Raw genomic sequence first — 144,179 nt, forward strand, 5'->3', positions numbered from 1 at the left:
CAGAGCCATCAGACAGTGGTCCCCTCCCCAGGGTAATGCTCAGGAAGACTGGAGTTTTAAAACAGCACGGTGGGAAATTGGAGAGATTTTCTCTCACAAAACCAGTGCAGTTTGGAAGGATTTTGACCTAGAAAATGAAAACAAGGTAGCCACACTCAGACCAATTTGACACTGTTCACCTGGAGATGCTGTGATCCCGCCTGGTCTGAGAAGATAACCCAGCTCATCACGACAATGACCTCCCAAGATATGCTTCCACTTAACATCGTTGAAGGTAAAAGCTTCAGGAAGTTAATGGAATATGTTGAGCCTTGAATACACTGTGCTAAGACCTTTTTTTAGACTAGTCGACTAGTCTAGTCATCAAGGAAATTAGTCGCCAGGAACATCTCTGGACCAAGGACAAACATCCATCACATGGACCCGTCCTTCGAGAACTTGTACATGTTGTCTAATAATCCATGTTCTTTGTCTATGTTTCTACAGATTACAGCTACTTCCAGAGTTGCTACGATGTAAGAGCCTGTAGGGGACTGGTTAATTCAAGTGGATACTCCAGCAGATGCTGCTTGACTGATCTGTGCAACTGATAAATCAAAATTATCTTCAGCCATGTCTTGTGAACTTTAGTGTTGTCAAAATAAAGATCAATCAAGTTGCATTATTCTTGACATTATTCCAATTCCTGCAGAATCACAACTTCTTATCAGAGGCCAGTCATCACTGAGCAGCACAAATGAGGTTTGTCTTAGCTTCTTTTGAACAAGGCACTGCCCCCTCGTGGACACAAATGGAACTACACGATCTTGATGAAGAAGAAGGAAACAATTTCATTTGCAAATGGGATCCAAGAACCATTAACTATCCACCAGGTCAGATCATGGTATGAGGTCCATAGAATTATTGGTGTGAGGAATTATTTGTCTTCCCAAAACACCTTTGTGGAAAAACAAATTCATACCAATGATCTCTGATAATAACATTTTTGAGATTTGGTGTGACAGAGGAAAAAGACACATTGAGCAATGTTACAGTAATAATATTTTCATGTCCTTTGAACAGCTAAAAGCAACAAACACTTCCTAGCTTATCTGCAACTTAGAGCCTTTATTAAAAAAAAGTCTGGGGGAACAAATGACCCTATCTGACCGGACAAAGGTGGACAAACTGTTTTACAGTCACAAAGGTTCAAGGCAATTTAATAGCAGGGTTTATATAATGATGATTGAAGAATGCCCAAAACATAATGAAGAGAGATGAAGAGAGAGGTGTTAGGCTACTTTAGATGATTTATGGTCCAACTTACACTGAACAAAAATATAAACGCGACACTTTTGTTTTTGCTCCCATTTTTCATGAGCTGAACTCAAAGATCTAAAACATTTTCTATATACACAAAAGACCATTTCTCACCAATACTGTTCACAAATCTGTGTGACCACCATTTGCCTCACGCAGTGCAACACATCTCATTCACATAGAGTTGATCAGGTTGTTGATTGTGGCCTGTGGAATGTTGGTCCACTCCTCTTCAATGGCTGTGCGAAGTTGCTGTATATTGGCAGGAACTGGAACACGCTGTCGTATACGCCGATCCAGAGCATCCCAAACTTGCTCAATGGGTGACATGTCCGGTGAGTATGCTGGCCATGCAAGAACTGGGATGTTTTCAGCTTCCAGGAATTGTGTACAGATCCTTGCACCATGGGGCCGTGCATTATCATGCTGCAACATGAGGTGATGGTCGTGGATGAATGGCACAACAATGGGCCTCAGGATCTCGTCACGGTATCTCTGTGCATTCAAAATACCATCAATAAAATGCACCTGTGTTCGTTGTCCATAACATACGCCTGCCCATACCATAACCCCATCGCCACCATGGGCCACTCGATCCACGCTGACATCAGCAAACCGCTCACCCACATGACGCCACACACGTCATCTGCCATCTGCCCTGAACAGTGAAAACCGGGATTCATCCATGAAGAGAACACCTCTCCAACGTGCCAGACGCCATCGAATGTGAGCATTTGCCCACTCAAGTCGGTTACAACGACGAACTGCAGTCAGGTCGAGACCCCGATGAGGACAACGAGCATGCAGATGAGCTTCCCTGAGACGGTTTCTGACAGTTTGTGCAGAAATTCTTTGGTTATGCAAATGCGATTGTTGCAGCAGCTGTCCGGGTGGCTGGTCTCAGACGATCTTGGAGGTGAACATGCTGGATGTGGAGGTCCTGGGCTGGTGTGGTTACATGTGGTCTGCGGTTGTGAGGCCGGTTGGATGTACTGCCAAATTGTCTGAAACGCCTTTGGAGACGGCTTATGATAGAGAAATGAACATTCAATTCATGGGCAACAGCTCTGGTGGACATTCCTGCAATCAGCATGCCAATTGCACACTCCCTCAAAACTTGCGACATCTGTGGCATTGTGCTGTGTGATAAAACTGAACATTTCAGAGTGGCCTTTTATTGTGGCCAGCCTAAGGCACACCTGTGCAATAATCCTGCTGTCTAATCAGCATCTTGATATGCCACACCTCTGAGGTGGGATGGATTATCTCGGCAAAGGAGAAGAGCTCACTAACACAGATTTAGACAGATTTGTGAACAATATTTGTGAGGAAATGGTCTTTAGTGTGGATAGAAAATGTTTTAGATCTTTGAGTTCAGCTCATGAAAAATGGGAGCAAAAACAAAAGTGTTGCGTTTATATTTTTGTTCAGTGTATGTCAGAACAGTTGGTTCACCACCGTGAATGCCAGATTTAGATTGGTCAGCTACAATTTCCTCCATCAGCTGTTCCTAACCCCTCGAAAGTTACATGGTAATCCTGCACATGGCACTGCACCAAAGTTACAACATTTTGGATTGATTTGTGTGACACACTCCTAAAATTATGGACACACCGATTCCATTAGATCCAGGACGTTTCTTCTCTCCTAGGAAATGTTACAAATTTGAAACTAAATCAAAGCTCCAGGAAATTTATCGACACACCTGTGACTGTTTCCAGGAAGTGTATTGCATTAACCTGGATTTCCCTCTCTCTATACCAAAATGGACATCAGAAATTATTATTTGTATGCCTCTGGAGAAGATCGCCTATGTCCTGAAAAACAGATATGATGCCTTTTTAAAGATTTGGCAGCCTTTCATTGAATATATAGAAACATTACATTTATCAACCGTGGACACACTGTAATCTTTGAACTGGCTCCATTGTAAGCTAACGTCTAGGTACGATGGTTGAGGTATCTTAGTAACAAGAGAGTCACAAAATAGATAGCCTAACTTTTTGGCTCACTGTTTTAGTGAGATGTGTCTCTATATTTGTTTCCCATTTTTTTTTTGGAAAGGGGATTGGTTGTGATGTTCACGTTGAATTGAAAAACTTAAAAAAGGCCAGTCATCACATTTGTGCATTTTTGATTCATCCATCCATCGCTTTCCAGCCCGGAAGGCCTCCTTCTTCAGCCTGACGGCCCCCCTCACCACCGGTGTCCACTAACGGGTTGTTAGGTTGCCGTCAAGTCAGGCACTGACAACCTTCTGACCGCAGCTCCCAGCAGCTGCCTCCTCAGTGGAGGCTTTGAACATGGAGCCCTCAGATTCCATGTCCCCAACCTCCCCTGGAGAAATTCTTCAAGAGCTGGGAGTTGAAGACCCCATGGACAGGGGCCTCAGCCAGACGTTCCCAGTTCACCTTCACAACACGTTTGGATTTACCAGGTCTGTCCAGCAGCCTGCCCGCAATCTCATCCAACTCACCACTACCTGCTCCTCTTTTTGCCTGAGTGTCCAAGACACACAGTTGCAGATCTGATGATACGACCACAAAGTCTATCATTGATCTTTGGCCTAGAGTGTTCTGGTACTTGGTACACTTATGAACCTCCCTGTGCTTGAACATGGTGTTTGTTATGGCCAATCCATGACTCGCACAGAAGTCCACTAACACAACACAAATCTGGTTCAGGTCAGGCAGGCTGTTCCTCCCAATCACCCCCCTCCAGGTTTTCTCGGTAATTGCGTAAGTATGCGTTGAAGTCTCCCAGAAGAACTATGGAGTCCCCAGCTGGCATCCCTTCCAAAACACTGTCCTGAGACTCCAAGAAGGCCGGGTACTACGAACTGCTGCTCGGTGCGTACGCACAAACAACAGTCAGAGATCTTCTCTTAGCGACCCGCAATCACATCAAGGCGACCCATTTGTTGCATTAGTTCTTGTGTACAATTAATCTGAGCACAAAAAAGTGAAGTCTCCTGAACCAACACAGTGAAACACAGTGTTGGGAAGGTTACTTCTGAAATGTAAAAGGTCACAGATTACTAGTTACCCTGTTAAAAATGTAATAATGTTACTATTTTAAAAACTTCATCAAAATGATATTAAAATGTCTGGAAATAGAAAACACACTGCAAAGAAAAAGATGCAAAACAAAAGAACATATAAACATTTTATTGCAAAGTAAATATTTAGATGTAACCACCCATATTTTCAATTACTAACATACTTTAATTGTATTTTTTTTTAGTAACGTTTACTGATTATGATGAAACATATTGTGTAATTTAAATAAATGTAACAAGTTCCTCCCCAACACTGGTAAAATCCACACTTTCTCAACACTCTTTTTCAGCCTCTCATCCACCACAAGGTGGGGCAATGTGACAGAGAAAGAGAAAACTCAGCAGAGCCAGTGTGTGATAAGCAGTCCTGAGATCCTCACAATCTTTCTGTCTCAGTCTCCCCTGTGACTCTGTCTAATGAAGGCAAATTTACCAACTATAACAAACATTTGTCCCGCCTTAACAGGAGAGTCAGGGAGAGTCTGTTCATGCCCACACAGTCCTGAATGAAGGTCTAATCAGCCAAATGATTACATCTGTGTGGGGGTAACATGGACATACAGGGCCTTGGATGATTTGGGATTAGGTTGTTGTGGGGTTTTTGGACACTCTTAGAATTATGAGCTACTTGTGTAATAAAACAGCATGATAAAGTTCTACATTTTGAAGTGTAATTTAGATCAAAAAAGCATAGATGCACAGACTGGCCTCTGATATGAAGTTGTCTTTCTGCAAGAACTGGAATAATGATGCTAAAAGTTGACTTTTAGCAGCCAAAACAAAAGTCAGATATTTTAGATTAGAATAAGTTGCAACTTGATTGATCTTTATTATGACAACACTAAAGTACACAACACATGACTGTAGATGATCATTATTACTGACAGATGTGTTGCAAGACGTTCATTTATCAGTTGCATAGATCAGACGAGCAGCATCTGCCGGAGTAATCACTTGAATTAACCAGTCCGCTGCAGGATCTTGCATCATAGCAACTCTGGAAGTAGCTGTAATCTGTAGAAACATGGAAAAAGAATGGATTACGAGAAAAGTTTTCAAATAATTGGTCCATGTGATGGATGTTTGTCCTTGCTGTGGAACAGCCTATACTCACCATGCATAAAGGTGATTCTGGCACAGACTTGATTTGAACCAGAGCAGGTCTGTATACGGCTTGAACAGTTTGTACGACCTCCACAGTAGCACCTCAAGGCTTCACCTGGAAAAAAAAAACATTATGTTCAGATGTGTTTAGCTCTAAAATCTGCTCACAGCAGACACACTGGAAACATGATATTAATTTACAGATGTTATGTATCAGCTGCAGGTTTGTAGTGTTTCCTGTACATGAACTCACCCTGGCTGACGACCAGCAACACCACAAGAGCAAGAATCACAGTCTTCATGTTCTCACGTGCCTGTTTACTGATCTCTGTGTGAATAAAGCAAAGGTGGAAATGTGTCAGAAATCAAATGCAACATTCAGCTGTGAGCACTTTAATCATGCACATATTAAAAAGCTTAAAGATATCCCACCTGGTAAATTGTTCCACTGGAGTTTGATTCCTCAGATGTGCTCTGCAGGTCGTGAGCTCCCTTTATATTGTGTCATTGATGGAAATCCAGGTAATTATTAACTCTGAAATTGTCATCTGGGTTTTACTAACACGCAAAGTGACTTTTGAAGGACACGTGTGGATGTTGCGAAACACACTATGATCCTTAATGTATGCTCTGATGAAGGTCAAACAGACCCATTCCCCAACAATAAAGAGAAACACTGCATATATGTTAGTGTGTGGAAATCTTTTTCTACCAGTTTGGACTTACTGATGTTTCCAGCACCTTGCCAAGACCACACTGAGTGGAGCGGTGGTTATTCTGCATCAGCAAAATCCTGAATTTAAAATACCTTAGCTTGTGTTGGCTATTTAAATATCAGATGAAATATGATTTGTGTAAACTGAAGATAACTTCCCTCGCCTTCCCAGCTGGCACATGGCCGACTATCAACGTTGAAATTAGGTTGAAATGATGTTGTTGTTTCAACATTAAAACAACATCTAAACTATGTTTAATTCTAATGGTTGTAACAAATTCTCATAAATCGACATTGAAATTTCATAAAGATCTGTGTCAACGTTGAAACAATTTTGAAACAATGTTTAAAGTTTATCAAACAACACTGCAAAATCAACATCAATTCATCTTTCATAATTAAAACATCATTCAACATTCAACCATGATGTGTGACGTTGATTTTATTGGATTACTTTTCACTGATTGCTCAGTGTGCTTTCTGTTGTCATTTATCTCTTGTTGTATTTTTCTGTATAATATCAGTTTAGTTCTTTTGTCTACTTTCCCCCCTTTTCTGTGGTCATTATCTGTCTTTCTCCTTAAACTGAGGGGAGGTTTGTTTGTATAAGCCTGTGGCTTCTTGACCTTTTCTGACACATTTCTTTCTTTTATTTTATTTATTTATTTTACTGTTTGGATTTTATGCAGTTTTATGTGTGAAAAGAAAAAGTAAAAATAAATTAAAATAGAATAAAATAAGGATGAAAAAATAAATAAATACAAATGAAATATAATAAAATAAATAAATAAAATAATATTGCACATTTTAGTTTGACCCATTTTTACTTTGTTGTACTTTTAATATTACAATCCTGTTGGAGGTAAGCCTGGAGGGGCTCATGCGTGTGGTCGTGTGTGTCGCAAATTACTGGACCAATCAGCATAATATTTTTCGTGCACACGTCTGACTGTATGCTCTAGCGTTGCAGTGATTAATAATCGTTAAAAACGTGTTACACTGACTGAACTGCTGACTCCTCACGCCTCCCAACCGGCCGGTAGGGGCCGCAAGTGTTTTAGAAATCATCTCGGCTAAAATCAAAAAGCCTTAAATTACTTTGTGTTGCAGGACACACTGTGGCCTTCGTGGTGGCTCAAAAACTGACATCCATGGGAAAGTTAGGTCTCATTTTGAACCGGAACACCTGCAGATTATTTCCATTACCGACGTCACCTCTCAGTTTTCAAGTCATACTCAATTTATGACTGTTTAGGGACCCCAGTATGCAGAAATACTAAAATACACCTATTGAAAAATGGTATTCCTTCTTCCCTCGCCAAAATTTAGCGTAACTTGGGAGTATTATTTGCCCCCTTTCCAGAAAAATAGCATAACATGGTTACCAGTGGATGCCTTGGGTGCTCTGGTTTAATATGATACCTGTGCCATCACTGTAGCTTTAAAGCTGAGCCTGATACAGCAGGATCACAGTTAAGACCTTTGCAAGACCTATAAGACCTTTTTCAAATTTGGCACAAATGTCCCCTTGGAATCAAGGATCAACTATTTAGATTTTTGGTTGTCAAAGGTCAAAGGTCAAGGTCAATAATACTTTGCATCCATCTCATTCTCATGAACCCGCTTTCTCACAAACACCCAGAGAGAATTTCTGCTTATTTTGCAAAAGCATCTACTTGGACTGAATGATGAACTGATTAGATTTTGGTGGTCAAAGGTCAAGGTCAGTGTGACTTTGTCTGTCTCATTCTCATGAGCGCGATATCTCAAGAACACCTGGAGGGAATTTCTTCAAATTTGGCACAAACGTCCAGTTGAACTGAGGAATAAACATTAGAGTCTGGTGATCAAAGGTCAAGGTCACTGTGACCTCACAAAACATGCCTTTGGCCATAACTCAGTAATTCGCATGCAACTTAAAACACAACTTAACACAAATGTCTAAAAGGATATAATGAGGAAATGATGACATTTTTATCCAAAAGGTCAAAGGTCATCTTCACTGTGACATCATAAAGTTCTGTATAAAACACTTTCCTGGCTGTTACTCATCGTCATATTTCAGGAACAGAAGGGGAGACATTTGGTCAGATACTGAACTGGTGACACTAATCTTGAAACTGTGCTGACTGGACAGATCCTCTGTGGTGCTGGGGGGAAGATGTGTGTGAAGCATCTATGTTTTCACACACTTGCATGTAAACTGTAAGAGAAACTTGACAAGTGTGCAGAGGCGTACAGCCGCAGGGCATTTCCAGTGTAGCATCTGGGTTTTTCTCCCAGCCACTTATCAAGACCATGAAATGCATTCCAGGAAAACATGCTGTTACACCACTGGCTTACAGGAAATGCCCCGTATGGTACAGTAGATCATTAAACCACAGATAACACTGTAATGCTGTCCCCAATACTGTTAACTACTAAGCCAATGGACACGAAACTAACTGCAATTAAGCATGAATGTTTTTTTGGAGTGTACCTGTGTGTGTACTGTAACCCTGAATGAAAAAATTAAACAGCTTGAATTAAAATACAGATATTAAGCGTTCCTGATTAACTGTTTCTAACCATGATCTGGAACGATACTGCAGATTCCCTCTCAACAAACACATGACAGCTACTGTACATTCACTTACATAATCAGATTGAGAGTCAGGACAGATCAGCGCAAAAAAAAAAAGGGATAAACCACCATTCACCGAAACTCATTGAGTTCACTAATGAGAGAAACAACAGCTGCAAATCCTCTTTTTTTTCTTTTTAAGAGAAAGCCGACTAAGGTCCTCATGTGCTTCTCTGTTCTTACCAGAGATTTTATTCAACTTGTGGACCATTTCTTCTGGATAGTACTGTATTTTCTGTAAATCATACTGGCTGTATGTGGTGATTTAATTCAAAGAATACACTGTGTGTGTATTTTTGAGTTTTGGTGGCATAGCTTCAACAAGGTGCTGGAAACATTCCTCAGAGATTTTGGTCCATATTGACATGATGACATCACAAAGTTGCTGCAGATTTGTCGGCTGCACATCCATGATGTGGATCTCCCGTTCTACCACATCCCAAATGTGCTCTATTAGATTGAGATCTGGTGACTGTGGAGGCCATTGGAGTACAGTGAACTCATTGTCATGTTCAAGAAACCAGTTTGAGATGATCTGAGCTTTGTGACATGATGCGTTATGCTGCTGGAAGTAGCCATCAGAAGATGGGTACACTGTGGTCATAAAGGGATGGACACAGTCAGCAGCAATACTCAGGTAGGCTGTGGTGTTTAAACCATGCTCAGTTGGTACTAAGGAGCCCAAAGTGTGCCAAGAAAATATCCTCCACACCATTACACCACCACCACCAGCCTGAACCGTTGATACAAGGCAGGATGGATCCATGCTCTCATGTTGTTTACACCAAATTCTGACCCTACCATCTGAATGTCGCAGCAGAAATACAGACTCATCAGACCAGGCAACGTTTTTCCAATCTTCTATTGTCCAACTTTGCTGAACTGTAGCCTCAGTTTCCTGTTGTTAGCTGACAGGAGTGGCACCTGGTGTGGTCTTCTGCTGCTGTAGCCCATCTGCTTCAAGGTTGGACGTGTTGTTGGTTCAGAGATGGTCTTCTGCAGACCTTGGTTGTAACCAGTGGTTATTTGAGTTACTGTTGCCTTTATTTCATCTTGAACCAGTCTGGCCATTCTCCTCTGACCTCTGGCATCAACAAGGCATTTTCACCCAGAGAACTGCTGCTCACTGGATATTTTCTCTTTGTGGGACCATCCTCTGCAAACCCTACAGATGGTGTGTGTGAAAATCCCAGTAGATCAGCAGTTTCTGAAATACTAGCTCCAACAACCATGCCACGTTCAAACTCACTTAAATCACCTTTCTTCCTCATTCTGATGCTCAGTTTGAACTTCAGCAGGTTGTCTTGACAATGTCTACATGCCTAAATGCATTGAGTTGCTGCCACGTGATTGGCTGATTAGCTATTTGTTAGTGTGCAGTTGAACAGGTGTACGTGTGTTAAGTGTGAGAGCGCAGTAAAGGACACTTGATCACATTTCTGCATACTTTATTTTGTCAAGGAGAAATCATTCAAAAAGAACAAAGTTCCTGAATACTCTGAATATTGTATGAGTATCGTGAGTTCATGTTAGTTTCCCAGGAGGCATTCATATTTTGTTAATTATCGACAGTACTAAATATTTCATGGGACCCACTTTTTCAGCTAAGTATGTATATTTATTTATGTTTAATTTAGCCGCAGCTATGTCGTGTTTATAGAACTGTAGATCCTTAAGAAAGAAATTTTCAATCTTTTTTTGTGGAGAGAGAAATTAAACCTATTTCACAGCGCTATATTTAATGCCTTGGTGAGGAAAAAATAGGACATGTATTCAAAACTTATGAAGGATCTTCAGGAGAGTATAAAACTGGATATGTTCAGTGAGATCATAATTATAATCATAAATTATGAACTGTGTACTGCTTAGTGACGTTTTTGATATTCATAGTCCAAGAACTCACAAATAAAAAAATTCTGAACTGAGAAAAACATTCAATGTAAAACAATAAACAATCTACGCTGTGTGATGCACATACTCTATTCTCTATATGCGAGGTGAAGCACGTGTTGTTTTTGTTCCTCTGTATATTAAAACATCCGACTGCTCTGACCCGTCTGCCTTACAAATACAGTATCCGTGTACACAATCAACAGGTTGTCATGTAGAATGCTTACACATTGATTTGGAAACCTTTTCCTTAGGAAAAAGAATAAACAACTTTACCATGCAAGGAGGTAACAGGTATTATCAACTGCAAATTGCTCTGAGGATGTTGGAAAAAATATACAGTATATACTGGAACCTTTTTTTTTTAAAGACACACTTCAGTAAATCCAAGATAATGCACAAATGACATGCTTTTGCATAGAAAATGGTGGAAATTGTGTGGAGGTTGACAAATGAGAGTCCAGGAAATAGGACGGGGGAAATACAGCACACATTGACAATCTCCAGCAGAGTCTCTTTGAACACTGTAAGAAGTTGCATGTCAGTATTTTTATATTCCAGTGGAAGTGTCAGTGAGTCTGCCCTTGAAAGAGTTTAATCTGTGAGGTCCAGACACCACGACTGCTCTGTGCTCTGAGTCTGGAAGCCAATGCTAGACCGTCGCGATGATGCACTCTCACTGTCCCTGCTCTCCGTAGAGCCCCCGTTCCCCAGTAGGCACTCCAGACTGGTGTGTTCTATGGCAGATGGGTGGCCCAGTGGAAGGTGGGCCTCCAGAGCATCCAATTGCGGTGATCCTGAATCTAGAGAGGATCCAAGAGCTTGGCCTGTCAATGTGGGCAGAGAGGTGGACACAGAGCGAATTGAGGGGTTTGAGTCCTCAATTTGGAAGATAGAGGTGTCCTGGATGAGATTATGGGATGGTGGGGCAGACATCAGAACACAAATTTCCTCATGTGAGGCTTGTGACAGGCAGAGATGGGGGTGAGAAGTGGGTGAGGAGTCCAACAGGCTGTGTGTTGATGTACCTGTGGGGGCACCAGACAAAAGGCAAGAGTATTCATCACTATCACCGGGAGGCTGCAGGCACAAAGTGGGCTGGGACTGGCTGATGTTGGTTGGGCTAGCACTGAGAGGTCTGTTGTCAGAGTCTTCATGCCCAGCATGAGATGCGAGACCAGGGTGGAAGCCTGGGCTGACGCTAAGAGAAGACGGGCTGGTCCACAGATGCGTGGTCATGCTCTCAGAGCTGTGACATGGGCCTAACCTGGTTTCAGAGTTTACAGAGAGGGACGGACAGGAGTTGGCAGGTGGACTAGAGGATTTAGGTTGATGGTGGCTCTCTGTTTGGGATTCAGCAGCTCCACTGTAGCTCCAGTGTCCAGCAGGTGGGACACTTTGGTGGCCTTCGTGGCTCGCTGGATCGGTGTGGAGGTGGTAGGCTGAAGCTTGGTTGAAGGGCATGCCCGTGTTGTGGGCTGTGGGAGGGCCGGACACTATTTGGATGCCATATGGGTATGAGGGGAGAGAGGTTCTGTAGTGATGCACAGACATGTGGGCCTGGAGGAGATGCATCATGTGGTGCAGGCCCTTGGCGAGCTCAGATACTTCCTGGTTTAATGTGCCCATCTGTGTAGACAGAGTGCACAAAGTTTAGTCATGACATTTAAAAGACTAGCAGCATATAATAACAGCAGCATACCACTGCTACTGTTATTATTATTAATCATACTTCCAGTATCATTACTGCCATTAATGTTACTATTAATATCATTGTATTACAGTCACTGCCACTGTTATTATCATCAGTCATATTTCTGTATTATTACTGCTGCTATTTCTATTATTAAAGGTTCTGTATTTAACTGTCAGATAATCTAATCTATATCAAGCTGTCGCAGTAAACATGGAGCCCACACTGTAACTAACTACACTCCCTGAAGACATATTATAATATTTTTGGAAAAATGAGACAGTGATTCCAGAGAGAAGCAGACAGAGGGGTCTACAGTCTGTGTTTGAAGGATATATCCAGGATGTCAAACTGACTCAGCAGCAACAACAGGTTAAAAAGACAAAGATAGTTAGAAGCTAAAGCCGAACTATAGGCTACAGATCACAGTGTGAAAGTGAACCACCACATCACTGCTGATCGCCACACAAGACAATGAATATAAAGGGAAACTTTGCTGATACTGAACCAGCTGTGTGTCATCGCAGTGTGTGCCCACAATATAGAATTTTTTATTGTAAACATGCAGGCAACTAGTCGACTAACTATCTGTTACTAATACTGTGTTTAATGTTATCGTTGCAGTGCATCTCTGTCTCTCACAACCCAAACAGCAGAGGCAGATGGCCACCCATCACAGTCTTGGTTCTGCTCGAGGTTTCTGCCTCAGCAATTAGGTTTTTCCTTGTCAGTGTTGTATATTGTGCTCGCTCTTGGTGGGAATTGGTCTGACTCGTTCGGTCTCTGTGACGTAAAAGTGTATTTCTGGACCTGCTCTATATGAAAAGTGTCCTGAGAAAACTTTTATGATTTGGTGCTATATAAATAAAACTTGGCTTGACTTGATAATCTGTCCTACCTTGCACATTCTATTATTATACCAAGCAAACGTGTGCAGCTTCAAAGTACAAAAAAAATGCCCAATTAAGTCTCCAGCACGGTGACAAATTAATCAGCTTCTATCTTTGAGGTTTCGTATTGGATTCTTTCCAGATATAATTATCTGATGACCTCTTAAAAGAGAAACAAACCACTTTTAATCTCCGCTATGACTCTAAGAAATGGCTTCTTATGTGGCAGTGAAATCCAGCGGGACACAGACTGAGGGAACTGACGCAAATAGGGAAGAAAGCAGAAAGAAAACTGGGAATAAGGGAGTGAAACAAGAGGGAAAAGGGGCCAGAGAAAGGCCACAAATAGAGCAGGGTTGTCATCTCATGTGTTTTTTTTCTTCAGATTGCCGAGTCAGCATTCCAGGCTATCCTCTGCATTGCAGAAGTGCCCTGCTGATTAATTAATATCGACTTCAGACAGCACCTACCTGGGCCCATCTGGATCCTCTTGCTGCACCTGCTTTCACTTTTATTTACATTCAAATAAAGAGTGCAGGGGCAGACTGAGATACAAGACAGGAACTGAGTCTACTTAAGGTAAATGTATCCCCATGGCTGACACTGAAGGAGATGACAGAAATCTATCTAGTGTGATGAGTCTCTGCTTGTTTTCATGGTCTGCGGAACTCATATTTTAATGTCGAACTAGCGCACTGGTTATATTTTCTAATCAAAAATTCATCAGTGCTTGCTTACTTAACAGACAGACGACAGACGGAGTGATGAGACGGATACGAAGCAGAGTTGATTCAGATCTGTGAAGCTAAATTACTTTTGGTGCAATCAATTTTAATTCAATGTTATTTATTGTGCCTTACCTTTTGGTTGAGTTGACTGATGCTCTGTCTGACCTCCTCTGTCTCCAGCAGCAGGGTGGCATTAGCTTGCGGGGAGTCTGAGAAATGAGGAGAATACAATAAGAAGCTGACTCAGTAGCACACAACCACCGAGACGATTTATCCTTATTAATGTGAAAGAAAATTGGGATGTGTGACTCCAGAGGACACCTTATTACATACTGCACGTGTTTACACCAATCATCCACGACATTAAAACCACTGACAGATGATCATCTCATTACAATGCAATGTTCTGCTGAGAAACCTTGAGTCCTGGCATTCATGTGGATGCCACTTGACACACTCCACCCACTCAAACACCACTGCAGAACATGTACCCCCCCCCACCCCCACCCCCCCATGGCAACGGCACTCCCCGATGACAGTGGTCCTCCCAGTGGGGCTCTGCAACTAGACACACGACAAAAACTGCTCAGTAATGGCCCAAGGAATGAGACAAAGAGCTCATGACGTCAGCCTCCAAAATTCCCCAGATCCAAATCTGATGGATCATCCGCAGGGCGGACTGGTGCTCCAGAGGTCCTGTGTCTGTGCCTTGAGAGGTCAGAGCCAGGTCCGATATACAGTGGGGCCTCTAACCTGCTGAGGCGTGGACACAGGACCTCTGGGGATGTCCTGGGGTGTCTGGCACCAGGGTGTTGATGGCGTATCCTTTGAGTGCTGTGGGTTGCGAGGCTGCATTGCATTGCCATTAGGGTGTGCCGCTGCCATGAGGGGATGTACTTTGTCTGTAATGGTGTTTGTGTGGGTGCTGTGTGACAAGTGGTATCCACTGTAAAGAGATTATCATTATTATTCACTTCAACTGTCAGTGGTTTAAATGTTGTGACTGATTAGTGTACAGTGTATGGATGCATATGTGCATGTACGTACACCCGAATATTACTTTAAATCACTGAAAATTACTGCCCAAACATAATGCCGCAGAGCTACTGCAGTGGAAGGTGTAAGACATTATGTCTGGCTTACAAACACTTTGTAGAAAGTGTCTTTATTGTATGATACTGCTGCAGTATGTTGGATCTACAAGAAGGAGGCTTGCAAAGACCAGTGTGACAGCAGACAGACCACAGCATTAAAACTATGAAGACCCAATGACACACAAACTAGAAACAAGCAAAACTACATGCAAGCAATCCTCCGGGAGGCGCTGTAGGATGGCCAGAACAACTAAAAACAAATCAGGAGCTTCATCCCACACCACAGTTTTTAAAAACACTTTCCTTATTTAGAAAGCTGTATTACACATAGGTTGTTACTGTGTAGTGTTCTACATCACTGCTGCCAAAGCACTCGTTACACTAGAGTAAATTAGTTGGACTTAAACTGAACTGAATGTGATATTCATCCCGGGGTGATAGTGATCAGTGAAAAGCTCAGGTCAGAGGATCTGTGCGCTGCTTTGACCTCAGTTGTCCTTGAACATGTTTTCTGACTCTTTGGACAGCTGGCTGTCATTTCATTCCTCTGTGCTCTCATATTTCCCCCCAGAAGGAGGCAGGGCAGCTTTGTTGTATCCACTGTTTGAACTCTTGAGTTTACCTCCAGCCATCTGGCACCCAGGTGACCCTCGTAGTTGGGGGTGGTTCGGTTTACCTTGGGTGCTGCCTCCTGCGCTGGCTTTCGGCCCACTGTGCTCCACGTTGAAGTGGAACGTGTGTCCGTTGTCTTCGATGCCGTCTACAACCCTGGCGGGGAGGGGTGAGGAGGAGGGAAGCTGGAGTTAATGTAACAGTAGAGCTTTTTCAATTATCATTGGAGCCAGCAGACGACCCAGGAATGTGCCATGAGAGCTGCTGCTGGCAGACGCCCATGTGGGTTTGAACATGAGGAGGAGAGCCCAGTCTGGAGGGCGGACACCTGAGCTCTCTGAACCAGCACTTACCCATATCTAGGACTTACTGGATGACTTAGGGATACATTATGAATACAGATGGTTGGGGCAGGAGGATAGGGTGCATTAGTAATGAAATGCAGTAACATCTGCTGAAATATGCAATGCAAATACACTCCATTTACATTAAGTGGATCATGCAGGTTTCTATGGCATGACTTTATGTGTCCTTTACTGCGGCACCTTACTTAGATCATCTCAGACACTCTAATGTGGCCACAACTAGGGTGAATAATAAAACATAACATGCTACAGAATCCAGTGAGATGCTGTGTATCACACAGTCAGTTTAAACCAAAACAAACACAAAACAAGAGGCATCAAGGTCGAAGTGCACCCCATTGTCTTTTTTGTTGAAGCCTGCCTTGATCAGACAGAACTCTTTTTGCAGCGTGCTGCATCCTTTTTAATTGTTGCTAGGCAACCACTCAATTGCCTGTCCTTAGCTTTGGCGCTACTTTGCTGTGAAGTAAACTTAGAGGGAAACGAAGACATATATGGGTCCATGAGACCTTTGGAAAGTGGAGAAATCACAGGAAGTACCTCCTGCTGATTCAGGAGCTTCGCCTGGATGATGGTCGGCTTATTTTAGGATGAGTCGGGGACAGTTTGACAATCTGCTGTCAATCGTCAGGCCTAATTGCAGCTGGAAAACGTTAGAAAGTAGCTGAGGCTACAGTTTCTTAAGATATGTCTTGGAGGTTGCCTGGGGAGGCCATGAAAGTGAGCTCACATTAGCTTCACACAAACCATGTACACTACCAATTGTTGTCATCGCCACCACAGAAGGCCCGCCTCTCAATTTATCAGACAAAAATGCGAGGCACTCAGCAACGCAAAATCAGCAAGCAAAACGCTTCAGTCTCATTGAAAACCAGGCTGCTAAAGCACACTGTCTGATTGGGGCTTTAGAAAGGTGCACTGTTTCCTCTATCATATAGCTAGTATACAGTAGGTAAAATTATTAGAAACACTTTGCAATATAGCATCACCTCAAACTACTGACTCAAACTGTACTAACACATTTTGGCCAACCAGCTACCAACATTCAAAGATAATGATGTAATTTAGACTCTAATAAGTTTTTGATGAGAGCGATCGCCGTACCTGGGACTAAGATCTGGGGGGCCAAAGCATGTGACAGTTGGGATAAGCAGCTTTGAAGGCTTCTGCTCGGCCCCCGACTCTCCCTGGGCTGAGGTTGAGGCTGGGTTGGCTGTAGCGGAGCTGTGCTCTTTTTTCGACGGTGGCTGCGGGGACGAGCTCTGCCCGTGGATGCCACGGCTGAGGTTTGGTGAACGGCAGCGTCGCAGGGCGTTGAACTGCCGCAGCTCATCCCCCAGGAGGTTCCCCAGGGAGGTGCGGCGAACGGGGCTGCTGAAGTTGGGCAGCAGGAGGTTGCGACGGGAGCGGGTGGCCGGAGAGAGGTGGAAGGTGTCATCAGTGTCATCACCCTTTGTTTCCACGATGGAGGGGAGCCTGGATTCCTGCAAAACAGCAAATACAATACGCAGCATTATCAACTGTATGCTTTGTAATAAATACATTTCTCACTATCAAGGGGTGCATTAATCATAAAAGTGCCTGATTTATGTTTGAAGTATAAACTCATACCCTCTTAACCATCACTTAGGACCCACTAGGAGTGTGTGGCGGTGTATTTATCTGCAGAGACTCTACCCTCTGCCTGTATTTTCGGGACTTTCATGGCTGTGTACCCCAACAGTGCTCAGGTGAGGTTGGGGCTTTATAAAAGGTAGAAACCAGATGCCAGACTGTAACTAGCAGGCATTCAAAATGCAGAAAAAATACACAAATAATAAAACAAATCGCCAAACAAGTGAATCTGAGGTTGACTTTTCTGTGTTTTCACACAGTAACTGACAAAACTACATAGTAGCCCTTTTTAGTGTGACAACTTGACAAATTCAAAATGCCACTCACAATACATAAATAATTTCATGAGTAATCTGGCACATAATAACCCTTTTAAGCTGCTGATGGGGAGCAATTATTGTGTTATTTGGATTTTAATGAGATACAGCTGATGATGTTTCAATCACATTATTCTAATCCAGCTACAGATCTATTACGTTCAGAACACGGCTGCTTGAGTGCCTGTGAGTAAAAACCACTGGCAACTTTTAATGGCAGAGATAAACAGAATTCTAATAAGATGAAGTAATGCAGGGAGATAAACATACAGTACGTACTGTGGTGTGGAAAGTAACTCACAAGGTTTCCCATTAGTAGAGCTACTGACCCAGTTAGCGAGCTAACTGCGAGGACTGAGCTGCTCTCTCTGCTCCAAATGAGTTTCAACCTGTAGGGGAAGTCCTCTCACAAGCCCTTACACAGCACTCACCAGCGATACAGTATATCCCAGAAAAACACGAGGGTTTAACCCTAAAAAACACCCACTAAAAACCTGTAATTGATATGCATGACACAAATGCGCCTTTGACTATAATTGCGTGGTGGTCCTGCCTACTCTGATAGAAGTCAAAACAAGAACTCACGTGGGGAAGTCTGGGTGACCTTGAAAACCTGCTGAGGCCCTGCAGTCACAAAAAGAAAGCAACAGGGATTACAAAGGCACATCCTCAGGCAAAAATACTGATTTATTCAACCTTATATCCTCTTTGTTAAACCTTGAAAAATGATAATGAACCCTCGGAACGACACATTTGGAAATTTAGAGCACCCTGTGGAGATTAGCAAACAAAAGTCATGTCTACATTCAGTATTACTTGTTAAAACATAAAGTGCGTATCCCTGATGTTTGGGCCTTGTTCAGACTGCCAGCCCCAATAGTTTTGTATTTTTTGGCATATCCAGATTGTATTCAGATTCATTTTTAGGAAGTCTTAACCCCATGAAATGCGTCTCTGTCCGAATGCTCTGGCTGCTCAAATTGAATTCACAATGATGATGTCATATACAAGAGTGAAGCAGATCCATGCTGCTACTAGCAGAGCGCTAACGAGGACAACATGAAGAACAACAAACTGTGGACAGACGCCAAGATAAACTGTCTGGAGCTCAAAATGATTGACCTCTATATGTCATATGTCTGCATTGGAAAGCTGCGTCACCAGCGTTGCTAAAACATTTGCAGAGCTGATTTTTTAAGCACTCTGAATCCAGCATATCTTGGCATGTTACCACCACCTGTTGATCAGTGGAATATGTGACACTGGCAGCTCCAAGTTGCAACGAAGAGGTCAAAATCTCCACAGGGAACCTTTAACGTATTTTGGCGATGCCTTTACATTTATAAAAATGTGTAGAATTCAAACTTGTTATTTATGATTTATCCACTAGAGCTATGTAAATGATCTTGGCCAGTGATGAAGCCACACAAGCTGCAACACATAACTGATCCTTTCCCCCCGACTGCAGTGGGAATCCAGCGCAAGTTTGTCTTTCTGCTGGCGTGTGGAGAAGTTGCTAGCAATTTAGCATAATCACCAGCTGGATGGCAAATGAAACTGTGGTAGTGTGAAGTCTTCCCTCGTGTGTGAAAAATGTGCTTCTGACAACATGGCTTAATGTGACAACACAAGCCACAGTCTATCGCTCCACTGGTACAGTGCCAGTAATGCTCTCTGATGCAGAAAGCCACCTCACCGTGGAAACGCATTAAATTTAGTCCTTCACTGAAGCACAATACTGTGTTTAAAAATCAGCACCACTAAAAGGCAATTAAAGCAAAAATATAAGCCCAGCTGTGAAACTTCATCTCCTGCTGCATCTCCTCAGAGCTCGTGCTACTACAGAGGCAGAGGGGACAAATGTGTGGGTCTATTCAAGGCAGGGACATATTCTGCTCATAAGGAAGACTAACCCTGGGGCAAATGATTAACTACCCAGCCAGAGTTATTAGGACCAAATGACAGTAATTGAATATCAGTATCAATTAATGGGGCACAGATGCTGTAAGTGTCCCACATATCAAAGTGGGTTTGCAAGGACATAATTGAAGGACTATCTCGTGTTTGCACATGAAATGAACAGACCTACTTACAGAACGGCATACATGTGCACACAAGAGTATGTCAGGGCTTTATGTGATACGCAACTGGCCTCATGAGTTCAGTTTTTGCTACAAGAGTCTGGAGAGTGGAGAACACCAGCCTTTTCTATTAGATGTACCCTCATATTCCTATCAGATGAAGTCTGGTGTCCCTTCATCAGCACCACCCATCAGTTTCCATATGTGTTCATTTGAATTACAATATTCTACCATATTGTTATCATATTTTTTCATGCAATTAAACTGTCAAAGTTTGGGTTAGTTTTGTCGAGTTGGCATTTGTACTACAAGTACTTAATACTACTATATACTATAGTATATACTACTGCATATTCAATACTTTTAGTTAACTCTTTCAGCCCTTTATCCTTTACTTTTATTCATGCATGTGTGATAGTTATTTTTGGTTACTATTTGAGGTGTATTATAATGATCTTTACCTACTATTTACGCATTTACACATTAACTTTAGTTAACGGTTTAGACGTTCTGCTCACTTGCAAACTACTTTTAACACACTCTCAATTGCAACACATTGCGTTTAAGTTACAGCTGGCTCAATATATGGTACTGTAGGGCTCAACATCAGAGTTTATCTGGTTGCCCAGGGCAGGTAAAAGGCCTGTTGGGCTAAAAAAAATATAAAAATAAAATTAAAAATTAAATACAAATAAAATGAAAAAAATAAATAAATTAAACTAAATTAAATTGAATTGAATTAAATTAAATTAAATTAAATAACATAATTTTTTCCTACAGAAGTGATGATGGAAGTAGCTAACGAGGAAGCCATCTCACTTCATTCTCATCTCTCTTGAGGATGGACTGGGCACTTGGAAATAACAGCAAAGCAAAGTTGATGAACTGTAGCGCAAGCGCGCGTTTCAATTATCCTGGAAATGACAGTTTAGTTGGGTTGTGCTAGAGGATTTTGGCTAAATTCAAACTATGTATGGCACAGTATACCACAAGTTTAAGAGCAAAGCGGATACAACCGGGTTATTTATGAAGACATTTGACTTGTCTTCGTTTTTACGTCATCACCACTGATAAACAAGTCAAGTCAAAACTGACGTAGGGCAAGTATCCACTTTTGAGCCACTTTCCCAACTGGGCATGTCAACATCAACATTGAACCCTGTATGGATATTTGTATTTTTCACTTTCTAATCAATTCTCATAGCATTTTTTCCAAATTAGTTGAGTTACACCACAATATTACCATGTACACCCTACTACAGAAGCACCCCCTTGGGTACAGGTACCCCTGTTTGGGAACCACTGGTCTAGAAAGCACTGACAGTGACAGTCAACCGAGAACACAAGAGGGTAAATCATCTTAAACCCGGTGTTACAGGTGTAAAATAAAGGAAAATAGAGCACTTATTTACACATTTAGTTACAAACTGATATTGATGGTTAAGTTTGGGACAAATTGAAGTTTCTAGATAAAATAAAAAAAACTTCAGCACACCCCACTGACAGCTGACTGAATGTAAAAACATCCAGTCAAGTGTAGGAAGAGTTCATCCCGGCATTTCTCAGAGAGAGAGCTGTCTATGATCTATTGTACTGAACGGGTACTTTAAATGACACTGTCACCTAGGATAGCTGTTGTGACATTTTTTTGTCATCTCCTCTCTGTACTCCTTCAGCCCACTCCCGGTTGGTATTTTTGTCACATCTAGCATGTCATAAACATGTCTCCAGCCTTCAGGAGCACTTCTATCACTCCCACCACTGGCAACTTTGCTGTTGTCATGTGAGGCTCCAGAGGAGGTTGCATCCCTATAACTCCTGACCAGCTAGCTTGTTCTTCACACTCCATGACTACTGACTACTTAACTCTCCCCATGGCGACATGGTCATTATAGTCCCACAAATTTGGACTCAGTGCTGGCTCCCTGGTGGTAGAGTGACCTTCCCACTCTGCCCAGGACAGCACAGTCACCCCTTATCTCTCAAAACTCACCTCCCTTAAGAAACAAGCCTTGCTTCTCAGTCTTTGGAGACCAAATCATCCAACCTGACCTTAAACCTGCATTAACTGATTTTTTTTGGCAACTTGGGGGAAACGAAAACTAGTTGTGAACACGATGTTGACATATTATTACTTTTTAAATTGCTAGCAGCTAACCGTGTCTGTCTATCTAATGATGTTGCGCAGGTATAGTGTGCAGTGGTTTTTAGTGTTGTTTCACTGGAAACACGCAGCCAAAAATAATACTGTGTGATAACAGCGATAAGAGTGAAACAAAACAGTAAAGTTGCCTATTGGCACCTAAAGAAATTTTTCATAGAGGTGGCTAGATGGGGCCACTGAAAATCTTGGCGTGACACACCAAAACCAAAAGCCATACTGTAACTGAATTTCAGGAATTTGATTGTGGTGTTGAAGTGTAAAGGCTAGTTTAAAACAAGTCAATTTGAGAGTTACAGAATCTCATACTGATAAACTCTGGTTTCTTACTTCACCTTTAATATTACTAATTATCTTCCGTGCACAGAACAAATACCGGAACAGTTAACATTTTGAGTACCACAGCAATCCTGTTTTAATGTGTCATGTATCAGCATGTGTTAGATGATTCATCATTCATATATATACAAAAAAATTTACTGGGAACAAGCTTTCTCAAGTTAAGGGCAGACTTGTGGTTACCCATAGAACCCATTTTTATTCAGATATCTCAAGGTAAGAGTTCAAAGAACCCCCTTGAAAATGGCCACGCTAGTTGTTCCCTTTCCAAAATTTAGCCTAAATTTGTGGTGATATTTTTGCCCTCTTACCAACAAGCTATGTCGACATAATTGGTACCAACGGATGCCTTAGGTCAGGGGTAGGCAACCTGCAGCTCTGGAGCCACAGGCAGTTCTTTAGCCCCTCTCCAGTGGCCCCCTTTGGCTTTGACAAAAAAAATAAAATAAAATAACAGTTGTTTTTTTAACATTGGCCTAAAGTGATTCTGACATTTTCCAATTGGAAAAATGTGCAGCCTATACACCAAATTAAAAAAAAAGTTTTAACAATATCAGCAACTAAAATATGCTTCAATCACCTTTAGCCCAGCAACTTTTCCTATATGTTTTGCCAAAATTTAATAGCAGTGTCAACAGCAGTCTTGAGTCTCCCTAGCTTGGCTAGCGATGGATTCCAAATCCAAAAAAGGTAAAGTTTTGGATGAAAACAAAATTTAAATCCATCTGTCCATCTGTTTTACTGTACTTTTACTGTCAATTTGCAAATGTAAACATCATTAATAGCCCCCTGCAGTGCCACCTGGTGGTAAAATATATTAACAAAATCTCATTTAGCCACTGAAGTTGCAACCAGACAGCTTATAATGAGCTGAGGGAGCGGCAGATTCAGGTGATAATTCTCTGAAGCTTCACCACTATGAGAGACCTTTCTGTCATTTGATCCATGGTTATTGCTGCTTTGAAAAATGAGACCCATTTATAATGTTTTTTTGAGGAATCAGAAAGTTGGTGACCAAACAATTTCAAATTAATTGACTTGTGAAGGTTTGAGTTGCTTCAAATAAAATAATCCCCATAATCATGAAATGCAATCTCAACAAAGTCAACATGAAAGAAGCACAAAGGGTTTTTCTGACACTAAATTGTAGAACAAACAAACAAAAAGCGAACATTTTCTCTCTGTTTGCAGCTTGCTGAGTAAAAAAGCCATACAACTTTTATGTTCTCTACCAAAACACACTGAAAGAAGTTAATTGACACCACTGCAGTAAAAGTTTAAATTAAATTACAGAGTTGACAAAAATCCCCCTCATTTTCCATCTGGCAGTCTGTGTTTTTTTTCCCTTTTTGATAAGATAAAGTAGTCCCTTTTGGATACGTTATACTGTAATAGGCATTCCCACAGTCTGTTTCTTTGGCAGTATTTCACCACAATTGACTGATTGCTGTACAGTCAGCACACAAGTATCAAGTATCTCCCGAGTGTAAAAGGATCTCCCATCCTACAAAAAGTCTCACCTCAAACCACCCGCTGTGAGGACGTGTGTGTGACCAGTACGGCTGTATATGTTTGTGTTTGTTTGTGTGTGCATGTGTCAGCAATCTATGGGACCTGGCAGCTCAGCCAGGTAGCTGAGCACTCCTTCATCCTGTCAGGGGGGTGGCGGTGCCCTGGCTTTGTGCTTGAGCATAAACTCTGAGCAGATGGTGTGAGACAGAGAGCTCGTTCTCGTGATCAGCCACGCCACAGAGAAGCCTGCCTGAATCACAAATCAAGGACTGTAAAAATTCTAATAATGTATATACGGCATTACAGAGATCTCACTATAACTTTTCTCCAGCAAGTCATATTTCATCTGTGATATCTCTTTATAAAACTTATACACAGAACAGAAATAATCGCTCTGTTTTTGAAGCCCTCATTAATACAGTTGAAGCTGATTCACTCAGCCCGACTGACAAAAAGACATCCAGTAATTAACACGGCCAGCACAGATGTCCTGTTCTCCACGTTCCAAACCAAACAGATTTTAAAAAATGAAATGAAAAACTAATGAGTAACAAAACCATCAAACAATGGGAGATGCCTGAGGGAGCCAAGAGGAATGCTTAAAGCAAGTACAAGATGTTTGAGACTGACAATAAGGATGAGATTGGAAATGTCTTTGGGGAGTTTTGTCAGCTTTGTCAGTCACACATCAAAGACATTGTGGCATTAATTTGTTTTGATTGTACGGTTCAGCAAAATGCCATGCACAACAGTCACTAAACTTTGTTGCACTGTTTCTGTCATTAACCAAACTATTACATTTTGGGCATTTCGAGATGCATCTTTACACCAATTATATAACAATGCCCGAAAACTGTGTAACATCAACAGGTGCTTTTCCTCCACAGACGGAGGATTATCTTGCCTTACATAATGCTTTCTTAAATAACTGTGAGGGGTAACAGGCAGCCCTGAGAGGAGGTCAGTGTCTGGGTGTAATGTCATCCTGCTGTGCTTTGGGATAGCAACAGGGAAGCGATACGGCTGCCTGACAGTGGCACCCACGCATGGTAATTGGTGTGACAATCAAGCCACCAACAGCCCTTTGGTCACGGTGGTAGAACAAGTTTCAAGGAGAGTGACAAAGGCACCTTAGGGGGGAACAAATGTGTTGTCTGGTGTGCTGTATGCTCTATACCATGGTCAAATGAAGGGGTAAAGGCGGTGCGAGGTTGATGTCTGTGTCCATTTCTTTTGCAAGAATACAGGATCACCAGATAAATGCGTAATAGGAGAACATTAGAAAGCCATCCGAAGACCCAAACCCCCTGAAAGCATCTGACCATGGATGGATTACTGAATAGGCAAAGTTCAAAGGGACACAAAATAACTGAAAGGACACTAAATACATCCCAAAAGAGACAAAAAATTACCTTTAAGAGAGACAAAATGACCTCAAAGAGCAAAAAAACTCCATGAAGAGATGCAAAGGAAAAACTGAGAGTCACAAAGCATCCCACAAAGACACAAATATACCTCAAAGAGACACAAAACAACCACAAGAGCCCACAAAATTACCACAAAGAAAAACAAAACCCGTAAAAACACGTCTACCAACTACAAAGAGATGCAAAACAACTATAAAGAGACACAAAACAAACAAAAATAACATAAATTAAAAATAGCACAGAGCATGTGTGTCTTGATCCTATGTAGGAGGGAGCCTTTTGCATCAATATGCCTAAGGGCCCCTTGTCTCACAATCCCACCAAGCATCTGACGCACACATTTTGAAGAACACCCATTGTTTTAAATGGCCAAACAGGCACCAAAAGCCTTGTGAGATGCTTTGATGCCCCTACTCCGACCTTGTTTCAATCTTAGAGCACCAAATGTGGACCCAAATCAGGGAATCAGAGACGGACAGACAGAGAGGTGGACGTGCAGAGAGAGTACACAACAGCCGAGGTTAGTTCCATTAGCTTAGCGAAAAACTTGTGTTAAAATTAGCTGAGCATTTTGTGACTTTTACTAGAAAAAAAGAGATGAAATATGATGGCTAGTCTCTTTCAAACTTGTGCCTGCCTACATATAAATGCCGACCTTTTCCCAATGTACTGCTGGTTCTGTGGTGCTGGCATTTTAAATCTGAGGCCTGAAGTGCACCATAGAAACATCAACTAATGAACGTCAATTCTAGCTTTCAGTGCGTTTGGGCCTTGACACAGTATACATGAAGTACTGGTGTCAGCCCTCTAGAATCAAAGAGTAAAGGCCTAATTTGTGACTCCTTTTCACCAAAGTTTAACAATCACTCAGGTTAAAATCCATTGTGAAAAGCAGAGAGTGCCTCAGTTGACAAGACCAACATGTTGAATGACTGTGTGCGATTGTGTATTTAGTACCTCGTCTTGGCTGCCCTCACGCAGGTTGTAGGTGAGGTTGTTGTGGATGTCGGAGGTGAACACGCTGGCGTACTCAGGGTAGAGCTCCAGCACCTCCCTTAGGCCACGCACATTGATATACTGGAGGTCACAGTAGGTCAGTGCCTTCACATCAGCATTGGTCTTGATCACCTGGTCAGTTCCAGGCAGGTCAGATCCAATCAGGTCCCCTTTTCCTAAAATCAAAACAGTAAATATTCACAATCTTGTTTCGCTACATGAGCATCTTCTGCATAGTGTAAAAAAGTCCCAACCACAATGCAAACCTAATATCGCCAGCACCATGCTGTCTTTCAGCACCTCAAGGGACCCGGAGCAGACAAAGTAGTTGGCATGCAGTGCATCACCCTGACGGATGAGGTACTCCCCAGGGACGCAGAATGAGGTTTTAATATGGAGGGAGAGCGAGCGCAGGCAGCCACGGCTGGCCCCCTTAAAGACCGGCAGCTGGAGGATGTCCTTATTCAGATGCATGGCGATGTCGGCCCGCAGCTCATCAGGGAAGTCGTGCAGGAGCTGGGGATGTGTGACAGATGTAATGAGGTGTGACACTCATTGGTAATTAGGGAACGGACTGTGTTGCCACCAGTTACCCTCTTTTGAATTTCAATAGGATGTCAATTGATGGTGCACAGGCGGCCATGTGTTGTGAGAGATCATAAAAAATTACAGCTGCAAAGGGTTATGACTGAACAGGTTTCAGTGCAAATCTAAACCTCGCCCTGAAGTTTCTCGAGAGCAGACAGCGCCGTGTACAAAAGTATTACGTGACAACAACAATGAAAGGGAATCCTACCTCGTTGGCATCTATACCGTTGTTGACAGACCAAGTGGTCTGGAAGTACTCCAGCATGCGCTGTTTGATCTGCTGGGGCAGACGGTGGACACGGATGAAGTCCTTCAGGTCCTTCATGCGTGTGTGGTAGAGGGAACGCCGTGAGTACATACGCTGGATGATGGCCGTCACGTTACCGAAGACCAGGGCGTGCATCAGCGCTGTGTGATGGAAGCAAACAGCATTAAAGACAGTAAATGGTAATAAAAAGGCTGAATATTTGTATTTCTAGGTAAAAATAATACCATGTGACATTTTATTCTTGGGTTTTTCTTTTAGCCTATCACAATTTGAAAAGGATCAAAGACACACTATTTGAGATTTCCCTAAAAAACAAAAAATAATCCCTAGTCATCAGTTATGACCCACTAGAACTGTTTGGCGGTGTATTTATCTTCAGAGATTCAGACCTCTGCCTGTATTTTCTGAATTTCTATGTTTGGGACATTTATGGCCGTGTAGGAGGAGGAGACACAGTACCGAAAAGAAACACAAATATAGTGAGGCGAAACACCAAATATGAATCTGGAGATGGCTTTTACTTTTGACTCCTTTCAAACACATAAATAAAGATATAACCCTATACTGGCCAGTATCCAATCATCTACTCTTGTTACTGTATACTTCCTTATTGATCCACACAGGGGGCATGGTAATTTACAGCAAGCAGTTGGGCAAAAACAAAAAAAAAATCCCATAAAATAACTGGGTTGTTGTACCAACAATTGCCACCTCAGCTAAAATAATCTGTTCTTTGGTATATAAAAATGGCAACAAGCTGCGTTTTAAAGGTTAGCCAAACCATCCAACCCACTTCCTGCTGAATCTCTTGCACTGGTGTGCCAAACAGAGGCACTGTTATGCCAGGACGCCAGAGGGAGAAAGGACCCTGGTGTCAGACATACCGCCGACGAGCATGGTGCAGATGGAGAAGATCTTCTCAGCATCGGTGTTGGCACAGACATTGCCGAAGCCCACACTGGTCAGGCTGCTGAGGGTAAAGTAAAGGGCAGCGATGTAGGAGCTGCGCACTGTCGGGCCGCCCACCGTGCTGTTGATGTAGGGTGTCTCCAGACGTTTGCCCAGCTCATGAAGCCACCCTTGAATGAAGAGGTAGAGCATGAGCGAACAACGTCCACAGGTTATGGTAATGTTGTGTGTGTATGTGTCCTCTGTCAGCTCTGAGACGAACGGCAGTGGCAGGAACGGTGTTGCAATACCTGGTCTAAGAGAGACAGAGGTGCATGTGGTGTGTGTCAGAGATTTTCAGCAGTGCCAGGAGGCAGGCGTGTCGATGCGGGACAGGGCAGAATTAGATTTGCTCCTCCAGGGATAAATAAGGCCAAGTGTTAATTAGCAGGTATGACCTAACCTCCCTATGGACAGAATATACTGACACAAATGTGTGCACAATTAGACATACACACAAATAGAAACACACATGTGGCTGACTGGGTTTGATTTTTCTGCTGTATGCCACAGTACAAGTGTTGCTGATTGTGGTTAAAAACATGTTTAGTGCCAAAGCTGCAGGACTGAACGAGCTTGTAGACATTTTGTTTGTAATAAAACCCTACACATGATCACACTCTCTGATCTGGCGCAGGCATTGGATAAATAATAAGACAAGCTCTCCAATATTTCTCAGATTAATTTTTAGACTAGAAAAGCCAGTCAGTTTTTTATTATGGTCTTTCTCTGGTCTCCATGTTGAGCCATTTTCAAACAGTGACACAAACAAGACACTACAGCCCTGCTTCCCACCAGCATTTTTTTATATCAGCTTTTGATCTGGTTTCAGACAGCCCTCATTAGAGTGCCAGAGTATGGTGTTTGCCACCAGCTCACCACTGAGCAGAGCTAGACATCCCAATAGGTGAGCCATGACTATTTATAGCTGAGTGGGGACACAACACAAGCAAAATCCAGTCTTTGGTCTTATGTGATGGAATTTCTGCCTATTTCAACAAGAAAACAACTGACTTACACAGCACCTATGGTATCTGAGGCCTTGTCTACACCTCTATGGATATTTTCCGTTTTACAAATGAATTCTTTCCAAACTACAATGCAAAAAAGACCCTAAATGCTTGCTGACGTTAGCTGTTTTTTGGCAGTCTACTGTAAAGTATGCAGACTAAGGCCCTGCTCATACGACAAGTAAACTTTCGTTGAGTTTTGGCTGATCGTTTACACGACAGCAGCATTTTGGGTGCCTGAAAACGCAACGTTTTGAAAACCAGTCCTCAGTTCCTCTGAAAACGGAGACTTTACGGTTCCAGTCACTTGATGAGAAAGTCGACCATCACAACAACAATGGTGGACTCCCGAGTTCTGTTTGTGCTGCTCACCCTACTGAATTTATCAATACTTCTCCAGCAAAGTGTAGATTCACTGTAGCAACTCCACCTCATCGTCTGTCCAGACAAATGTTCATGTGGTTGCCATTTTGTTTGTTTATACATCACCGCCGTGTTGTTTCATTACAAAGTCACACCGCCAACTACTGGCCTGGCATGTATACTACAGTGTTTTTGGTCATTTTTGTGGATCCGTGTGCACAGCGATTGTTATCAAAACGTTGTCTTCTGAATGCAGAACTTTTTTCAAAATAAAATGAGAAACAATTCCATTTTCAGCAGATGGTTTTCATGTAAACATGACCTAAATTGACCTTTTTTAAAACACCTACTGGAGGTCACGTCACTTTTCTGAGTTACATTTAATTCAAGGATGAAGGAAATCTCTAGAACATAAGAGTGATCTGGACATTTGAAAGTTTTCCTTCCACTCCTCATCGACAACAGCCCAACTTTGGAAAGTGTCCCACCATCTTCTGATTCAACCAGGCCTGATCTAAAACTGTTGTTTCTGCTGGACTTAAAACTGCAGACGCTGAAGTGGAACAAAAACACTGGGTGCAGCAGATGCCTCTGTTTGTCCATGAAATGGTGCAGCAATACTAAGTTTAGCTGTAAAGTCGTCATTAGAACAGACAGTGCTAACAAAACGTTGGCAGAGTGGAAGTCGACCATTGTTGTAATTGTTTCTGGCATATGCTCATTACACAAAGCAGCAACGGGTATGCACCAATTGAGGAGATGACTTCATCTTTTCCCAAATGCTCCATTTTACATTTTGAAAAACTGCACCTCAGAAAGCGACCTAAAACTCTGTTTGTGTGTGGATAAGAGGACAAAACATAGGGAAAATATCCATTTTCAAAAATATCTGTGTAAGTGTAGACAGGGGCTGAGGCAAGTCTGCATAGTCAGCATTGTGCTTAAGTTGTGAAATGAGCACTTCAATAAAATATCAGAGGGCAGTGAATAAATGATGGCACATGGTAAAAATCAGTTGGAACTATTACTTCATTTATCCTTTACCCTTGTGGAATCAAACAACAAACCTGACCATTACACTTCCTCTTCAGCAAGGCCTCAGTCAGACTCACCAATGTCCCAGGCCTCATTGGTCTCTATCTCTTTGCGTCCAATCATGTACCAGATGCAGGCCATCCAGTGTGCCAGCAGGGCAAACACAGACATCAGTAAGGTCAGCACCATGGCGCTATACTGGGAGTAGCGGTCCAGCTTCTGAAGCAGACGAAGGAGGCGCAGCAGGCGTACCGTTTTCAGCAGATGGACCAAAGAGGTCTGAAGAGCATTGAAAAGTAAGGGGGGGGCACAGTGACAGAGAAAAGAAGAAAGCAAGTGAATCCCTCTTCCTGGAAATATCTGGAAATACATTTACTGCATATACACAGCTGACTATAACAGCTTGGACAAGCAGCGACTTCTTTGCTCAAACAAATGTGCTTATCCTGTGCAAAATTCACTATTTAGGGAGAACTCGTCACACAGGCGGGCGGGCAGGAAGTAACAACAGCAGCCGTGTGGAATGCAAGGTAGTCTATTTCCAAAGGCTAAACATTTCAGGGGGGAAATAATTAGAAGTAATCCATTTGCTGCTTGTGTCAGCAGTCACAGAGGGCAGTGAAAAAGAGAAGGCTGAATATATTATTTTCCAGTTGTACTCACCACTGTGATGTTGAAGGCATACAGCAGGTCGAAGGGCAGGGCAGCCACCAAGTCCACAAAGAACCAGGTGGTGGCGTAATGAATGCAAATGGAGCGCGCCTCATACACCACCTGCCCTGACTGGCTCACATAAGTAGTGCGGAAATTCAGGATAATGTCTGAAAATACAAAGGTTGACAGTGAATTTTACCCCCATAGAGTAGACGTATAGTCATATTCATATTATTCAAACTGGAAGATGTCACACAATTGCAGGGGTGTGGATTAGTATCTCGCTATCACTATCCTCATTCATACTTTAAGAAGCTACAAATTATATTCAGCCACAAAATAAACCTGAGAACAGACAATGAGGAAAAAGTAAAGTGTGAAAGGTCACAAGCTCAGATTCAATCCCAGTAGTATACATGTCTGTGATACTTTAGACCATGCCATGTTTGTTATTCACACTTCTCAATATGGATTTGGTAGTATACCAATTTTAGCCATGGAAATCTCAAATGATAACTGTATAAATGAAAAGAAATGGACCATGTATGAAAAAGTGAAACAGCTGGAATGTGTCATTGTTTTAAGGCGTCCATATGGATCAGCGAGTTTGCCAGGTGGATCATCTTCATCTTAGCATCAGAAATGTAGCAAGCACATAACAGGCAGACCTCTGGGTGTGTGGTCTGATGTAGAAAACCTCATCTGTCATCCAAGCTGTCGATATTTGCAGAGATGTTGGCTCATCACTCAATACAAATTTCGGATATGAGAAGCTAAAAGAAGGTAAGATGCTGGGAATGATTTTTGGCAAAATTAAATAAAGATTTTCGATTATTTTTTGACAGCACACACAGCAATGTGCAGGCCAAAAATCATCAAAATTAAAGACAGTGGAAACCTCCTGCCCAATATGCTTTATTCCCTGAATGATTTTGGCTTGCATGCCTTATTTATAGCGCTGTATGAAGCAGTTTTCATTTTTCTAACTTGCTATCTTTCAATTACACGACTTTACAATAAACAAACAAAGTCTAGGTAGTGAACAAGTAAAAAAGTTTCCCCCAAGCATGGATGGTGACCCCCTCTTTGTGCCAAACTGAGCGATTCAGTCATGAACTCCAAATTTAATCACGGTTAATTTACAGTAATACCCCCTTTGCACCATAATAGCTCTGTTTTTTTTAAATCGGTTCTGTCCAGGATTCACAGAACCTTGGTGCTATCTAATGAACCAGCCAGCATTTCCACCAGTTTTGAGCAGTACCATTGTAATTGAGGATGTGCTATCAATGGAGGGCGCTGCACAATGCACAACCCAAGTGAACAGTAGTGGCAAGACGGCGGATCCCACTGATTTCACGTAAGCTTTTTATCCAAAAAACAAGCATGGACCAACTATTAATGATGAGAAGACACAGAGGAATTTTATGTGAAAGACTCCATCCTTCTTTCCAATCTTCAGAATATGGCACAGCCACTGATGTTATCACAGTTCTCAATTCAGGTCATGGAAAACCTCCTATTTTTTGGCTGGAAACCAACTTTTTGGGCTCAAAACCAATTTATTTCTGGTTGAAATGCTTAAAACAAAGGAAAGGTGCACAAACCAGAATGAAACCTGTTCTATGTTGGTGGAAAAAGAGTTTCTGTTGGAGGACAACCCCTCTTTCTTGACATGGGTGCCTTCCTTTGGAGGTTAGCCATGCATTACCAACTGGGAGAAGTCAACACCCAGGTTCCCTGGAACTGGAAGTATTTTCAAGGGAAAAGATGACTCGGTGGCTCTTGCTGCTCTGTTGCCATTCATGGCGAGAAAATGGTCAGATATTGGATAAAAATGTCACTTTGCTGCATGATTCAAAAATTTCAAAGCGCTAAAATATATCCATGATTCAGATGTTGAGAGTTCTGAGAGAGAATATTCTTTGGAACCTAGTGCTTAGTTGAGCCACAGCACAAGAACTTCAGGTAAGAATCTGTACAGTCTTCTTTTCAGCTCTCACCTATAATGAAGAGCATTTCCACCACGATGTCACTGACGATGGTGGAGCGCGCAGCTGTGACGTGGTCATCATACGGCGTAAAGCTGACATTGTAGGGCACGGTGACAGCCACATAGAAGGTGGCCAGCAGAATGAGCCAGTCCCACAGGGCTTTGGACACGCTGTAGTGGAGCAGAATGAAGCGCGACTTCTGGACTGCTGCCACCTTGTACTCTGGTATTGAAGGCTTGTCAATAATGCCCTGTAAGAGAACAGGCAGACGTGCAAAATTATCTCGGGAACATAACACACACAGCCATATGCATATGCATACATAAACACACACTCACCCTCAATAACCTCTTGAATTTCAAGCATATGTTGATAAATATACACAACAAACAAAGCACATCGAAGAAGCTGCATAAATGAATAACGTGATAACCAGATGGTCATGAGGTGGAGTGCTGTGAAAATAAATGGTAATCAGATGGACACTGCCGTGCCAAGATTTTGCAGAAACAGACAATATAAATGTCAGCAGTCACTCTTGTGCTCTGACCGCTGATGATGCAGTATGCTAAGCAACTCAAGTGAAACAGATATGGTAATGCTGCTGGTTATCTGTTCTTGACAGCCTCCTTATTGACAGTGATAAACCTTTTAAATGGCCATGCAGTAATAACACAAAGTCATAGTGAGCGGATTGTGGTCAGTGAGGGGGAAACGTATTACTTACAATGACGCCTGTTAATCTCATACATGACTTGGCCTTGGCTTGACTTCCTCCCTCCAAATGCCATTAGTGTTTTAAGTCTCAGGTGTCACAGTACAGTGGCCATCAGCTGCTGTTACTTCTGAGAGCAACGCTTATTCATTCCATTCATTTAATTTTTTTATTGAGAAAATCCAATCTCAGAGAGCATAAATTGCTATTACTGATGAGTCGGGGAACCCATTTGGCACATAATAAGAGTGCAGCTCTCCAAATGGGGCCGTGCACTTGGCACATAATAGCTTTAACCAGGTTTAGTAGACGGGAGGAGAAAATATTACCTGCTTGACAGTGGTGAGAGGGAAACAGAAAGGAGAGATAAATGAGCAGTAATTCATCCAAGAACAATGTGGCCACTTCACAAACAGGTGAGACAAGCAACAAGGAGGCTGGTAAATTAAGTCTTAGCTGGAGATTTCCTTGTAGGGCTCTGAGGCTTACATTTTGTTCGGAGGCAATGGACAACCTTTTCTTGTATTTAAAAATGAGAGAAGTATCAAAGAACAAATACACACTACTGTACGAATGAAGGAATGACTGTATATTTAAATGGAGTCTGATGAGTTTGATGATACCTTTTTGGGGCTGTTTCTGGTTAACAAAAATCTTATTCTTTGATAAAAAGGCTTTTCTCTGTAGGGATCCTTTCAGTAATCTTGTCAGACACTTATAATAGCAATCTGAGCCTGTCAGTGTTAGAAACAAGTAACAAACAAAAAAGTCCACACACCAAGTAGCTCCCGTTTAGAAGGATTTTCATGCATTAAAAATATTGTTTTTTTGTCAATAAAATCTTTTTAAATGGGAGCTTCTTGGTGTGCAGACTTATTTGTTTTTGTTTTTCACTTTGCTAGACGCTTCTTTGGTCCAGCACCCACTCCATTGGACGTTTGGATGTGCGTGTCTTTTGTACAACTTTTTTTTTTTTTTTGTAATGTCAAAAACAAGCCCTTTAAGTGGACGCAAATTGACCGAGCGAACATGTCCGGAGTGTTTACACTGCAGCCTGCCCGTTGCTTTCACTCAATACTGGACCGGTTTCAAAAAAGGTTGTTCCTAATAATCTCTTAGACACTAAAACATAGGAGAATTGGGAACAGGTAAAAAAAATACTCCTTGACTTTAGATGTTTCAGTTTATTTGACATACAGAGAGCCACACAGCAACTCTTTAGCATGGTTTTACCCCCTTGTCGGAGAAGGACATGACGTTTTGCGGGCGTTCCCATAAATACACACCGTATCTTTCCATAAGTCAGTTGTAACACCAGTGGAAAATCTAGCAGAGAGACCTTGCTGACTGTCATCAACAGCTGTAACCACTGTAAAGATCATTCAAGCAATGTCAGCAAAAGCTGGACTGCTTTTTTTTTTTTTTTTTAATTTGCCTTACGACACAGAGGTCAGTGCGCCCACCCGACCTTTGGCACTCGAGGCGGTCAGCCGAGCACATCCCAATGATTAGAAAAGAAAAGCCCAGCACTGCGGGGACACATGGGACAAGCATGTCACACAGCTACAGCTGGTCTTCGCACTTCATTAACTCACGCTGTAGCTCAGAGCTTACTGTTTCAACTACATCTCCCAGGATGCTTTGGGCATAAAAGCCTGTCCTTGGTGGGAAAGAGGATGCACACAGCATGTGACTCAAGCACTGCCTCAAGCACAGAATCCATTACAGAGGCATCTCAGGCTTTAATTTACACCCAAAATGCTTCACCTCTTTTCCAACAATGCAGCAGGAGTGCACAATAAAACTGTAAAATTACCACAGGTCCACAAGTAAGCAAATATGACTCAAATGACTCTGCCTTGCTCTGTACTTTTTATATGATTGTAGGATCACTACTGCACACCTACAACACTTGGCAATATCCAGTTTCAACAATTTCTCTTTCAAATTGTGTTACAGCGAGAGACTACAGATAAACATTCGCTGTCTCAAAGTGTTTGTGTGTGAGTGTGCAGAGGGCAAAAATAAGAAATAGAAAACACGATAAACTGAGGGTAAGTAAGACGTGAGCGCGCAGGTCATGAACACAAACTACGAGCTTTGTGTTTCACAGTCAGCCAAAAGAGTATTTGAATCATAACTTGAAAAAATGCCTCCAGATTCATAGCCCTCTGACAAGTGCATTAAAGTGAAAAGAGGCAATAGTGGCTCTCCTCCGGGAAAGTGCTTAAAATCAAGCCGACTGAGCTACTTGTCAGCGTGCCTAGTTATACAGTAGCTGATACACTCATGGGCTGACAGCATCAAATCTGCCAGAACAGACAAAACAACAACTCACAGTGTTTGTGTTTTGGTAAGGAGCCTTCAGGCAAAGAAAAACTCGAGCTCAACCTGTTTTTGAGGAGGCGATGTAGTGTGTGGTAAACCATTTAAAAAATATGCAACCTCTGCGGCCCTAAAGGAAGGTGCACAAGGTGCGCTTATGAAATCAGTTAACAGATTTCCACTTGTAAATTATATCTATGTACTTAAAAATCAATTCCTCCCCACTTCTGTATCTCTCTGTTTTATGACTGGGCTCTTATCTAAAGATATATGTCAAGTAAAAGTATAGCTTCCCCCTTTTCTTTCTTTGCCTGGCAGGCTGATGGGCTACAAATAGAGACCTAGTCAGAGAAGATCTGGCTGGCTGTGGTGTGGAGGCAGAGGAAGACATTGTTAGCTAACTGCTACTGAGAGACCGACAGAAAGAAAGAAACAGACAGAGAGACAAAGTGAGAGAAAGATGGAGGGGGAGACAGACAAAAAGAATGAAAACAGAATGGGAAAAATATAGTCGGAGTGGGAGGATGGCAGTGGCGGAAGAAGTATTTTTGATCCATTACTTAACTTAAAGAATAGCAAACCACGATGTGAAAATACTGTTACAAAATACTATTACAAGTTGAAGTTAAAATCTAAGCAGTATCATCAGCAAAAAGATACCCCAAATATCAAAATTAAAGGTTCTCATTAGGCAGAAAAATAGCCATTTTCAGTGTTGTATTATCACAATTTATTTTCATTACTGACAAATTATTGTGTAATCAGCATCTTTAAATTGTGGCTGACTGAGGTGGAGATAATCCTAACTTCTTTATATATTCGTGGGTTACTTAATCTTATATTTTAACCTGATAATGGATTATATATGTAACATGAAGGACAGCATTCTCCTCTGGATTGTAGTGAAGTATTAACGTGCAGAAAAGTTGAGTACAAGTGCTTTAAAACTGCACTTGTGAAACATTAAGTATTCAAGATTGGAGTGGATGGAGGGCTTCAATATTTGCACTGCAGTAGGAAAGACAAGGGGAACAGGAGAGATTATTCAAAAGCAGAAGAAAATTGGGGGCACCACAGAGTGACAGACACACAATACATGGAAAGACAGAGGGATCCAGAGGGATGAAGCCAAACAGAGGTGAATGTGACAGATGGAGAGGGAGAGAAAATGTGTAAATCAGCATGAGAATAGAGGGTGTATAGTCCTGGTTAAGTACAATCAGAGGTTTCTTCCAAAACATAAGAAAATACATGTTAAAAGACTGGTAACTATACACTACTGCATGGTAGGGTTAGACAGTTGACCAGTTTGTCAATGTTTCTGCCCCCTAAAAGTTGTCTCATCCCCTGTGTGAGTGGCAAGTTCACTACATTCAACCAGTGATGGATTATTAAGTGCACCTATCAGGCCCAAGGGGTCAGAAGGGCCCTGGACCAGAGCCTCTGTTTGAAGTGTTTTGTTTTTTTTTAAACATTTTTCGTTGGAGAGTCAATCAAAGGACAACAAAGAGATCCGAGAGAGACACAAACAGCTACAAAGAGACTCACAATGGCTGCTAAGAGATGCGAAATGACCTCAAAGAGACTCATAACAACTACACTTTACAAAGGTAATTCGCCTGGTGGTAGAGGTAGCACAAGGGGACATTTGAGGATGTGTGCAAGTGTGAAAAGGAGAGGAAATAAGAGACAGAGAACAGGCTGTGAACACATTGTAACACTCATTGTTGAGTTACGTTCAACCCGGGATGGATTACTAAGTGCACCTATCAAGCACCAAGGGGTCAGGGGGCCCCTGGACCAGAGCCTCTGTCTGAAGTGTTTTTTTGTTGGAGAGCCAATCACAGACCACAGAGAGATGCAAAGGTAACACAAACAGCAACAAAGAGACTCACAAATTGCTACAAAGAGATGCATAATGACCACAAAGAGACTCAAAAACAACTACAAAGAGGCGTTAAACAGCCACAAAGGGATTCAGAAGGACTGCAAAGGGACACAAAATGATCACAGAGACTCCAAACCTCTGTTTGAAGTGTTTTTTGAACATTTTTGTTGGAAAGTCAATAAAAAAAAACACAAAGAGATACAAAAGAGATGCACAAATAGCTACAAAGAGATGCAAAATGACCGATGAGAAACCCAAAATGACCACAAAGAAACTCAAACTACTACAAAGAGATGTAAAACAACCAGGAGACTATGAAAAGAGACAAAATGACTTTAAAGACACAAAATGACCACAAAGAGACTCCAAACTAAAAAGAAATGCAAAATGACCAAAAAGAGACTCAAATTGATCGCAAAGAGACTCAAAACAGCTACAAAGAGACGTAAAACAACCACAAAGAGATTCAAAAAGACTACAAAGAGATAAAATGACCACAAAGAGACACAAAAAGACCAAAAAGAGAGTCCAAACAAATACATAGAGACATCAACCAACAACATAGATTCAGAAAGACTACAAAGAGACACAAAACAACTACAAAGAGATGTTAAACAACCACAAAGAGACCCAGAAAGACTAGCTAAGAGACAAACATACTAGAGACACAAAATGACCACAAAGAGACTCAAAACAATTACAAGGAAATGTAAAAAAAAAAAAAAAAAAAAACAGTTTTAAAAATACTACAAGGAGACAAAATGTCCACAAATAGACCCAAAATGAGCACAATAAGAGTCCAAACAAATTAAAAAGAGATGTAAAACAACTACTAAGAGATTCAGAAAAACTAGCAAGAGACAAAAACACTATAAAGAGACTCTAAATGGCCGCAATGACACTTCAAACCACTACAAAATAACTCAAGATGACCAAAAAGAGCCTCAGAATGACGATCACCAACAGGTGTGTGGTGGGTTTTTTTTTTACATGTCTGTGTACTGAGGCTTACAGTGTCACAATCCGTCCATGCTGTCAACAAGTTCTTAGCTCAGTTAGTTGCCACAATCATATAAACCCATGCAAAATAACTGTTATGAACATACCGTCCAGTCTATTCGCCTTAGCAGTTGCTGCACTGCTGCCATAGTTTGCTTAGTGCTAACGTTAGCTGCTAAGGAGGTGCTCTCGCTGTGCAGTGGGTTGTTTTTTGCATTTTCTGTGGTGTGACAAACTCATAACATACAGGTTTTTTGCTTTACCCGGACTTTAAAGACTCTCCAGATGCATAACGTTATTCTTTTCATTTCCATTAATAAATAGCTGCTTTGTGAAGGCTAACGACTTAGCTAATTTTCCAGAGATGGCAGTTAAGTTAACACTCGTTAGCTAACGTTACATATAAATCCCACAGGGCGGTTCCCTACACAGTACTATATTGTGTTACTTACCTCAATGCACTCTTCACAAAAGGGCATTTTTGTTTCCAATTGCTATTTTCTTTAGTAAAGAATTTACTTTAGCCTTATTTTTTAAGCAAGGTTATTTTTTAACAATCGAAAGTTAGCTAAACTAGCTAACTGGCATTCTGATAAAGAGCTGTTACTATGGTTACCTGCAGTTTAATGTAACGTCGGCAATTAGGAACGTGCGAAAACAGGGCCGTAATCACCTATTTCACATTGCGGGCACCATTTTAAATCCACACCTTCTGCGACCTAACTCATGAGCGGGGTCTGGGGGGGAATTACCCCACGATATTATGACTTTTTTATGATATACTATACCATAACTTTTTTTTATTATTACATAATATACTATGACTTTTTATGACATATTATACCATGAGATTTTATGACATACTATGACTTTATTATGATATATTATAGCCTACTACGACTTTTTTATGACATACTATGACTTTTGTATAACATACTACACTATGACGTTTTTAAAAAAAAAAAAAAAAAATACTATACATGACTTTTTTATAACATAATATACTATGACTTTTTGTGACCTTTATTGCATTTTTATGATATTGTAACACTTAACAAAAACTATAACAGTTGATGGTGATAAAGCCTACGTAACACTGGGTCCATGTCATTAGTTCGACAGCCCACTGGTTCAACATCCCATTAGTCCGACTGTCCGCGGTGCTGAACGGCTTGCGGCGGGCGTATGGTGCGCCGCGACCGGCTTGGGGCAGAGCAGGCTCACGGCTTATGTGTTTGTCACTTTCTTTTTCATTTTAACCTACACCATGATCTTTTCCTGACCCTAACCAAGTGGTTTTTGTGCCTAAACCTAACCAGACCTTAACCACAGGGCATCATGATGATTTTGTAACGGACTTCGGAACAATGAGTTTAATATGGTGGGAACAATGGGATGTCGAACCAATGGGCTGTCAAACCAGTGGGCAGTTCCCCGTAACACTCACATTACATTCTATTTCTATAATGAAAAACAGAGACAGTACAGTGTTTGACGTTGACTGTGCCTACAGCAGTCAAGCTTCTGCTGGGGTACGGCAACGCCACTGGCACAAACCACACACAGAACTGCAGTACACCATAATACTAGAACCTGTAGTAAGTGATCATAAATGGGGAGACATTTTGAGCATATTTGAAAAATGTGGGGGGCAATGTGTCCCCCAAAAAATACATATATCTTAATTACTGCATAGGCTCAAACATTTGAATATATGTCAAACTGCTTTACTCTTGTCTTTACTTGTCTTTTTCTCTTCATCTTCCTCTTACCTTTTCAGATATTATTGTACACTCCATCTCTATTATTTATCCCTGTTGTGATGATGAATTTAATATAAAGCAACTGGTGCCAAAACAAAAAAGACTGAACCGTTTTGGGGGCGTCTCTGCCTTCCAATCATCTTCCTCTTTGGTATAATGTTACTATCAGCAGCAGTAGCTTCACTCAGAATTGATATTATGATATCATTGTGTTATATGAGGAGGCAATTTTATGAAATGAAATGTACCATCTGAGGACAGTCCAGGGAAATTGTGTGTCATAAAAGCTGATGCCTAGACTTTTGGAAAATGGCTGTTTAAAGAAAGCTGACTGGTGTATGTGAGACCATATTATCATGATGCAACATGCACAGATATACAGTCTGTAAGACACAATCCAGACAGTGAGGCGTGAGGAAAAGCCCATGCAAGCAAACAAATAAACTCTGACACATTTAATCTCGAGTGTGCATGCTTTGGATCTCATTCTCATGCAAACTGCATTGTATCTGTTTAACACTGGTGGCAGGCCTGCGAGATAAAAGGTTTTCCAAAGTCACTGATGGAATCACAAGACACAGTCCAGTGAGCTGTCAGAAAGACCCAGGCAAAACAAAACAGTCCCTTACAGACACAGATCTGATTTGTATTCTAACTGCTACATGTTTTTGTTTTGCATCAGAGAACACACAGGTTGCCTACATTTTTAATATGCGACATCAACACAAGTTTGTTCTGAATGTGCGCCTACTGTTTACAGTCGTACTGCACGCCATTACCGGTCCTTAAGGTTACAAATAAATTAGGCAAATGTGCCAGCTTTTTCTTTTGCGTGGAGTCAGTGAAAAGTGACTTGAAAGGTGAAAAAGTTTATTAGCCCTAAGATGCAGGATCTTGATTATACCGTGTTTACTGTGTTACTTTGAAGTTTCTCTTATGTACAGTGTGATATTTCTTTCAGATCGTGAGTTCGTGAGTTTTTGGTCCTCTTGTGAGGACACAAATATGATCTCAGTGAGAATTAATAAACACTTTTAAATGGTAATTCGCCTTGTGGTAGAGGTAGCATGGGAGAACAGTGGAGGGTGTGTGTCTGTGCCAAAAGTAGAGGGAATGAGACACAGCGAGCAGGCTGTGAACACATTAAATCTGATTGTTGAGTTTCTTACTCCTACATTTTGTACATCTAGATGTGCAAGAGAGAAAGAGAAACCATGTCAGTGTGAAAACACCAGCTCCTGCCGAGAGCGCTGGAACAAAATCTGAATGATAAATATTGTGCATGTGATCCTGAATGTGTTGATGTTTTACCATATGTTCATCTGAAGCCATCAGTCACTGTGTGGTGTATATGTGTGAATGTTTTTTTGGGGAGATTCATGTGTGTGCACTATTAGAACAGGTGTGTGTATGGTGTCAGTGAACAGTGCCATCTGTAAGTAGGGGGGATGGAAAAAAGGCAGCAGGAGGTTTGGCAAACAGAGGGGAGGTGTAATACATTGATTCCCATAAAGACGCATGCAAGTCAGGCCTGACAGCAGTAGCAGAGCTTTTGTTTTTGGAGGTGTAAACAGGAAGCAGGTCAGGTCCATGTGAGGGTATTTATCACTGCAACTTGGGTGTATTTTTTTTTTAATCTGACCTGCTTATTTTTTGGGTTAAACCATTAATCATTCAGTCTAAAAATGTCACAAAACTAGAAAAATGTTAGTCAAAATTTCCCAAAGCCAAAGGTGACCTTTTCAAATTGCTTGATTTGTCTGACCAATATTCAAAAACCCAAAGTTTTTTATGTAACAATGATATACATGATATGAGAAAAGCAGCAAATCCTTACATTTGATAGTATCAGCCAAAAAGCCATTGAAATACCCACTTTCCTCTCTGTAACCTAACCATCTACCTAGGAATACATCCACCTCATCAACTACCACTACACCACTGCTTAAAGGGATACTTTGCCCAAGTTCAACCTGCTTTGTATCGTAACAATGTGGGTAGTAGGTGTAAATGAGTACTGGTAAACTTCCCTCCATCTTACCAGTGCTCAGATCTCCCTCTCAGCTCAAAGCTTCCCTGGCTCTAGGCAGGCCCCCAGGAAGTGTGCTGGGGTTTGAAGACAGTTTTCGTGGGGGTAAACACTGAAATTAAAACTTCAAAGTCTGTCACATGATGCCTTTGGGCCCAAAAAGACTTTTCCCATAGACTTAAATTGTGAAAGAAATGTCTGTAACTTAGTGGAAACATTTTTGTGAGAGTCACAACCTCCACAGAATTATTCGTTTCCCTATAGGGATGTAATCCATTTGGTCCGATGACATTGGGAAAGTCTAGAAAGTCCACATTTAAATCATTTTCTGCTCATTAAAGGTAGCAAAGTGCTAAACTAGAAGCCGGCAGAAGTCTCTAGTGCACTTGCTCAATGGGCCCAATGTTGTGGAAACAGAGCTGATCATCTGGGTAATTTTACACACGACAGTTGAATGTTTTTGGCCTAATGCCCCGCTGAGCAGCTTTCATATGAACGAACAGGGTCCTGCTTCCAACGCTGTATCCTGATCAGGGTCTTGCACCATGCCTGGTACCTGCTGGGTAACCGCAAAAAGCTGTGCTGTATATAATATAAAGTCAGGGGCACGGGTAAAAAACCAATGAACCACACGCCGGCGAGCAGCAGGTGAGAACAAAAATATATGTGTAATACTTTGACATCTAAATCACTATTATCAAGCCGCAATTAATTTTATTTTGAAAGTTAACAACACAAGTCGAACCTTTGACCCCCTTGTCACATTTGTCAAGGAGGTGGTCTCCAGTGATGAAACTTTGCAGCCTTAGGATGAGGTTGCAGCCTACATCGAGTTCAAGATACCCAAGGATCCTTTTGAGGTTTTATGGTTGTGGAAGGAGCAGGCTTAAATGTTTCCTAACCTTGCAGTGTTTGCTTGGATTGTTTTCGCCATCCTGGAGCACAGTCAGTGAAAGAGACTTTTCCTCCACTGGATTTGTAATTCAAGAACAGAGAACCTAGCTTAATGTGAGTGACCGTAGCATGTGTGTGTTTAATCATGGTTGTGGGTTGGGTTGTGGAACTTTTATTAACGATTGCAGGCGGGTACAGGTAGGGTGACCATATTTTGATTTCCAAAAAAGAGGACACTCAGCCCGGCCACAAGATAGCCTACTTAAATGATACTCGCAATTTACTCAAAGATGCCTTATAATTTTAATATATTTAAAGTTTACATGTATGGATAGAAAATTCAGTTATATTACAAAATAATATCTCTCAAAGACAGAAACTGTCTTTGATAGGCCCCAATAGGGGACACATACACACACTAGAGAGTGACTACCCGATCCGAGCCTGACGGGTCCTGACAGGTCCTGTCGGGCCGGTTTGGTCAAAAATGTATAAACTGTATTTGGGCTCGGGTTGGATTCGGTCAGCTTTCAGTGAAAATGTAGTGTAAAAATAAATAAAATCCTATTGTCTGTCCTGTTTATTGCTTGGGCACTGTTATTTACGTGACAACACCTGAACATAACACACATACACACACTGGCTGTTTGTTTTTACCTCTCCCCTCGCTGGAAGTCTCGGACCTCCAGCCGCCCGCCTCCGCCTTGATTAAACGCTGAAAATAAAATAAAAGAGGGAGACAGGTTTTTCCTATTTTATCTTATTTTGTAATATTTCTCCCTCTCCCCTCGCTGGAAGCCTCGGACCTCCCGCCGCCCGCTCCCATCTCAAACACGGAGGTCTCCCTCTCCGCGGAGCACCCACGGCGCACGCCCGGCCTGTTAAATAGCTTGTAACCATAACAACTGTGTGACACAAACTCAATGCTTTGGTCATTAAATAATGTCGGGCTCGGTTCGGGTTTGGACAGAAATATGCAGCCCGTGCCGCACTCTAACACACGCATACACACACACAAAGAAAAACAGACATTATCATCAATTTATAAACACCCCCCGGACGCCCCGGACAGGATGTCAAAAATGGACATGTCCGGGCAAAAGAGGACGTTTGGTCAGCCTAGGTACAGGTTTGACTTAGACATAATGACAGGTAACTGGTCGCTTCTGGAACTGAGGCTTACGGGTATGGTTGGGTGCAAGCTTTCAAAAATCTGATCCAGTTCTCTTTACACATCCATGGTCCTACGGCTGCTGCTCAAACTACACATTGTACTCTCACTATTTTGTTTGCCTGCCAACACTGACACAAAGAGAGATCCAGAGAGCTGCCCCACTCTCTCAAACTACAATCAAACTGCAAATCTTGGCAGTGCTGATCAAATATAAACCAAGATTCCATTACTGTGTTGCCTATTTCTCACTCTTACTGTTAAACTGTAGTATAAGATCGTTTGTAACATATTGTTTCCTGTCTCAAAACAGATAAGCTCGCATAATGTCACCCAGCAGCGGGAGCGCTTATTGGTCTGGTGCCGCGCAGTGTATTCTAGTAGGTGTAGGTTTTCTACCTCTTGAGCAAAAGCGAACGCCACAGTCCTTTTCCTCTGCTTTATCTGGTCATACAGCACTCAATTCAAAAGTATTTGCATCTTTCTGCTGCTGATTTTATTAAATGACCATCTGTCCAGCAGTGAAATACTTTTTTAATAAATTATTTAAACAATTCATTTCTGTCAATCAATTAATCAATGGATCATGTCAACGCTAAAAATTCCAACATCTGCATTATAAAGTAAATGTCGTGCCCTTTGGGTCCCTATAACAACTATTAAACATATAGTTTCTAATATAAATGGGATTAAATTAGAAATAAAATGCTTTCTTTTCTTCATTCTGGAAAAACTGTGTCTGACTTTCATAATTTTTTCTTTATGTTATGATCGGGATTTGACAAATTTGGCCAAACATTGAAAAATTGTTTCACTATCCAAATGGCAAATTCCATATCAGATTCTCATCCTGTTTTTGCCGGTTTTAGCAATGTACCAGCACTGAGGAAGAGCAGCTCAAAATTTGGTGTCAAGTAAAGGGCACACCATTACCATTGCCATTAAAAGTTAAAGTGCTAAATGTACCTCTCCAAAAAGTACACAACAGCCTTTTGTCCCATGTTTTTCCATTTTGAAATGCTAATATTAGCCACTTGAATCACACATGTCTCACAGGTTTTCAACTTTTTTTTACATTTTAATTTACCCCTGAAACGCTCTGAATTGCTTTTAGCCCCCTGGGATGAAACGCCACATTGTGAAGGACAGGTTTGAGTACAGACCCAGTTGGTAACTGAGCCTCTGCAGGGAGGGAGCGGGATTATCTCAAAATGGTGCTCCACTAAAAAAACTGCTCCCGTTTGGTATCTGAGAGCAAAACAGGAGCTTGTTCTCATGAATAACATTTGCTCGGAGTGTAGCGCGACTTTATTATTCAAAGCCTACGAAGGCCTTTGTTGTGTAAGACAAGTGGCGATGAAACAGATCATGGCTAGGGTCTATTTCACCACAACAAATGGCCTCTTAAGGTACTTGAAACACACTTGAAAGGCAAGCAACTGCATGGGCAAAATGACACACTTATCTGAAAAACATTTGAAATCCATATGGAGTGAGCCTGTATCCCACACCCATACATTACCCAACAGGTTGTACATATAAATGATAATGTGTTGAAGCATGAAGACAGAACAGCCTCTTTTGACCTAATTCTAAAGGTCATTTAAAGGGATGGTCAGATTTTTATTCATAGTGAGAGTATTACCGAGTATTACAGTTTACAGCTTTACCTTGCCGTCAGACAGCCCCTTCCAACAGGCAACCCAAAGCCATTGCATCCATCTCTATCTATCTATCTATCTATCTATCTATCTATCTATCTATCTATCTATTTATCTATCTATCTATATCCATCCATCTCTTCAGAGCCACCATTCCTTTGACAAAAATAGTAATTTTACCTCTCACTCTAACCTCGTCATATATTAATGTTTTGTCATGGACTTTCCACGTCCAGATATGACGTGCAAGGTACCCTGGGTGCGCTGGTTGTTGACGTTCTCGGATGCTGTCAACTTCCACCTGTTACATGCGTTGTCTTCTTTCAAGATACACTTCTGTTTTCACAGGAAATTTAACGTTTACATACAGTCTCTACGAATTGCTATTTTTTTTTCCTTTAACGATAAAACAACACCTGGTTAGGTTTAGGAAAAAAGAACAGGGTTTGGCTTTATAATCTTACGGGATGCAAACACCGCTTTCCTGAGTACCACTTGGTGTTTGTGGGATCCGTCCACCACCCGTCCTACTTGGACTTTTGCTGTCTTAACTTTTGTTCTTGGCCTGCCGTATTTCCCACTGATGCCACTGGGTGCTGTTAAACTATATTTACGTCCAGCCACATATCATGTCGATATTAGAGGACAGCTTTCTTCTCAGTGTCTGATGCCACAAGTCACTGCCCAAGTGCTGCATTTCGATGACTTCGGAGTGAGACTAGGTTGTGCTGAACACAGCAGCTGCTGGTCTACCAGTGCCTTAGTTGGTTAGGTCTTTTGTGTTATTACTTAACTTCAGCTCTGTCTCCTAGAAATTATGTTCATACACAACTAATTTGAAACAGCAAATAGGTTTTGAGGGAAATGTAATTCTGAGCAAATAACGTTTTCTATTAATATGATGAGGATATGTTGCTAATTAACGCATCTAGCATGTTGCAAAAGTGTTGATACTGAACATATCAGCAAAACATTCAGAAATGAATTTAAGTTGATTTCCCCCAGAGTAGGCAACCTTGCAATATAGTGCACACTTGTAGTGATTAAAGCATGATTTTTTGAATTATTATTTTTTTATTAACATTCAACCAAAATCAGGATCTTTCCCTGAACTTAACCAAAGTGCTTTATTTGCCTGAACCTAAGACACGAGTCCGGACATGACCCTGGGGTTCTAGTGTCAAGGTGCTGCACTTCATGGATCCGCAATCATCAACAGCCACCTGTATTTTGAAAGAAGACAATAGGCCCATTTCCACTGAAGAAGTTCCTGGTACTATTTGGGGGGCAGGAACTTTACAGGAAGATCGTCTTGCTCGGCCCTCTCAACCACCATGTCTCCACTGAGAGAGCGGAGTCTTCTTACAACTCCTTTTAAAAATGCGACTCCTCGTCTGCTGAGTTTTAAAAATGACGGCTATTTTGTCGCTTTCTGTTGACGTCACATTCCGCCTTGAGTATATCCAATCAGCACCAAGTAAACCCCAAGCCTCACCCAGGAGTTTTTCAGGGCTGTTCTAAGTACCTACTCCGAGGCAGGGACTTGTTTAGCCCCTGTAAAAGTCCCGGAACTCTGTCCTTTGGGGGTGGTTCCTGTGGTGGAGACATGCACCAACGGCCCCAGCCCCATAAAATAACCCCGAAGTTCCTGCAGTGGAAAAGGGCCTAATGCATGTAACAGGCAGAACTTGACACAGCTTCCCAGAACGTCAACAACAAATGCACCCAGGGTACCTTTCACGTCGTATGTGAGCGTGGAAAGTCCATGACCAAACGTCAACATGTGACGAGGTCGGCGTGAGAATGTGTTGCCTTGTGACACCTACGCAGTACATGAATGTAATGTCTCATTACAACAACAACGTAATTATGAAAGACACTTAGTAATGTACAAACGTAATTTCTAGGGGACAGGGTTGGTGAATCTGAACTGACCTTTTGAAACACCAAAGTCTCACAACCAGACCAGCAACACTGTGTTCTGCGGGGTAAAACCACTGTTTTGTCAGTGGAGTCTGGTGGCTTAGGGATAACTTCAGTTACCTGTCAGAAAGGTCGTCTTATGCTCAGACAAAGTGGTGAAAATATTCTTAATATAGTGTACGCTTAAACTGATGTTGATTTTTTCGTATCTAAAATACATTTTGCTGCTGCTCGCGTCCACAGCAGAACATTGCTTCACTTCCATGGTGGTTATCCTGCCAACCACCAGCTAGTGCAGTTAACACAAACTATGGCACAATCCCACCCCAAACAAATTGGAGCTATGCCTTTAAGAGAGCACACTGTTGACATAATGACCTATATGACAGAGCTCCATGGCAAGGTGTTGGCATGTCCAGACAGTCCCAAACAAAAGTGATGATGATGATACACCCAGCTTCCCCTCTGACCAATAACACCTCACCATCAGTGACAACCACCGTGTGCCTCCCTGTAGCCTCTGCTGCCACAGTGACCTTGCTATTTGTCCACATAAAGCGACCAAACAACAGCCTCCATGCAAATAAAAGCAACAGAAGCAAGATTAAAATCACCCAGGAGACTTAAAATAGTAAACCCATCTGATGAATTTTCCAGAGATAAGCCACACTCTGGGAATCTGGGTCAAGACTTCCCTCATATATTGTCTTCCTAAAAACTCATCTTTTAGATATTAACATTAATAATTCAAGCTCAAGATTGAGGGTGCTGCATGTCTGAGTAACTCCTGTTTATTTTCGTAGAGGTCAGGGCGCACATAAAAATACCATCAAAACCTAAAAGGAAGTATGCGAGAGTGGGAAAAGTACTCACACCACCCAGGTTGACTTCTCTTTTGCCTCCCCTCGAGAACTGGCTGGTAAGCTGGTACAACATGGTGCGTCCACGCTTCCTGGCCTCACTGAAGTGAGAGCTGCTCTTCCTCCTGCGCCTCTTGTCGTCTGAAACTGTCACACAGTTGCTCAGATCAGCACATGTCAGTTAGTTCAGGAGGAAGAGAAGGTGAGGAGAATACTGTGTCAGGTTGTTAAGCCGAATAATCTTTCCTGTTATAGTCACACAAGTAAGACACAAAAACAGAACCGCTGATTTGTACTTGACTTTCTTTTGATTGCATTTTAACATGATGATTTCCCCTGGCATGCTGTTTGGTATTTGCGACAGACTGTGTCCAGGTTCCACTTGAAAACACACCGCTGCCCAAATCAAACTCCCCATTGCAAAAACATTGTCTGAGTTCAGTGAACGAATGCCAGCCCAAACAAAAACTGCAGGGCAGAATGTGACAGTGATGAACAAGAGTGCACAGAGAAAATGAAAGCTGGGGGCCAGAGGATGACCCGCTCGTAAATCAATCCTCAAAGTGAGCAAATAAAGGGAGTTTTATTTTGTAAGCAGGGCATGTAGCCTACCCTCCTTCTTGCTGTTGTGGTGGCTCCTTCCATAGGTGTCAGTGATGTCCTTGAATGAAAACAGGAAGAGGACCATCTCTCCCTTCTCGTTCTTTATGGGCACGATGTCGAGCAGACACCAGAAGGCCACACCTGGAACGAAATCAGAAATCTTCATTTAGTAAACAGACACATCCAGTGTAAATGTTATGCATCTCCTTAATGACTTCAGCTCCGGATGCCAGGGCCTGGGATTTCTCATGTCATGTCGGCTCTCACCATGTCTGCCAAGTCTGTTGATACTTGTCAAGTATGACATAGCCTTTCTAAAAATAAACCCCCCAATTAGATATGGATCATGTTTGGGAGGATTGTGCACAAAGAGAAAGATCAAGTCAGAGGGGTGGTTATAACAAGTCAGGCAGGGAGGGAGCACCATAGATCCAAGACCATGCCATAACCCAGTACGCTCATTAGCAACTCTGCAGAAACTGTGCTCTGCCACAAAACAGATGTTTCACATCTCTTATAGTGTCCCCAGTGTGTGTGTGTGTGTGTGTGTGTACGTTTGTGTGTGTGTGTGTGTGTGTGTGTGTGTGTAAAACACAGGAAGAAAACAGTCTAGATGGTGGTGTTTAGGCACAAAGCTGTGGGTGTAAATATACAACATGAGATATTTATGTAGGTTTTGTGCTTGTAAGCAGCAGCAGGCGCCAATGATGGGATGTAACTAGGTATATTTACTCAAGTACTGTACTTAAAGTGTCTAGGATTTGGGGGGCTATATTGGCAGAATGGAATATCATATAATAAGCATGTTTACATTTGTTTATAATAACCTGAATTTTTTTGTTTTTGTTATCTGAAAATAAGAGATCGGCATGTTTCTTCTGTAGCCCAGAATGGACAAACCAAACACTGGCGCCAGATAGGGCCATTTGCATTTTTGCATCTGCCACCGTACTTCTCCTACACACTTGGCACATGGGAGAAGTCTCACTTGGTTGCAGTCTGAAACCTTAAGCCCAATTCAGACCAAAGATTCACAACTAAATGAGTTGAAACAGCCAACTTCTTGCAAAGCGCCGTTCTGCAACGTTCTAAAAACCTGCCGGTTCACACCAATGCAACTAGATGAGATGGTGTATCATCTCCATGCAACAACTCTATGTACTTCCGTTCTGATTTCCAGCTTTTCAGGCTTATTTTGTGGCTGAATATAATTTGTAGCTTCTGAAAATATGAATGAGGATAGTGATAGTGAGATACTGGCTACAGGTGCATTTGTAGCAGTGATGAATCGGTGAAAAACATAAAACGAGCATTAGCATTAGCATAGTTAGTCATTGAGAATGTGTGTGTCGGGGGCATAAGCACATACAACGAGCAGCAGCAGTGACCCACTGTCCGACACCGGCACAGATGAGGACAGAAACACACAAAGACACCATCTGCAGTCATTTTGACTTGAACAGCAGACTTCACTACATGTTGACTGCTGTAGAAACAGTTGATGAGCTTTATGATCTAAAACCAGCCACATGTGATTTGACCAGCGGAGTTGCAGGTGATACTATCAGCCAGCTTGAGTCTAGCTCAGACAGCCAGTTCACACCGCTGCAACTTTTCTCTGCAACATTCTAAAATGCTTTCGTCTCATTGCAATTTTTTGTTTTTTTACCCGATTTCCAGCCACCATATGTCACTAAATCCTACACACCAGACCTTTAGGTATAAATTTGGGGTATTTTTTTTACTTAACCTGAGTCATTTCTTTAAAATGGTACCTTCTACCTTTTTATACTCCCAATAACATACAGAGCTTATAAATTATGTGTTTTATTATAAATTAAATAAGTTTTTCCCCTACAAAATGACCATTTAAATCAATTAGTCATGCCATGTTACACTGAATTTGTGTAGAAAACATTTCCTGCATGCCTCCATGAAAAACAGTAAACATACTGATATACTGATTGATCAGGGACCACGTTAAACAACAGAAAACAGTATCAAAGCATCTGTTTACAAATTCTCACACAACTCGTTTATCTAGTCGTATGCTTTGTACTTTCTAAACACATGCATTTTTGCTAAAAAAAAATCCCCTCAGTATTAGAGTCTGACGTTGAAGAGATTATAGTTGATTTTCAGTTTTAAATAATAAAGTTTGAGTGAAAATCTATGTGTGATTTTCCATGTGATCTAATAATTTGAAAGTAGAACAAATGCTGTGGCATTTTTCCTTCCTTTCCTTTATCCTACATCAGTGATATTGCTATATGACAGTATAAAAGTCACATAGGACATTTTTCTGCATTGAGTACTTATAGTTTTAATATATGTAACAGAGCATTTTCACAGTGTGGTATTAGTACATTTGTATAAGTAAAGGATCTAAATCCTTCTTTCAAAGTGGACAGTGTGTGTGTGTGTGTGTGTCTACTGAATTCCTTAAGTGTCTGCCTTTATCATGAAAATCCTGCTAATACAGTACCAGTCATGAATATCTGCCATTTGGATTATAGCTTTAAAATTTAATTCCCTCTCTTTCATTTTCACTGTCTTTGTTCTCTGTTCCTTTTCTGTCGCTCTTGTGTCTGAAACGGCACCATATTACTTAACAAAATTATCATGTCTTTTCTTTTGTTAGTTGGCACTGGCACTGTGTTACTGTTACTTCCTTACTGTATTGTAAAAAACACAAAGATGACAAGACTTTTTTCAACCGCAGAGCAGATTTGGTAACCCATCAGTGTTATTAGCAGTTCACACACTTGGGGGGTGCAGGTTTGGGTCTCCGATCAGAGAGGCTTAAACAGGGTTGTATGTTCTCTTTTCATGCATGACATCGTACTTTGAGCCCGAGACTTCATCAGGGATTAGCTAGCAGTCAGCAGGGAATGAATTTAAGGTACAGTAATAAACACTGTGCGTACAGTACTTTGTCCTCTGCATTCGCTACATGAGGAAAGTATGATTAGAAATGTGTATTCATGACTGACTTTGAGCTTGTTATACCACCACACAAGTTCACTCCCTCTAGCACCCTTTGCACTCATGTTGAGCGGATCACAAAAATGAACCGACTGCAGATTTTCCACTCAATCTGATGGGTTTGTATTAATAATAATGAGCGCTAACTTTGCAAAAAAGCATGTATTGCACTGCTGACCTGCTGTATTTAAACTTCGGGATCACTGTGAAGATTCATAATTCAGCCACAAATGTTCAACTCTCAGCTAAAAAGAAATGTGTTCCCCATAATGTTGGAAACAAAAACAAATTGCACAATTTAGGCTAATTGTCACCCCCAATAACTTGACTTAAGATCAAAACGGAATTTGAGTCAAGACGAAGTTTTGTCATTTCCCCAGTTAAAGGTTCTGTACGTAATTTTGAGAAAATACAAGTAATTAGTGACACCTCTCTCTGAGGCCGTTAAGTGAATGCAGTCAGCATCTTCGTGCTTCGGTGTTTGCGCTCCGTAGCTGTGAATGAGCACCTGGGTATCCGCCAAAACAGACAAACACAAGAGTGATTGTTATCATGTTGATAGGCTGGAAATAAATTTCAATCTTATTTAGAGTAACATTACTATCCGCAATGTCCCTGTATCTCATTAGGACTGTTGGCTCCATGATTCTAAAGATAACCATTTACAAATTACATTATCGGCTTACTTTACAAGCAACTATGTAGCATAGCTAAGTTACAGCTAGCTGGCTAACATCAGATCAGGGTATGATTAGGCCGCAACTGTATTGCTCTTGGCTAGTAGAAAGCGCCTCGTAGGCCTACCGTTACATCTTTAATTGTTGGCTTGTTTGTTATAAAACACAAATTAGTATCATTAGCTAGAGAATCATCTGGCAAGCTAGCCAACTGGCATATCCACTCAGATAGTATTTTGCTAGCAATAATGTTAGTGAGCAAGCAAGCTAAGGTAGCCAGCTAGCTCTAACTAAGCTACGTAGTGATTTGCTGTCTGTTGCCTCGTAACGTTAGCTGATAAAGTATCACGTTAGCTGATGAAGTAATTTGCAAACAGCAAAATAACCAGTTTACCAGCCAGATCAGCCCTGGAGTCTGAATGACTTGAATGACATGAATCACTCAAGACAGTATTTTGTTACATTAGCTAGCTTGCAATACCTTTGCGTTAGCAAGTGAGCTAATGGAAAGTAACCGTGGGGACACTGAAATTATGATATGGGGCTCTGAATTTGATGGGTTTACTTTTTATCAGACCACAAATGAGACAAGAATTTGCTAGCTAGCACAGCTCACGAACCCTCCGCCTCACTTCCCACCGCTAGGACACTACTTCCTGAAACAAGAGCAGATGGCAGCTCAAACCTTAGCTGCTGAGTTTGTAACAGGGTGGTGGCCATCAGCAGTGCAGGGTCTGATCTGTTTAACAGCAGCAACAGAAGTGTGCTGATCGGGCAAGAACTTAAGGTGGTCCAGGATCAGATCCCCAGCACTCAGGTGCTCAGTCTTGCTTTGACTGAATTCGAGTTGCTACAAGGCGCAAAGTGAAGGTTATTCTCTGCTGGGCTGCTGCTTCAAAATATAACTGATGCACAGCATGTGTGGACTCTGAGTTGTGGTGGGTGCTGGTCGTTTGCTGACGTTAATGGACTCCATTTCTTAGCTAACGTAACGTTAGCTACTGTTGCACACTGTAAGCACTGAGGTGGAGTTGAAGGGAGCAAGGCACTCAGGAACATGCATAATGTCATTTTCCAGATTATTCTAGAAAATTTGGCCTGAGTCTTTTACATAGAAGTCAGTCCACAAACTGCTCGATGCAGCCGAGGAAGTTGGGGAAGGTCTTTTAAGAGACGTTAGGCTACAACTTTCTCATCCATCGGCAATTAAAAAACCCCCACTGGTGAAACGTATACAGAACCTTTAATAGAAGAATTTGATCAACTGAACACAAGATGAAAGGTATGTTAATTGCCACATAACCATTTCACTTCTAAATTAAAGCTACTATGTAGACACATCTAGGCTCTCTCTTCCCTATCCTCTTTGCCGTGCACCCACCATTCTTCTTGTAGAAGTGGACCTCGGCCTGGTACTCCTCACGGCCCTCCAGTGCCTTCTCCATCTGCTGGGCCACGTGCTCGCTGGTGTCGGCCCCGTGCAGGAAGCGGCAGCTGCAGTTCTTCTGCATCACCTCAGTCCTTGTGAAGCCAGTCAGTTCGCAGAAGCCGTCTGAGCAGTAGACGATGGGGTAGCCACGGTGGCCCTGGGCATTACCCAACAGGAAATTACTGTCTGTGAGAAAGACATGAGAATGTGTGAGACAAAGCTGGACATCATGGAGGCAGGAAAAAACCTTATTAGATGAAGTTCAAGGCCAGAGTGAGACATTTTTGAGATTTTTTTTTTAGATCTGTAACAAAAAATGAACATCATCATGTCTTAGTCTGAAGTTTGGTGCAAATTTGTTCTCTGCACTATAATCAAAGTCCGTTTAGCTCTTTGAACATAGGTCAAAGCTTTGCAGGTTTAAAGTTCAAGTAAACATGAATCAGACTTTGGCGTGGACTCAATTTGGGGCTAAATTAATTTCCCTTGAGCCGCCATCGTGTGATTTCAGGACTACTGATGTGGATGGCTGGAGGAAATGGCGTCTTGTGCTGCAAGATATAAAAACAGCTGACTGGAGCTTAAAAAGAGCACAAAGGTTAGAGATTGGCTTAATTGATTGGTTGATGTCTGAACTCATAAAGGACCAGACCGCAGATTTTGAAAATGGTTGCATAATAAAGGAGAGCATGAAAGCAGAACATTGCCGAGGGATCGTAAACAGAAATGTGAACTGATATTATAAAATGAGAAGAGGCAAAAGATTTAATACACCTGTAGCAGTCTTGTGTAGTCACAAGATCCCTTTTGCACTTTACTCAACTGTCATGACAGAAATATGAGTGTAACATTAAATTGATTGTAAAGTAAATGGCTTGAATTATCCTTGTTTTTTTTTTTTTAATACTACAACCACAGAACTTTTAAAAGGTGTGGAATAAAATGAATATTTTCTTTACCTCTGTGTAAAATGTCTGATGTTTGGTTGTTGCTTCTAACAAGGCTTGTGAATCATAATATAACAATGTTGGTATCACATGGTATCTCCGTGTCTTTGTAGTTACCACTTGGGGCAAACAGCCAGTCCAATGTCGCCCGGTTTGAGAATTTGCGTTTCCTATAACAAAGACATGACCCACTTGACTCTACCTTACTCTGCTTCTGACTTGCGTACCCTGACACTCTTACCTTAACCCTAACCAATGTCAATCCTCTTGTCCCAACCTAACCAATCCAACCAATGAAGCTAACGAGTAGTAGACAATCAGAAGGGAGGGTAGGACAGGTCATGCCTTCAGTAGCCTGGTTAGCACGAGCTAACATAGACAACATCTGACTAAGCCAGTAACAGTCCCAACAAACTCACACTGACACTGAAATGACTCAACTCTGTTGTTTAACCCCTTAATAACCATTAGGTATATATAACCAATAAGGGAAGAACTCTTGAAACACCACCAAACTAAGTAAGGTAAATCTACAGCTAAATACTAAATTAATTCATTACTCTGCCACGAAAGATTCTGCACAGAACATGACTAAGTCTGGTTAAATCTCAGTCCACTAGACCATGACGCATGCAGGTTGTGCAATGTACCGGCAACCACTTGTGCTATGGTGTTGTGACATGAAAGCAATGGAAGGGGGTAGGAGGAGTGGGACATCTAGTAGCTAATGTTATCAGTATACTTTTAAGGTACTATTTTGTGCATTTAAAGGAGCAGGATTTAGTGGCATCTAGCAGTGTGGATTGCAGATTGCAACCACTGAAACGTCTCCCATGTGCTGAGTGTAAACTCCCAGTAAGGATTCTTTACCAGGAGCCGAATCATCCGCAGAGGTCTCTTTCTAAAAAAAAATGGATCAGGTGATTAAAACAGGTAAAAACACTAAACAAGGCACTTTTACGTTACAAGTTAGTGCTACCCCAACACTGTCGCAGATAGGCTGCTAGCTCAGCACCTGCTCATGTGTGCTCATCTTTTTCCTCTGATAGCTTTAAATCGAGACATTCAGGAGGTTTTTACAGGGAGCCGAATTATCTGCAGAGGTCTCTTCCTCTACAAAACAAATGGACCTAGTGATATAATTTGGTAAAAACACTAAATAAATCAGTCTCATGTCAAAAATATGTGTTTTCTAAATGCTCTTTGGATCGTCACGGAGGGGAACAACAGTGGCCAATGCAAAAACATGAATGGCTTGCTCAAGAGCCAGTATTTGGTTTGCCCATTCTGGGCTACTGTAGAAACTGGGAGTGCAACATGGCAGACTGCGTGGACCCTCACCCTATGTAGATACAAATGTCCCATTCTGAGGCAACAAAACCATGATGATTCTTATTTTCAGGGTGATTATGAACTAATGAAAACATAGCTATTATGTTATGCTCCATTTCTGTGAACATATCCCCCTAAATCCTCCACTTTGGCCCTTTATCTAAAATCAACTTTCACTACTTGTCTTTCAGATTTCACACACATTTCCATAAATCAATATAACTACAAAAATATATATCTGATTATAAATGACATGTGACTGTACAGCTTATTAAAACAGCTTTATGTAAAATCTTTATTCAGGTCTCATGATGGACTGACCCTAATTCCCAAATCCAATAACACACTGGAGTATTGTCAGCGTCCCCTGCTCTTATGTTCCTTCACCTGTTCAATGCATGTTCACCTCAGGGCACTGATATTAGATTGGAAAGTGCAATGTGCCACCAAGACCTGACGGAAGTCCACCAGATCTACATATCTAAATGTCAAATTAAAGCAGTGGAATATTAAATCTGATGTAGATTATATGATATTGCTCTCCACTTGTTCTGTTCCTTCAGCACCAAAGCATCTTTGCTTTGCCTCCTTATTATTTCTCGCCACGCTCTCAGCACCACGGACAGCTCTCCAGCAGCGACAGGCCTGCACCATGTGCTGTGTTGCTGCTCTGTTATCTTGTTCCAGGAACTTTGGGCTGCAGTACATTTGTTCTGCATACCTACAAATATACCAATCCTGGGGATAGGTAGGGTTTGACGTCACACTTTCCCTCGGTTTCCAGACTCATGTGACCTTCACAAGCTGAAGCAGGTTCTTGCTGCAGTGTGGCGTCTTTGTTAGAAGAGATCTATCAGAAAGGCTACCAGTGGAAGGAGCTTTGAAATACATTTCAAAATAGAACACACAGCAGCAGCATACTCAGTGGTGCTAAAAACAAGATTAAAATTCAGGGACTTCCACTGACCTCCACTTTATAAATTTTTCTGTTTTTATGAATGACAGACACAAGCTGTCTAAATTCTTTAAAGCTGTTCTGTCACTTTGCAGACGTTTTAATTGTGACCTGCAGATTATTTTCAGCTTTAACTCTGTTACAATATAATAAATGGTAACATTAATATAATTCACAGCCCCTTTCTATATATATATATATATATATATATATATATATATAATAGCCTGCAGCTGCCAGATAACCATAGCTGAACCAACAACTCTCAACAAAAACATATTTGGATAGCATTACATTGCCCTTATTATGTATATGTTATTTAATCCATTCTCTATAGATTCCGCATGGATCCCATTATACAGATACGTCTGACGTACTCCCACAGTCCTTAACATGCTTGAGTACTCCTTCAGTGCACCCCTTTGACTTATTGGTTGTGGAAAAGTATTTCAGCACAGAGAAACTGCAGTGGCTGAGGTGGATCCATGGCTGCACATGTGAGTCTATACAAGAAATGGTGTTTCTGGAATTGTCAATGTTCAGACTCAATTTTTTTCTTTTTTTATTAGTCAGTTTGGTCAAGTGTGCATTCATGCTATCACCTATAGTGACTATCCATCACTTTTAGCCAACAAAGGATGGATTTGACAGACTGCAGTGAGTTCAATTTGATCCACACCGCTACAACTGGGTGGTAATAGATTTTGGGGCAGATGTGGGCTGTTCCCGGCACAGACAATACCTGCAGTGAGATTAACTCTAGAGAAGACTGAGTCTTTGCCCGTTCAGAATTATAGGCTCTGATTGTTAAAGACGTCTGAAGGTCTAAAAGGTGACACAAGAAGAAATGCTATATGAGATTTTGATTAATAGGATCTCAAATCACCACCACTTTTAAATGAAAATTGTAGACTCAGTTAATCCATGTTTTGAATTATTTTTAAATGTCCTTTAATACTGAATTGCCTTCTTTGTCTGCTTAATGTCCATTATTCATGTGAAGCACTCAGTGCTTTTAATGTCTTTATTGTAAAGCACTGTGTGCTGCATTTCTTGTATGAATGGTGCTAAATAAATAAAGTTTATTGTTTGTAACTGCAGCTTCACTTATTATAGCTGAATTATAGTTGTCAATAGGCTGTACGTAGAGCCTACACCGTAGCTTAAGCAAGTGGCCTCTGCTTTTGTAATCCTTGTAATCATCACTTGTACAGTGCTGTCTATTTGTTGCTCTGCAAATACACCTTCAAAATGCTAGATATCGGTGGAGTTTCCATTCCAGTGTTGAGTGTCTGTGAAGTGCAGTGAAGTTTAAATTATTCAAAACACACCTTAAACACACATGAAGCATAGATTAATAGCTAAAATATTAAATAAAAGTACAAATTATGGCTCTATTATAACTCACAAGGTTCAAAGGCAAAACTAACATTGTTTTCCCCAAAAATACAACATGCTAATGTTACTAGCATAAACTTTCGTGATTTTATATAGTGTATGTGACCTGACAGAAACTTATTTATTATCGTGATGTGACTTGAGCTAAATGATCTGGCATGATTCTGGCCAAATTTGGTTATGTGAGGAGAAGCAATTGTTCTCGGAGCTGGTTGTCTGAATAACACGATAAACAGTAGCTTAAGTGACAGGAAACACCTTTAAATGTATATTGGAAAGCTTTGTCAGACATTATAAATTGTCATGATGTACTAATTCTTTGCTTTTCTCGCAAGTAATACCCTCAAATGTCCAATCCTGTGTGTTTTGAGCGTCTTTATTCTGCAACATTTACATAGTATAAATTAGCCTAGCCGCTAGTGGTCTTTTCCTCCATATATGAAGCCAAAAACAGCAACATTTAACAAAGGTAACGTTACAAAATTCGCCTCCATTATAACTCACAAGGTTCACCGACAAAACAATTACGTGATATTGTCAATGTGACATCACAAGATCGTCGCCATCTTTTTTTTTTTTTGGTGGGGGGGGGGCACGGTGTGTATTGTACACTGCAAAATCTTGAGTGGCCTCCAGTTTTTCATCCTATTTGGTTAAATTTCACAACCTTGAATTACAATTTGATTCAAGAATGATGAGGGCAACATGGTGTTCGATCTGGTGATATAAGGCAAGATATGAGACAAAGCCACCTCCAACTGGCCTTAAATCATACCTCAGGTTGTCTTATGATCCCACTACCTTCGCGCTAGCTCATACAGTAAAGTACTTTGAACTGGCTGTGCCTCAGCCTATAATGAGCTTGCCAGTCATACAGCAGGTCACCCTGTAGCTTTTTGGGATGTTGGCATGTTAATGTCATAATCTCAATTTTGTGCTTTTTTTTTTAAGCAGTTTCCTGCACTGCTAACAGTTCCAGAAGAGATCTTAACCCCAAAGTTACCATCAAGAATTGTCTTATACCAGACAGAATAGGGTACAGGTACCCCTGGTTGGCCCCCCACCCACTATCTAATAATTAGGTGCAACTACATATTTAAGGAAACATGTATGCATATTTGTTCGCTATCTCTTCGGAGAAGTCAGCACTGAAGCATCAAACTCGGCTCCGCAGCAAATTAATTCTTTCTGCTGCTTAACTGAAGACATCAGACTCCAGATTTTCCGAATGCCAAGCAGAGAGGCAGCGCGCATACAGTCTGAATTCTCCCGATTCCACAGAGAGCGAGCCTAAGAAGGAGAAGTATTAAGCAGCTGTTACAGCGCTTTCCACAATCTAGCACTTTAATTGGCCAGACTGAGCAGAAAGCAGTCCATAGGGGATGTCTTTTCTGAGCGGTGACAACCTTTCTTGGGTGTGCAGTGAGCAGTAACTAAACTGTCACTGTGGAATTATAGAAAGAGACGGGCATTAGTCGGATCCATCAACAAGCAGAGGAGGTTTTATGCCTATGCTATGTTTTGCTACTATAGCTGTTCCCCACACTTCAAAATGGAGATGTTTCTGTTCTATATGTCTGCTGCACATCTTTGTGTCATGTAGAGAGACGGATAACTGTTGCTTTTTAATAAGCGTCTTAGCAAATACAGTCACAGCTGTGAACAAACTGCTCTGGTACTCTGTCTCTGCCTTTTCACATCTAAAAAAAAAGATTGCCCTAGAAACAATGGCTGAACATGACATGATAGCCTATGCTGAAAAAAAAACAAAAAAAAAACATGCCCTCTTTTTCATGTTCTATAAATTTCTAACACCCAAACTCAGTGAGCCAGCAAGTGTCAGAGAGCAACTGCATTCATCTCTGGTTTATGTAATGTTTACCTAAGAATAGGTACATCTCTACTCAGCATCCCTAAATCGGTCCTTCAAATAGGTCAAGGGCAGGTGTAGTCGTAAATCACGTTTAAAGGATATATTAAAACCAACGAGCCACAAAGGGGAAAAAAACTTTTGTGCTGCGTTTGGAGGAATGCAAACTGTGCTGCTTTACACTGTGGATTAGATGAGTCACTGGAGTTATCTGCATGATTCAGTCGTTTCATTCAAGTTGAGAAACTCTGAGCTTTTTTTTCCAAATGATTTAAATCGAGTGGGGTCAGTTTTTCAGTTTGAGACTTGGCTGGACAGAGGCGGAAACAGCTCTGTGCAAAAGAAACCACCCAAGCTTATTATCTCTGCCTGGCGTAAGCCTGGTGGGAGTCATGCCTTTGGTCATGTATGCATGAGTGTGTGTATCTGTCTGTCCGCAGTGAATCTTGCAAACTATTGGACCAATCAGCCTAATATTTTGTGTGCACATTTATTATTGTATGCTCAAGGATTGCTCATGGTTGCAGTGACACAAATTGTTGAAAAATGTGGTTTAAATTGTCACTGACTGCTGACTCCTCACTCTTAATCCATTGGTGGAGGCCACAAGTTTCTGGAAAGCGTCTCGGCTGAAATCAACAAGCCTTACCATCCATTGCAGGCCACATTTTTGCTTATTTGTTTGGTGTGGGAATAAAGCACGGGAGCAGCAATACATTGTGTGCGACAAATCCTGATTTCTTAAGTTTTCCCTTTGATGTCAGCACCGATTGGAATAAATTGATTCGGAGGATGTGCATTCTTTATATTTGTTTCACACATTTTGGCCTTTGTCATGGCTCAAAAACTGACATCCATAGAAAAGTTTGGTTTCATTTTGAACCACGGCATCGGCAGGTTAATTCCATACCTGATATGTTATGATCCACTAAAGTTAGGATACGATGTGCAAGGTACCCTGGCTGTGTTGGTTGTTGACGTTCTGAGACACTGTGTCAAGTTCTGCCTGTTATATGCATTGTCCTCTGTCAAGATGAGAAGATTCTTTCACATTTACATGCAGTCTCTTTAAAAATAAATGCACTGCGTTGGTACAGCTCTGCAAATTGACATTTTTTTCCCTTCAACAACAACAGCACATGGTTAGGTTTGGGAAAAAAGAGCAGGGTTTGGCTTTATAATCTTACGGGACATGAACATTGCTCTCCCAGGTGAAGGTCGGTGTTTGTTGGACCCATCCACCACCACTCCCACCTACCCCACTCAGACTTTCGCTGCCTCAACTTTCATTCTTTTTTTTCTTAAAAATATAATGGCAACTGGCCGCAAATCATGCAGACATTAAAGTACATCTTTTTCTCTGGTGTCTGACCCTGCAAGTCACTGCCCAAGCGCTGGATTTCAAAGTGAGACTGGGTTGCGGTTACTCAAGATAATCCACAGACCTTGTTGTGATTAGATTAATGTAGGAACTATTCTCTTTCTGTCGAAATACACCTGCCAAGCGTATCACTGCGCAAAAGGTAGCATGCATCTACTGCTAGGTCACGAAGCACCATTGAGCTAGCTAACATTACAACTTCTGCGCAGTAATACAGTTATGATTCTGGAGAGAGACATTGCTGCTGAATTTTTTAAACACAAGCCGAATGCAGTCTAGTTCCATAATATTCAAGAGAAGGCAGATATCTCTATGTTCGATATCTCCAACACTCCACCACTCACATCAAAACAACCACCAGTGCTGAATAGCTCTGCAGGTAAGAGGAAACATATGTATTTTCGATTTTGGGGTGAACTGTCCCTTTAAAACCCCACTTACAGATTTCACTTTCACTTCTACATACACATACTTATTACTTCTCTGGTAACTTTATAAGCAAGCAATCCAGCTCCCACATGAACCCCACTTGATAAACACTTTGTGTGTGTGTGTGTGTGTGTGTGTGTGTGTGTGTGTGTGTGTGTGTGTGTGTGTGTGTGTGCGTGCATGCTTGTGTGTGTGATTGTGACAATGCCTCAATTCTGAGGGCCATAATCCTCTCAGGGATATTGCTTTGAGTGGCCGCTCCGCTGCGCCAGCTTCCTTAATTACACATCTGTGCTGACTCGGTACTACTGTAATCTGACATGATGACGCTACATGCTACTGCTGACAGCAAGCAGCCTGCATCGTGTCCATGTCGCACAAGTTCCTCAGCGTATAAAAGACAGATGAAGCCCATGAGGCTCGATCACTGCCTCACCAGCTAATTACCAGCCAGCAGCATGTAATTACTTATTGGGGCAGATGGGTGAGAGTGCATGGAGAGGTGGGCTCTCAGGGGAAAAGGTCACCGGTGTGGTAAAGAGGCATGAGGAAATCATCAATCGTTTTGTGTTTATTTTGAAATCAGTTATCAATCAGACCATTTTAACCAAATACTGATTATTCAGAGCTTGTTGGACAAAAGGATCTATGCTCAGTGATCTGAATCCCAAAATGCCTAAAAGACTGAATTTATGTGGCGCCTTTATTCTGAGAACGGAGCAAAGTGCTTCACAAAGCCTCACACCCACTCACACCTACATTCACATGCTGATGGAGGCGGAGCATCCCACATAAGGTGCAGACCTGCACATCAGGAGCAGATTTAGATTTCAGTGTCTCACTCAAAAACATATATTTAGGAGGAGCCAGGTACCAAACCGCAGATCCTGTAATTACTGAATGATCTCAGCATCAAAGGGGACCTGTTACGCTTTTCCTTTTTTTTTCTTTGGATCTTCGCATTAAATCAAATCAAGTTTTTGTCTACAGCACATTTAAAAACAACCACAGTTGACCAAAGTGCTGTACAAAATAAAAGAATGAAACCTCTACAAACAACCAGAGGCCATTGAAAACATGTACGTCTTTTTGTCTTAAATGCGGCCAAAGTTTAAAATAATGAGGTGAATGTTTTTGTTTGTTTTGTTTCGTTTTGTTTACTTCGGTTTTGTTTACTTTTGCTACTTTCCGTCACAGTTTTCTTGGCCAATTCTGATTTTCAACTTTTTGGGGTATTGAACGCTACAGTCTGACCTGCTGATTCAGATTTTGGCTGATTCCAATTTCCTTTCTAAGAACTATAACTGAAAACATACACAAACATTTTTGTGGCTTTTTTAAGCCACTGGAAACTTGGCTTGAAATAGTAAAAATGCATTTATGATATCAACGATGAGTCTCTCATTAGAGCCCAGTCTCACTTCGAAATTGACGTAATCTGGCGCTTGGGCAGTGACTCGCAGCAAAACAAAAAACAAGGTGTCCTTTAAGGTCGGTATGATTCACGGCCGACCCGGCAGTGTCAGGGGGAAACGCCGCGGAACAAGGACGAAAGTTAAGGCAGCAAATGTCCGAGTGAGGCAGGTGGGTCCAACAAACACTGACCTTAATCCGAGAGTGTGGCGTTTGCGTCCCGTAAGATTACAAAGCCAAACCCTGTTCTTTTTTCCGAAACCTAACCACGTTTCTGTTGCCTAAACCCAACCATGTGTGTTTGTTGTTGAAGGAAAACAACATCAATTCCCAGCGTTGTACCGACGTAGTGCATTTATTTTGATAGAAACTGTATATAAACCTTAGACCTTACTTCAGGCATCTAACCAAAAATCCTTTAAAGATACCATTGATTTCAAGACGAGGCAACCAGGAGTGGTAAAATGCCAACTCATTTTCACATTTTAGGACTTTATCCTGGAACACTCTATTGACGACTCGCTTTTAGCTCGAGTAATTGGTTGTGGCAGGTTTTACAATGGTTAGTGTACATTTGATCGGCACAGGGTCGTATGGACCAAATCACCGGTCAGAATGGTCCGATTTACCCTTTACGGTAAAGGTAGTGATGCTAAGATAATAAATTAACAACTTTTTTTTTTTTTTTTTTTTTTAAAAAGATGAATATTCACTGTTGTTGATACCAAATATTTAATGCTATTCCATTATATACTTGATGAAACAAAATAAAATCAGCATAATTTTTCACCATTTTTGAGATGTTTTTAAGTACTATGATGGTAAATATCTATCTGTGGACATTATACGAATACTGGTAATACTACTAATTCCATGGTAACAAATTAATATAAGTTGGTATACTAATATATAACTGGCATTATAACAGCACATGGTTTTTAATTTTTGTTTCTTCTTTTCTGTCTTACAATTACCATAAAGTGACTTCTCAACCATTTAATATTTTAAAAACTATGGGGTCTGTTAGACAAAAAAAACACATTTTTTGTTATTTCTGCCCAAAGGAAGTAAAAAATGCAAAAAATGCAAAAAAAAAAAAAAAAAAAAAAAAAAAATCTATATTGCTTTTTTCTTAGTGTGGGCATTAAGAATCATGGATAATAATACCTTTTATTTAAAAGGCGTAAGCGTAAAATAACATTTAAGGGTTACAGCATTAATTGTTCCAATTAAAAACCAAAATACAAGTAAAATGAGAATAATAAGTCCCCTTTAAAGACTCTGACGTCACCAAATTAATGCCTACATCAAACCTGTAAAACTAAACACAAGGAGCTTCGAAAGAAGAAGCAAAGGATGCAGCCACACAAAAGCTTCAGCTATCCGCTGGTTTTCTGTGTGCAGTGTTGTGGCCTTTAAAGACCTGCTCATCAGCTGTGTAACAATAAGCTCCATAAGGTTCAATCTGACAGTCCTCCCTGTCTCCTCTTTGGTTCTTCTTTCGTCTTTTAACAGAAAAGTGTTTGGGGGAAAAATAAACCCGCTTCTTATCTCTGCCTGCAGCTGCCCTGTGGTTACGCAGCCCCACAGGGCGAGCGCTGCTGTCAATGCGAAAACACCGCCGGGGAGGTCGTGTAAAGGAGCTGGGGGAGGTGGGGATGGGTGTAAAGGACAGGCATGTATGCTGTAATGGACACACATACATGACAGGCACACGAGTGGTGGTTCAAGAGGGAAAACGTAAGGTTGAGTTTTTCGCTTGTGTGACAACCAACATCTGTGCTGCCCTCGGAGAACTCCACTTCAGGGATCAATATACAGTCACAAACATACGGAAACATCATATAGAATCAACATATAGTACAGACGCAAAGCCCTGAGAGCAGGCACTCACATACACACACACACACACACACACGTGCACACAGATCCTTAGGGAACAGGAACGCTGACATTGCCACAAGCCAAATACTGAGCTCTGCAGTACCAAAGGTTACTGACTTAACCTGTTCTGACATTTGGCTTATAGTGAGGGGGAGTCTGTACGTAATGCCACACACCAGCAGTTTTCTCAGTCCAGGAACTGTTACATTAAAATCAGCTTAAAATTGCTTTCGGTTTTATAAATGTTATTCCTAAGGTGGAGTGGAGTCCAATCAATATTTGTGAGCAACTCTCACTCAGAGCCACAAACTGGAGAAATTACACTGAAGCCTCCTGATGGTATGAAAATGTGGCTTATAAGCTGCACAATAGATAATGGCCCAGAGAGCTTTTAACACCAAAATGCTCTATTATTCGTCCCAGACAGTAGTTATATTTATGCATAAAGGCAGGGGGTGGTCTTGTTTTGCATAGAGGAAGCAATCTGAATAATTATATGGACATGCTGTAAAATAAAATGCAACAGGATAATGATGTTTACACAAATAATTGTCTGATATAAATTGTGCTTATTGTAAACAGCAGACGAGGCAAATGTTTGAGTGACACATTAGATGAGATGTGTGGCTGCTCCGTCAGCAGTGTTGCTTTCTGTCGTTTTGCTGATCTAAAAACATTTTTTAACTGATGTGACTGAAAATAGGAGACAGGCGTCATGTTTTACGTACTTCAAGACTGTGTAAGGTTTGTTATGTCACATCTGTGAAGGTATTTTATTATCTGTACATTGTGCTTTGATGTGTTAGGGGATTTGGTATGAGAAAAAAAAAGGTTATTTTCCATTAATAAGTGACAGACCGTCAGTATACAACTAGAAAAGTGGACTCAATTCACGTGATCCATTCGATCTTTTAATTAATTCATAACTGGACTTTTAACAGTATTAACTTTGTCTGTAGGCTACAGCACAACAAAGTCGTGAATAACAACAATAAAAACAATTAAAATAGGCCAAAAAAGAAACAGTTTAACTACATAGCCTACTTATTTACTTCAGGTAGGAGCACAAGTACCAAGGCAAAAAGACAGAAAAAACACTCCGCTTCTTAAAGCTCCCGGTGTGGTATGATGCTGTGTGGCAGACGGGACAAAACAGAGTTAGCTATGGCAGCTGGAGTGCCGAAAATGCAGCCAGTGGAAATGTCCCTCCCAGCTCCCTTACAGTCAAGATGGCAGCGACGATTAGAAAAAACACAACTTACTTAATCATCTCGTAACATGCCTAATTTTGGTGGATCTTAACATATCAGGTATGGTATTAATCTGCAGGTGTTCCGGTTCAAAATGAGACCAAACTTTTCTGTGCATGTCAGTTTTTGAGTCATGAGGAAGGACAAATGTGGCCTGCAACAGACGGTAAGGCTAGTTGTTTTTAGCCACTTTCCAGAAAACCTGCAGCCGACTAAGAGGAGTGAGGAGTCAGCAGTTAATGACAGTATAGAACAGTCAACAAAACAGGTTTCTCAACAACTGTGAATCATCGCAACCATGAGACATCCTTGAGCGTACAATCATGGACTTGCACACAAAATATTAGGCTGATTGGTCCACTAGTTTGTAAGATTTGCTTCAGAAAGGCAGATACAGACACTCAGAGTCACAATGAAGGCCAAAATGTGTCCTGCAACAGACGGTAAGGCTTGGTTTCTGGAAAATCAATTACTAGAGGATTTTGAAGATACAGTCATTAATGTGGACACAAAATATTAGGCTGATTGGTCCAGTAGTTTACAAGATTAGCTGTAGACAGACAGATTCACACACTTACACGCGCAAAAATGTGCAAACACACACAACACTGAGCTAGCTAAAGTTGCAGCTCAGCCGAGAAAGGTGCCATTATTGTGTTTATCTCGTGCTGTCACGAGCACGAGCCTCTCATCCATGAGAGGATGCACGCTTCCTTCTGTGTGGTGATGCGGTTGGTGGGTCTAGTTTGGTAGGAAGAAAATAGTTCCTACATGAAACTGCGCACAACAAGGTCTGTGGAGTAACCAGTTCATGATTTCTGGAAAGAGACATTGCTGTTAAGTTTTCTAATGTATTTTTTTTCGGCGCTTTGAGCACCACAAGCTGAGTGCCATCTAGTTCCATTATATTGGAGAGAAAGCAGACATCTGTACGGCTGATAGCTATAAGTCACACCAAAACAAATGTAGTCTGACAAACAACATCAAAGTATCAGAAAAAATATGTAATTTTGATTGAAGTACCAAAAGTATTGTGCAGATGGGCCAATTTCAGATATTACTGGATTATGATCATTGAGGCACTGATATCTTCACTTTAATGTTGTAGCTGGTTAAGATGGAGCTCATTTTAATTACTTTATATACTGCTGGGTGGCTCAACCTATTATATTAACACTTTATTTTATATTTTGTATAAATAATTTAAATCTGCAAAGTATCTAAAGCTCATAAATAAATGTATTGGAGTAGAAAGTTCAACATTTACCTCAAAAATATAATGTAGAAATTAAAAAGTATGTATAAAATTGAAATACACAAGTACAAGTACATGAAATTGTACTTAAGGCACTACTTGAGTAAATGTATTAAGTTACATTCCACCACTGCATTTAAGAATACTCTGAGTAATTATTAGTTTCATATTGTTTTTTAATAAAACACAACAGTTATGTTTGTTGTATACTGAAGCATGATTGAATTCCAAATTAGTTTGTGATGTCACAAATCATGAACGTAAACACAATCTGCTTGTGTCGTGTTCTGCACAGTGAGGCTCAAACATCGAAGAAGAAGAAGAAGAACAAGACACAAAACACAAAACACATGACTGACAGGAAAATTTAACAAATACTGCATCATATTGAAGTTTTAGGACTGTGTACAGAGCCAAGTTGTTTTTAAGGAAAGCCAAAAACCAGCAGGTTAAAGGCAGTTTGAGGTGACACTAACAAGCGATCGCAGCTGCACGACCCACAATGCCACTTGTTTTCAGATGCGTCTTTCTGAAACAAGAGACCAGCTGGACTCTCAAAGTCCTTGATTGGTAAGCAAGTTCAAGTGTTTTCTCTTTAGTGGACCATCTTTTTCTCAAAGACCAAAGTGTTCAAGCATCATTCATGTCAAGTGGCAGGACCCTGTCGCCCCGGCAACAGGAAGGAAGCTATTTTGAGTCATGGCCACTCCTCTAGGCGCCACAGCCTTATGGTAGCCTTTGACTTGGAAGTGTAGGAGCACAGAGATGTATCCTGCTGCTCCTGACACGTTTTCATCTCAGCAGTTACTTGGTTACTTATCCAAAAGCAGGCAGGAGAAAGAGGAAACACTCTGCTCCTCTGAGGTAGAGCAGATATCAAGTGGTCACTGTGAATATTGAAAATATGAAAGTTTGTAGCAGCGTAAAATTTGTAAAAGTGGTGGATGTGGGCCCAGCTGTCCAGAGCTACGACAATGCTGCAGGACTGTTGATGGTGAGGGCTGAAATACAACCACACGTGGCTGAGGAAGAGTCCTGTGACACCTCTAATGTTACACATAAGAAAAAACATTAGGCCTCACACAGTAAGAGATATAGGAACAAATTTTCTCTTATTTTTGTTTGTATCCACGGTTTGTGCTTAATTTGTTAGTTTATTAATTTCTGGATTTCACCAGGGTTTTCTGATTTTTGCTCTTCTAGGGTGTCTACAGGTATCAGACTCTTAAATTTAACGCAGTTTAAGAACTTTTTAAGTTACTTTTAACCAAATTTAAGAGTGATATTTAGACAAATCATCTTTTTCGTAGTCAAGCATTGCAGGTAAGTATCAGAAATGTGGACTTTCACGCAGAAGAGATTCACTCATTTGGACAAAAAGAAATTAAAAGATGGATAAATGAAATTAGATAAAATGTTTGTGGCAATAAAGACCTCAGGAATTCAAATTTAAGACAACTGAATTACTTGTTTATGGCCTAATATTAAAAAAAGGATATCTTAGGACTTTTTAAGGACCTACACCCTGTCTTCTCTTAGTTAAGTTTACCAAGATAAGAGAAAAAACATTTGTTTGTCCAACACAAAGAAACAAGTTTTAAATTTAAGGAACATTATATATAAAAAAAATAATAAAATGTAATCAAAATTAGATTATTATATGTTTTAGAGTGTATATATAGCCTATATACTGATTGGATTATTAAATTGATGGGCTACAGAAATACAATGATCCCAATTAAGACTATAAACGCCCTTGGATGATATTGTGTGCATTCAGCTTCTGAATGGCTTACATATTGTTTTTAGATGCTTTGGCCATCCAGGCCTCACAGTACACAGAGAATGTGTTTTTAGAGATCGCACAAATCGGTCTGATGAGTCAGGTGAATGGCTGCTGAGCCGTTTCAGGTTGCCAAGGTATTAGCTGATTGATTAGAAAATGAATTGGCTGTCAACTATTTTGATAATCATTTTCATGATTGTCGTATTTATGCTCCCAGCGTCTCAAATGTGAGGACTTGCTGCTTCTTCATTTTAAATATTTCGATTTATTAAACTGTTTCAATTTCTTCTGCATTGAGCACCTTTCCTTTTTATACTGGTTCTATCTGCATACTTGTATTAAGTAACATTTTGCAGGACTTTTACTAAAGGGTCTCAATGCTTCCTACACCACTCCACCAATGTTTTGCCATTGTTGGGTTTTAATGCTTCTGTTACAACAGTGCTGAGGCTCTGAAATCAAGATTTAGGGGGGATGAGATGTAAGATTTATGGGGGTTTAGTGGCATCTAGCAGTGAGGACTGCAGATTGTAACCAGCTGAAACTTCTCCCAGTTAGAATTCCCTCAGTGTTCATTGTTCAAGAGGTTTTTTACAGAGGTCTCCTCCTCTCCACAACAAATGGACCCGTTGATTTAAACTGATAAAAACACTCGTTAGCGCATATTTACTTTAAAAATCAGTGTTTTTCCAACAATGCTCGGCTCATTGCAGAGGGGTTGCTAACTACAGTGTTTGGTTTGTCCATTCTGGGCTACTGTAGAAATACAGCAGTGCAATATGGCGGACTATGTGGATAAGGACCCGCTCCCTATGTAGACATAATCTGTGATAATGCACTAAAGAAAACATGCTTATTATATAATATTATATTCAATTTCTGGCACTAAATCCCCTTAAATCCTACACACTGGACCTTTAAGTTTATTTAACAATATATTCATTTCACTACTGCAGAACAACACCTGCTCTTAAATAAAATTTAGGGGGCGTTACCTGTGGTAATAATTTAGTTATGATCAAGCAGGATTCATCATTTAGAACTGGATAAGAGCAGGTTTGGGTGGTTAAAATTGTTTGGTGCATCTAGACTTTTCTAATTTTTTCTCCTATCAGAAAATTAGGAGAGACTACAAGAGAAATTTAGGAGAACTTCGCTGCATGCAGCCCAGTGAGCCCTAAAGTGAAGTGTTCTCTTCCCTCATGCTCCCTCACTCTCGGAGGTCAGACATGAGGTTCAGCCAGAGAGCAGCCCTGTGGAGTCGACAGGGAGTCCATGTTTAGCTCAAGGACTCTTCAGCAGGGCTGATGCAACACGAGGGCATGACCCCTGCTCCTCCAGCTGAACTGTGCACTGCCCACGTCATCTCTAGATTCAATGTCTTTTCATCTGTTTTAAACTCAAGCCACTGCTGAGATATGAGACCAGCTCCTGATGAGCAACATGTCGGTGTGTTTTAAGCTCCTGAGAGCTCCTCTAACACCTCATTAGAATGCCTGACTCACAATTCAAAGCTATAATTGCATACCCTACACATCAATTACACAGTAATGTCACCAATTTCACTGTGTTTATTTCCCCAAGTCGAAACCAGCTCGGAGAGAATAACTGCGAGCCAGGGATTCGTTCAGGCCGCCACGATTAGCAGAGAGAGGGCAGGCTGAATCGACGAGCGAACAAAACACAGACATCCCCACGGTATTTGTTTACAATGAGCCACGACCTCCCCTGAGGTGGCACAAGGTACAAAACAAGAGACACAAGTCAAGCAGAAATGGCAGTGCTGCCTAATGGCTGCAGTGGCTAGTTGGGAGCTAACTGTGTGAAACAAATGTGAAAAGACAACATGATTTCTGAAGGTCGATTTTTGTGCTTGTGCTTTACTGTAAAAGTGCAAACAAAATCTTTTTGTACATCCCACTGCAGCTGGCAGCAGATGTGGCTTCAGGCAGGCAGTTCGTGGTGGTCGGTGTTCAGATACAGAGCACCAGGGACTGACCACAGAACAGATGCTCGGATTCAGGCTCAAGCTGGAAATTCATTCACAACTTTTTCATATTTAACCCTTTTCCTTGACTTTATTCAAGTAGTTTAAAATAGTTAGGATATCATAGCGTGCAAAAATGAGGCTCTTATTCCAGTGTGAAGCACAAATGTAGCATTAAATACGAAATAAAATGCCTTTGTGTCTACACATAAGCCACAAAGCCGTAATGTTATCTGGCCTGGCTACGACAGGCATGACATTTGCGCTGACGCTGGCAGCCTGTTGAGCAGCCTTTTGGCTATCTTGATGCTTTTTCCTTTTTGCATAACTTGCCAGAGCTGCTTCCACCATGTTACCAACACTTTGGTGAAGAGTTCACATCCAGCGTGACTGGGTTCTGCCTCTCGAGCCATGTATTATATTTGTCGTTTGATAGCCATACATTATTAAACACGCACTTCTCAAGGCATTTGAATACTAGCAAGCTGCTAGCGTCTGCTAACTAGCTGCATATGACAAAAATGTTTCACGTGATTCAAGTCAGTTTTCAATGGTCACACCTTGGACATGTTTTTATACCCAAACAATGCGTATTAAACCATTTCCAGGCTTGGAAAACATAAATTTCATAACTTTTCCAGGAATGTCATGACCATGGTAACCTTTTTTGTTTTTGCCAGCTGCTTTCTCACTGAGAAAACACTCAACTTCAACCTGCAAGTCTTATTCCCTGTGATGACAGCCATCCTTTCACTGCCTAAAGACCGTTAATCATTTTGTTTTTACTTGTTTTCTAGGATACAGAGAACTCACAGGAAATGAGGGGACACAGCGGAGTAGCAGGACTCAAACCTGGGATGTTGCAGTTACATGGACAGCAACTTAAACCACTAGGCCACCCGATTTTAACTCATTTTGAAAAGTCAAACTACAAGTGCCAAAGCAGCTCGTCCTCAGAGTTTTTCTATTGTACTTACGGGTGCCATCAAAGCGTGTAGCGATGGTGTCCAGAAAGGTGTTCTGCGGGGCCAGGAGGCCCTTCATCACTGGCATCTTGACCCAGATGTGGGACGGCCAACAGCTGGCTGGACGTCACACCATCCCAGAGGCACAGCAGGTGGCTTCCAGGGGCTCTCAGCAGGTGTGGGAGACTTTGAGGGCGACAGTCCGGCGCCGGTCGCAGGGACACACATTTACCGTAAAATTGTCCACCCTTCTCCGAGCAACGCCTCAGTGCAGTCTGGGCAGACTAAAATAGCTCACTCCAACAGTGCAGAGATTCAGGTGTGTGGCACCAAAATATGTAAAAATGAAGAGCGGCGATCACTAGAAGCTGCTCAGTCAACAAAGAGGGATCAAGTCCAGGTGACGCTGAGATCCAAAGAGCTTCAGATCAGTCACCCCAGCTGTTGCTTGTCTTTCAGCTGGAGAGATCATTCCAGCAGCAGCAGCATGGAGGAAGTTATCCTGCAAGTCCACGGCGCTTCCCATCTATAGGACGACTGAGAATCTGTAAGACAAAAATGACATGTGTCTACACCTTGCATCCCTCAGCTCAGTGCTCTGTCAGGATGCTGAGCCAGAGTAGTTGCATCTTCTTGAGCTCTCTCTCTGTCTCTCCCTCGCTCCTGCTCCCCATCCACTCCTGTGATATCCCAGCCAATGAGATGCTGGCATCCTCTGTGGGGACCTGTTTTCATCTGTGGTGGGGGTATAGGGAGGGAGAGGGAGTGAGAGCGGAGGAGGGAGGGGTGGAGGATGCTTTCGGAGCAGCTGACAGCACCATTACACCCCATAGTGCCACTATCAGCGCATGGCTTTTGTGTGCATGTCTGCAAATCAAGGAAAGATGGATTACCTGCGTGCCGGTCAATGCCGCCTATTGTATTCACTTGGACTGTGTTTGCTATTGTGTTTTGTCATGGGAGTCTGTCTCAAGGGACGTTGTGAAGGTGTGTGTGTGTGTGTGTGTGTGTGTGTGTGTGAGTGAGTGTGTGTAGCGGGAAGAAATATTGAGATTCTACTTTGTGAAGTGAAGGAGCCGCATGAGGACGGACTGTAGCTCTAAAAATACAGTTCCTAGAGTATTGTTGTTTCAAACTTGTCACTGCTGGATGGAGCTGGTCACTGTTGCCCTCCCAGCCCCTACAGTATCCTCATGAGAGAATTAAGGCTCCGGGATAAAAGCCGCTAAGAGCGGATTAAAAGGATAAGCCTGGAGATGTTTTTCATGAGGACTTGATGCTAAACACACCAAAGTTAAGTCGCGTCTTAACTCACTTTGACCCAAGCAAACAACACGGCTTAGCCGATAGGGGAATACCTCTGGATCGTCAAGTAACGGGGACAACTACTTATCATATCATGTACATTGTTAATGAGTTCTGTCAACAGTAATCTCATTAGAATTTACAGTAATCAGGGGAAAGATGATCCGACTATTAATTTAATTGATGTAACAGTCATTAAATATTAATTATTGGAAACTATATTAAGAAACCTGATAAGTAGTGGAGGATTTTTGAGATGTCCTTTTATTTGAATCAGGAAGTATCAATGCTGGACCAAGCACATTTGGCGCCCTAGACAAGCCCCCCATCCCCCTAAAAATTTTAATAATGATAAGTATATTTATTTCAGACAAGCTAATGAGACACACAAACACAAACAAACAAAAAAATAATGATAAATAAACAAAAGAATACCTTATGTGCCAATTTGCAAATTTTGTCTTCCTGCTTTCTTGTACTGCGCCCTATGTTCAGTTTTTCAAAATTCTGTATTTTTTTGTTGTTGATTAAGTCAAAACAAGTCTCTTGGGGTGATAGGGATTTTGTCGCTGCACCATCATTTTCTGGGTGGCGTGACATCACCTCCTGTTTTGAAACCTCAAGTTCAGCATTTCAGCTGTCATCATCTTAACTATTGAGACCAAAACTGTTTTTTTTTTTTGTACCAGGCTGTAAACACGTTAATTTCTGTTAGGCATTTTAACATGGGGGTCTATGGGGATTGACTCACTTCTGGAGCCAGCCTCAAGTGGCCATTATAGGAACTGCAGTTTTTGGAGTTGGCTGCTTGGTGGTGCCCAAGGTGGCCAATTATGTCGCCGATAAATTTGAATTTAAGTTTTATTTAATTTTTTTTGCAATTATTAAAATATGTCAGAAAAGACACATTTACATGAATTCAACATGGCCGCACAGTGCAGTGGTTAGTGTTATGGCCTCACAGCAATAGGGTTTCTGGTTTGAACCCTGGGCGGGGAATTCGAATTCTGGGGTGGGGAGCTCCTCTGTGCGGAGTTTGCATGTTCTTCCCATGTCAGCATGGGTTTTCTCCAGGTACTCCGGCTTCCTCCCACAGTTCAAAGACTATCTCTATGTGTCAGCCCTGTTGTAGTCTGGCGACCCGTCCAGGCTGAACCTACCTCTCGCCCAGTGTCAGCTGGGATAAGCTCCAGCCCCTCCGCAACACCCAACAGGATAAGCGGCTATGTAAAACTAATGAATGAATGAATTCAACATATTATCAACAAAGATAATTTGGCCTAACATTTACATACCACTGAGACACTGGCTGCATTATTATTCCAAGTGTACGACATCCTTGTAAGCTACAATCAAAGGTTTTGCATCTTAAACAACAGGAGACTCTGACACAGCGTCCACATCAGAAATCACCATTGAATGCACCGAGGGTGAGGCTAACACACCTAGCCTTGCTACAACTGCTGCTAATTTAGCAGCTACTGTCATTTTTATTTATGTTTAAATTTAAGTTAGTTAAGTTATAACATAAGTTATAAGTTAAAATGTATATGAAAATACACATTAACATGAATTCAACACAATATTAGCAAAGATAAATCAACCTATTCATAAGAAAACCCATTTAATTAACAGCACACCACATTAATGATAAGCTGTTACCCATAAATCCTTGCGCAATCACGTGAGCTAGCTAACAATAAATTCCTGTGCGGCACCTGTCCATAAGGGCAAGGTGAAATCGTTAGCTAACATTTACATACTACCGAAACATATTGGCTACATTATTATTCCAAGTGTAGACATTCTTGTGAACCACAGTGGATTGTTTTGAAACACCGTTCCTCATAGAAACCACCTATAAAAGTGCAGAGGGTCAGGCTAACGTACTTAGCCTTGCTACAATTGCTGCTAACTTAGCATCTACAGGCATTTAATTATAAATCTAAGTTTTATTTTTTCCCCCCAATAATTAAAATATGTCTGGAAATATACATTGACATGAATTCAAAACATTATTAGCAAAGATAAATCAGCCTGTTCATAAGAAAACCTATTTATTTTGACAGTACATAACATTAACGATAACTGTTAGCCATTAATCCTTGAGCAATCATGTGAGCTAGCTAACGCTGAATCCATGTGTGGCACTTGTCCATAAGGGCAAGGTAAACTAGTTAGCTAACATTTACATACTACTGAAACTGAAGCCGTTGTGCCATGAATATGTTCTATTGTGTCATTGTATTTTTTATATAATTGTGTCTTTTAGCAGATAAATTATTCTCTGTTTCCTGCCCAGGGACTACAGAAGAAAATTAGCTTATAGCTAACTCTGACGCAGCTAAGTAGCTGTGTACTGTCCCTGTTAAATAAATAAAATAAATATGCGCCAATTGGCTGCATTATTATTTCAAGTCTACGACATTTTGTGAGCCACAATGGATCATTTTGTAACTTTATGAGGAAGAAAATCACCAATGACAGTGCAGAGGGTGAGGCTAACGTACTTAGCCTTGCTACAACTACTGCTAGCTTAGCAGCTACAGGCATGGGCAAATGAGCGAAGACCCAAAAATATTCAGAGAATTAACTCAAGTGCAACTATGTGTGTAGGGAGTCCCTGCTCCATCTCTCTTTGACCTAAGGGATCCTCGGCCTGAAAAACGTTGAAGAACCCTGGCCTACAGGAAGAAACAACACTGCTGAGTATGGTCTTTATGTAATGCATTAAAATAATTTGTCTGTTATAAAACACCCACAGCTTTGTACTTGTGCTTTGAGTTGATTCTGTTTATTTTAAAGTAAACAGGAGTTGTTTTACCAAGAGGAACAAGGGTCTGAGTTTTACTGAATTATGAGGTGAAATTGTTCTTTATTTTTGTCACTGTGATTTATGCGGAGCTCGAGGATAGATCCAGCTATGGCGCTCAGGTTATATAGATTTACCCAGGAGCTGGAATCCCTACCAACAACAATATATCATTTTGAAGCTTTGGTTTTTTTTTTGTACCTCTCAGCACCCTCAACTCCAAATTAGCATGGCGGTCAAGACTAATTGTTTTAAGTGGCATTGTGTTGTGGGAAGATATAAAGTAACCTACCTGTAAAATGATGGGTTTGAAGCTTGGATATTTTTTGTCTTTCAATGCCTATTAAAAAAAGAATCTTCACAATATATCTCCGAGACCATGCACCAAGTGTAGCTTTATGCAAATTGGGAGTCAAGTAAACAGAAACGGATGAGAAAACGAAATAGAAATACACAAGTTTCTTGTGGGGGCGTCTGTAATCTGGGAGAAGTTGAGCAGATTCAGCATCTGTGTGGGTGTTTCCTCAAGCCACAAATGAAGTTTGTAATCTTTAGGGGGAAAAATAAATTTGGTTTTGATCTGTATTGACAGTGCCGGCAGCAACTTGCACATCTCTGAGCCGAGAATAACCAGGCCAAGGAAGTGGTGGGTGATAATGACCATTGTTTAATACTGTTTTGTTTTCAGTAGCTAGAGCAGCAAGATTCTGATAAATTCTGTCTCTGAATGAGGGGAGAAGACAATTTTCTGAGCTCGTCAACTGTCAGTCAGGAAATGCTGGAGAGAAAAGGTGATTGAAAATGCACAATTAACCCATCCAGCTGGCAGCACAGGTGAGTTGCATTTGGAGAAAAGGGAGAGAAAAACACAGCCAGTGAAAGTAAAAGACTGGCTCTCAGACTGTAAGAAAGTATTGTTCTCCCTCCCGGATCCTATTCAAGCCCTGGCAGCCCATCACTGCTATCTATTTTTAATGGCCTCTCATTGTCCTTACGTCTTGTAGTTCATCCATCTCTGCTTGTCACTAATAAAGAGGCTAATCCATTAAACATGCCCACTATCTACTAGTCTAATACGACAGAGTGACGCACTGGCTGCAAGGTGAAATATTATCCCAACTACACTTCCCACAGTTCTCAGCTCTCCTGGCTCTTACCCAGAATTTATTTTTGGATGATTTTACTCTATTTAAAATGGGAAAATTCAACCATTTGCAAATATTTGCTCTTATTTACCATTTTAGACCTCAATGAAAATCCACAGCTCTAATCCCGACTTAAACTGTAAGACAGATAAGCTCTATAGCCGGCATCATTCACTCAACATGCAACATCTCCTCTCAATTAAACACGTCCTCCTTCCTTCAGCAAACCCATTGAGAAATCCGGCCTGCCATTCTCAGATCTCGGCTGTTTACATTGAATCAAGATCATGACTGAGCAGATGTGCTCAGAAGCTCTCTGTGTGTTGTGTGTGTAAATCCTCAATGCACGTGAGGATGAGAGACACATCATCTCACTAAACACCGACCAAAGAGAGACCACACTCTGTAATGAATAAATGAAAACATGGTGAAGGCACAGATAAAGCACTGGAGTCATGCTTTATTTATCTAACGTGCCGTTGTGTTATTGTATTCTGGAATCACACACGTCAAAATATAGAATATAAAAATCACAAAAGGCAGAATGTCGTGTGTTTGACAGCTTTTGTAAAATCAAATGTTTCACAATTTAAAGATATACTATGCAGGATTGTCCTAACAAAAAAGGTAAAGACTCATGCAGAAGTAATCCCTTTCAATCATCACTTACGACCCACTAGAAGTGTGTGGCGGTATATTTTTCTGCAGAGACTCTGCCCTCTGCCTGGATTTTATTATTTAATTCTTATTTTCTGTGTCCAGGATGTTTATGGGCCCAGTGTTCAGGTGAGGTCAGGGCATTGTAAAAAGGTAGCGACCACATGTCGGACCTTAAGTAGAAGGCATCCAAGAGACATGGTGCCGAAAAAATGTAAACATGGATAGAACCCAATATATCTTTGTTGTCCACCATGGACAGGTGGCATGTCGCCTCACAGCAAGAGGGTTCCAGGTTCAAACCCAGGGTGGTGGAGCACTTCTGATCTCCCCGTGTCAGTGTGGGTTTTCTCCAGGTACTCCAGCTTCCTCCCACAGTCCAAAGACATGCAGGTTAATTGGTGACTCTAAATTGGCTGTAGGTGTGAATGGTTGTTTGTCTCTATGTGTCAGCCCTGTGATAGTCTGGTGACCTGCCCAGGGTGTACCCTGCCTCTCGTCCAATGTCAGCTGGGATAGGCTCCAGCTCCCCTGCCCCGGGATGTGGTACTTCCTATATAGATTGTGAGGAAAAATGAGAGTGAATCTGGGGATGACTTTTACTTTCATTTTCACTGGTTAGCATGTTTATAAACAGCAAGCAAAAATTCTGGGTAACCTTTTATGTCAAAATGTTACTCTTGACCTGAGACTAAAACATGAAAATTCACAAACTAACATTTAGCTAACTTAAACTAGAACTAACGCCTCGCTGTTGGATGCGTCCGCCAATCTGTCAAGTTGCGGCCACAGTTTACATCCATGTCTGTACGGACTCATATGTAGCCATGACAACTGACCATGCTTCAAGTACGGATACAAATTCTAAAACCTGAATGCTTCACTCACATATTCAATGTGGATGTTGGTGCCAAATTCAAAGAATTCCCTCTGATATTGCGCCCATGGCAATGAGACGGATGCAAGATCACAATGACCATCAAAATCTAATCAGTTCATTCTTGAGTCCAGGTGGACGTTTATGCCAAATTTGAAGAAATTCTTGTGAGACTTTCCTGAGATATTGCACACAGAAGAAAGAGTTGGATGGACGGACAGACAACCTGAATACACAATGCCTCTGGCCACAGCTGTCGCACATGTGAAGGCAAAAAAACAAATATGCCGGCAACCAGTTAGCTTAGCTCAGCATAAAGACTGGAAACAGCTAGCCTCGCTCTTTTCAAAGTTAACAAACTCTGCCTACCAGCACCTGTAAAGCTCACAAGTTTAAGTGCAAACAGAAACATTTTTTGCTTCAACTCATCATTATGAAGTAAAAAACGATTGCAAAATGTAATGACCGTAGAATAATGACACCATCAGCATTTAGAAAATGAAGGCTCAATTTATGGCACAGAGAAAGTGCGTTAGCGATTGAGCGCAACCAAAACAGGAAGAGGATAGCGCTTTTGTTTGTAGCTATCAATTTTTTTAAAATTTAAATTATTAATATTAGCTACACACACAAATTAAACTTTAGGTAGCGTACTAGAATATTATAATCAATTGCTGTTTAGGTCCATTAGATACATTTTGCTGCTTGGCTGACTTGTAATGAACAGACTGAAAACTTTATCTTACTAGATAAAATAGAAGTTTTCCTTTGGGTACATAATTAATAGTTTAAAAAAAAGGTAATATCGTAATACTCAGCATATCACAACATATTTAAAACTGCAATAATACTGTATCGTGAGTTAAGTATCGTGATAATATCGTATCATAGTTCCTCTGGTGATTCCCACCCCTTATAACAACTGAAGTAAGTGATGTGGTTGTCATTGAGACAGCGGCATCAACACAACACCACTTTAACATGTTACATATGGTTTGTTTGATCCATGAATAAACTGTGCAAAAAGAACAATTCACAATTTTTCTTGGCCAAGGGCAGTCTCTACTGGTTGCCTGGCAACCTGGTAAAACCACAACATATCATTTTTACACCTCTGTTTTATACTGATTTAACAATGGACATATAGTGAGTTACTTAGTGGGCTTTAGAGGTGCTGGAGGGAGATTTTATTAATTGATTGCTGTTTGTACCAACATGTAAAGATGACAGATTTTCACATCTTTACCTAACGTCACTGTTTAACTGTTTAAATCTACAAAGAGGAAAACATCATCTCAGCCTTGAGCCTCTATCTCATGAAAATTAGCCATTTGGTCTGGGGCTTATTTTTATTTTACTCCTGTTTTGGTCTGATCACAGTATGGAGCTAAAATAAAGTGTGAGCAGTGTCAAATCTCTGCTGAAATGGGACGTTACTATAAATATTAGCCCACTTGGTGAACAGAGAGGGACCTGCGGGAGCGAGGCGTGCCATGCAACAACACACAAGAGTAAGAGGGCCATCGCTGACGTGGGCTTGTTTAGTATTCAGCATATTATGTTGATAAAATTTAACAATAAGATGGATATAATTAATACTGTAAGTGTACTGTAAGTCTCCTCTCTCTCTCTGATCTGCCAGTATAAATGACCTTTCTGCTGCATTTACACTACAGAAATCTGTTACACTCCTACAGTCTGTGGTATAATGTTTTCTGACTCATAATAAGAGGCCAGTAAATCAGATAAACAGTCAGAGCAGCAATCCACTGTTGTATTTACAACAACACAGTAAGACCTGTAGTAAACAGCATGAACAGTCACTGTAGTCTTACATATATGAATATCTCCCCCTAGTGGTGACAACACAGTCCTGGCATCAAGCACAATCTGTGGAAAGAAGTTGTGTGAACGCAGGAAGGCAATGCAACCTCACCCTGTGTTTGCTGCCTGCTGTCATGGAAATCATTAGTCTACACTATAATGAATCTCACCATCAATCAGCTCATCTGGTCTAAAAAAGGCCCACTGGACCCCAAGAGAGCAGAAACTGCAGGAGGCCAACGCTACTATCTGAATATGGTAATTTAGTAAAGAGATCTGGCTGAGATTTAACAACACTTGTGGAGACAGATGTCAGAGGTGCAAAAAATTGTAAAATGACAGCACCAAGAAATTATGTATCGTGATTAATTAAAGCTATAATTTGCATATTCATGCCGATAAGACACTAGAAGACTTTGAAAAGACCGACACCCTCTCACATCTAAAGACGATGTGAGTCTTTAGTCATGCTAAAAGATTTTGCAAAGACTGAGGATCCTGCAGGGTCAATATTTGTAAGACTACGAGACCACCTAAACTAAAAATTCCATTATGTTATTTCCATGGCCTAGGAAAGTTCAATCAATATTTGTGAACATGAGCTACTCTCTCTCAAAGCCATAAAATGGCGGAGTAAGTCTCAAATTATAGACTTAGACATAGAGTATAAAGCCTGAAGTTGATCTATTTGACTTTGTGGACCCACAGAATGTTTGCTCTTTTTTAACCCGAATGAACTTTATTCTATTGTAACGTTCTCTGTTGTGAAAAAGAAAATGCACCTACATACTCATACATCAAATGATCAAGATCATGGGAGCGTCCAAGAACTGAGGTAAAACTCTCATGATTTTAATTAGCCACTGGAAATTTGTCTTTGTCAGCAAGTCCAAATCTGAGGCCATGGTTCCCGGAAACTGGTGAATTGCCCACTCCAGGTTTGGAGAGATTTATTGCCTCAAGCGAGGGAGTTCAAGTATCTCGGGGTCTTGTCCACCAGTGAGGGTAGAATGGAGCATGAGATGGATCAGCAGTTTGGTGCAGCTTCTGCAGTGATGCCGGTCCATCATGGTGAAGAGGGAGCTGAGCCGGAAGGCAAAGCTTTTGATTTACTGGTCCATCTACGTCCCAACCCTCACCTATGGTCATGAGCTCTGGGTAGTGACCGAAAGAATGAGATAGTGGATACAAGCGGGCGACATGAGCTTCCTCCATTGGATAGCTGGGCTGAGCCTTAGAGACAGGGTAAGGAGCTCGGACATCCAGAGGGAGCGTGGAGTAGAGCCGCTGCTCCTTCATGTTGAAAGGAGTCAGTTGAGGTGGTTCAGGCATATCTGATCAGGATGCCGCCTGGGCGCCTCCTGTTGGAGGTGTTTCAGGCACGTCCCACTGGTAGGAGGCCCCGTGGTAGACCCCGAACACACTGGAGGGATTACGTATGTTGTCTGGCCTGGAAACACCTTGGGGTCCCCCAGGAGGAGCTGGAAAGTGTTGCTGAGGAGAGGGATATCTGGGGTGCTTTGCTTGGCCTGCTGCCCCTGCGACCAGGCTCCAGATAAGCGGATGCAGGAATGTATAAGTAAATCACTTAAAAGTGGTTTGGTGTTAGGCCGTCATTACCTTCAATCTAATGCTTTAGTATCCAGATTTTGCTGAATGGAGCACAAACTGCTGATGATGTGTGTAGGTCACTTTGATTTGTCACTTACAGCAAATGACATCCTCCATTTTACAGTGCAATTACAACTTATAGTTTACAATTCAGAAGGTTTACTGCAGGATGCTTCTCTCTGCTGCATCTCAGCCCCACTCATGTTTTAGGCATACAGGAGCGATTTATTTTTAGGTATACCTCTTGCCAAATGTTGCTTTAATCTTCACAGGTGACTGCACTTATGGGACAATGTGGATGTGGTGCTGCCACAACATTCAATAACACCAGATGGTATCAATTTAAAGGATCATATTGTTAAAAATGTGCATCGATGCAAGCATTTACAAGCTCACGCACTGTTAGTGAGGAGAATTTTCTGGATATTTTGCTTTTCTTCAGCTGCATAAATGGCTGTTAATATGCAAGTAAACCTTTTTTTCCTGTAGAATATCACCCAAGTAATGGTAAGGCAACAAATTAATAAGATAAGATGAAAAGATTTATGAAGCCGTTTTCATGGAAGGCAGACAAGGCTTAAAACATTTCATTAAGCAATATTTAGAGTTTAATAAAATTATAAATACAGCTGAAAGAATTAATCAATCAAATTAACATTTTTAAATGTCAAAAATGAAAAGATGTGTTTTTGTGTTCACGAGTTCCCAAAGGCACAATAAATCAACTCGTTAATGAGCAAATGTTAAAAAAACTGGAGTCAATTCACTCTGACAGCGCTCACCACAGTCCACAAGCTTTGTCTCCACAACAACAAGACGTTTCAGGAGATGGTTTTTCCCAAAAGGAAGTCAGCGTACTCTTTCCTGCGCAGCACTCGGTGCATTTTGAAGGTGTTGGGTGAGGTGTTTGAGAAAGCCATCATGTCCTTGCGGAGCTCGCCAAACGCACCCTCCGCCACCAGCTGCACCCTCATTGGTCCGATGCTGCCTTTGATACGAAAAGACTTGTAGACAGCCGAGTCCTGCTGGAGACAAATGTCCAGCTGGGAGGAAGGAGAGAAAATGTCACACAGAGAAAGAGCATAAAGATCAATTTGAGGATAGAGAAAAAATATGTTGTTGCTAGGGTTGTCTCACCTTGTATCGCTGTTCCTCTGTGAGGTTTCTCACACCTTTCAGCTCTATGAAGACCTGGTAATGAGGATCAGAGCCACCTATCGAGTCTCCTGCAAGGCAAAGTAAAGTATGACTCAGTATAATGCAAACCTGACTAACCACACAGAAAAGACTTCCAAATTTTGCTGTGACCGAGGGGTATAAGCCATGAACTGTAAAGAAGAAGTGGACTTATCCACTGTGACATCACCCCCGTCTGTAGACTACTGATTTGAAGCCTTGAGTTTGGCATTTTGGCATCGCTATCTTGGATATTTGGAGGGTACAAGCTCTATTTTGGTGCTTTTTTTGAGCACTCTGGCACCCTACTTACATTCAAAGTACAGAAAAAAATTCTGTTGTGAATTAGAAAATGGTCGGTGAGCCAACCGGCACCTTCTCGCGGGCCAAGTTAAGGATCACTGCTCTAAGAAGTCAGATGTTCAGTGTTTCTAATAAGTAACATTTGTTTTAATGGTTTCAAGCCTGTTTTTTGCTAGCGACAAGTTAGCATTAGCATGATCACAGTTAACCATAGTTGTAAAGGTATACTGTGATATCAAAATTGACGGTTATCGCAATGTCTGCTTATCTATGATACTGAAGGAAAAAAAATGCAACTGGACAGAAAGTCTCAACTTTATTTTAGTTATTATCAAAAGAGAGACTTTTTTCCACATACTTCAATTGAAAATGGTTTCAAGTTTCAAATATATTAACTAAACTTCAATTTAACCAAAAATAACCCTTCTATTTTAAATCCTTTAAGAGTCATTCTAATTGATAATAAATTAAACTCTAGAAAACCGTAAAACCACGATATTTCCAGAGACGGTTATCGTACCTTGAAAATCTCATACCGTTGCAAACCTAGTTGTAAAAACACTGTCCTTACTAAGGTAGCAGCTAGTGTTTGGGTTAGCTCCACCCTTATGTCCAAATATGGTCACTTCTGGCTCCAAAAATCCAAGATGGCAACGACCAAAACGCCAAACTTGAGGCTTCAAAGCGGGTGTTTACAAACCAGTGGGTGACATCACAGTAACTATTCCATCATTTTAATACTGTCTATGATTGCTACTCCTCTGTCCTGATTGACAGGTCCCTGTGAGGCGTCAATCACAAGGTAGCCATGTCATCTATTTTACTCTAAATAAGATGATAATTCACAAAATAAACATCATTTTGTATTAAAGAGGACTTGAAACTAGTGATTGAGTTCATAAACTCATCAGGAAAATGTTTACTGAGGTGATAAATCAAGTGAGGAGTTGGGTCATGTTCTCACAGACTTCTTTTTACCACCAGTAGAGTCGCCCCCTGCTGGCCATTAGAGAGAATGCAGGTTTATGGCTCCATTTCTTTTACACAGTCTATGGTATAAGCCAGACATCTTACCCATGATACCACTCTCAGCGCAGCAGTAGTCGACCAGCTGAGCTCCCGGCCACTGAGCAACAGCTTTCTTCAGAGAAGCGAGGAACAACGCCTCAGACACTTTCTCCCCTCGGACGCTCAACATCTGACCCCGTCTGACAGAAGACACAGGGAAGCAAGGAGTGCATTTCAAAAGCAATACATGGGCAGGCATAGAGTACATTACATGATATGCAATATGTGAACAAACATGCATGGAACCACTGTGTCAAAACGTACCTGTACTGAAACTCAACGATGGGACACTGGTTGTGGAACCCAACTACTTTCACAATGTCTCCGATGCGATATCTGTAACAGCAAAATACGGCGTGATTCATGCAACTGTCCAAGCCCAATAATGTTTGTGAAATACCTGGAATTAAACCTTGTGCAGATTGTACCGTTCTGAGCATCTTTAAATTGCATGTCAGATTGTCTTTCGAAGAGTCTGAGCACAGATCTTGGTAAAAGCACTATCGGACTTGAGATTCCATTCTAATAGAGTGCAGTCAAGTGAAACCACATCACAACACCAGTGACACAAAGCAATTACTCTTCTATGATATCTCACTTTTGTAGCCTATAATTTTACAAATGGGCAGTTAATCGAACCCACAAAATATAGACCTAAAACTGGCCTGTATTTCAGGTATTTACTCCCTGAAAATATTCAACCAGCAAATCCTGCAGGAGCAAAACAATCTTTGTTGTATATGCCATCATACCTGAAGAGTCCTGAAGCGTTTGTGATAACGAGCTCATAGTTTTGTCCCTCCTTCACCTCCTCCATCAGCACCGTTTGAGGCGTCTCCTCCTCCAGGCTGCTCTCCGGCAGGAACTCGCAGAACATCGAACGAGGACACAGCAGATAGCGTCTGTTTGGGTCCTGGGGCCAAAGGTTCACCCCTATTAAACCTGCATACATACCATTAGAGTGAATAGCTTGTTTGCAATGTGACTAGAAATAGAGGAAAGTGACTACATAAAGGGTTCGGATGAATCTGCAAGCAGCAGGCATCATCAGAAAACTGAAACTCATGTTGGATGTGATCCATACAAAACGAGGAAAGGTGATTTTCCCGCAACTTGACCGCTGTGGACACGATTGTCAATACAAATTACCTCGTCCTCCAATACTCCTAACGTTACTAATGTTACACGGCGGGCAGATGAAAGCGTACAAGAGTCTAGCGGTATTTTGTGTGTGGTTTGGTCCATGACTGAAACAACTGCCGTCTTGTTTTTGGCCGGGAGAATGAATGTGTAACTGTCTTTTATATTTCAACTCTGTACCCGGATGCACAGCTGTCAGGTTGATGTTACTAGGTAGCATTAGTTATCTTGAGGTATTAACCTACCTTCTACCACTTATGTCATCCATTCCCAGAGGTCTGGTAAAACACTTTTAAAAATCTTTGTCATAGCTAAAAACACAGAGAAGTTGTCACAGCACATTGTAGCTGCATCCAACTTGAGGCATTTTTAATACGAAGCCTTAACGTTTATGTTTGACATTAGTTGACTCTGCTCCTCCAGACTGAAGGCGAAGGTTTTTGATCAACATTGTGCCGTTGTTTCTCAGTGAATTTTTTTTCTACTACTGTCCCTGGGACTTAAACTGGCCTTGTTTTTACCTGATCTGCTCAATTAGAACAGCCATACCCAGCACAAATCATAGGCGTTTCTAGTGTAATTAGGTTCATTTTGTCTACTCAAAATAGATTAACTACATCTCCTTAAAAACTCATTGTCTGGAAAAAAGAAACTTTTTACACTTAACATAGGTGTTTCTGTTGTTGTGTTGGTAGTGTTTGCCTCCAGTTGCCTACCCTCCATCTGGGCAGTGCACTGATATGCAAAAACTATATAGTGCTGCTTTGATGAAGTTTTTGGTAACACTTTATTTGAAGGTATCTACATCAGGGTGACATGATACTGTCATAACTGTGACATGACACTATCATGAACTTGTCATAAACATTATGTACATGTCATAAATGTTTATGACTGCTGTCATTAAGTGTCATTCAGTTTTTGTAATGACAAGTTGACATTGTTTGGGTTGTCTTGATTATGACAACTTGACATTAATCAAAGTGACATTACCCGAAGTTGTCTTTGTCATGACAAGTTGACATTAAATTTGTTTGGGATGTCCTTATTATGACAACTTGACATTAACCAGGATGACATTATCAGAAGATGTCTTTATGTTAATGTCAAGTTGTCATAATCAACACAACCCAAACAGTGTCAACTTGTCATTACAAATACCGAATGACACTTAATGACAGCAGTCATAAACGTTTATGACATGTACATAATATTTATGACAAGTTCATGATAGTGTCATGTCATAGTTATGACAGTATCATGTCACCCTGATGTAGATACCTTCAAGTAAAGTGTTAACAGTTTTTTTTTTTTTTTTGAAGGCCAAACCAGAACTTAGTGCTACCCTGGTTCCTTTGTCAAAAATCCAATGGGCTTTTTCCATTGGATTTTTGATTGTTGCACAAAATAAGCTCTGTGCCAAATGAACATTTCTGATACTTGCATGTTTGTTCAGCACAATAATCTTCACATATGATCAGTTTTTATGAGTTGTGCAGCCTAAATGCAGTCGCCAGAAGTAAAATGCTAACATTAGCCCATGAAAGGAACTACACCATGGTAACATGACCTCGCTGTCACCACCAGAACGAGGCTGTCGAGCTGTATTTGGCGTCATGACTTTCTGTAGTCTCATGTAGCCACTTGTTAGCAACCGCCTTTTTTAAAGACACATAAAAGCTTTAAAATTCACAAGTGGGATATTTACTGATGTATTTTATTTCTTGCAACAAAACATGAAGGTGTCTTTGCTTGTGTTAAACAGAAACCTTAATACAGGCATCTCATAAAAATCCACTGACTTTAAGGTGAGAGAATTGTAGAGCAAAAATGCTAACTGATTTCTGCGTTTAAGGACTTATTCCTGCACTACTCTATACTACACTACTGACCGTAGATATGTGTCTTACTTGGAAACATAACAGGCCACTCCCCACCAAAACTTTGAGAGCAGATGTTCCCACAGAGGTGTCCGTGGTCAGGTTCCTACCTTCAGTCGCAGCGTAGAAAGGCGAATAGAAAGGCACTCCCTGGCAGTAGCTCTCCCTCAACATTTCCCCATAGATCTGATTGGAGCCCGAGTCCACTGCCAGCACCAGGTGAAGGTGAGGCCACACACGCTTGGCAATCCCACGGAAGCCGTCCTGGAAGTGGGCCCGGAGCTGAGCGGCCCTCTCTGGGTCCGGCTTAATCAGAGCCTCGAGTGTGGACCTCACTTTGGGCTCCAGAGCCAGAGCGCTGCTGACCTTCCCTCGTTCAATGTCCTCCACGAGCTCCTGCCAGCGATCCTGTGGGACGGAGAGGAGATCGGAAAGAAATTACTTTTCTAATCCTTTCTCCATCTAACAAATTACCTGAGCTTTTCTTTCAGTCGCTGGGAGCCTGACGCCTGACTCAAGACTTCATCCCACTTAACGAGAAAATGTTCCAGGGGGACTCAAACCAGGCGTCCGTGAGAGGATACAGCAGTAAAGAACATTTCCATCAAATCAAAAATAGAGCGCTACTGTTAGATGAAATTCTGTTCCTTCAATATATCGGACAACTTCTTGGAGTTAAGATAGATTTTCCTGCTTTTTTATGCCTCTAATGACATAAACAGAGATGAGCATGATGCATACAAGGAGTAAAAGAAATGCAGAGCATGTATTTACATGACACAACCATTATCTGTATGATAAATCATGACATGAGCCGTGCTGTACCTGTAAAGCACTGAAAGCATAGAAGACTGTAGATGCAAAGTTGGACTCCAGCGTTCCCACACTGGGGTCTTTGAGAGCAAACAGCAGGTGCAGGTAGAGGGTGTCCTTCTCACTAGGGACCTGACAGAAAGGACAGAGAATGGTACAATCCATTAAAATGTAAAATAATAAACAAATTCTGCATGAAATTCAAATCAAAAATACAAAAGACATAACATGTCTTTATATAAAATAGGTTATATGAAGGTATTTCTGCAATATTTTCATTTTCAGTGCAGATTTATACATTTGTTAATAATCTAGAGATGTTTTATAAAGACATTTTTTTTGATTCTACAACACTTGTAAAGTAAAAATGCAGAATTACTACAATAAATATCTGTAATTTCAAATTAATCTGTAGACTAACTAAAGGTTTTTACTGTCATTTGTATTTGGCAACTGTTGCTGTGACTTTTAACTGTTTTTTTTTTTTTACACTTGTTTTTACATTGAATTTAAAATTTTACTGCAAAAAAATAAGAAAGTTGCCCAAATTTAACAATCAGCAATAAAATGTGTATTTTATTTTAGTTTAGTTCTACATAGAATTCAATATACTTAACACTCAAGAGCATGAATAACACTGTTATAACTAAAGGTTTTTACTGTTATTTGTGTTTGGCAACCGTTGCTATGGCTTTTTATGTTTTTTCACTTGTTTTTACATTAAATTTGTTTTGTAAAGTTTACTGCAAAAAAAAGGAGAACGTCGCCCAAATTTTACATTTAGCAATAAAATGTATATTTTATTTTAACGTAGAATTCAATGTAAGACCATTAAGTAATTGAATAATCCTGTTAAAAATCTATAATTTCACATTTGTCAATTTAAAGATTACAGCCATATACTTTATGGTTTGTAGTTTTAATCAAAGTTATTTATTTTATGCCATCTAAACTTTATGTAGCAAAAAAACGTAAAACTATAGTGACACTTGAAGAGCATAGAACTCCAAATGCCCTATCTCAAAATGTTAAAAAATAATTTGTGTATCCACCCTGTAATATAGATCCTCTCAAAATTTAATGGGTTCTTTCTTGACACATGCTTCAACCTTTCACCAAGTTTTATGAAATCAGGCCAGTAGTTTTTCTGTAATCCTACTGACAAAAAAAGAAGAACCGAAGATATAACCTCCTTCACATGAATTTTATAGATACTTTCAATTAAGGGACTACTACAAAAGGGAAATCAAATCAGATTCTTCCAAGGAGGTGAATTGTGTTATCCTAATCATAATTAAAGCATATCAGGAAAGTTACATAGGAATGATTTTGGCATTATATCAAGGACTGAATATGAATGATTAACATTCAACTAAATATATCAAGGTGAAATGAGAGAAAGAACTCAATGTAGAAATATTTTTAATGAAACTGTTTAAATAAAGACTGAAGTGGGGAAAAAAAACAAAATATAACCTCCTTGGCGGAGATAACAAGATTTAAGACGTGAAACTCTTAAGTATACCTCAAAGGCGGGTGCTGGGGTGGTGTAGAGGTTGAGCATGTGGCGTGAGGAGGCTGGTGTGGAGGAGTTTGGTCCGATGGGAATCCCGGCCTCAGACTGGCGAAAAGTAGGCGAGTAGAAGAACTTGGTGGTGCGCTGGAGGCTGTCGGTCTCTGGAAATGCTCTTCCCATGGCATCCAAACACACGGTCACTCCCTGGTGGAAACAGTAACACAGTGTGGAGCCAGCAGCTGGGCCAACACATCATCATCAACATCATCATCATCATCATCATGAAGCCTCACCTGCAGGAAGAACTCAGTGTTGGTGTCCTTGGTGCTGAGCAGCATGGCGCTGGCTCCTGAGGTCCCAGAGGTCATGGCCAGGATCAGCGGCTTCTCAGCAATGATCACCTTCTCCTCTCCTGCAGCGATGCGACTGATGAGCTCACGATAGTGCTCATATGTGGTGATGGGGTGACGCGCCTGGAAGCTGCCGCTGTCTGAAAAATAACAACCAGTTTTTAAGTTTTCTGTTCATGAGTCAAATCTGTTTTTACAAGTCATTTAATTTTTTAATTACACTAACTGTTCCCTAAAGCCCCCTTCAGAGTATTTTAGTGATTCATCCCTCTCTGCAGTAATACTGTCATTCATAGCCAAAGAAACCATTCAGGACACTGAGATATGGATTTGTTTTTGTCTCAGGAAATTTGGGAGCTTTAACAATCTAAGAGGTTTACATTTCCTACATTTTACATTTATGAATCAATGCCAATGCCAATACAAGTGGCAGCCTTTCATGTAGCTCTGTCTTTGTAGTGTGTTTTTTTACCCTTATCCACTGTTTTTCTATCCATATGTGTATCCGTGTCTGTGTCAAAACCTACTGGAGGTCCATCTGTCTGTGTCAAAATCTACTGGGGGTCTGTCTGTCTGTGTCAAAACCTACTGGGGGTCCATCTGTCTGTGTCAAAATCTACTGAGGGTCCGTCCGTCTGTGTCAAAACCTACTGGAGGTCCGTCCGTCTGTGTCAAAATCTACTGGGGGTCCGTCTGTCTGTGTCAAAACTTACTGGAGGTCCGTCCGTCTGTGTCAAAACCTACTGGGGGTCCGTCTGTCTGTGTCAAAACTTACTGGAGGTCCGTCCGTCTGTGTCAAAACCTACTGGGGGTCCGTCCGTTGGTGTCGAAACATACTGTGGGTCTGTCCGTCTGTGTCGAAACCTACTGTGGGTCCGTCCGTCTGTGTTGAAACCTACTGTGGGTCCGTCCGTCTGTGTTGAAACCTACTGTGGGTCCGTCCGTCTGTGTCGAAACCTACTGGGGGTCCATTCATCTGTGTTGAAACCTACTGTGGGTCCGTCCGTGTTGAAACCTATTGGGGGTCCGTCCGTCTGTGTCGAAATCTACTGGGGGTCCATTCATCTGTGTTGAAACCTACTGTGGGTCCGTCCGTGTTGAAACCTACTGGGGGTCCGTCCGTCTGTGTCGAAATCTACTGGGGGTCCATTCATCTGTGTTGAAACCTACTGTGGGTCCGTCCGTGTTGAAACCTATTGGGGGTCCATCATTCTGTGTCAAAACCTACCGTGGATCCGTCCATCTGTGTCGAAACCTTCTGTGGGTCCGTCTGTCTGTGTCGAAACCTTCTGTGGGTCCGTCCGTCTGTGTCGAAACCTACTGGGGGTCCGTCCGTCTGTGTCAAAACCTACTGTGGGTCCGTCCGTCTGTGTCGAAACCTTCTGTGGGTCCGTCCATCTGTGTCAAAATCTACTGGGGGTCCGTCCGTCTGTGTCAAAACCTACTGTGGGTCCATTCGTCTGTGTCGAAACCTTCTGTGGGTCCTTCTGTCTGTGTCGAAACCTACTTGGGGTCCGTCCGTCTGTGTCGAAACCTACTGTGGGTCCGTCCATATGTGTCGAAACCTACTGTGGGTCCGTCCATCTGTGTTGAAACCTACTGTGGGTCCGTCCGTGTTGAAACCTACTGGGGGTCCGTCCGTCTGTGTCAAAACCTACTGTGGGTCCGTCCGTCTGTGTTGAAACCTACTGGGGGTCCAACTGTCTGTGTCGAAACCTTCTGTGGGTCCGTCCGTCTGTGTCAAAATCTACTGGGAGTCCGTCTGTCTGTGTCAAAATCTACTGGGAGTCCGTCTGTCTGTGTCAAAATCTACTGGGGGTCCATCTGTCTGTGTCGAAACCTACTGGGGGTCCGTCCGTCTGTGTCAAAATCTACTGGGAGTCCGTCTGTCTGTGTCAAAACCTACTGTGTATGTGATACACTGACGACAGATTATGCTGCGTTTCATTTACCTTGGAAGTCAGAGGTCAGAGCTGGGAATGACATCACACCCAAATTGAGAGAGCCACCATAGAATTTGCATTTGGCGTTGATGAGGTTTCTCTGACTTTGTGAGTCAGAAATCCAGTATACATTTAGGTACGCTATACAACCCCACTTCAAAAAATCGGAACTATCCCTTTAATGACCTTTTTGCCTGTTATGCAAGGGTTAAAGGAATATAAATAATGTGAAGAGGAAGAAAATACAGTAATGTTCAGGTACTAAATGGGTGAGGCTGTGCTTTCAAATCCTGGTTACGGCCCTGCTGTCATACTGACTGTGCAACCTATAGGCCACTGATTCTCAACTAGTGGCCTGGCCTAAAATCCTAAAATAGCCCCTGCATACACCTGACTTGTGCAGGGCTTTTGCCACTGTCCCCTGGCCACCTGTGATTTTGCAAAAGTGGCCCCCGGGCAAGGACAACTTGAGTATCCCTGCTATAGGCTGTGGCCATCTATACATACATACACACACACACACACACACACACAAGGTTACATCACAGGCAGAGGACAGAGGAGGTATTACAACACGTGCAGTTTGTTGTCCTGCAGGAGTTTGACTCACGCTTAAACTCACAAACACCACATCAAACCCCTCTCACTAACACCACCTTATTGTTTCCTTACCTTTAATGGAGTTGAAGTCGTACTGTCTTCCATAACATGTGTTTGCGTTTTTACTCAGGCGCTTCAGCAGCGTCTCCTCCTGGACCTGCTTCACATTCAGAGTATCGGCTTCAAGTTTCCTCCTCTGCCGCCTGCCCAGCCAGCCCACACCTTTCACGGCCAGATACTGACTGAGCAGACTGCTCAGTGTCCGCTTCTCACCTCTCATCTTGGAGCTAATGTCCCTCCAGAGCAGCGCCATCCCGGCCAGACAGACCACACCGAGGGCGGTGGGCAGAGGACGCGACATCGCTGTGGAGAGGAGTCGGTGTTACACAAGGAACATAAGAGGCCCATGAGCCAGGTGGGGGCGCTGTTAGCCAACATTACACCGTTAGCTGGCTCAGCTACTGCCAACTACACACAGCTGCTCCATCAGACTACACTTATAGCACCCCTTCTCTTCATTTCACACACCCACCTTCATCACACTGAGGACACTTACCCTGATTTTGCCAAATGATGGCGACGGCAACCGATAAAACCGCCAAACAAAGCGGCACGGCAACGCGAAACAAACTGAAAGCCATCCTCAGAAAACACTGTGACCTAACGGTGCTGTGTTTTTAACCGCTTGCATATATAATAACGTTTTAACCGCATTTATGCGACAACATCAGAGAGGACTGAACTTTTGCTTTCGCAGGCGTTTGAGCTGCTTCCGTGTTTGGGTCGCAGCCTGACGCGCTGATTGGCTGACAACAGGATGACGTATGACTGATGTTTGATGATCAGCACACAAACATAATTTTTTTTATAAAAGGAAAGATGACTCAAATTTAGCTTTTTATAATTTTTGGCAAATCATAAACACATAAAATTAAATGTAAAAAATAGAATAACAAAATTTAAATTTTTTAAAAAAATATTTAGCTATATTCAAACTCTTAAAAATAATAATAAATAATAAAAAAAATTAAAAAAGGAAGAAAGAAAACGGCCACACTGTTGTTTCCATGTTAAGAGTGGACTTTCACGCTTTAAATATATGTTATTTTCATTGCTTATTTACATCTATTATGTAATTTACAATAGTGTGTTTATGCACAATAATGCACCTGTCTATAGCCGCTTAATTATGACTGTATGTTTGTTGATCAGGTTCAATAATAGGCTTAATATAAATAAATGATTTTTTTTTTTAAATTTAAATTTATGAGTTTGCAGTGCCCCTTCTTAAATAACTAAACTAAACTAACTAGATAAGTATATAAACAGAAAATATTTTGTCTGGAGCTGTATTTATTGTGCTGTGTAAGTTGTGATAACTATTTGCTCATTTACATATATTATATAATTTTCAATGGTGTTTTTATGCACAATAATGCATCTTTCTAGCTGCTGATTAATGTCTGTATGTTTCTTGATCAGGTTCAATAATAGGCTTACTAAAACTAAATAAATAAATAAGGAAAATATTTGGTCTGGAACTGTAAATATTGCACACATTGTACTATATATTTTTTTTATTGCTTATTTACATATGTTATTTACAATAGTGTTTTTGTGCATAACAATGCACCTTTCTAGCCACTGATTAATGTCTGTGTGTTGATCTGGTGCAATAATAGGCTTAATAAAAATTAAATAAATAACAGAAAATATTTGGTCTGTAACTGTATATATTGCACAAGTTGTGGTTTCACCAGATTCATTGTTTTTTGTATTGATCCTTTGTTTTCAGAGCACATTTAGTTTACACCCCCAACATTTTGAGGGTAAAAGTAATCAATTATAATAAATAATAAATCTTTTCTACATTGTTTGGCAAATTCCATATAAGGAGGTTAAATTTTGTCATAAATGCCAATTTTTTTCCTCTCTTTGAATTCCTTTTTAAACAACACGCAAACATAAGAGACACATCAAAGAGGCAGATAAGTATTAACACCTTAAAATCTTTAATTTATTTTCAAATTGAAAAACTTGTAGTTACACAAAAAAAGGGGGGGGGGGGGGGGGGGGCAAACACACATGGGTTGAATCTGAAAGAAAACACAAAATTAGAACTTCAAATTAAACAAATGTCCATCTTAATGTGGATAAAGTTAAACTAATAATGTGCAGGTTAAACTAAAGAGAAAGAAACTGCTTACCAGATTTTATTCGTTTATTGCTCATTATTTTCTCCGCTGAAATAATTATTATTTTATTATTAGTAACATACACTGTGTTAAAGGCATGTTTGACCTCATGATGCACTGGATGTTCAGTAATTATAAGCATAATTTAGGGACATGATCTATCATGTCTATGATGTATGAAAGCTGTAACATTATAGTTCATGTCCTGAGCCTGTGATGACTCCCTCTCGCCTCTGGCTCTACATCAGTCCACAGAAACCTCTTCATCAGCCCTCCTCCTCAGAACCTGCACAAACATCACAGACCACACTGACACCTTTGAAGTCAGGGCAGCGCTGGAAATGTTCAATCAGAGAGATCTGCACTTTGCTCACCTGTTTCATTTCCATGGCGACAGCTGATAGCGAAAGAGCACAGATAATTATAAAGTGATAAACACACGATGAAGCTCATTTTAGATATGATTTTGTACTCTTTTATTTTGGACTAACCTGCCCAGTAAGAGGAGGGTAACATCAAAGGTCCATCGACAGACAGCTCAGACAGCCACAACACCTCGGCTGAGTCGTCGACAAATAACTCTTCGGGTTCGTCCACACAAAGCTCAAACTCTGCTGTGACATAAACACAGAGATGCTCAGTGTGTTGTCTTGATGTCCTAGGATGCAAGACAACTTTAAGTTTTTTTTTTCTGGTAATCAAATCAAAGATGGGAGGCACAGAATGACAGCTGACGGAGAGCTGCAACATCTTGGGACATGTTTGTTCCTTTCAGCTGACCTGTGACCTCCTCTTCCTCCTCCTCCTCCTCCTCCTCCTCCTCCTCTTTGGACCAGGTTGCTGCTGTTTCGACTGCAATGCTGCAGTCAGACATGGAGGACGTGAGGCTGTTGCTCCGGAGTCTGTGTGCTAGACGTGTTGTGTCACAGATGTAGGCCTCTCTATAGGAGTGACTGACTGAAGAGAGACAATCAGGACTGTTTTTACATAAGAAACTGGTTTAAACATCCCATAATATTAGTCTTTTATGATACTGTTTTCAAAATGCTTTGGCTCAGCTGTAATGACTTTGAAGTGAAATTATTAAACAATGGATTTCTTTTCAGATGTCTGACCCTGCATGTCCTCCAGCTGTTGGATGTAGCTGACTGCATCTCTGGTGCTGATGTAGAGCCGGTGACTGTCAGTGAGGTGCCTCAGGATGTGTCTGGAGTGGAAGGCTGACGGAGTGTAATACACCAGCTTAGAGAGGCACAGAGAGCCCACTGCAGTGATTTCAAACCTGCTGCCCTGGAGAAGAAAGAGAGACATACAGTGATGTACAGTCCAATACTGTATGTGAATATATGTATGCTTAGGTGTGTGTGTGGTCTTTGGAACCAACCTGGAAGGTGAGGCGCTCGATGTTGCTCCAGGAAAAATCATACAACAGGCACTGTTTCCCCTCCACCTCCTTAAGAAAAGTTTTCATTGTTAGAGGTTCAGTGTGTCAGATCTAAGGGGATATAGTACCATCTAGTGGTGAGGATTGCAGATTACAACCAGCTGAAACTTCTTAAAATACTTTCAGTGTTCTTTGTGTAGGAGGTTTGTAGGAGCCTCATTGTCTGCAGAGGTCGCTTCCTCTCCAAAACAAACAGACCAGGTGATTTAAAGTTATTTTTTGGGCATTTTTAGCCTTTAATGGATAGGACAGACAAGTGTGAAAGGGGGAGAGAGAGAGGGAGTGACATGGAGCAAAGGGCCACAGGCTGGAGTCAAACCCGGTCCGCTGCGGCAACAGCCCTGTACATGGGGCGGCTGCTCCACCACTAAGCCACCTACGCCCCCAGACCAGGTGATTTAAACTGATGTTATTCTGAAGCTGAAATGTTGTGAAGAGGCTGCGAACTATGGTAGCAGATGCGAAAATGCAAATAGCGCTGTCTAGAGCCACTACACTAAAGAAAACATACGAAGTAACCTCTATTATATTCCATTTCTGCGAGTATATCCTCCTAAATCTTACACACTGGACCTCTGATACATGCAAAGGAGTAAACTGATTGTAGATGAAAATGAAATAATAGAAATCATCATGTCGTAACATTACTTGTGGTGTACCCCAGGGGTCAGTATTGGGACCTAAATTGTTTCTATTATAACGACTTATGTAGAGTTTCAAAAACATTAAAATTTGTATTATTTGCGGATGACACCACTATTTCACGCTCCAGAGAGTATGTACAGCTGCTTTTGATGGAGATCACAACAGAAATGAATAAACTAAAAAGATGGTTTGAAAAATACCAAAATGATGTCACTTGGAAAATCGGAAAAATTGATACGTAAGTAAGTAATACCTAAGTTGATGTAGAAAAAGTGTATGAAAATCGATTTCTGGGAGTGATACTTGATCATGAAATCAGCTGGAAACCCCAAATAAGTTACTTTAAATCAAAGCTGGCAAGGAGCAGGAAAATCAAGACACATACTGGACCATAAATCACTATATAATCTACTGCATCTTAATTGCTGTGTCTGGTCTGGGGAATTTATGTATATTACACATAATGTTGGATATAGGGAGCACACAAACACATTGTTTTTAAAGTCACATGCATTGAAATTCAGGGACTTGGTTAAATAATCTTCTTCTGAGCAATATTCAAAAATTGTTTTGTGACGGAGGGGGGATATTATTCAAGAGGAAATAGGTCTAAATAAACCATTGTCTTCATACAACCTCGATAAGTCTGTGTATTTGAGTGTGTGGGGTGGATTTATGTAACGGGTTAGATGAGGAGTTAAAGGGAAGCTCAACTATAGAGCACTTTAAAAAGATGTACAGACAGATTATTTAGGAGGTATGCAGGCGAAGAGGGGTGATGCTGATGGGTTGATTGAGATGGGCTTTGTATATGTTAATATCTAAGACCATTGTTTATTTATCTACATTAATGGTTGTAGATAAGTTTGGGATAGTTGTTGACAATTTCCTTTTAAAATGAGACATGAATACTCAGAAGGGGGTACAATTATATACGCGTACACTTCTTCCTACTCCTTGTTTTGTTTGCTTTGGTTTGTTTTGTTTTTTTCTCATAATCAAGTCATTCATTCATTCAAGGCCAAATCTCTCAAGAATGAATGTATATATGCACAAATAAATTCCCAAACTGTATGTATCTGTCACTGTGGAGGACCCACCTGATAGACATGGACTCCTCTCAGCGTCACACCCAGAAGGATTGAACTTCTCACCTCTCTTTTTTCCTGCTCATAAAATAACAGACAAAGAAGGAGAGTTTGAAATATAAAACATGAGCTCATGTAGCAGATGTTGTTATGTTTCAGTTTAATATTCTAAACAGCCTCACAACTTTCAGATTTTCTGACTGTGCACACCATGACAGTGACAGTAAAGGATGTAGGTTTCATTTCGATATGAGGGGATACATGAAACGGGAGTTAGGGGGTCTTCCACCATGTACCTGTCAAACACTTGATTTCTTGCATCATAGAGAATATTTGTGCACCAATTTGTACATTTTCTGCATTGATTCATGGTGTAAATATATATATATATATATATATATATGTATATATATATATTTTAAAAGTCCTCTGTGCCTTTCATGTTTTTATGGGGATGAGGCTTAAATGCACACATTTTAAATATTATATTCTGATGGTTATCTTTGGTTATGTCTGTGCAGTCCGACCTGTCTCATCCTGTAGAAGGTGACTGGTCCGTCCTGCAGGCTGACGGCCTCTCTTATAAACTGCAGGATAGCCTGACTGCGCGTCACACCTTTCAGCTCAGTGTGTAACACCGGGCAGTGCTGGAGCAGGAAGTCTCGCCCACGACGCTTTATCAGCTGAGGACATAACTCATGTTATAAACACACACATATAAATGTAAGGTTAAGATCAGCTCTAAATGGTCACACTACCCAAGAGGGGAAGTAATCCTCAGGAAGAAAGTAATGTCTGTGTTTTCTCCTCCGTCCTCTCTCTTCTCCCTCCTCTTCATCATGCCCCTCTGCTCTTGGCTGCAGATCTCCGACTTCAGCCTGTAGAGCAGAAGCTGCCAGCTGGAAGAACAAAGCTTCCTGATGGCGGCTCTGTGAGCGCAGCACCGTCTGCCTCAGCTCAGCGTAGTAGAGCTGCTGCACTCTGCTGCTGCTGAAACAACCAGAGGACAGAAAATCACAGAGGATCTGTGTCCATAGAAAATATTTAAGAAGTCTCAAAGTTCTGTCTTAAAGTCATTTTAATGAGAAACTTTCTCAAATAATAATAACTCTGTTTTGTTTCTGAAATAATCTGAGACACTAACTCATCAATTTGAAATAAATAAGTATTTATTTTGAGATATTAAGTCATTATACCAAGATACAAACTCATTTTGAGAAAGTTTCTCATTATTTTCTGATTCTAAGTCATTATTTTAAGATATTACGTCATTATTTTGAGAAGTTTATTCATCACGTTGAGATACTAACTCTTTAATATGAGATAAGTAAGTCATTATTTTGAGATTCGAGAAGTCATTGTATTAAGATACAAACTTGTTATTTTAAGGGAAGTTTATCATTATTTTCTGATACTAAGTCATTATCTAAATATGTTTAGTCATTGTTTTGAGAAAGTCATTAATTATTTTGAGAAACTAAGTCAGTATTTTGAGGTCTCTTGTTATTTCCTGATTCTAAGACATTATTTTAAGAAAGTTTCTCATTATTTTAAGATGCTAACTCATTCATTTAAGATATCTTGTCATTTCAAGATATTAAGTCCTTATATTATGATATAAACTCATTATTGTCATACTAGCTCATTCTGAGAAAAAAAAATCTTATTATTTTGAGATACAAACTCATTTTGAGAAAGTTTCTCATTATTTTTGAGACACTAAGTCATTATTTTGAGGTCTCTCATTATTTCCTGATTCTAAGTCATTATTTTAAGATATTAAGTCATTAATGTGAGATAAGTAAAGCCTTATTTAGAGATCTTATATTAATTTACAAACCCATTATTCTGAGAAAAACTCTCATGGATTTAAGATACAAACTTATTTTGAGAAAGTTAGAAAGTTAGTTAAATTATTTTCTGATTCTAAGTCATTATTCAAATATATTTAATTATTGTTTTGAGAGAGTCATTAATTACTTTGAGATACGAAGTCCTTATTTTGAGGAAATGTTTCATTATGACTTACAGGATCTTTGTTTTTCATCACATTGGTAGAAATTAGTTTCCATACATAGATGACGTTAAGACAGCGTAGAGAAAATTAATTTCTGTTTATGTGCAGACAGATGAATATTCATCATAAAAAGATGCTGATGGGAATCAAACTTACAATATCAGCCGCCCACTCTCTACATAATACTGCACTCTCAGAAACAGGATGAATGGCACCTGGGAATATATGTAAAGGTAGAATAAATATTTCAACAGAGTCAAAAAGAAATGGTGCTCACTTTGACAGTCTGGTTAATATTTAAAGGAACAAACAGAGATCATATTTCCCTGAACATTAATGGAACAAAGAGTAGTTTGTACAGAACATCTCTTTGGATTTAAAGCAATTATAATGGTTTGTAAGTTCAGCAGTTTACTGGGGCAGCACTACATGCAGTACTGTCTGTAAATCTTATGGGAAAAGGTTTAATCTCACCATTAAGGATCCTCTGCTCCAAGTTTTACCAAAGTACTTGCTCAGCTTTTGCTCCAAATCAAGAAAGAGGTATTCATTATCTGCGGACAGAAATACACACAGTGAATATTCACTGAGAAAACAGGATCAGGGCTGCTGTACGTTCATTCACCCGCAGCCTCCCTAAACTACAGCATCTCTCAGTAAATGAAGTCAAAACATTTTCTCTTGACTCCCGCACAGACAGCGACTGACCTCTGAGGACAGCCAGACCCAAGACTTGGAGCTCACTGACACCGAGCTGCTTCAACACACTGTCCAACACCTCGTGGCCTCTGGATCTAACCTAACACACATAGGAATAATAAAATAAGAGTAGTAACGTGAGCTTTGGGCTCATTCATACAGGATTAAGGATTTGCAGTAAGTGCATTTAGTTAATTATTGGGTATCAGGCAACCTGTCAGACCTCATACAGAGTTTAGTTGTGTTTCAAAATTGTAGTTTCAGAAGCTTTTCCAGTTGAATTACCCTCAATATATCCAATATATATCATAATGATCACATATCAGTGTAGCCTGTGTGTAATACTGGCACATCAATGACAGCTGTTAATGTCAAATGAAATCTGGAGTTCATTTCTTCAGTTCTAAGTAATGCATTAAAATAAAAGACTTAAAAACCACATGAATACGACTCAAACAGGACATAGAGGCCACTCACCATAACAGTGCAGTCCAAGTGCTGCTTGTTCGGTAGGAGGACACACACTTGACGCTTCTGTGTCGTCCTCATGGTCACAGAAGCTTCAGCTGCTCTCAGACCTTCATATATTCTCCTCCTGTCCTCCCATGGGCCAACCAAACAAGCCTCCCTAACCTGCCACGTAATGACTTCACACTCATGTTGATATGAAACAAAGAAAAGCATCAAAGCCTCACATTGCACACGACTTTATCACAGGTTCTTAGTACAGAGATGTGTTCTTCTCTTTGGGATTTATTAATTTCTGTATGATATTTACTCACGATGGTTACAAAATGAAAACAGGAATGTGTGAAGTAAAAGCTGAGGCGCTGTCGGTAGCATGCTGGATGCTGCTTTAAAACTTGTAAAGATTTGGACATTATTAAGAGAAATAGTGGACAAACGATGATTATCTGTTAGGTATGTTAAAAGTAACTGATTTTAAATCAGTTACTAAATAGCTGCACTTGCAATTATTATTTTTTAAGCCAATATCTCACAATCATGACTTCATTATTTCGTCAACTCGAGATAATAAAGCCTGTTTTATTGTGATATTGAATTAAATTATGTCAATTCTCAAGAAAAAAAGGCTGATTTCTCCAGATAATGAGATCATTTGTCACAAGGAAATGACTTGTTTTCTCAAGATCATGGGAGAGTTATGACCCCCTTTACACACTGCATTAAAATGCGTTTTGGGTGATCGGATTCAGTCAGATAGTGCTTGACCACATTAAAGTAAAGGTATAAATGCACCCGAAATGTATAGAGGATGGATTGGCCACACTATCATGACAACTATGAACACAGGTGTAAATGAAATTGCGTTTTAATCCACATTCAACTACATGGGTGGAAATACGTCATCGTGTGTGACTGTTCCAAGCCACTGAGGCAGCAGCTTTCCTCATGTGACGCTGAAGCTGCAGGTCGCACAGTGATCTCTCATCTGATGCTAACACCACCACCGTGTCTCCCTGATCTACAGTATATTCTTCCTCTCAGTCACTGTCTTCAGATACGCTTGTTTCATCGTCAACCTCGCTGTTGCCTTCTAAATCTTCCTGACTGGCTCTACAGACCAGTGAAGATTGGTTTAAATACTTGTTTTATTTTTATGCTAATACTGTCTATGAAAATGCAGACAATAACATGTTGTGCACACTATTACTCCTCTTCCATTGTCACTCTTGGCCGTGGCGAATAAAGCCATGCAGCGCCGATTTGTGGTTCCATTGTCAGTTTAGATGCACTGTGCCACCCTAAGCCACACCGGAGATGGACCCTCTTCAAAGTAGGCCCAGAAGCCGGGCCGCCTGCTCTCAAGCGGGTAGCGGTGACATCTCGACGACCACAGCCAACCTCCAATGATCTTCTTCAAGAAGGTAGCCCTGTTGTAATGGAAATGCAAATCCCTGCTGTGCTGGGCAGACAGCCCAAACCAAGCCAAGCCAAACCATGACTGTAGAAAAGGGTTATCTATCTATCTATCTATCCATCCATCCATCCATCTTTCGACCTACCTATCGACAGACCCATCCATCTATCCACTGACCGACCTACCTACCTACCTACCTACCTATCTACATATATTTCTTATTCTTACCATAATAGTTGCTGACAGACTGGTTTGGACTGCGTTTGGTTGTCTGAGCAGGACAGAGCCATTGGGTCTCAATTTCGACACTGGAGACACATTAATACCCGGTGTAAATGTAATCTAGTGAAGTCGTATCTAGAAATCACTTTAATGCAAGGTGAAAAGGGGGTCAATTATGGGTACTTATCCATCTGACACTTTCATCTTGCTACAGTTGTCAAGGTGCCCTCTACGCTTGCAGACATGGCACTCCTGATCTCTGATAAACATTTAAGTAATAAAGAGGAAGGAACCTTTGGTTGTCTTGTGATAACCCGTTGATTATCTTATTCATTGTTTCGAGTCAACAACATAATTAACTCAGGGTTTCGAAATAAGGACATAAGAAAAAAAAACTGATCTCAGCCTCTGTAAAATTGAGAGATACGTTCGGTCAAATTCAAAATTCATTCATTTCCGGAACCACTTATGCTGTTGTAGGTCGCGGGGGGGCTGGAGCCTATCCCAGCTGACATTGGGCGAGAGGCAGGGTACACCCTGGACAGGTCACCAGACTATCACAGGGCTGACACATAGAGACAGACAACCATTCACACTCACATTCACACCTACAGACAATTTAGAGTCACCAATTAACCTGCATGTCTTTGGACTGTGGGAGGAAGCTGGAGTACCTGGAGGAAACCCACGCTGACATGGGGACAACATGCAAACTCCACAGAGAAGAGCTCCCCCACCCTGGGTTCAAACCAGAAACCAGGAAATGACACTGACACCCAAACATTCACTGTGCCACCCCACACTATAAGATAAATACCTTCACATAAGACAGACAAGACACCATTGTTAATCTATCATTAATTTATTTAAAAACAAAATCTAATAATGCCAATTGTGCTTCGCTCTGAGAAAGCAAGAACAACAACAAAAAAAAAAAACAGTGACACTTTTGTTTTTAGTAGCTGGTGATTCTTCTTATAGTAACCACAAGTTCTCTGCTCGTGTGTTTAACTTACAATCTACAGTGCTCTTTTGGAATCCCACACGAAATAATCTTTGTTAACATGCACAAAAACAGAACAGAAAACACAACCAAAGAACACTACAGTGCATCGAAAAGGCACCTGTTCCCCAGATACAGGCATTTTTTTTATCCTACAAAGTTACATAGTCGTAGAGGGATGTCGTTAATGCAGCTTCAGTAGCGACGAGTCTCAACAATAATCCCCATGTTCATGTTTAAATGTCTGTACCGACTCCGTCGAGCACTCTACCATATCACACTGACCTTTGTGGGGACAGATGAGATACATTCAAGAGGTAACAAAGTTAACTGCATCTCTAAACAAACGACGATCCGTCTCTGCGACATGATTCACACACTAGACTGTAAAATACAATTCTCAGGTTAAGTAGAGTTCACATTGAAATGTCGATGATTGAAGGCGACCGGAGGAAACATGCAGTACAGTACGTAGAGTGGTTTTATCTTGGCGGCGGCGTCCCTCAGGGTGGGGACTCGTACAGATTGTGGGCTCAGAAATGCTTTGAATGTAAAGAAAATGGCTCTGATCACATTCCCGTTTAAAGGACGTACTTTTCTGTTCTTCAACGTGCTATGGGTGCCGTTCACCGATCCTCCACAGGTTTACGTTTTCAGGGATAGTTCGTACACAGAGTTGAAAAAAAAAAAAAAACTGCATGAAAACTGCAGGTAAGTCATAAATAAAGCAAAATGTGTTTAAATTAATTGTAACAAGCAGTGTTGTTTCAGTATAAATATTCAAATGTTTACCAGCACACACCCGATTTACTTTTTTTATTGCCCTGTCAGATCAAGAATGTCGATTTCTAACATTCTTCACATTATCAATTTGAGAGAATATTGTCAGCATCACCTCGATTAATCCAGAATATCCAACAAAACTTACTCTGCCCTTTCTAAACACACTCCTCCTCCTCTTTATACACCAACATTAACTTACTGTACATTTATGTAATACAAAACGCACTCAGAGTTACAATCACAAGCATAAGACACGACCTAAATATAAATATTGAGTCTTGTTGAGTTATTTTACAATACACATGTAAATGTTTCGCAGCTAGATGCACATGAACTGTGCAGCGAGACTTCACAATCAGGTTTTGATTCAATGTTTCATTCTGGTAGATCTGTGATGATCTGTTTTTGATTTTCATGATCGACACGTTCTGTTACCAAAGACTTCCCAACCTGTCTCACACCATTCTCTTTTTTATTTGACATGAGCATTTTGGAACAAAGACTTTCTTTTTATCTATTTAAGCCGTGTTTCCACCAAGCAGTCCGGCTCAGGTCAGTTCGTAACATATTATGTTTATTTTTCAATTGTCACGTGGATGGTACCAACAGAACTGTTCCAATCCGTACCATCTTCTCGTCACCCCTCTGTTGAGGTACCAAGCACACTGATCGGACAATAAAAGGCGGAGCTAGAAACGCTGCAGTCCATTGATTGGTTGCTCAGACTACAGTGGACTGTGACCACTGTTCCTTCAGTGGCAAGTTTACACACATTAGTGACTCATTCATTTCCATAACCGCTTATCCTGGCTGCAATGTGCCAAACAGTGTAGAAGAACCACTAGTTTGTAACGTGTTTTAATCAGCTGATCTGTTCATTTCGGAGAGGAGGAGACCTGCGGATAAATTGGCTCCAGGTAAAAACCTCCTGAACAATGAACACCAAAGGAATTTTAATCCCCCTAAATCTTACACACTGCTCCTTTCAATATGACTGTGACCATTCCATTTCCTTTTATAGGCCCTCTTGCATGACACACGCTTTCATCATGATTAGATCTTCAAGTGCTTAAAAAAGTGTTTATGAATTTTAGCCATATTATGTGAACTGTGAATATTTTACTTCCTCACTTGGAGAAAAAAAAACAATTGCCTAGCGTCGTCCCTGTGTGCTCCGGCAGTGCTACACCCCTGCTCCACTCTAAACACTGCAGCCTGCTCTTTTTTGTTCTGAAATTGTCTCACAACCCCATTTTGTAGACAATCAGCGAGGTGGAGACGTTCCTCTGGATCGACGGTGAAGAGGAAACACAGCGAGAGATGCAGCTACTACCATCTGTTAACAACCTCGCCTACGTAATAAGAGCACTGTTTGAGGTGGAAACGCAGAACAGTTCAGTTCAGGTACACGTCTGTACAGGTTACATACGGTTCTGAGGGTAATATACTGAAAGTGTTTGGTGGAAACTCGGCTTTAGTGGTTGATTTAAATAGATTTTCATTTCAAGTGAAGCACTGAAACAAGAATATTAAAGAAAAGCTAACCTGACAGCTGAGGACTATTATTTCTGCATTTCAAAGTAAACAAAGGAGAAAGACGTCCTGTCCTTCCTTCAACAGTACAACAGACACTATCTTGACCTTTTGTTCAAACGGACTGCACAGCGGATATGTACCATTTGTTTTTACCACACTGTGCAGTTCCTCTGTTTTGCGAACGTCAAACCATTGGGAGCTTAACTGCTCTCTTCGCAGTGATGCTGAGAACGGCTTTTATACAGTGAGTTTATAATACAAAAAAAAAAAAATGGAGGTGATCCCAAAACTCTCCCTGAAAGGCATGACCAAAGAGTTTCTGAGCTCGCTGTGTTCAACCGTAAGTGGATGTGATGGCTGGTATTAAGTATTTTCAGTGCTGTGCTATGTAACATTCATCGACAGGTGAAAAGGAGTGTTACGCAAACAGAGATCAAAGTCACTTTTCGCCAAAACACATGATGAAAAGTGGAACTGAATGCACTTAGATATCAGTGGTTTGAATGCACTTGACTGTGGACGTGTGTGATTTCAGCCTTCAGCTGCGCCGGACCCTCAACAGGTACATTTTGTGTTGATATTTCCGCTCAGCTGAACTGGCTTGCTGCGTATATTTTTGATATCTTAAACTTGTAGCTGTGCAGTATAACTGACCGAAGCTGTCTATAAGGAGGGTTAGTTTTAGACATTTAGTTTTGTGAATGAAAATTTGGATATGTGTGCACTCTGCAGGGACGAATCTTCCTATCTCATGTTCCTACGTTATTATGACACCACAGTGCATGTGTTTAAATGCACTACAAGTCAGACATCATTCTTGTGGCCTATATACATAATTAGTCTTCCATCAAACTACACTTGGACATGATTATCTACTGTATGATAGCGGAGTGCACTGAACAGAACGTAGCAGATTTACAAACAAGCAAAGTCAACATAAAAATGCTTCTGTTGTTGGTTATGTTCACCATTATTTTCTATGCATATTTTGCTTGTTCACTTGTATAGACGAAAGGCAGCTTGCTTTGTTCAGACTGCTGTAAAAGTGATTCTTATTCACTAACCTGCTTGAGTATATTTTCGGACCGTTTAAAACTCTGACTGTATTAAAACCCCATGACTTTGCTGGCAAAGTTCACAAAGAGAGGATGATTCCTAGAGGTACCTCATCGAAGGACGATACTTGTGTTTTATCAGCTGCGCAGTTCTAAGACGGGGAGCCGTAGACTGGAACAAAAAAAGGGAAGACTGGCTTCAAGTCTCTTCCGGCTAACAGTGAACAGTTAGCGGCTGTTACGTGAAGGCACTTCCTGGTAAAGCTTTCCACAGAGTAGCACCTGGGATCATTTAGGAGTAACCAGTAGAAGCCCTTTGTTGGAAGGAGCCTGGGGTCTGAGCTGGGCTGAAAGGTGTGTCGGTCGGTCACAGCAGGGTGAAACCTAAGATGTACTGCAGGAGTTTGTTCCGATTGGCCTGAGGTAGAAAGGTGCTGCTCAGCTCCAGAGTCGTCACCTGGTTCTCTGTTCTCTGCTTCAGGACCTGTTCACAACACAGGAGGCAAATCTTAACACCAGCTGGAGCAACATGAACACTACCAAAACCCTACTGTCTTTACACCAAACTGTATTTTATGGCGTCTTACCCCAAGCTCTTTGAATGTCCTCACTGTGTTCTTAACCAGGTAATGAGTTGCACTTTCACCTGGAAAAAAGAGATAACAACTAATTAAACCTGTTCATGACCTGGCCTGACATGGTTCAGCATGGAGCTGCGCTTGTGACACAGACATAAAGAGGGTAACCTCCAAGTGAAACCTGAATCTTCCATCGTCGGCTAGGACAAGAACGGTCAGAAGTACCCAACGCTGTTATTCAATGAATACACAAAAACTCAAAGATACTGGTAAAAGAAGCAAAGAGAAACAAGTGGGAATTCATGTTTGAGCAGCGGGGAACCCACTGTCTTCTGTCACTGCTGCTGCTCCTCCATTCGCCTTTAATCTCAATCCAAAGTGGACAAACTACATCTATGGTCTATGGTAATTTAACGATGTATCTTTAGGTATGCTAGAACCCATGGTGGTGAACTTTAGCTCCATGTTGCCACAGATTTGTAAAGCAGCAGGCACTTCCGCTCTGTCTGTGTGTTGCTTGGCAACACTTCTGCTAAATGTCCCTGAGGAACTATATCGCTTGGTGGAAGAATGATTTTTTTTGTTACAGCTCTGCAGTTGTATGCTTCGGTGCACCTCTTACAGTACATTGATCCGTTAACCCTTGACCACCAAAATCTAGTCAGTTCATCCTCGAGTCAAAGTGAATGTTTGTGCCACATTTGAAGAAATTCCCCCAAGGCATTCTTGAAATATCACATTAACGAGAATGACACAGACAAGGTCACAGTAACCTTGACCTTTGACCACAAAATTCTCATCAATTTATTTTTCAGTCCAAGCGGACGTTTGTGTCAAATTTGAAAAAATTCCCTCAAGCTGTTCTTGAGCTATTGTGTTCACAAGGATGAGATGGATGCAAGGTCACAGCACCCTTGACCTTTGATCCTTGACCACCAAAATCTAGTCAGATCATCCTTAAGTCCAAGTGAATGTTTGTGCCATATTTGAAGAAATTCCCTCAAGATATTCTGAGACATCACTTTCACGAGAATGAGACAGACAAAGTCACAGTAATCTTGACCTCTGACCTATTCCAAACTGAACCTCAGTCTGGATGATGTATTTTAATAAGCAATCTTAATCCTTCCTACAGTGTAAAACGTGTGGAAATATTGCAGTGTTACCATAAGCAGCCACTCCTCTCTCTGTGCGGGTGAGCAGGTATCTGAAGAGCCTCTGGGTGTAGTCGGACTCAGTCATGGGCTGACTCAGACTGTGGACAAAGATGGCAGCCCCGCTGTAGGCCTCCAGCACCGGGCTGACGAGTCGCTGAAGGAAGACGAAGAACTCCTGATGTTCTGCCGAAACGCTCACCTGATTGACGAAAACATAAAAGCAGGGACATAAAGTCAGTGACTGGATGTTGCTTGATGTAGAAGTTGGTGCCATGATGGTTCTGTCGGCTGTAATCAAACTGTTTAGATAAACTAACTGAAACAGACCTTCAGATAGCGATCTCTCTGCTCCTCTCCAAAGTCGCTGTCCTCGTCCTCCTCGTCGCTCCTCCATGAAAGGGGCTCCGGGAACTTTTTGGGCCAAGGCTCCTCTGTGGGGCTGGGACTCAGTTCCTCCTGGTCCTCCTGACACACACGCATAAAAACACAAAAGTAAAACCCACCTGGAAAAGTCCCACCACATTATTACACACACACACACACACACAGTTAGCCATTAAAGTTAACAGCATTTCCCAACATGTTCACCATGACTCAACTTTCAGCCTTAGTCAACACAGGTACTTTTATTCTTTATCCACCAGCAGTGAGGTTTGTATCAGTTAACTGACCTCTGCTACGTAGAGAACTCCATACTGGATCAGCCGGGTAACTGCATCATGAAACACCTGGTAAATAGTCTGACAGGGCTGCAGGACAAAGATGGAGGAGAAGGAGAAACACTGAGATGCATTTAAAATCTGTTCAGATCCTCAAAAGCATAAGACGGAACATATATAAATAAATATAAATAATAAATATTAAAAATAATAAACTAACAATGTGCAGGACTTACTGGTGCCACTGCCACCTCATTGATGAGGAAGTGCGAGAGCCCGGCGGCCTTCCGGATGAGTCTCTCCTGACTGAGAGGGAGGCTGCTGAGACCATTGGACGGCTGATCAGACTCTGACTCCAACACCAGCTCTCGCTGCAGTGACAGGACGCTGCATGCTGGAGACAAAGTGTTAAGACATTTAGTGGAAAAAAATCTATTCCTGGGATAACTAGCATGTCACTGATGGACTTTATAACGTCAACAGCAACGTTTGTCTACGACACACTGCTAAACTGATTAGAGATTAGTGATACACCAGAGTGAGCACAACAACAACAACGTCTTGGCTCGACGCACCGATGATTGCATCAGAGATGAAGACATGGAAAAGGCCGTTGCTGTAGAAGTTGAGCTCGAAAAGTGCTGGAACAGTCTGGCTGGGCGCGATGGTGAACTCTCCGTTGCGATTCGCACTGCTGGTCACGTTGACGCAGTTTCCCAGCAGGTGGAGGGCACGCATGACCACGTCCTCTGAGTTCCCCGAAAAGCCCAGATCAAAGTCCCGTGACAGGATCTCCTCCTTCATGTTGAAGAAGTCCTCCACCAGCTTGGACAGAACCACACCCTACAGAAAAGTGGAGGAAAAAAAACAAGCTCATTAATGTGGGAAAAAATAAAAAGTACGGTACTGTTAATGTTCTCTTTTATCCTTTATTGTTAATGTTACTGTAAATTGCACTTATATTTTTACTTAGATTTTTGTATCACTATTACCATCTCTTTACTGTATTTAATATTTATCTTATTATTTATTTACTTATTATTTATATTTATTTTCTATTTATTTAGTTAATTTTTTTTTACTGGGAATTGTATTTTACTGCATTATATAAGTAATTAATTTCTACTTAAAATGTTTTGTGACACTATTACTATCTCTCTATTTTATTTATTTTTTATCTTATTTATTTACTTTTATTTCTATTTATTTATTTATATTTATTTGTATCTATTGAAATATGGTTACTTTTTTACTGTGTACTTGTATTTTTCCTGTATTTTTTAAGTAATTAATTTCTACTTAAAATGTTTTGTAACACTATTATTATCTCTATGTCTTTTTAAATTTTTACAAAATTTATTTCACTATCTCTCTATCTCTCTCCATGTAAAGAGGTATTTAACTATATTTATTTACTTAGGCATCTAAGCTTGCCCTGAATATTTCAATAAACTAAACTGTGAAGAAAAAAGAAGTATGAAAAAAACATGGATTATGTCCATAAATTGGTGACTCCACTGAATAATCAAAGCCAGGATTAAGCACATTAAAATGTTAGACTGGGCTTGAGTTTGTTATATGCATCACTGACCAGTTCCTCAGGACAGAAAGACAGTTTCAGTTATTGTTTTCCATTGTTCCCCACTAACATGAGTGTGCCTGCAGAGGGCAGCGGCCCACCACTAATGTACAGCAGAGAGGCTGCAGGAAAAGTCAGATCCCAAAGGGACGTTCATTACTATCATGCAGAGGTGTGTGACATTTGGATCACCTTGGCATGAGGGAGGGAGCATGATGGGCAAGAGGTGGACGAACAACGGGAAAAAACGAGAGAAAAAGATGAAGAGAAACCTGAGGAAAAGACAGGTGAAGAAGGGAGGAAGATGGTGCAGCATATAGAGGTGCAGCACCAGGAGAGGAGATTACAGAAAGAACATGAAAGGTGGCCAGACTTACCTGTCTGTGTCTGTACAGCAGCAGACAGGCCACGATGTGGGTGGACATGATCGCTGAGGACTTATTAGCCGCTGTAAGGAACGATATAAAGAGGATGCAATAAGCAACACACAACACACTGAAAACATTACCAATATAAAAACATAAACATATATAACAATTTTAATTTACAAGACAAAAAACACGTGCTATGTTGTTGAGCATCCAACCTTAAGGCTCTTCTCAAAGGACACAGGTAGAGGTTATGACATCTACTAAAAGTATGTACAGATGGTGCTCATTGATCTATGACTAACAGCTGTCACACATAATTTAAATGTTCTGCATTTTGCACATTTTATTCACTTTGCATCTTACAGTCTTAAAATAACATTCCCAATCATATAAAAGCATGCAATGTACCAGGTGTGTTTTGGGTAATAAGGTATGATGCTTTCATTTAACACTAAAAACAATATCATATGTGTATGTGTGTGCGTGTGTGTGTGTGTGTGTGTGTGTGTGTGTGTGTGTGTGTGTGTGTGTGTGTGTGTGTGTGTGTGTGTGACAGTGTCTTAGGACAAGGGTTACTAGTGGTCATTCTGAGCTCAGCTCAAGTTCAGGGGTGTAAAGCATGTGTGAGCAGTGGTACTGCATTCCTCCCCTCTCCTGCCTCTCCATCCTCCCCTTCATCCTATTGGCTGAAAACAACATGCCATCCAGCTGGAGGCTCCGCGATTGGCCGAGAGCAAAAAACAAATGGGCCTAGCGTAGGAGAATGCAGCTGAATGAGCTGGGGAGAACCGGTTTCTGTAGTGCAAACCCCATGGCACACACACACACACAAAAAAAAGCAGCCCAGAGTGATGTGAAGCGGACGGGCTCATACCGTGCTGTGTTGGATTTCAATTAATGGAGTCAGTATGATGGATAGGATTTCATGTGACGCGCCTTAGCTCCAGAGAGCAGGTGCATCTTGAGCACAGGATGAAAAGGAGACCTCATGAGCAGGAGAAGACGATAAAGGAGGAATGACTTATAAAGCTGCAGACATGTGCTCCATAAGAAATTTAACTGAATGTGCTGGAAGTCATTCTATAGAACAAACTAAAAATTAAAAGATATAAGTTGCACTGTGACTTTAGAGTGAACAGCTTTAGATACTAAACTGGAGATTCTTGGTGAAGCTGATACTGATCCCTGAATGTTTGATGCTACAGGACTATAGTTAGGGTGCAGTGACTCCATTGGCTGTGGGGTGGTGAGTGTCTTACTGAAGAGGACGTGCTTGGCCAGGTTGTTAATAACTTGTCGCCTTAAGATTTCCTCGGGCAGCTCTCTGTTGAGCTGCTCCACCTCCTGCCCCTCAAACAGCTGAGCGTCAGGTCTGGAAGAGAAACAACAATAACCCAAAATGTCAACACAAAGGTTTCTATATGGTACACATAACACACCAGTTAACGTCACAACTAAAGGCCTTTACACACTGGGAGAGCCCGCAAATATTTCCCGTCAATGCATTTCGCTTAATAAATTGTCCTCCTCATCCTCACCCGACAAAAGAACAGGAGATTTTGGGTTACAAGGTTGAGACAGACAAGAGCTCCACCTCCTCATATAAGAGCTGAAGCTCTACCACGGCTGGTTTCAGACCTACTTTAGGATGTAAGTGGGACAGTTCCTTGGCACGCTAGCACCACACGCAAGGAGGCAGGAGACCAACTACCAAGATCCTGTTGACCCAGAGCAACGTCTGGTAGAGCCAAATCTACTATGAGATACTTTATGAGTTTCTTTTTAGTGAAATTCTCTGAGTGAGTTTCAGTTCCCTCTGGTACACAGTTAAGGCCTTTGCACACTGATTCTGATGCGTTTTATTGTTCAATTTGTTGCGATAAATCACAACACTTGACAAATTGAAAAGACAAATTTCCTCCTTTGCCTCTCTCCACTGGAGTTACCAATCTGACTGTCATCACACTGTCCGCCACAGCTGCATGAAGGGACGGAGCTGTCCTCCCTCTCTGTCTCCACATTTTGTGTGCAGTCCACATCCTGTTCCTTTTCATCATCATCATACACCTATATACCTCTATCTGACCTGTTAAATGTGAGCTATCTAAGCTATGAAAGGATACTGTGTGACACGTTTCTCTGTCTTGTCACGGCTGTGTCCCGCCGCCACATTTTCTTCACTGATTCTTGGTCAAACGTCTCTAAAGGCTTCTGACAGATTTGACTCAGTGTGCAAACATGATTGACACAACGTGAGGGCGTATTTATTTTTAGACATGCGACAATTTCGGACCAAATAAAAAACAAAAAATGTGTTTATCATATGCAAAATAATTGAAACCCACAATATAAGTTCTAAAATAACATTTAGATGATAGTTCAGACTCAGAAAATAAACAAGACATGACTGTAAATAGACGGGTACAAAAAGGCTACTGTACTACTTTCGGCATGAAGTCTTTATGCTGCAAACAAACTGCCTCTCGTGTTTTAAACAAACACTAATCTGAACTGAAGTGAGCTTAATATTTTTTTTTACCAAATTTTATCATTAAATTATAATTACCCTCCAGAAACTACAGCTTTATCTGCTCACTCTTATGTTCTCCTTCTATTTCCCAGCTAATGGCACAGTCATTACATGTCTCAGACAACCACACCATATATTATTAAGACAGGACAGGTACTATTTAGCATGTGAGCGGTACTACACATGCTGTCGGCAGTGGTGGAATCTAACAAACTGCATTTACTCAAGCACTGTACTTAAGTATAAATTTGAGCTACTAGTACTTTATTTAAGTATTTCTCTTTTATGCAACTATCTACTTCTGCTTCACTACACCACACAAACAAATACCCACGTATGTAAAGGATCTGAATTCTTCTTCCAGTACTGCTGCAGGGCACTTTTTATGAAATACTATTGGCTATTTGTGTTTTCACTCGGCTCTGCTGTCACGAGTTCTGAACTTGTGACTCCAGACCAGCTGGGATGGAGCGCTGCTGTCCTTGTTTGTGTACTGTACGACTGTATTGGTTTTATTTTGAAGGCACAGCGCGGACTTGAAGTGACCCCTGGCAATGCTCACTCGAGTGCTGCGCTCAGATGTCAGATAACAGACCCTGCAGTGAAGCAGCAGGAGGGAGAAGTCAAGTTTGGACACGAGAGTTCAGGAGATTACAGGTGGGAATGTGGGACTGCTGGTCTGTTGTCGGAGTAGGATATAATTGTTTGTCAGAGTGTGTGTGTGCCCTTACTGCGCAGAAATAATGATGGGCATCAGGGTGTGCTCCAGGGACACTGCTGGTGGAATATGGCGGCTTCTCTGGCTGTCCAGGTACTCCTATATTAGACACACAAAGGGCTCATTACAAATACAAAGCAGACAGAGAGTGACAGGTGGGTGCTAGCTACAAACTTTTAAAGACTTTTTTCCAGTTTAAACTTCATATAAGCCACATTTATTGTTTTTTTTTTGCTTTTATAGCAAGATTCCTACATTTTGAAGCTTCTTAGTGCTTTGTAGCACTCTAAAATCAAGGCCTAGTCCACACAAACATGTTTTTCTTTTTGTAAACGGGGTTATTCCCTCCTTCATTGTAAGAAAATATCATCCACACCATTATAAAACTATCTCCATCCATATGAAAATGCAGAAACACAAATGAAGTGCTGTCAAGAACATATCAAGTCTTCACCCTGGAAAGAGTTCTACAAAAGGTTTGTTTTAGTGCCCTTAAACACAGTTTACGTGTGTATGGAAGGCCAAAGCGCTACGTTCACAAAAAATACCTGTGTCCGTGTCTAGGCCCGAGAGTGACAGCTGAAATCTGTTATAGTTATAGCTCCACTTGTGGCCTCAACAGCTGTAGTTAGTGTTTTTGTATATAAGCTGATGTAAACCTGCGATCGGTCACCTTTAGGGAGAAGGGCTGGTTGAAGTCAACTCGGACGCAACCGTAGTTCTTCCTCAGCATCCTGAACACTCCGCACGCTATTCCCCACAAACTCTCGTTCTTCTTAGGTTTGCCCTGGTGGGATTGAGGAGTGCACATGGTTATGATGTAGACTTGATAATCACAGAGACATATTCTAGTTATCTATCCCAGTGGTTCTCAACCAGGGGTCCCCAAGGGAGTTCCAGGGTCCCCAGAAAAACAAGGAACAGTTTATTTTCACTATTTAATTCACTATAGAAGTGAGACCAATGTGAGTGAGAGTCATAAGAGTGACTATTCTTGTCGTAAGTATCACTTCCTCCACGGTTATCTCCTCAACTGTAGTTGACAACTATTTGCCTGAGTCCAGACCTTTGAATCCACCCACTCCACCAAGTTCATGTTGACTGAAACAGGGTAGAACAAGGTGATACTTTCATCTGTTACCAGACAAGACAACTAAAGAACTGGGATGTTAATCATATCCAATGACCAAAATCTTTTCAGATTGAGGTCCCTGAAGAGACATCTTACAAAATGGCGGTTAATTTTGGGGTGCTTCACATGAAAAATGTTGAGAACCACTGACCTATCCCGCCCACCACAAACAAAACCTTTTGTCCCCTCATTTTTCTACAGCTACAATCTCAAAAGACAAATACTATAATATCCCTTCTGTTTTTGTGAATGACTGAGGGAAACACCTCTGCTGCCAAGGCAAAAGCACAGACAACAGAAATCACCCAAGCACTCACCAGCTGTTCGCTATTGTAGTTGCCCTCAATAATCCGATCGTAAGAGATGCCAACTGGCACCACCAGCACGTCTGCGATCGACCCGGTGCACATTGTGTCTACCACGATGGACAGCATGCCTGCACGCGCTGTGGACGGCTTACCACTGCGGGAGCGGGTGCCCTCCAGGTAGACCTCCAAGAACTGCTGCTGACGCAACAACTCCTCTGTATACTGAGGGAAGATTGATGAAACAGAGAAAATGTTGGAGTGAGAAGACGAACGATAAAAGGTGGCACTGGATGTCAGAGATGAGACAAATGTGCATACGCTGTGTGGAAAGGTCATGATATTGTTGATGGAAATGCAATTTGTTGCAACATCTTTGAAGTTCTGAAGAAGGTGGAAGGACTGATGCAATGATTTATTGATTAGTTCTCAACTGTTAAATCAATCGCCAACTAAATTTGATAATTGATTCATTGGTGTGAGTAATTTTTGAAGGAAAAATAAGTCAAAATTCTCTGATTCCAGCTTTTAAATGGGAATATTTTTTGGTTTATATACTCCTCTATGACAGTAAACTGAATATCTTTGGGTTGTGGACAAACAAGACATTTGAGGATGTCATCATGGGACATTTTTAGACCAAACAACAACTCACTTAATCAAGAAAAAAAAAATCACTAGACTAATCAACATTGAATAAATCGTTAGCTGCTGCCCTAGGTGGAAGTCAAGTAAAGTGAACGCTGTGCAGCTGCTGTGTGTACGCAGCCTAAACACACAGGCTTGAAAGTGAAAAGTGGGTGGTGGTCACCAACAGTTTGACCCCCAAACACACCGCAGGGGCTGGCCACATGCCAAGGCAGCCATGTTGTGTAACAGTATCCACCTGCGCACAGTGCACAGCTGTCTCTTGCTATGTAGACACTTTTGCGAGGGGAAGCTTTGTTCCGAAATGGACTCGGTGACATTTAGCGTGAGATGTGAAGAGGATAGACGTCCACGTTTCGGCTTTCACAGGAGCGACCAAAATTAGAGCAGGCTGTGCTGCCTGTGAAAGGAGTTTGGTTAATTACATTTCTGTGAGCGACACAGACGTGCCAGATTAAAGTTATATCTTCTATTAAATTACAGTTTTACATAGTCCCCTTGGATATTCTGTTTGCTGGGATGCGCTGTAAAATACTGAAGGTACAAAGGGATAAAATGCAGGCTATCCTTTACAACAGCTCGTCATGTCTTTAGCTGATACGTCTTATCTTAGGGGCACAATACACACTTATCTTAGAGGCACAGTACACAGCCTTTGCTGCTTTCATTACTCTCAACTCTCTTCCACACACTCCAAACATAACAAATTAACAGCAATTCTCAACCGTGACAGACTGGTACAATATTTAAATCTAGCTATTTTGTAGAAAGCACATTTAGAGACTTTGTGTTACAAGAAGCATTAATGTTGACATAAGTAGTCATTCACGTTAGTTCTACTTCAGCTTTTCTCATTAGCAAAAGCTCGCTGATCCACATTATCCAAATACTAGAGCTGAACAAAAGGTTCAGACTCCGGTTTTAAATCAGCCCTAATTTCTCATTCAGTCTATTGAAAGTGCTTCTGCATCAGTGGCTTTCTTGAGATGCAAAATGCACACATTAGGGTGGAAATATATTCCAACATCCAATATATTCCAATTCCTCATTACAGAAGAGTGAAAATTGTGTATTTATTGCCCTCAGACATTCACTTTATTAACTTTTTTGCGCTTTGGGTTCAGTAAATGGGTTTATTATATTTTATTTCTGAATCCAGTATGGAGCCTTGCCTGGGCTGCTCCTTTTTTACCCATGTTTTCCCTTTACCACTCCTGCGTCAGAGCACAGGCAGGCCCCAGGGGGAGCGGTAACAGACAGTTTTTGACAGCACCTAAAGCCCCGTTTCCACCAAATTTAGAACCAAATGTAACTCTTCACACATGGTACCTAGACCTGAGCGTTTCCACCCCAAACAGTACTCTTAAATGAGCATGCCTAACTGCTTACATCATACCTGGAGCCTCAAGGCAAGTTTGATTTTTTGGGACATTTTAACCGCCAAATGATATGTCACTAAAATTATTATCCTTTATCCTCAGAGTCTTGTAACCGCAGGAGTCAAAGCTTGAAGTTTCTGTTCTGTAGCTTCAAGCAGATAAAACCATCAGGTTACACACCCGTCATGTGATACCTTACATATCACGAATGACAATGTATAAACCTCCCTACGGCCCCAACAGAGAGAAACTCAGAGCATACGAGCTGGATCTAGGTCAGTGCGCTGAAGAAAAGCAACATAACTCAGCCAAGTTACTTAGACATTTCTAGAGGATAGCAGCAGTGTCTTATCTAAAAAGGTGAAATGCAATAATTGATTGTACTGTGCACCTAGAAGTGACAGCTACAGTAGAAAGCCTGAAAAAGAAAGAGCTAACATGGGCTAACATTATGTAATAAAGCCTTTTAACTCTCCCCGTCCATCAGTCAGCAATGAAAAGAGCACTCACAGCAGGAAAGCACGAAGACAGCCTGCAGTTATGTAATTAACCATGCCAAGAAACACGCACACATGTAGACACACACACACACGCACATTAACTGAATTTAGCAATGGTATGTCAAACCTGCCATAGAAGATAAATAGACTCATGGGACTTACTGCATGCAAGAGTGATCTGTACAAAATGTCTTTCTTCCCATCCCCCGTCTCCTCCATTTTCCGTCGTATGAAGAATCCTCCGAGTTTACGGATAAGGGTGCTGAGAAGAAAGAAAGTTTGATCATGTTTCTACACTGGCAGCAGTGTGTCCTTATCTTTTATCAGACGTGTAATTGCTACAGGCCAAAAATTTGAATTATGATGTCTCTGCGATTAAATGCTATCCCTGTACTGTAGTGATTCTTGGATATTGGGAGCTTTCAATGTGATTTAAATGACAAAGTGTTGCTGACCACTAAACATAGCTGGTTCAATGCTGGTATGATGCAAATATACCAATTTGTATCCAATTCCTGGCCTTACTTATAGATTTCCACACATTTCTACACATTTTTTTGTTGAACCCATCAGTTGTATAAATCTCTATAATGTTTCACTTCTTCATTTCCTTTCTGTTCCCTCCTCTGTATCCGGTCACTAGGTGTGTTCCTGTTCTCAGTAAACATGGTTCAAGTTGGTACTTCTGGGGCTCCACATACTACTTTGGATTAGCTTTAGAAATATTGGTTGACACTAAAACACACTAAAAAAGACAGGTGACAAGGTTGCAGGTGCGAATACTAACTACTGTTTGAAGCAGGTTATGATAAAACAGGTTCACCACCTTTTGTCAGACTGCTATCAATATTCCCTTAATGTAAAATCAGTGTCAGTCTTTAGTCTCACTCCTTAGTAAACCATTTATTCCTCTCTGATCTTTGTCCAAGGAATTCTCTTTCTTCTGATATCAAACTGATCTTTGTGTTTCCACTTACAGAGGGCAGAAACACACCTTACTGCAGGATCAAACCTGACACGAAGCTTGGTGAGCTTTTTACCTGAGGATGGGGATGCTCAGGTTGTTTCCAGCAGCGATGTGTGGGGCTTTGATGTTGTGACAGAACAGGATCAAGGTGATGAGCAGGTAGTCGATGTGGGATTTGTGCACAGGGAGGAAGACCATGGGCACGTTTTGCTGTGAAGACGAAACATAAAGGGTTTTTTAAACAAACACTATTTAGTTTAAACAATAAACACCTTCTTGCACATTTTGTGGAGCAGAGTTTCTTCTGATAGTACAATAAATTTCTTTGTATGTGTAGTGCCGACCTCTGTAGCTGCTTTCTTGACCATTTCCAGCTGGCCCTTGTGGATCTGGATGCTCCAGAAGAAACCATTAAAGAGCCTCAGGAGGACCCACCCTGTCAGCCTGAGGAACAAGGAGAGTGTGAAAAGATGTGGAACAGAAACAAGAGTCCAAAACTTAAGTGGTGGCATTTTAGTGTAAGGTGACATAATGTAAGGTGTATAGCCAATTAGTCACTAAGGCCCTGATCACACAGGACGCGTTTCAGCAGTTGCAGGCTCCTTTTTGTAATTGATTTTAATGAGAATGAAGCTTTTGGCTCATTCTTGCATTTTGCCAGAGCACTCCCAGCGCCTCAAGTTGAAAAAACTTCAATATGGCTCGACGATAGACAGCAGGTTGTCAAACTGCCCCCGAGTCATCCTAAAATATGCCTGGAGACGGCCATCATGGAGGCAAAGCTCCTGGACCAACTGGTGGTACTCCCTGTGATCCACCCTCTTTTTGGGGGTCTCATACACCCCCCCAAAAATCTGTTTCCCTGTGACAGCCTCTCACCCCCAACCACAGCTACATCGAGTACCCCCTGCCTGATCATTTTAGGGACTACATACTAATTACTGTCAAATAAATTAAATAAATAAACAGCCCAGCAACATCAATTACTAACTGAAAAGCACATGAGGTGAGACTTCTGGTTTACAGTACGTGCCTGATAAAGGCTGGTGAAATGTTGGCCACCATCTCCTGAAGAAAGGCCCTGGCTTTCTGCTTCACTTTACTGACTGCTTTGTGATCCTGGCCAGGCTGGCTGGATGCAGCATCCAGGTCTGTGGCTACGTTCACAATAGCGCTCTCCACCCTGTAATGGTTCAAAGCATGTACAAAGGAATGGAAACACACACATTAGAGTTTTATTCTCGACAGAGGCCACTACATACTCTCATGACGCTCAGCTGCACATGGATGGCACGATTTAGGGCTACACAATTAATTGAAATATTATCAAAATCGCAAAACCCCTAGCATGTTTCAATCAGTGTCTCTCGTTACGTCGGCCTTTACCTGCTGTTGTTGAGCACATTGTCCACTACGTTCCTGGTGAACATGTCCTTGTTGACATCTCTCTCCATGACAAACAGTACATAACTCAGCCTGCGAGCCAGCCAGCCCCGCTGCCTACATGAACACACACAGACACACATATGTGCACCAATGTATACACAGACACATATTCTCATATATACTGTACAAATAGCTACACTAATGAATTCAAAACATGGTCTCTGTTTGTTAAACAGATTAAATTAAAACGCCTTTAGGAACCAGAGATCAGCTTTGGTTCTTACACACAGCTTTCTTACGACAATAGCCGCTGTGTTAAGGTCAGTTTTGTTCCACTTTGCTGACCTAATGCACAACACTGATTGTGTTAGACAGAGGAACAACACCATTTTGTCCATATTGAATTCAGCCTGTCTTGGCTTGAGCATATCTCAGCCTACATGCTTACACGATGCAGAATAAAAACTAGACCCAAACTAATTTCAGTTATTCCTGTGCTATTTGAGTATGGAGTAGGGCTGGGGGGGTTAATCAAATTTTCTTTTTGTTTAAGGTTATTTTTTGGGCTTCTGCCTTTTTATTAGACAGGACAGACCTAAGTACAAAAGAGGGAGGAAGAGAGGATAACATGCAGTGTTTCGTCACAGGCTGGAGCCGAAACCACGGCCGGCGCAGAGAGGACAATGCCCATGCACATGGGCCGCCAGCTCCAACCACGCAGTGACTGGGTGCCCCCAAATTTTATTTTCAATTATGATTATTGCTTCTAACAATTAGGAAAACAAGACAATCAAGATTTAAAAATTATTGTTCCACATGAAATTTGCAATGATGCTCTCATTTTGTCTTGTGTTATAAATCCTGCGCACACCTTTCATTAAAAGCAGTGTGCTCAGTGTTGCCAAATTAGCAACTTTCTTGATGAATTTAGAGACTTCTGAGACACTTTTTGTGACTTAATTTCTAAAAAGCAACTAGCTGCCAGGGAAAAGAGAGACATATGTCGAAATATATCATATTGTAATTAATTCCATTGCATGCTGCTCAGAGTGATCCTAGTCCAAGGCTCTTCTGCCAACAGCTTGGGATGTCTGCCTCTCCTCTTGTGCTGTGTTTATATTTCTTTCTTTTTTTTTAAATCCTTTTTTAACTAAATTTGTTCAGTTGAAGTATATTCAAAGTTCCAAGAAAACCCACTGTTAAAAAGACAAGGTTTTTTTTAAGTATAATAAATGCATGATTTTTCTACAGTCAATGAGTAATTGTGTTAAATAATCACTATCTTAATGTTGACCAAACTGTCATGATTAGGATTTTGCAATAAGAAAGCAGCCCTAATTTTGATCATGATGACAAACAGCGTCTAACCAGAGGATCACCTTGAATTTTGAAAAAGCAAAGACTCACACCATGCTGACGTTTATTCCGTTTGGGGCTGATGTATTCAGCTGTCTCACTGAGTTTTGCCTGCTCAGGTCAGTCACTGGATGCATGTGTCAGGTGTCCACTGACAAACACTTTAAATTATTCATCTGGCTCCCTTTCCACTGTTTCACAGATCCACCCTCTTGACTTAAAGCCATGTATTATACACAGGGTTTTAGGAGGGTCGGCACCTGTCTGTGCTGTTTTGGCTATGCTATACAAGAGGAGTTTGAGCTCTCTTTTTTGTTGCAAGGTGCAAGGCACAAGTTAAGCGTCATCAAATACCAAAGCAGCTCTTGAAAGCCAACCAGCTCAACAGTAGTATTAAAATGTTGTCCTCTTTGTTTACCTGGTGTGGGTCTCATTAATGTAGATGACGTTGCGCAGTCCCAGAGATGGAATACTGGGGTTGAACAATTTCTCCTGCAACCACAACAAAACTGATTATTATTATGAGGAAGAAGACAACAACATAACTTCAGCAAAGAGCCTTAGAGACAGTGACAGGTTTGTACATTTGAGGAATACATAACATTTTTTGGTGACATTTTTTGCAAGCAATGCAGACTGGAAACCAGATGAGCAATCTTTACAGAGCTAAACAAGCTGGAGTCGTAAATGTCTCAGCATGATATACCGTGTCAGACCGGCCTAACAATTACACAGTGTTAGTCTGGTCTGATTTTGCATGACTGTTATTTACATGCTGGCTTGTCACATACTCCCTGTACTTAGACTAGTGCTTTAAACATTGCTTTGCAAGACATGCCTGTTGCCTAAGCTGTTAGAAATACAGAAGAAAGGACGCGCACATCCCCAAAAGCCCGTTTGGGTTGGGTGCTGGATCTAAAAAAAATCAACAATGAACAGAAAAATAATGAATCCGCACACCAAAATGAGCTCCCGTGCATTTTAATAGCGTGACGTTTCGAGCTCTACGCTCTTCCTCAGAGCAGTCTGAGCGTGACGTTTCGAGCTCTACGCTCTTCCTCAGAGCAGTCTGAGGAAGAGCGTAGAGCTCGAAACGTCACGCTATTGAAATGCACGGGAGCTCATTTTGGTGTGCGGATTCATTATTTTTCTGTTCATAAGCTGTTAGAAATGCCACAGCCGAGGCAACTAACCTATTAAATTTTCATTTTTGATATAATTTTGTTCTTTATTTGTCCATGACACAATCCACAGGCAAACTGGCAGCTGAATGTAGCTTTCAGGTGTCCTTCTTTTAACACACAACACAAATGCAATTAAGGAGGTTAGTGTAGGGTCGGCTATAGTACGGCGCCGCTGGGGTAGAAGTTAGGTGTTCAGGGCCTCGCTCAAGGGTGCCGCAGCAGTGTGCAGGAGGTGAAGTGACATCCCTCCAGCTGCCAAATCCCACTCTACACTTGGTCCGTATGGGGACTTGAACCGAAAACCCTCCAGTTCCCAAGCCAAGTCCACAATGACTGAGCTACTGATGCCCCTTATGTGTATGTTTAGTGTTTCCAGCATCGTTTTTTACCAGCCACTCAAAAGATAACGATTTTTTTTAGCTGATGACCTCATAAAATCTACTAGCAACTTGCAAATTTCATCAGCATTTGGCTGGTAAATGGTGCCAATTTTCATTGATTTATTATTTACTTGTTCATTTGTAAAGGACAAACACATATGACATTGCGTCCTATGTGAAATACAAAGTAGATGCAATGCATACAGGTGTCTAGCCACGGCTAATTTGCAACCCCTGTCCCTGGTTAGGCTTTTAGAAATAAAACAGTAAGAGTAAGATAACTAAATTTTGTGCGTTGTGTAAATATAATAGGATCAACCAAACACTGGCAAATGTATTAATCCTAAACAACTTTTCTTTAGTTTACTGACTAACATGCCATGGTTGATTCACGTAAAAACAATAGATTTTAATGCTGACTTGGACTCAAATGGACCTCTTTAGTCCTCACAGCCACAGTAAATTGTTTTTGGCAGATGCTGTGTGCTGCATATTGATCCTTTCCTCAATAGTTTCCACACATTTACATTAGAACAAATAATACCCGAGATCTGACTAGATTCTCCCTAATGAACTCATGTTAGACTTAATTATCTGTGGTGTAACATTACCCAGCTCTGTGGTGTACAGGAGTGACAGCAGCGGCCCACAAAGGGCCTCTTCCTGTTCAGCAGGCCCTCCTTCCACGTGCTGGCGACGCAGCGCAGGACTGAGGGGCTGGTGCTGCGGTCCTTTAAACACATCCACACATAAAAAAATCATTGCAGGTAAAGGTCATGGAGGAACAAAGACAACTAATGCTGAGACAAGATTAGAAAAAGACAATCCGACAAGATGTGTAGTGCTGATCCTGCTGTATGATGGCACGATGAAGATGAACTGTGGTCTGGGTCTGTGGCTTACCGAGTCATCGTTGGGATGTTTCCAGCGGTTACACCACTGCTCTCCATTGTTGACCTGCAGCAACAAGCCATCTGACAGCTCCATGTTCCCTGCTGTCCTTGCCTCTCCCTCCAGATCACACACCACTAGCTGGCAAGCTGTTAAGACACAAGGATATCACAAGGTTAGGCTTTCCATGATTTCAATGCAGACATCACTGCTGGCAGTATACAAGTTTCGTTCTTTAAGCAAAGCACTTAAGATAATATTCTAATTCACTTTTTTTTTCACCACAAAACTCTGATCATACTTCAAACAGACCACATGAGCATCTTAAAATAAACCACTGACAGACAAAAGGCAGATTATTGCAGATTACAAACTGAATTGAGCTTCCATTCAGTGACAAAGCCAGAGAAACTGGATGTATACAATAGCTAAAAGAATATTTGGGCCTCTCCCACACGATGCATCACCATGCTGGTATGATTTAGGATTACTTAACACCTGTTTGATCCAGTTAGGACAGATTTTCTGAGTAATATCAGGGTTACATTGTTTCACTCATCCTCAGACACTCCGGACGCAATTTATGGGCTGGTCTCCTGTGGTTCAAATAACAACCCACAGCAGAAAGTATTGTACATTACACAGCTACACGCCCAAAGATCTGAGACTGAACGACCTTTGGGAACAACCAGGTGACAGCCACTACCTGAAAGAAAGTCTATTGATCATGTAAAATGGCTGGATTTACTTACATTGGTTTTACTTTTTGCCCCTCAGTGATGCAAACATGTTCAGGTCTATGTTTACTTGTTTATGTCGCACTACTGCTACTGAGCTATCGTAAATAACCACAGTAAATGTGCAGGGTAAAGACTTCCTCATTTTAAGAGCCACTCAAGCATCCTCAAACATCACAACATCTTACTTCCCTATATGCTAATTGGAGGATACAGCCACCTTTGAGGATAGTTCACTTGAACTTAAAGGAGCGGTGTGTAGGATTTAGTAGCATTTAGAGGTCATGATTGCAATTGCAACCAGCTAAAACTTCCCCCATGTGCCAAGTGTGAACTCCCGGTTAGCTGAACTTCGGAGTATGGGATCAGAGCCTGTCAACATCCCGACCTCTGACCAATCAGATCACTGAAGAAAAAAGTATCCATGGACTGAAGTCTAGAGTCTCAGGTTAAAAAAAAAAAGTAGCATATATGTTTTTTAAGGTCAGTAGAATCATTTCATTGTTTCAGGGCTCTATCTCCATGGTTTTAAAACAGATCTTCTAACAAACACAGAGATCATTCACACACTAAACACATGATTTTAGCTGTATTTGAAATTATGCAAAGTTAATTTTCGTCCACAGTGATAGTGATTTTATTTCACACTTATGAGACACCTGCCTGATGATAACTAGAAAAAAAAAGCTAATATTTTATCAGTAAAATAATCCACACACGTTAATAGTCTCCCTTTATTATAATGCAACATTTCGGTAAGACAGACCTCATCAGTCATCAAACGGTTTCTTTCCACTCCTCAGTAGCAGAAACAGTCCGGCGTTTCTTGCAAGTGTTTAATATGACATATTCAGAGTAGTTTCGTCATTTTCCAACTAAATAGCAAAAAATAGTCTCAACTGGTGTTGTATTTTTGGATAGTATTTTCAATGTTTCTACGTTTTCCGTCATAAGATTACAGAGTATCGATTACATCCTGTGTCACTGACATTTTACTGTCTCTCAGTCGCAGACACTTTCTGTACGGTTTCATTTCATATGATTTGAAGCAGCCCACTTAATTCATGGTTCTGATGATGTCACTCGTAGTTAACACCCCCGCCTCTTTCACATGAACACGCTGGTGGCTGGACAGGAAAACCCAGAGTTGACTGAACTGGTTGATAACCAGCTTTGTAGTACTGGTTATGCAGACAGACAATGTTAGGGTCAGTCAAGCCAGATGATCAAACGATATCCTGGGTAACTGGCTTTGTAGTGCAGGCCTCAGGGGATTAAAGACAGTGCAAACACTGAATAAAGCAGTTTCATGTTTAAAATCTGTGTTTTTCCAACGCTGTTCGGCTCGTCGCAGACAGGCACCTGCTGATGTGTGCTCACCTTTTATCTCTGATAAAGCAGTTTTTACTGGGAGCCGAGATTTAAACCAGTAAAAACACTCAACAAAGCCATTTCACATTAAAAATCTGTGTTTTCCAATGCTGCTCGTCACAGAGAGGCTGCCAAATCTGGTGGCCAACACGAAAACGTGAAAGGCACTATAAAGAGTCAGGGTTTGGTTTGTCCGTTCTGGGTTACTGTAGAAACATGGGGGACTTTGTGTATGAGGAACCGCTCCCTACGTAGATACAAACACCTAATTCTAAGTTCCCGATAATACAATTCTTATTTTTAAGTTATTATACACTTAAGAAAACATACTAAGGATATTATATTCCATTTCTGACAATATATCCTGCTAAATCCTACACACTGGACTTTTAAATTGAATGAACTTTGTCAAACTAAATTGTTCTGTGTATAAAATAATAATTAATAAAACAACATTCAATTATTTTGCCACCAAAGCAAGCAACACAACTGCTATCTTTTATCTACACCAACTGCACAGGTTTGCTTTACAGTAAAAAATACCAGTTTATCACAAGTCAGACAGTTAGCCTTAGCATAAACAACACATCATCTGATGGGCTATAGTGGGTACTCTAAATTCAAACAATAACCCATTAACTTGTACAGCTCTACAATACATCATATTAAGGAAACCTGCAACACAGAGGAGGAAGAGGATCAGTCCCTTTTGTTTTCACTGTAGCTCTGTTGCAGTTTGATTAACTATTGAGTCATTATTTATAAAACATTTACCTACATGTGATTTATGATCTACAGATCTCACAATGGGTTTATTAGACATCTTTGCTGTGCACTGCATACCTACTATTAAACCATCTTTAAATAGCTTTTGAAGGTTTATAACAAATCATTTACTAAGAATAGGGCTGGGACATTTTTAATATTTGTCAGATGTCACCTTAACTGTTTTGGGCAATCCAGGACTGTCTTGTTGACCTTTTACTACAATGGGGGTGTGCAGCGTCTGGGGCCCAAACACCTACAAAGACAATGGAAAACTTTGCCATTGTCCCAGTCTGCTTGTTTTTCCCAAATTGTTCATTTCACCAATACAAAGAGAGCAATTTTCAGAAAAAACCGTGGCTAGTGCCTCTGCTTTGTTTGAAAATAGGCTAGTGAGTCACTTTATGAATGAATTCCTTCGCACAAAATATTACAGTATTATAATGAGTGCAGTGTATATCCGTTTTTCCTGTGAATACTAAATCTAAGGGAGACGGCAGACATTCAAGCCTCTTGGCAAGAATTTAACCAGTCCAGCAGCGGATGAATGCCTGTAAGCTATTGTCCTGTTGTAGTGTTGTTGTGGTGGTAGTAGGTGATACGCACACTGATGAGGGAAACTGGGCTTTCAATGGGGTCAACGACCGAGAGTGCTCCAGTTGATGGGGTGACTTTGTTGGACGCCAAACAAAGAAGTTGAAAATGAGGAGCTGTGGGGATTAGGTACCAGGTGAAGGGAGCCATAATGAAACATTAGTGTTTCCATGCAAGTAAATATATTGGCTAATGTGGAGTAATGAGGCAGCGGCTATGTTGGAGCTTTTGTAGTCTTCCAATGAAGAAAATAATCAATACTTTGATGTCCATCTTCTCCAAATCATATCCTATCATAAAGTACTCAATTCAAATTGAATGCTCTTAATATCAATATTTTTTACCCGTGGTATCAAAAATGGCATCAAAAATGGCATCGAATATCAGTATTTTTCAAGATATATCATCAAAGTTATAAATTCCAGTATTGTGACAACTAGTGAAAACACAGCTTTGCAAGCTACCAATTACTTCAAACTGGAAAAAGCTGAACTACAGCAAAGCTACTTGAGGGATAAAACTTGTTTGGTTTAAAGCTGCTTAGAAAAAGCAGTTTAACCTACTTTGTAAAATCTCATTCATCTCATATAAATTCATTTATTCGTTTTCCGAAACCGCTTATCCTGTTAGGGGTCGCAGGGGGAGTCTATCCCAGCTGACACTGGGTGAGAGGCAAGGTACACCCTGGACAGGTCACCAGACTATCACAGAGTTAACACATAGAGACAGACAACCATTCACACCTATGGACAATTTAGAGTCACTAGTTAACCTGCATGTCTTTGGACTGTGGGAGGAAGCTGAGTACCCAGAGAAAACCCACACTGACAGAACATGCAATTGCCCCAGGGTTCGAACCAGGAACCTTCTCACTGCGGGGTGACAATGCTAACCACTGCCACTCAGTTTTGGTTTTTGCAAAAAGTTCCCATTTGTTCACAGGTCATCAACCAAACAAATAAAACACCCCACAATTCACTGGAAACTAAGTGCAAGTAATGTCACCAATGTCCATTAGGCAGGTGGAGATATTACACCAAAGCAGGATTACTGTTAGCCAGATAACCTCTAAAATAGCATGCAACAACTTCTGTGAACATCAGTTCATAAATTGCAATAATCAAGATTTCTAACTAATTGTGAAAGGGGGTTCAGTTGCAGCAGAGAAGCAACGGTAAAATAAAAATAAAAATCATTCCTTTTTCGTTTTATGCCCCAAATTTGTTTACAGTTCCAGTAGTTAGCTACACAAAAGGGGCAAAACAAGTAATTTAACTACTTGAGCCACCATGCAAATATGAATCTGACACGAAGTTAACATGAAGCAAGGAACACATCAAAAGATGAACATGGTGATACCACATTATGCCAATTGTCAAATTCTACTGGACAGTTTTGATCATTTTTATATTTCAGTTAAGTATTATTATATTTCAACTGTGCAATAATGACTTTAAGGTACAATAATTATTTGTAACACTGTCCTGACTGTAGTAAAACAGGTGCACTGCTTACAGCAATACTCTGCAATATCCATCAGTATCTTAATTAATTCTCAGCAACACTACTCTTGAATGTATATTTAACATTAACTGCACATATTGGGTGAAAGGGGCCAACCCAGCCCACTAGATGAATAGACTAAGAGATGCCAGGTTTCAGGAGCAAGTTAAACAATGCAGACTTAACGTAAATCTGCTTCAGAGGCTCTTCCACCCTGACCAGGATACAGTTCTCTGATATAACAATGAATACTTATTGTTACCATGTTTAAAGATATTGAACACTGTGCAAAATACTGCCAGTTAGCAGCTTTAGTTCAAAAGAATCTGTATCAGGAAATGTGTGGATAAATGCACATGTAATGGCAGTGAGGAGTAGACTGACTGAATGTGGGAAAACTAAATTAAATTACACTTAATTTTCTTAAGACACAGGCTGTTCATCTGTTTTGTAAAATGATGGACGTCTACAGACTGTACATGTAATTCTTCACACAAAAAAAGGGATAATAGTGTAGCATAAGGCAGTTTTAAAAAATATTTTTTACACATATTTTATATATTTAAATATTATACATACTAGGGCAAAGACTGAAGCACAATGCACATATCTTAACTTAATATTTTTACATCTTATCTCTACTTTCTGTAATTCCCTATTGTCATCAGAGCGACTGTAATGAACCGCAGTCTCCACCCCGGGGGTCCAATTAAGCATTTCTGATTCTAATTCATTTCAAAAGCTGTTCACATTATTTTATTTACTTATTTTTATTGACAAAGACACACACTGTAAACGAGGCTGGGTTAATCCGTCTCACACGCTCCAAGCTGTCTGCAATAAGCAGGTCAAACAGGAGAAGTCTGTGTGTGACAGATGGGGTGTGTGCAGATAACTAGCCGTGCAGACAACAATGGCACACACCAGGCAGCCCGGTGTCTAGTGTGGCTACACGGTAACGCCGGTTCATTCACACATTAACGACTCAGTTCATATGTACCTGGTTAAATGGCTTCAGTTGGTGCCCTGTGCTGCTTCCTGTCGCCGTGTCCCTGGCACACTGTGTGGCACGCTGCCGAGCCTCATGTGGCAAAGCTAACGCTTCGGCTTAAGGCGCTCGCGATGCCCAGAATGGAATCCATTTAGCCGGATGCTAGCCACGTTAACGAGCAAACGGTTTACGTTAAACACATGTATGTCGCAAGCCGAGGTTAACGTTGGATGTAACGTAAAACCCCAGACTGTCAAGGGTCCTCGTGAACTCAATGTCAACGTATAGTTACCGGCTAACGGCTGAAAGTGCCGTTAAAAGATGTTTTAGCCTCCACCGGTGACAATGTCACCGACGCGGTGTAAGCTAACGTTACATAGCAGTTATTGTTTCCATGACAATACACGCGCCGCTTCAGTAACAGTCACTTCAACGTTGAACATGTAGCTAGCATTAGCTCGCTAGCACCGGGGCTCGCGAGACCGAAAATTCCCCCTTACCTTGGATGTCGTATGAAGCTGAGTCATATCTGCAGATTATAAAGTCGTCGACAGAACCGCAGCCGGTCGTTGGGCTCCTCCGTGTCCTTGTGCCTCCCTACAGCACCTCCTCTCTGCTCCTCAGACCGGACGGCCCGGCTCTGACACTGAAATGTGCCACAGGAGAAGGCAGGTGGTGTTTTGGTACAGCAGCGGCGGAGTGCGAGAGGTGCAGTGCTGCCGGCAGCCGGGAGAGGGCAGCACTACACCAACACGACCACTATTTATTTATTTATTTATTTATTTATTTATTTAGCAACTCACTCACCCCCTTTAAAAAAAAGAAAAAACAACATCAACAATTTGTACACACAGACTTTCCACACACAGAGAAAAAACAAAATAAAACATAAATAAAAAGAAAAAAATAAGCAAAGAAAGTAATATAGAGTAAAAAAAGGACACACAATCAATAAATAAATAAAATAAAAAAGACAAATAAAATAAAAAATAATTAAGAAAAATAGAGAGAAATTAATATAAGTCCAGAATAATATATTATCAGTCCATAAGGAACTTATCAAACACATATTTATTTATTTATTTATTTTTAAATGAAGAAACACCACAAAATTACCATTATGTAAACACAGACTGTCCATACACAGAGAAAGAACAAAATAAAAAAAATAAAGAAAATACAAAAAAAGATGCACAATCAATAAATACACAAAATAAAAAAGACAGAGATACATATACAGGGAGAAAAAATATAAAATATAAAAAAGAAAAGGAAAAAAATCAAGAAAAATAATTTATCAAACACATATTTATTTTTCTATTATCAATTTATTAATTTATTTAGCCACTCATTCACAACCCCTCATTTTTAAAATGAAGAAACACCACAACATTAATATTATGTACACATAGTCTGTCCATACCAGGGGTACATATACAAAGAGAAAAAACTAAATCAAAACTGACCAAAAAAAAAAAGAGAGAAAATAATGTGTCATCAGCTCATAAAGACTTTATTTATTTATTAATTTATTTATTAATATTTGCATGTTTATACTTAAGCCTTATTATTATGGTACCATATTGTTGTTATTCATGATCACAAAAAAAAAGTTCAGAATCCGGTTTGGAGTCCACCCACCTCTTCTTTTGAATGTGGAATTTCCCCAATAATAAAAATTACTGTAAAAAGAAAATTCTATATTTTCCCACCTTAGTACACATAAACACATAAATATGTTTTTTCTTTGTAATTCAATTGTTTGCTCATTTTTTCTTCTTATATAAAATTGAATATCCACCCACAATATTATACTAACATACAGTGAGTAAACAAATGACAGATTGTTTCTTCTGCTAATTCACAGAGAGTGAAAAAATATTAAATAGACTATCAAGTCTCAAGTTTCTCTTTTTTTGCTGGATATGATTGATGCAAATTTTTTAAAAGAAACCTCCTTAACTTTATTATTATGGCAGAATTGGTCCCCAAGGAGACAAGATTGTTCCCACTTAATTTCATCATAAAGCAAAGCCTAAAATAATCTTATTTTGGGGAAGAGATACAGCTTGTATGTGATTCCTGGTTATATTCATTTTAGCATATATTCTTAGTAGTCACCACATCAGCTGCGGCGCTGGAATAATTTCCGTCTGGATCTGTTGGATTCAACCTTTTATGTCTTTATCAAACCAGGCATATGTGTGCCAGTGTCTCAATAACTTATACTGCTTTTAAAAGATCACGCTTTTATTTTGAAGGCCTGTTATATGTTGGTTTTGCGACAAAAAAGGAATGTAAGATTGTTATTTCAATTCCTCAAACAAAATAATAACCATAGACTGTATAAAAATAAGATAATAACCCATGGTCCTATACTGTAAATTAAATTACCACAAAGAACAAACGTTTATAAAGTTGCAGCTCTGGAAACATGGATGTGGTGCGCCCTCTAGTGGTCGGATATTTACATTACATTTTATCGGAGCATACCACTGTGCTACGATGGGGGGAATCGATTAAATATACCCAGCGTTGCTTTTGAGGCATAGTAAACTATATACATGATATAAAATATGTATCCTTTAAATGGCATTTGAGTACTTACTGTATACACCAAATTTTTTTTAGCTTTTTTACGATTTTTAAAAAATATTTCTACAGTTGAGTAACCCATGACGACATTTAAAATAGTAGCGACTGAGACGTCCTATTTCCTTCGTTTCTACCAAGCTAGCGGCAGCCATGAGGTAAGCTAGACGTTTGACATTTAATTCAATGTTTTCACTCTAAGGAAACATTTGTAGTGTTGTTGAAGTTGTTACTTAAGATAAGAGGGACAACTTGAGCTCTGCTGGACTCTGAATGAAGTCGCTAATGTCTACCACAATGCGTGTAGCGCGGGGCCTGTGTTGGTGTGCTAACCTGAGTTAGCCTAGCTGACAGCAACATGTCACAACATGTACTGAAGCAGCTCAGGTCCTTAGCGGCTAATCAGCTGGCAACAATGCATTTATTCAGCGTGTTTGCACGTTTTAGGCGAATTAGCTGATAAATAAAGTCACCTAATTGCACTAGACTTAATTGTATAAACATTTGTGTGAGCTTAGGTGCTCATTTCCTCGCATCAGTGTAATTTATAAGTGCTGACACCCCCAGTTAGGCTAGTATTTTTGTGTAAGGCACTCTCAGGTAATGTTAGTTAAGCTAACGTTAGTTCAAGGCAAACCTAATGACAGTCCTAGGGTTTAGGGGACTGTCTCCCACTCTCACATATAAATACTACACACCTGTGAGTCGTAGCCATCAGTCTGCCACATGATATCAAACTTGATGAGCCACTAACGTTAACTGGCAGCTCCCCAATTTAGCTTTAGTTAAACCTGTTAGCTCAGTCTAGTGACTTGCCAGCATGTAACGTTACTTAAAGAAAATGACCCAGGTTATCTAACTGTACATGAACATTAAGAACATACAGTTCGGTCTGAGCACTTTGCAAAGACTGAATACTTTATTGAATTGCACTACAAAAATTTTATTGAATGCTTTGTGCTTCTTGCTTGAATCTTCTTGCATGTGTTTGCTATTGATTCTTAATTACATGTACTTTTGTTTGTTATTCAGGTTTTGTAAAGTGCCTATTAAAGAAGCCCACTTGACGTTACCTTGAATGAAATATTTACCTATAAAATTATCACATATTTTAGTTTAAGTATAAACCTGGACGATTGTAATTCTATTTTGTGCAAGAAGTTATCATCAAAACAATTAAGATTACAAACGTCTACTTTCTTTAATAAGCACTCTTTAAAAAAAAAAAAAAGTTAATGGAGAATCCTAAAAGCCCCGTAGCAATGTATGTATCTCATAACCTGCAAAACTAATATGCCAGCATGCTCAGGCTCCAGAAGCGCTTGGCGTCCAGCGTCTTGCGCTGTGGCAAGAAGAAGGTGTGGTTGGATCCCAATGAGACCAATGAGATCGCCAACGCAAACTCTCGTGAGTTCACTTTGCATTGGAGAGTTGTCTCTCTGTACATTGGTGTGGTTTGGACCCCATGGAGTGGCATCTCTTTATTGCATTGTGTTTGTATTACAGGTCAGCAGATCCGAAAACTGGTGAAGGATGGATTGATCATCAGAAAACCTGTGACGGTTCATTCCCGTGCTCGCTGCCGCAAGAACACGCTGGCACGCCGCAAGGGACGTCACATGGGTTATGGTGGGTGATGTCCTTTTTCTCATTTCCTCAAAACACCTATCACTTTAATTTACTTTTACAGTAACCGGTGTGAATCCTGCAAATTAGAGTTGTACTAGTTTTGATATGAGCATTTCTTCACACCGTTTTTATTTTTAAACATGTAATTTATAATTATTTTTCTCCCGCTCAGGTAAGAGAAAGGGTACAGCCAACGCTCGTATGCCAGAGAAGTTGTCATGGATGCGGCGCATGAGAATCCTGCGTCGTCTTCTTCGTCGCTACAGGGAGTCCAAGAAAATTGACAGGCACATGTAAGTGTGAATTTCAGTGTTCAGCGCTGGTGGATAAGCCAGTGTAGTTTTATTCCAATTTCAGGAAGAGGCATCTTGCTTTGAGGCGCTCTGACATATATATATTTATATTTTTTCTGTTTTCTGCAGGTACCACAGTCTGTATCTGAGAGCCAAGGGTAATGTCTTCAAGAACAAGCGCATCCTGATGGAGCACATCCACAAGCTGAAGGCAGATAAGGCTCGCAAGAAGCTTCTCGCGTAAGTCGCTCTTCTTCTCTTAAACTTTGCTGGAAGAGTCCATGTACAATAACCCTTTTCTGGTTAGTTGACTGTGTTACTATCAAATTAATTTCATCTGGCTCCCTCTCTCTCTCCCCACACAGTGACCAGGCTGAGGCTCGCCGTTCAAAGACAAAGGAGGCCCGCAAGCGCAGAGAAGAGCGTCTCCTGGCCAAAAAAGAGGAGATGATGAAGAACTTGGCAAAGGAAGAGGAAACTTCCAAGAAGTGAATCTGAACTGACAGTTTTTCTTGTCATGTTGCCCTTTTTCTTGGTAATAAATTTGGATAAAAGAGTCCGTCATTGTTTGGTGGTTTTAATTGTGTCTTTGTGTTAAAATGATTCATGTGAGGGGACAGAAGGTACAGTGCAGAAATGCTTGCTAATGTGGCTGTCAGTCATGTAGTGTAGTGCAGTGATCTCACCACAGAGCAGAAAGTTTTGAAATCCAGCCTTTTGTTAAGAAAAATGCCAGTCAATTTTTTGAGACTCCACATTGTCATAGTTAAAACGATACTCAACATTACCGACAGGGTGCCATGTGGCCCGACAACCATTTTTTAATTCACAATAAAAGTCAGTTGACTCTCACTGGGAACCATTTTGATAATTTGAATGTAAATTAAGTGCTATAGCGCATAGAAATATCAAACTAGAGTGTGTTTATCAAAAAGTGCCAACAGAGAAACTCATTGACCTCTGTTGAGGGGTCTGGGAGATTTTCTTGAGCCCTAAATGTTCTCATGTCCTAGAAACATCCCAGCATACTGCTGATCTGAGCCAGGCTACTGCGATTAGATTAGCCTTCTGGTAAAGGTGAGCGAGGACAGCAAATGTTGAAAGGTTTAAAATGCAAAGGCAAACTGATGGATATCATTGTCAACTGGCCCTGGGCCTCCTGTCATATTAGAAAAGTGGCCCTTGGGAAAAGCAAGTTGAGTATCTCAATTTTAGGCTACCTGAACTAAAGGAGGTGATGGCACGTTTCAGCACGTCAATATCAGAGAAAGGTTGCGTGGTAATCTTGTCCATAAGGATAGTATGACTCTAAACTGTAACTGTCTTGTGGTAGTGTTCTCAACAGTCCAACAGGTGGCAGCAGAGCTCCAGTATCACATTCTACTGTACCATCAGCCGTCTACAGTCATTCATCCAGATGTTTAATACACTAAAAGACATCCACTGATTTTATTAATTACTCAGATCTATTTTGCCACTTGCCCCAGCAGCTTCAGAACAGTGTTTAATCACATTTTAGCTTTCTAACCACACCAGCAGACTGCTGTCAGACTCAAGACAGGCAGTTTCTGGGCAACAAAACAAGTCATCAATAATGAACTATTTAATCACTTAACTTGTATTGCATACAGTTACATTCCTTAATCATTTGATTCTGGCTACTGACCATTTACCGGCTCCGAGAAAAATTGATGTTTCTTTTGCTCTGTATTTATTTTCTGTGTGCATTACTAGGGAGTAGTGGCAACAGTTCTACCACTCTGTAACAAAATGCATTTTTTATGAAGCAAAAGCATCCATATATACAATGGTTACTCTCTTACTGAGGCAAAGAGTTTATTTATACTCATTTTGGGACCTGCACTTTATACCTATCAACAACTATTTTAATTCAAAATCCAGCCTTCAAAGTCAGAGTCAAGCAAAGCTGGGGCCCTCTGCCTGTGTGTGTTTGGTTGTCAGTCTTAATGTGTGTGCAGCTGATGCATTTCATCCATGACTTATCAATTTATAACCAACTAACTGTGTGAGCAGTCATTTGGAAGTCACTGTGAGTTCAGCTTGTGTTGACACTGGTGCAAAACCTCAGAGAGGTGAAGAGCACATCAAACTTTGACTTCTGAGTATGGATAGTTAACTTCTTCTTCAGTTCTTCTTCTTCACAGATAAACTTGAACAATTATGATAAACTGCTCAAGTTTCTTTAATAAATGATGCTGCTATTAATTAATAATTATTTTCCTCATGAATAATTTTCCCTGCTTCGCTTTTCCTGAAGGCAAGTAACAAAGCCACAAACAACTGTATCACACCTTGGTACAAATGCTGGCCAGTCTCCAGCTCACAAGCACTGTGAGCCACATTAAAACCGAGCTGCTGATGCTCCAGTCATCAAGTCATTTTCACTTCCTGCTAAGGCCTTGAAGGATTCCTACTCGCGTGCTCTCTGGAGAAGGTGTGACTGAAGTGTTCGCACATGCAGCTGTCGCTAAGCAGGACAGACAGGCAGCTGTGTCTGAGTGTGTGTCTGTGGTTGTGAGAAAGAGAGTAAAGGGGATTCTCCTCGGGTCGATTCAAAGAGATGATACTCAGCAATTCAGATCATATGTGAGCGGCACTGATGTTTAAAGGAATGTTTGCACATGATGTGTATTCTAGTAACATACTATGGTCGGGAGTTGAGTAGAGATGCACAATTTACATGAGTTTTTAGCAGAAGTGTGGACTCAAGTCATGTAACTTGGACTCGAGTCAGACTTGAGTCACAAATCTGATGAGTTTAGACTCGACTGACAATATCATTTAAGACTTGAACTTAGTGGCTATAACTTGTTTAGTGTTCTGGAGCCCACAGGAACGATGCTCCGCAACACTTTTTTTCCACTCCAACTGAGGATTAGAATTTATGCAGTACATATAATCCAGCCGAAATAAATATATATATAAACGCTCAAAGATCCACTCATTACTAAAAGTGTATGTCATATAAGAACTAAAGTAACGGTCAAAGTTGTCATAGTAAAATTTAAGGTGTGTTGATGGATTCACGTCTTCATGATTCTGGCTGCTGCAAGAGGCAGCAAAACATCCTTTCATTTTTTAGTTCCACAGTATGAACACTGGTTACATGAGCCTCAAAACCAGCCACAGCTCAGCCCTGAGCAGAGTGACCGTCTGCCATTGACCAGTCAACAGACTGCAGTGTTCACAGCTCCACCTTTTAGTACCAGATCCACATCCACAACTTTTCACAGTGGAAGCAGAAAAAAAGCCTACTGAACTGTACCGTACTGCTCGGTGGAAACGGGGCTTTATTGTAACTTGCAAAACAATGACTTGGTCCCACCTCTGCTTTTTAGACTTTCGGACTAAGAACTCTAGTTTTTTTCCACAGTTTTCCCTAGAGAGTTCACCGGCAGATGCTCCCTCCTGTTTAAAGTCTGTCTTGCGGTAGCTTCTGTCTGTAGATCAGGCACCGTCATACATAAACAATAGGACACCCAGGCTTTAGAGGCGGCTGGCAGTGAAGAACTCTCTTGTTTAAAATCTGTCTTTCAAAGGCCTTGAGGAGCTGAAGGCTTACACAGCATAATGCATCTGCTTACCTTGACATCCTGATTCAATTATTACACTGTAGCTCAACATACATCCACTAAAATGCAGTTTACATGTCTGCCATCATCACTAAATGGATCTGCAATATACATATATATATATATATATATATATATATATATATATATACACAGTATATATAAAGACAGAGCCATCCATTTAGATAAATGTGAGCTCTCCAGAGAGATGTCGCAGGGATTGCTGAAGGAGAAAACAGGCTTTGTGCAGCGAAGCCATTTTGTAGCTCGGTTAATGTATTTCTTCATTACCAGGAGGCACTCCTATTTCCTGAAGCGTGAGCCTTGATGGGATTAGGTAAGGAGAGGAATATGAGATGAAACGAAGCAGTGCTCTTTATTACAGCTGGCCTTCAACCCAGGCAAAACAATTGGAGACCGCTCAGGAGTTCAAGAGGTCCTCAATAACAATTGAGATAAAGAGATGAATGTAATTAAAGGGAGATCATTTCTTAAATTTAAAAACTGTTATCTCACATTTCAAAGCATTACCCTGCACTTGACGGTTTGATGAGCTCCTTTGCATTAAGCTGTCTCTCTTCTTTGGTTTTATAATGAACTGTCGGTTGTCCTATCAGGTACTGTGAGACCTGGGGGGTTTACTGGGGTCTTGGAGGATGGATTGATAAATGTCAAGTTTAATGTGCATGGTACCCAGCTGTAATCCCAACCTGACAACAAGGTCACCAGCCTATAAAGCAGCATTATTAACCTCATCCCGCTCTGTCACTCATTCTTATCCAACACACAATCATCCACTTTTATTTTCTCTTTCCTCACCTCTATTACCTAATTGCTCTGGTTTATATATAGACACATATAACACCATCATAAAGCACAAGAAGGTTTCAGGCGGTTTAATTCTCTCTCATGTGTGTCTCTTTCAAGGCATGATTGAAAGAGGGATTAATAGAGCTCAGTGATACAGATCACAGATCTATTGAACAGGCAGCGCTGTTCTGATCTTATGTCCAGATAGACGCCTCAGCCCTGTCATCTGAAAACCAGGTCCTGTGGTTTCAGGCTTTTACACTAGTCACACCAGACACTGCTGCTCCAGTATGGAACACATCTACAATCAAGGAAATCAAAGTATATCTTAAGCCTGGTATACACTGTGTAATTTTAGGCTGTCCCAGAGGAAAGATGACTATCGTGGCTCTATAACGATGGTCCTATGTCGCACAGTGAGACAGGTTCACGGATGGCTGTTGTCACAGTGCTCAAAGACAGCCTGGGACAAAATTCTGACAGTGTCCGCAATTTGGGATGACCACCTCACTGTGTAACTGATGTTAAGAGGTATGTCTACTAACCAACCAATAGAATAAAGCATGAAAGGACGCACTGGTGCTAAACCCAAACAAACAGATGGATAGCAGCATGTTGTGGAGGCAAAACGTGCTAAAAGAAATGTGTAGGTTTCCAGCAAAGAGAAAAACCTCGTGGAGTCGTGGCAGCAGAAGCCTTACCTGTAGCCTTGCCTCCCCTTCTTACCATTAACACGTAAAGAGAGACAAAACATGGAAGGAAATAACAGTGGAGTTGCAGCTGCCACCCATCCATTTTCATCTGCCTATCCTTGGCGGGTCTAGGGGGCAGCAGGCTGAGCAAGGTACTCCAGACATCCCTCTCCTCAGCTACACTTTCCAGCTCCTCCTGGAGGATCCCGAGGCGTTCCCTGGCCCGATGCGATATGTAAACCCTTCAGCGTGTTCAGTATGGGTCAGTGCATCCAGGTCCCTGCCCCGGCACACAATGCACCCACCCCGAAGCCTATCCCTGTGGGTGATGGGCCCACAGGGCAGCAGCTCCCTGTAATTTATTTGGGCTGAGTCCAACAGTGCCCCATGGCCTGAGGCCTGGCCACCAGATGCTCGCTGGCCAGCTCCCGCCATCAGGTCTGGCTCTAGGGGGGCCCGTTTCCCATACTAGGTGAGGTTCACATACTCTGAATATACCATCTCACCAGGGTCTTCTTGAATCACCCTTTGCCTGGCCCCTCCCCTGGGACCACTTTGCCTTGGGAGACCCTGTCAAGACTTATTTGCCCCAGGGACACACAAACCCCTCCACCATGTTAAGGTGGCGAGGTTGTATTGTCAGGTGGCAAAATTGAATGTCAGGACAACGTCTAATGCCAAGGTCAATCTGACGTAAAACACCAACAACAGATGATGCTGATGTTTTATTGGTTTTAAATTGTGTTGTTATGTAACCAAAATCCAATGTCTTCCGAACAACTCATGCCAACGCCATCTTCATGTAGGATAATGACATTTAGCCATAAGGTACGGAGAACAAAACCCAGCATCTACAAAATATCATAATGTTAACACTCACACAACCTAAAATTCTAACATCTTTAGACATTTAAAATATTAACAATCCAACTTTCATTCAAACTAAAATTCAACGTCTATTGAGTGTAAGATTCCAACGTCTTCCTGATGTCATATTGATGTCTGCTGCCAGCTGGGAATGATGTCATCACTGATCAAAAGGGCGGCTTTCATTCAACCTCGTTGCTTTTACGAACTCTTGTACCGTTTGTACACTGAAAAGAGGATCACTCAGCAAGCAGTTCTACAATGACTGAACTTGTTGTGAA

General features: G+C 41.1%; 5 protein-coding genes and 1 long non-coding RNA gene across 14 annotated transcripts in view; 2 read left to right on the forward strand and 4 right to left on the reverse strand.

Moving 5' to 3' along the window:
* Positions 1-661, forward strand: part of LOC125880730 (uncharacterized) — a 2,140-nt gene extending 1,479 nt beyond the window's left edge. For 3 of the 4 annotated variants that reach the window (XR_007448144.1, XR_007448142.1, XR_007448141.1), the window contains 2 exons: positions 1-274; positions 487-661. The exon at positions 1-274 is cut by the window's left edge and continues 43 nt beyond it. This is a non-coding gene — a long non-coding RNA (uncharacterized LOC125880730). The remainder of the gene's footprint in view (positions 275-486) is intronic. The other variant, XR_007448143.1, reaches the window with a different exon arrangement.
* Positions 662-10,323: 9,662 nt separating this feature from the next.
* Positions 10,324-74,684, reverse strand: LOC125881185 (potassium voltage-gated channel subfamily H member 4-like). Of its 3 annotated transcripts, none has more exons than XM_049564223.1 (16): positions 74,165-74,684; positions 55,253-55,486; positions 50,219-50,350; positions 49,620-49,753; positions 33,388-33,628; positions 31,394-31,551; positions 30,808-31,009; positions 28,259-28,453; positions 27,315-27,514; positions 26,785-27,034; positions 26,480-26,694; positions 18,588-18,626; positions 17,176-17,555; positions 15,771-15,862; positions 14,133-14,209; positions 10,324-12,318 (listed from the first exon to the last, which is right to left on the reverse strand). In XM_049564223.1, the coding sequence occupies exons 1-16, from the start codon at positions 74,238-74,240 to the stop codon at positions 11,284-11,286; spliced, it is 3,660 nt and encodes a 1,219-aa protein (XP_049420180.1). In that variant the 5' UTR covers positions 74,241-74,684; the 3' UTR covers positions 10,324-11,283. The 3 variants fall into 3 exon arrangements, with proteins under 3 accessions (XP_049420180.1, XP_049420183.1, XP_049420181.1); XM_049564226.1 differs by having other exon boundaries at positions 55,253-55,482; positions 74,165-74,217; XM_049564224.1 differs by lacking the exon at positions 18,588-18,626.
* A 9,929-nt stretch (positions 74,685-84,613) lies between these two features.
* Positions 84,614-95,955, reverse strand: ghdc (GH3 domain containing). The gene is made up of 11 exons (XM_049563992.1): positions 95,729-95,955; positions 95,245-95,535; positions 92,573-92,769; positions 92,289-92,483; positions 90,776-90,895; positions 90,061-90,358; positions 87,683-87,872; positions 87,195-87,266; positions 86,937-87,070; positions 85,521-85,609; positions 84,614-85,426 (listed from the first exon to the last, which is right to left on the reverse strand). Exons 1-11 carry the CDS (start codon positions 95,811-95,813, stop codon positions 85,205-85,207), a joined length of 1,893 nt encoding a protein of 630 aa, XP_049419949.1. The 5' UTR covers positions 95,814-95,955; the 3' UTR covers positions 84,614-85,204.
* Positions 95,956-97,239: 1,284 nt separating this feature from the next.
* Positions 97,240-103,809, reverse strand: LOC125880716 (FERM domain-containing protein 6-like). Of its 2 annotated transcripts, none has more exons than XM_049563426.1 (13): positions 103,738-103,809; positions 103,270-103,360; positions 103,036-103,115; positions 102,718-102,776; positions 101,303-101,534; positions 101,072-101,227; positions 100,557-100,622; positions 98,752-98,820; positions 98,483-98,657; positions 98,148-98,324; positions 97,859-97,978; positions 97,742-97,764; positions 97,240-97,653 (listed from the first exon to the last, which is right to left on the reverse strand). In XM_049563426.1, the coding sequence occupies exons 1-13, from the start codon at positions 103,807-103,809 to the stop codon at positions 97,612-97,614; spliced, it is 1,362 nt and encodes a 453-aa protein (XP_049419383.1). In that variant the 3' UTR covers positions 97,240-97,611. The 2 variants fall into 2 exon arrangements, with proteins under 2 accessions (XP_049419383.1, XP_049419382.1); XM_049563425.1 differs by having other exon boundaries at positions 97,859-97,981.
* A 3,767-nt stretch (positions 103,810-107,576) lies between these two features.
* Positions 107,577-134,122, reverse strand: gpam (glycerol-3-phosphate acyltransferase, mitochondrial). 2 transcript variants are annotated; one of them, XM_049563467.1, is made up of 21 exons: positions 133,923-134,122; positions 127,474-127,610; positions 127,182-127,301; positions 125,425-125,498; positions 123,651-123,764; positions 123,298-123,447; positions 122,609-122,708; positions 122,338-122,474; positions 121,460-121,559; positions 118,783-118,995; positions 118,007-118,120; positions 117,347-117,432; positions 115,345-115,457; positions 114,092-114,162; positions 112,711-112,978; positions 112,372-112,529; positions 112,148-112,225; positions 111,804-111,941; positions 111,486-111,675; positions 110,329-110,387; positions 107,577-110,225 (listed from the first exon to the last, which is right to left on the reverse strand). In XM_049563467.1, exons 2-21 carry the CDS (start codon positions 127,555-127,557, stop codon positions 110,109-110,111), a joined length of 2,484 nt encoding a protein of 827 aa, XP_049419424.1. In that variant the 5' UTR covers positions 127,558-127,610; positions 133,923-134,122; the 3' UTR covers positions 107,577-110,108. The 2 variants fall into 2 exon arrangements, with proteins under 2 accessions (XP_049419424.1, XP_049419425.1); XM_049563468.1 differs by lacking the exon at positions 133,923-134,122 and adding an exon at positions 133,432-133,877.
* A 1,920-nt stretch (positions 134,123-136,042) lies between these two features.
* LOC125880913 (60S ribosomal protein L19-like) lies at positions 136,043-138,495 on the forward strand. 2 transcript variants are annotated; one of them, XM_049563747.1, is made up of 6 exons: positions 136,043-136,172; positions 137,315-137,421; positions 137,521-137,643; positions 137,816-137,936; positions 138,066-138,176; positions 138,302-138,495. In XM_049563747.1, exons 1-6 carry the CDS (start codon positions 136,168-136,170, stop codon positions 138,426-138,428), a joined length of 594 nt encoding a protein of 197 aa, XP_049419704.1. In that variant the 5' UTR covers positions 136,043-136,167; the 3' UTR covers positions 138,429-138,495. The 2 variants fall into 2 exon arrangements, with proteins under 2 accessions (XP_049419704.1, XP_049419705.1); XM_049563748.1 differs by having other exon boundaries at positions 136,065-136,172; positions 137,324-137,421.
* The last annotated feature ends 5,684 nt before the right edge of the window (positions 138,496-144,179 follow it).

The sequence above is a fragment of the Epinephelus fuscoguttatus genome, linkage group LG20 (assembly GCF_011397635.1).
Source record: "Epinephelus fuscoguttatus linkage group LG20, E.fuscoguttatus.final_Chr_v1".
NCBI lineage: Eukaryota > Metazoa > Chordata > Actinopteri > Perciformes > Serranidae > Epinephelus > Epinephelus fuscoguttatus.

Excerpts from the sequence above, each read along its gene's own strand:
- LOC125881185 (XM_049564223.1), bottom strand. The coding sequence starts at position 74,240 with ATGCCAGTGATGAAGGGCCTCCTGGCCCCGCAGAACACCTTTCTGGAC. Across the intron at positions 55,487-74,164 it reads TACACGCTTTGATGGCACCC|ACAGTAATTTCCTGTTGGGT; the intron begins GTAAGTACAATA and ends TCTTTCTCACAG. Across the intron at positions 49,754-50,218 it reads CCACAACAGCAAGAAGGAGG|TTTCAGACGACAAGAGGCGC; the intron begins GTAGGCTACATG and ends ACTGTGTGACAG.
- ghdc (XM_049563992.1), bottom strand. The coding sequence starts at position 95,813 with ATGGCTTTCAGTTTGTTTCGCGTTGCCGTGCCGCTTTGTTTGGCGGTT. Across the intron at positions 92,484-92,572 it reads ACACTGAGTTCTTCCTGCAG|GGAGTGACCGTGTGTTTGGA; the intron begins GTGAGGCTTCAT and ends TGTTTCCACCAG. Across the intron at positions 85,610-86,936 it reads CGCTGAGAGTGGTATCATGG|GAGACTCGATAGGTGGCTCT; the intron begins GTAAGATGTCTG and ends TTTGCCTTGCAG.
- LOC125880716 (XM_049563425.1), bottom strand. The coding sequence starts at position 103,809 with ATGAGGACGACACAGAAGCGTCAAGTGTGTGTCCTCCTACCGAACAAG. Across the intron at positions 101,228-101,302 it reads AGGATTACTTCCCCTCTTGG|CTGATAAAGCGTCGTGGGCG; the intron begins GTAGTGTGACCA and ends TTATGTCCTCAG. Across the intron at positions 98,658-98,751 it reads TCGAGCGCCTCACCTTCCAG|GGCAGCAGGTTTGAAATCAC; the intron begins GTTGGTTCCAAA and ends TTTCTTCTCCAG.
- gpam (XM_049563467.1), bottom strand. The coding sequence starts at position 127,557 with ATGGAGCTGTCAGATGGCTTGTTGCTGCAGGTCAACAATGGAGAGCAG. Across the intron at positions 121,560-122,337 it reads CTGAGCATCCCCATCCTCAG|CACCCTTATCCGTAAACTCG; the intron begins GTAAAAAGCTCA and ends CTTTCTTCTCAG. Across the intron at positions 110,226-110,328 it reads GGACATTCAAAGAGCTTGGG|GTCCTGAAGCAGAGAACAGA; the intron begins GTAAGACGCCAT and ends TGTTGTGAACAG.
- LOC125880913 (XM_049563747.1), top strand. Across the intron at positions 137,422-137,520 it reads GATCGCCAACGCAAACTCTC|GTCAGCAGATCCGAAAACTG; the intron begins GTGAGTTCACTT and ends TTTGTATTACAG. Across the intron at positions 138,177-138,301 it reads GCTCGCAAGAAGCTTCTCGC|TGACCAGGCTGAGGCTCGCC; the intron begins GTAAGTCGCTCT and ends CTCCCCACACAG.